The sequence below is a fragment of the Cynocephalus volans genome, chromosome 10 (assembly GCF_027409185.1).
Source record: "Cynocephalus volans isolate mCynVol1 chromosome 10, mCynVol1.pri, whole genome shotgun sequence".
Taxonomy (NCBI): Eukaryota; Metazoa; Chordata; class Mammalia; order Dermoptera; family Cynocephalidae; genus Cynocephalus; species Cynocephalus volans.
The window spans coordinates 26,155,296-26,295,744 of record NC_084469.1 but is presented as its reverse complement, the minus strand read 5'-3'; the positions used below and the strand labels follow the sequence as shown (position 1 = coordinate 26,295,744).

The 140,449-nt window shown below is 50.1% G+C and overlaps 4 protein-coding genes and 1 pseudogene across 6 annotated transcripts; all 5 read left to right on the top strand.

Moving 5' to 3' along the window:
• The first annotated feature begins 50,967 nt into the window (after positions 1 to 50,967).
• SEZ6 (seizure related 6 homolog) lies at positions 50,968 to 73,712 on the top strand. 2 transcript variants are annotated; one of them, XM_063112285.1, is made up of 16 exons: positions 50,968 to 51,628; positions 52,143 to 52,276; positions 62,067 to 62,262; positions 66,221 to 66,406; positions 69,026 to 69,194; positions 69,321 to 69,487; positions 70,072 to 70,266; positions 70,506 to 70,644; positions 70,755 to 70,951; positions 71,528 to 71,722; positions 72,128 to 72,319; positions 72,426 to 72,623; positions 72,911 to 72,949; positions 73,198 to 73,315; positions 73,400 to 73,502; positions 73,683 to 73,712. In XM_063112285.1, exons 1-16 carry the CDS (start codon positions 51,007 to 51,009, stop codon positions 73,710 to 73,712), a joined length of 2,880 nt encoding a protein of 959 aa, XP_062968355.1. In that variant the 5' UTR covers positions 50,968 to 51,006. The 2 variants fall into 2 exon arrangements, with proteins under 2 accessions (XP_062968355.1, XP_062968353.1); XM_063112283.1 differs by having other exon boundaries at positions 73,667 to 73,699.
• Positions 73,713 to 77,953: 4,241 nt separating this feature from the next.
• Positions 77,954 to 116,691, top strand: PHF12 (PHD finger protein 12). Its single transcript, XM_063110172.1, has 15 exons — positions 77,954 to 78,545; positions 79,184 to 79,365; positions 97,882 to 97,954; positions 100,552 to 100,945; positions 102,241 to 102,361; positions 103,965 to 104,097; positions 105,854 to 106,018; positions 108,667 to 108,825; positions 109,415 to 110,210; positions 111,453 to 111,578; positions 112,306 to 112,449; positions 113,348 to 113,446; positions 114,106 to 114,188; positions 114,930 to 115,068; positions 115,414 to 116,691. The coding sequence occupies exons 1-15, from the start codon at positions 78,480 to 78,482 to the stop codon at positions 115,746 to 115,748; spliced, it is 3,015 nt and encodes a 1,004-aa protein (XP_062966242.1). The 5' UTR covers positions 77,954 to 78,479; the 3' UTR covers positions 115,749 to 116,691.
• A 2,034-nt stretch (positions 116,692 to 118,725) lies between these two features.
• DHRS13 (dehydrogenase/reductase 13) lies at positions 118,726 to 123,390 on the top strand. The gene is made up of 5 exons (XM_063112374.1): positions 118,726 to 118,900; positions 118,994 to 119,112; positions 120,203 to 120,326; positions 120,501 to 120,812; positions 122,325 to 123,390. Exons 1-5 carry the CDS (start codon positions 118,774 to 118,776, stop codon positions 122,774 to 122,776), a joined length of 1,134 nt encoding a protein of 377 aa, XP_062968444.1. The 5' UTR covers positions 118,726 to 118,773; the 3' UTR covers positions 122,777 to 123,390.
• A 74-nt stretch (positions 123,391 to 123,464) lies between these two features.
• On the top strand, positions 123,465 to 140,000 carry FLOT2 (flotillin 2). Of its 2 annotated transcripts, XM_063110189.1 has the most exons (11): positions 123,465 to 123,651; positions 130,177 to 130,258; positions 135,078 to 135,168; positions 136,188 to 136,311; positions 136,714 to 136,832; positions 136,941 to 137,054; positions 137,156 to 137,275; positions 137,365 to 137,579; positions 137,989 to 138,172; positions 138,499 to 138,648; positions 138,762 to 140,000. In XM_063110189.1, exons 1-11 carry the CDS (start codon positions 123,603 to 123,605, stop codon positions 138,798 to 138,800), a joined length of 1,287 nt encoding a protein of 428 aa, XP_062966259.1. In that variant the 5' UTR covers positions 123,465 to 123,602; the 3' UTR covers positions 138,801 to 140,000. The 2 variants fall into 2 exon arrangements, with proteins under 2 accessions (XP_062966259.1, XP_062966260.1); XM_063110190.1 differs by lacking the exon at positions 130,177 to 130,258.
• On the top strand, positions 126,331 to 127,438 carry LOC134389158 (hsc70-interacting protein-like; annotated as a pseudogene).
• Positions 140,001 to 140,449: the final 449 nt, after the last annotated feature.

The following is a 140,449-nucleotide window of genomic DNA, read 5'->3' as shown; positions in this document are numbered from 1 at the left end:
TGATATAAACATATAAGGTCAGTCCCCGGATTTCTCCTGATAAGATGTCAGAGGAGATGAACAGTTTACACACAAGGAAGAGCAGATGATAAATCCTCCCGTGGAAGTGTGCCTGGTCTCACTAGCAATGGAAGACATGGGAATTAAATAACTTTAAGGTACTAGTATGTGCCTATTTAGTGAGCAAAAAGACATAAAAATGACAAAATATTATGTTGTCAGTGCCAGGGGGACGGAGATAGAATAGGGTGGCCATTCGGATTATCTGGGTCATCTGGAGGTGTCTGAAGCCTTGTGCAACGATCAGGGTAAAACGCTCCAAACCTTCTGACCTAGAAATTCTAGACAGGGAATCTCTCCAAGGGGAGAAAAAGGCATTTGTACAAAGACATTCATATCTGAGCTTTTCTAATATAAAAAAATTGGAAACATCCTGACAACAGGGACTAGCCGAACAAACCCTGGCGTGCTGTGACACAATAGAGCGCCGTGACACAATAGAGCGCCGTGTAAAGCCTGGCGGCTCTGGAAGTGCACATAGGAGATGATACTGAGAAAGAGAAGCAGAAGTCACACACACGCACGGCCGATCACAACTCTTGTGTGTGCGTGTTATCAAAGATCTGAAGAGAATTTGTGAGGTAATTAGCCTAATGCTCATTAGCTTCCATATTCTATACAAATTGCGCTTCCATCCACGATTTGTAAAAGGAGGAGAAATCCCCCGGGGGAGCAGGGGCTTCACATCCCCCTGGTCGCTGGTTCCAGGGCCTGGGGAAGTTCATTCTTTGTACTAATCTCAGTTCTTCCTGCCGCCCTCAACATTTCTTACTGTTCAGTCCTCCAGGGAAGCTGCAAAGGGCCTCTGTCCTCCCTTCCCCCTTTTGTTTAATATAATATCCCTTCAGAGATAAAACGACAATTCCATTTCCCCATTCCTACTTCACAAGCCTGCCCTGGATTCCTGGACTCAAGCATTCTGCTTCTTGTTAAGAATTTCAAGCAGCTCCTCTGAAAGCAGACACTGGCCATGGCCCAACCTTGAAACGAAAGCAAATCGGCTCCCAAAGGCTTCCCCTCCTCTCCGGGTTGCCTGTCCTTGTGCATGTCCTGACAGGGGCAGGCAGAGAGAAGGGATCCACTCCGGTTCCATTTTAACACCCATTCTGGATCGGAAGACTATTAAAGGAGACCCAGCAGCCCTACACCTTGCTGCTTATGTGTGTCAGCAATCGTGCCTCATGTCCTGGGGCAGAGACACTGAAGATGTGAGGCTGCGCTGCTGATCTGATGGCTTGATTGACATTTTGCAGACGGGGGTGGGAGAGCTGAGCCAGGGAAGCAGCAAGCTGTACAGATCAGAAATAATGAGAGGACCCAAATCGAGAGAGAGGTGGAATAAATAGGAGAGACCTAGGAGTTGAATGGCGAGGGAGAGGCTTCTGTTCTCTTTTCCCTGCCCTGCTTTGCCAAGGAGCTGGAGCCTGGGGCAAGGAGGCAGGCAGGCAGGCAGAGCAGGAAGGGCCCCTGTGGACCCATCCTGCCAGCTGCTGGGGGTGTCTGGGGCCCTGAATATGCAGAGGACGCCAGCGTGAGAAAACGGAGAGCGCGGCAGAGCAGGCTTTGTGCATGGTCTCCATACATGTCACCACCACGCTTCATGTCTCAAGGTTTAACCCCTGCTCCTCTGTCCCTGCTCCCTTTGCCCCAGTCATCCTTCCGCTTCTGACCTAGATTATTGCATTAACCTCCTAATGCATCTCCCACCCCATCCTTGCCCTCCACATTCCCACCACAGTCATCTCTCTAAACTGCAAATCTGAACAGGTCACTCCCTGCTGAAAATTCTTTAACAGCTGTCCCTTTCCTATTAGGATAAAATCCAAATTCCTCATCTTGGCACACAAGGCAGTTCATGTACTGGCCTCTGCCTGCTCCTGCAGCTCCATCGCACGTCCCTTCTCACTGTGCTCTTTATACTCTGGCAACGCTGAGCTAAGTAAGAGAAGTTCCAGCGTTCACTACAATTCTTCCAAATTCTCTGACACCCCCAAGCTGATTTAGGCTACCTCTTTCCTATACTCCCTTCCCACCCTGCTGAGTCTCAATGATAACAATGAGCATATTGCAGTGTAATTGTTTGCATGTCTGCCTTCCCCTGAGCTCCTTAAGGGGAGGGAGTCTTCTTTTCATCATGATTTTTCCTAGGTAAGACATACATATGGAACAACAATAAAGTGTACAAAAGAGAACACCTGGGAAAGAAAGTCTCTTTTCCATTCTATCCTCAGCACCTAGTTCTCCTGATCAGATGCAACCCTCTTGCTATTTCCTTTTGTGTCCCTCTGACGATGTTCTCTGGGTATACAAACACACTTATGCAGTATATTCTTTTTTTTAATCTCAAAAGTAGCCTACTTTTTTACACCTTGATGCTTTCATTTTCTTTATTTTGGCAATCCACATCAGTCACATGGAGCCAGTTCATTCTTCCTGATGGCTGCATAGTATTCCACGGTATAGAGGTGGCATTGGGGATAGAGAAGGTGCCCATAAATATTTGCTGATGGATGGTGGGTTTCTCTGGCTACACATGGGCACCCTAGACTCACAGGGCTCTCTAGCAGTCTGGGATTGGGTGTCCCAGGGGGCAAAATGCCTCTTCTGGGATGGCCCAGCAGGGTTCATCAAAGGCTGACGGTGCCCTCTGTGAGCTGCCCAGGACGGTACCCACCTTGAGACCGGGAGGTAGGGGTAGGAGTGGAACACCCAGAGACCCTGGCTTCTGCTTCCTGCCCCACCTTTGCTTTTGTATTTGTTAAATGGTGAATATTAGAACCAACAAAGCTCCTTCAGGATACAAGAATGTAATTGCTAAGCAGACTCCGGGGGAGGGAAGAAAATAAGAGAAGTCCTGGGAATTGGGACTGAAAACTCTGAAAAAATACGAACATACTTCTAAAAGTTCATGGAAGGATTAGTATTATCTTTTAATTCCATTTTTCCACAAGCTCTTTGAAGTGCCCTTGAATTAAATTTAGCTGCAGGGAAGGGGACAGGATACACCTAGGAAAGGAGGCTCTCAGACCTCGCTGGGACAAGAGGAAATGCACTAAAAACAAGAGAGGAGGGGTTTTTGTTTGTCTTAAGGAAAAATTTCCCTGAAGATGAATACTGGGATCTTCTTAACCTTATCTCTAGGTCTTTCTGTCCCAGCCCTACACCAAAATGTGATGACATTTGCCCACTCATCCAACCGTGGTGCTCTAAAATATACCCAGGTGTTCATTCAGTAGGTGTCTTTACACATACGTACAAAGTGGGTATATCTATCGGATGAGTGGCACATTTCCACCACTTGGCTTTTGGAGAAGGTCCCATTAGAGCTCAGGGGCACTGGGGAAATGAGAAATCAAAGAGTGCTGGGAGCTGGCATCCCAGTTCTCCTCTGTGGAGGTGGGGAGTGTCTGGGATGGAGACTAGACTTGTGTCCTCTGCCAGCAGCCTCCCCTCCCTTCTCTGGAGAGATGCTCTTCCGTGTCATTCCCGTGCTTCATAGCCTATCACCTTACTCTGCGGTGGGGAGTCGAGGGAAAGAGTAGAACTGGGAGGAGGAAACATGAAATAGCTTTTGCGTGGATTGGGCTGGCTTGACAGGTAACAAATGGCAACCGAAATTCAGGAGCATGCAGGAAGATTAACTCCAGGGATTCTCCACTTTGAAAGTAGTTATGCTCTTCCCCTCCTACCTCTGCAGCCTGACCTGCTGATATTGCTGTTGATTAGGGAATGTAGGCAGATATGGGCATTCGGGTCCTCCCCACAGTTCCCTGTCAACCATACAGTCATGGAGGCAGAGGATCAGAGGGAAGCCAGAGGGAAAGGAGGGAAGGGAGGGAAGCAGAATTCTGGAGAGCAGCTTCTAAGTCAGCTTCAACCCCACCTTCTGCTTGTTGCCTCCAGAGTAACCTGCAAAGCCAGTCTGGCCCATCTCCTGAGCCGTGATGCCTGCAGGACCCATCTCTCTTGATCTTCTTTCTCACTGATTCTTATTCTTCTATTCTTTCTGTTTCTGTCTTGGGCTCCCTTCCTTCCCTTGAGGTCAAGAGAGAAAGAGAGGTTTAAGGGAAAGCTTTTGGGGATGGGTGGTAGGACACCAGGGCCTGGCTAGAGGAGAGGTCCCAGCAGTGGAAAAGGGAAAAAGGCCAAGGGAGGAAGGGAATCTTTGGTGCCAAAGCCTCAAGGCTTTGCTTCTTGTTGGGGAGCCTAGTGCTCTTTCTTCCAGCTGAGGTTTTTATTTAAGGGAAGTGTTTAGGCCTGCTGGAGCTGGGGAGGCAATTCTCACTGTACCCCTCCGTCATCTCTCATGTGGCTGCTGTAGACAGGACTTTCATGCTTGGAATTTACTGGCCTCTTGAACCTGTGGTCTGGTATCTTTCATCAGTTCTGGAAAACTTTCAGTCATTATCTCTTCCAGTACTTGCCTCTGCCCTATTTGTTCTTTTCTTTCATTCTGGGATGTTAATTAAATATTTATTAGACCTCTATACACTGTATCTCTTATCTTCTCTATGCCTCCCCCCCTTTTCTCTCTATGCTGCACTCTGGGTAATTTCTCTTATTATCTTCTACTTTGCTAACTCTCTGTTCCACTGCATCTAAGCTGCTTTTAAATTAATGAGTTGAGTTTTAGTTGCAGTTACTGTTTTTTGTTTGTTTGTTTGTTTTTTAGAATTTCCACTTGGGTTTTTTAGAAGTTTATCTTGTCACCTTGCATAATTTCTTATTCCCTGCAAATATTTTCAAGCTTGTCTTTTATTTATCTGACCACAGTAAGCATGGTTGTTTTACAGTCTAAGTTCGATCATTCTAATATGTGAAGTCTTCTTTCTACTTTCATTTGTCTGCTGTTTCTATGATTCTCACTCATGAAGCCTTATTTTCTTGTAGGCTTGGCTAATTTTTAACCATGTTTTGGTAATTGTACTTGAACAAAGAATATATTGGCCACAGGCCAGTTGACTCAGTTGGTTAGAGCGTGGTACTGATTAACACCAAGGTCCAGGGTTCAATCCCTCTACCAGCCAGCTGCCAAAAAAAAAAAAAAAAAGAATGCTTTGGAATATTTAAGTATGAAGAGCCTTCCTCTAGAGAGGATTATGTTTACTTTCCCCAGGCACCAGGGGCACCACCAGGCCAGAGTTATCTAGACCGAGTTCCCAGCCTAAGTTTCCCTGGACCACCCAGACAATGTGAACGAGGCTGGCTTGCTTCACCCTTACCCTGATGATGTAGCCCTTTGGGGTCTCAGCATATTGAGGGAAGAATCTTCTATTAGACTCTCCACCACATACAAGCACTGGGCTTAGATTTCTATTTCCCTTCATTCTACCAGGAATCAAAATGAAAGTATAGATTTGCTAGGATTGACAGATGTTCTTTAAGGGAAAAGTGGTTCCTATCCTTTGGTTTCCTCTTCACGTTGGCCTGTCAATTCCTTACTATTTTATTAACTCTTCAGGACTTTTAAGATGATTTTGATATTTTATCTAGCACTTTTAGTTGTTTTCACTGGGACAGTTGGTCCAAATAACTCAGCCTGCCATTGCTAGGCTTCCAGACTTGTCTGCAATTAGATTACCTATACCCAGAATACATAAAGTCCCCAGTAGATCTTCTATTTATGCCAGTCCCCCATTCCCCCGGCCCCTTCCTCCCCAGATACCAAGAGTGAAAAAAGACAACAGCAATTGTCAAGAAGGATGACCACCTCTCTCAGAAGGCAGTAAGAGGGGGAATCTTGTAATAATCGCCACCATGAAAGCCAGATTTAGGTGTGGACCACCAGGCTTTGGCTGAGGGGCCAGTGAACACAAGACCCTAAACATCACAATGAATTGGAAGAAGTTGGAAAAGAATTTTGCTGACTAGAATGCCTTTTAGGGAATCACTGTATTTGTTTAAAGGGAGGAATGTTTTGATGAGGTGCAAGTGTAGGCCGTGATCCCCCCAAGATTAGTGGCCTTCAGCTGAGAGTGGGTCCTGCTTACCGCACAGCTTTTGTTTTGAAGAACGGGGCACACAATTGCCCACCAGAGCTGAATTGCTCAGAACAACAGAGAAGCGTGGTCCTCTGTTCATCCTTCCTTTTTGTAGTACCTAACCTCTTCAAAGAAAGTGTTAAACAAATATTTAAAGACAATCAATTTTCTCCCTATAAGGATAGCAAGAAACTGGCAACACTAGTTGTCTCTGGGGAGTGAAGCTGGGTAGAATCTTCTGGCATATAGGAAAAGACTTAGAAGAAAATGCTGTACAGATCACTGCAGTCCCGATGGACTCAGGGATGGGCTCTGGCACCCAGGCTCCAACCACAGCCAGGCTTTGACCTGGGTAGGATCGAAATCCACAGAAAGGCCAGAGAGCAGGTGATGGGTCATGTGCAGTGTCTGGAAATTCAGAGAATATAAAGAAGGAGGGATTTCTGGGCCCATGCTGGGTCTCATCTCACTAAGCAGGGCTCTGGTACAGAACCTTAAAGGAGCCCGTGCTGAGTTCACAGTGGGGAGGTTGTATTAACCAACCGCTGCCGGCTTCCTGCCCCGTCCCCAGCAGCCCCTCTCCCAGGCGGAATCTGGGCTCTATTCTCTCTCTCTTGGTCACTCGCAGTCTATCACCTCTCATACTTGTCCACCTTTATCTTCTTACTGTTTAGAGGGGCAGAGGGAAGAAAGGTTTAGAAAAGACATTGGGCAGATTCCAGTTGTGTTTGGAACCAACGCTCAGGGCTCCTTGCCCAGAATCCTTAAAGGAAAGGAGAAGGCAGAGGCTCCTGGAATGCGCTGCAGAAGGTCTGCTTTGAGCCCATTCATAAAGCTCTCCAGACACCCTGGGGTGCTGATTAGCCCTGGCCCTCATCACAGCGCCTTCATAACCCCTTGCATAAGCTTGTCACGGGTTTCAGGGCGCTCACTTCACTAGCATCTCATTTGGTCTGCACAACAGCCTCATGGAGTGGACAGGCAGGCATTTTCACCCCCATTTTGCAGATGAGAAAACCGAGAGCTAAAAAGCAACAGAGCCAGCATTCCTTCCCAGGACTTCACTCCTGAGCTTTTCTCCACATCCAGACATAGGCCAGATGTTCTCACCCCACAGCAGCCTGGGGACTGGGCTCAGGTCTTTTTTGAAGATGGGGTGAGAAGGTGGCTCATTCCGTGTTGCACAGAACAGCGCTCCCTCTCACCCCTGCCCCCACTCCTGGAAAGAAAGAGAAGAAGCATAACCCCCCATGGAAAGAAATTCTAAAGCAGCCCCTAAGGACCTCTGGGGAAGCTGTTTGATTTATTCCAGTCCCTACTGGTATTCTGTGCCACATTTATAAACGTCAGCGCCGGAAATGAAGTTCCCACTGCCCTGGCAGCTGCCGGTTTCTGCCACTGCTCACCAAGGGTTCAGATAAAGTGTTTCCCCCTCCCCTTGATGGATAGGGAGCTGAAAATAAAAGAAAAATAAAAGCCCCCTGGAGCATTGATGGAAGGGAGGGGGCAGTTTCTCAAGAAGAGAAAGGGAGTGATCTAGAAAAGGCTGGTATTGGAGAGAGGGTGTGTGTATCCGTCTGTCTCTGTCTGTCAGTGTAAAAAGAAAAGACCCAATTTTTAAGGACATGTGGGAAATAAATACCTTCTGCTTCTGCAGGGAGAGGAAAAGTGATGAAATCCATATTTCATTTTAGGGGCTCTGTCACAAGATGAGAGAAAGAAAGGGGCTTGGTGAGGTTGTCTTCGTGACCTCTAGGCTTCTACTGTCCCTGAGCAGAATCCACAGTCTTCTGGAGTCTGGGACAGGGAACAAGGCTGGCAGAGGCTCAGAACAAAGGAGTCCTGGAGGACAGTGGAAAGAAGTGTAAGGGGAAAGGATCTCAAAGGACCACACAGGCATTATCATTATTAGCAGAACCAGTGGCCGAGATTGGGGAGACCCTGCTGGGAGCAGCTGGGGTCCTATAGGTACTGACACACACACTTCTACAATAATGCTTTCCCTTGTAGCTCCCCCACATCTGTGATGTTCTCTGGTCTTTGAGAAATGCTGGTTGGGACCAACTCGTGTAGCCCCAGCCAAGCACTTGAGGGGTGCTACAGTTAATGAGGGGTGGCCTAAATGGTTCCCAAAGCAACAGACATTTAAAAGTTGTTTCTCATTTTATTAAAACATACCAAACCAAATATTTCCAAATGACCACTTTTCTCTTCAAAATCTCCCCCCTTGAGAGGCTGTAGAGTTAATCCAGTGGTATTCAATGTGTGGCCCAAATTATGTTGGAGGCTGACGTGTGAAATACCTTCAGGGCCAGTTTATAACCCCTGCAGTATCATGTCTTGTTACTTTATAGAAGTTTCTTTCTTTTCCTTGATTTATCAGACCTGGTTCCCCATAACGTTTGGCCCTTCCCAAATAGCAAATGCTCTGCCCAGCTGCTTTCTCAGAGCAGTTTGGAGCAGCCCTTGGAGGACAGAATTGTTGATAATGGGATGAACGTGTAATTATTAACAAAAGACAGACAAAAGCACACAAAAGGGAGAAACATTGTTATATATTAATGTGATAGGAATCTGGGAACGTTTTCTCTTCTCTTTCTTCATGTGGAAATGTTTCTGGTTTTTAAAAAGGGTGGAATAAACAAAATGTGGTATATTTCTACGATGGAATATTATTCAGCCTTTAAAAGGAATGACATTCTGACACTTGCTACAGCATGAGTGAAACTTGAGGACATTATGCTGAGACAAGCCAGGCACAAAAGGAGAAATAATATATGATTGCACTTATATGAGATACCTGGAATAGGCAGATTCGCAGAGACAAAAAGGAGAACGGTGGTTACCAGGGGCTGGGGAGGGAACAATGGGGAGTCATTGTTTAACAGCTGCAGAGTCTCAGTTTAAGATAATGAAAAATTTCTGGAGATGGACAGGGGTGATGGCTGCACACCAACATGAATGTAGTTAATGCCACCGAATCCTTAAAATGGTATATTTTCTCTTACATCTATTTTACCACACACACACACACAAAAATCTGGATAGACCCAAAATATCCTTTTTGCAGGAGCAAAGAACTTCTATAAAGTAACAAGACATGGGCTCAGCTGGATTAATTATAGGTGTCTGTCACTCCTGCTCTGAAACAGCTCCGGGAGGGGCCCCTCCTCCAGCTCTTCTATTCTCACGAGAGTCCATGCCTCTCCCAGCCCTAGAACATTCCACAGCACAGCCTCGGTCTCTCTGACCTGGACGCTAGGGCTGGCCCGCTCCCCTGGCAGCATGAATGGGGCTACTGCAAGTCATGGCTCTGCTGGCCAGGAGGCTGCTGAGGTGGCTTTTTAATCCTCCAGCCGTGCCATCCTACTGATTGCTTCTATTAGGAAATGTAATGAAAAAGACTATATGAAGCCCCTGCCAGAAAAAAAGAAAGAAAGAAAAAAAAAAAAAAAACCTAATAAGATTTTGCACCAAGTGTGGTGAGAAAAGAAAGGCGGAAAGGCACATTAGGAGTCAGATAATGAGATAAATGAAAGACCGCAGGGAAGATCGTTTTTTGCAGACTTGCTGGATGGTTGTAAAATTTTTAATTTGCTGAATTCTCTTTTTTCGTTGTCTCTGCCTCTTCCCCATCTCTTTCACGGTCTTTCTGATGCTCTGAATCTTGTCTGTCTTTCTCTCTTTGCCTCTCCCCTCTGCTCCTCGGTTTTTTCTCCCTCTGTTTCAGCTCTTGCTTTTCAAGTGTGTGAGTGTGTGTGTGTGCGCGTGTGTGCGCGTGAGCCTGTGTGTGTGTGTGTGCCTCTGTGTGTGCGTGTGCGTGTGCACGTGTGTGTGTGTGTCCTTTCACCGTGGCCAAATCCTGCCTCATGACTTGGGTAAGAGGCTGGGACCTGGGCAGCGAGGACCCATCCAGTTAGAGAAGCAAGAGGGACAAAGAACTGCCCCCCCACCCCCCACCTTCCAGACAGCGGCTGTGATTCAGCTACAGGAAGAAAAAAGGGAGAAATCAAGGGAAGAAGGAGGGGGGAAATGGACTATGGAGGGAGGACAGGAGATCAAAGACCAGGGAAGTAAGGAGGAAGAGAAAGCCCCCGCTGCTCCCGCAAATCGATTCGCGGCAATGCCCGCCTCCCCGTCTGTGCTCTGAGCTCCTGAGCAGAATGCCACCTCCAGGGGCTGCCAGGCCTGAACAGAAGAGTTCTGGGGCACCGGGCAGCACACAGGCCAGGCTGCTGGGGACCCCTGGGCCTGCCTCGCCCTGCAGGGAGATGTCCCCCTTCCGCAGGACCACCCTCTCACCACCCACACTTTAAGGAGGTCCTGTCCCAACTCAACTTTCCCTACTGGCTTTGGCAGACTCTTTGCTCCTGTGCCATACTGGGGAATTCGGAGGCGTTTCTTTGTTGTGGTGCATAAGTCCCAGTTCACAGCTGCGGTTGGAGGGACTGAGGGCGGACACAATGAATAGCTTCCCACGGGGAGCTGGGGTGAGGCAGGAGCCTGTGAAGTGCAGGAACGAATGGCTCAGGATGGAGACATATTGTTAGTTATTAGCAAAATCACTCTCGATCCTCCATCCCTTGTCCCTTCCCCAGTGGGGACTATCTGCTCTGTGTCCCTCCAGGGAAGTCATCTCTGTCTGCGCTCTCCAGCCTGCAAAAGTGTGTGCTGGTTACCTAGGGAATGGGCGTTTCCTGTACTGGCTGTTGCAGGAGATAAAAGAGCCATGAAAATCGGCAAGGTCCCTGGGAATGAGAGGACCCATTAGAAATCAGGCAAAAGACCCAGTGAAATCTGTTAGGTGTCAATGGCACTCTGGGGAATCACAGGCAAGTCTCCAAGAATGGAGATGTTGAAGGGTCTGACAGTGTGGCCCCAAGCAAGGCTGAGCAGAGGAGGAAGGGGGCTAGGAAATAAGGCAGATTGGGATGGAGACAGACAGTCCCAAGAGGGAAGATGGAATAGGGGCAAGGTCAGTCGGGAGGGGGGCAGGTGCTACTTGACTGTGGAGTAAAACAGGCTGAAAATAAGACAGTGTGTGTCCTGTGCTCCAGGCAGTGCCGTGAGTACCTGAGGATATTTATTTACTTAATCCTCACCACAATCCTATGAGGTCGGTACTACTGATAACATCTCCATTTTACACATGAGGAAACTGAGGCACAGTGAGAGGTTAAGTGGAGGAGCCGGGATTCAGAACACAGGTGGCTACCTTCTAGTCTGTGCTCTTAACCCCTCCTCTCTGCTCCCCTCCGGAACAGGAGACCAGTTTGACAGAGTGTGGAAGGCTAGTCGAGAGGGAGACCAGCCCTGTAGTTAAGAATGTGAATTTCTGAGCAAGACAGCCCTCGGTGTGACCTTGGATAGGATCCTTAGCACTGAGGTCACCCCCCACCCCCCACCCCACCCCCCACCCCACCCCCCACCCCCTACCCCACCCCCCCAGAGAGCCTGAGGAGTGACTGGAAGAATGTAGGTTGAAAGAACGGCCACAGTGCTGGCCCCTGAGCTCAGTCAGTGGCAGTTTTCGACCTGGTTACCCTCCGCTTCGCATGAGATGAAGGAAACATCTCCAAGGCTTGGCAGCGTGCAAGCCACAACTTCCGACCTCTGACCTGCCGCTAGAAACACCGGATGTGGGCCCTCCCAGGGACCAACTTCTTTGGGGCACACAGTCCTGCAAACAGACTCCCAAAGAGCCCGGCACACATCTCCTTTAAGCCTCCTTCCCCTTGCTCTGTCCTAGCAGTCCCAGGGGTTTCCAGGCCCTGGGAGCACCCCCAGTCCTGTGGCTCATTGCATTGTTCCAGGGAGGTGTGTTACTGTCCTCCTTTCTCTGCCTCCCTGCCTCCTCCAGCCCCTGCTCTTCTCTTTGTGGAAAAGGCACAAATTAGGCAGAAAGGAAAATGTTGACAGTTCCCAGCCCTCCCTTGCTGGGGATAAAGAGAAATACATTAACGGTTGAAGCTTTAGGCGGATCAAACACAGTTTGTGTGATGCTTCAAATGTATTATTCATCTCACCAATGAGATCCAATCTTGGGCTTTCTCTTTCCACCCCACGAAGAGGAAACGTCAGCTAGGGGGGAGATGCCAGGCCCCAGAGGGGAGGGGGTGCTTTCAGAAAGCCATCTTTTCAATATTAGATCAACAAGTCTGTCTTATGTCCATCTTTTGTCTCCTGAAGTTTTCAAAATGAGACGGGTCAACTTGCCAGAGAATCTACGAGTACGAAGGCTATGGGTGAGACCCACAAGAACTGGGCAGTGACTAACACTAAGAATAAAGGAGAAAACAGACTGAGTCACTTAGAGGAGGCAGGAGCTGGAGACGTTGATCCTGGAAAGTCCTCCAGGTGCCACATGAACTTGAGGGGTGGGACTCTCATGGGCTGGAAGAGCTCTAAGAGGAGACTTCCCAGCCATGCCTTTAGCTCTGAAGAGCCAGGGCAGAAGGTGGCAGTACTCACCCAACATGTAGATGCTTGGGGAAGGACCTGGATCCAGTCTCAAGTGCTTTCTGTACAACCTTTAATTTGGACTGGTAGTGGCCCCTCCCCACCTGCCTGGGGGTTCTGCACCTACCATTGCTCCTCCTTTTCCCTTTGGCCACGGAAGTCCCCTCTGTTTCCTGCCAGCATCCTAGGGTACTTCACCCAGAGAAGAAACTGCCCAAGCCTGCCATGATTTTGCCCCACTATCTCACAAACCTTACATGTGTACTGAGCCGAACAAATCTGATGTGGGGGTGGGGAGTGGGAACTGCTGGGGGAACGGGAGATTGGAACAGCCCAGAAGGAAGGAAATTTGACATGATGGATCAAAAAGCCTTAAAGTATACATACCCTTTGACCCAGCAATTCCATTTCTTAAAAACTGCCCCAAGGAAACACTAGACAAGTGTCCAAACATGTAAAAAAAAAGTCCATCCTAGCTTTGTTTATGGTAGCAGAACTTGCAAACAACTTAAAACCACAATAATAAAGGTTAATTAAATAGTAGCCTTCTGATGCAGTCATTTAAAACCAGATTCTAGCAGAATATCAGAGGGATGTAATAAATATATTTTCATACTAAAAAAAATTTCAAATAATAAAGATAAAGCAAAGTTCCCCCTTAATGCTAACCCGATCCCAGTATTCCCCCAAGGTACCCACTGTAATCAGTTTAGCATTTATCATCTTCTCTGATCCTTATTTTCAAAGAATCATATTTAATGTAAACAAGTAATAAAGCTTGGTTATGCAAGTTTGTCACTATAGATGCATATGTCTATGCAAAGAGAAAAGGCTGGCTTATTAGACACCAAAAAGTGAAGAGCATTCAGCTCTAAATAGTGGAATGCATACGATTTTTATTTTCTTCTGCAGGAATTGTATTTTCTACATGAACAGAAAAGAGAAGCAACGCTATTTTTAAATACAGTGAAACAGAAGAAATTGATGTCACTGGCCGCCTCTGAGGAGTTGGAGCAATTGTTCACCCTACACATTTATGCCTTTTGAATTTTGCTCCTTGGGCACGTATTACTTATTCAAAAATGAATAAAATTTAAAAAAAATTAATATGGCAATAAAATAAAATGAGGGGGCTGGTGGAGAAGACCTCTGAAGGGCGGCAAACCCTGATATTCTGAGGATCTGTAAAATTCCTCAAGCTGTAGTTAGTTTCTGATTCTGCTCAAGATACTCTCCAATTGTACTAGTCTCTTTCTGTCTCACCAGGCAAGGAATTAGGGACTATAACATGGAAGAATTGAGGTAGGGTCTAAAATAAACCAGGCTGCCTGCCAGGAATAACTTCATCATAATATACAGTATAGCAACAGTAATGGCTCAGTTGAGCTCTTTTTCATACTTTTTCAAAGTACTTTTCATCTCTTTGGTTCCCCAGATTTTCCTTGAGGCTACCTGCTGCTGTCAGCTTCCTGGAGAGGAAAGAATGGCACTGAAGACCTTGTCTAAAGGGCCATTGTTTGAAATCTGCCCACAAGATCCTCATTTCCCATGGCTGGACATTGGTCTCAGACAACAATCCTCTCTCCTTCCCAGGGCCCATCTCATCTGTCAGCATCCAGCTCCCATCCTCTGTCTCTGAGCCTCACGTTCCTTACTTGTAAAATGAGGGTAATCAGCCTTGCCCTACAGACTAGTCGTGAGATGAGGGTGACAGTCCATAGATTGTACAGCAATGGTACAATCTATCAGAGGGTCCCCAGGGCTGGAGTGGCTTGCAGGCATCCACCCTGGGAGAAGGATCTAGACAGCAGGTGGGGGACTCTCTGAAGCCTGCTATGGCACTATTTATCAGTTGATGACAGATATTTTCAATCAGCCATGTTGCAAGAACTAAATAAGATGTGTGTCTGTGTGTGAGGAGGCAGGCAGTCCTAGAAAATGCTCCATAAAGTATTAATTTCCTCCCCTGGAAAGCCTCCTTTCCTGACCCCCTCCAGCCCTCCCTGTCCTATCGTCCTATGCCCCTACCCCTCAGACATCTCCCTGCATTGTCTTCATGTGTTTGTTTCGTACAGTCTTATCAGACTGAATTCCTTAAGAGTAGAATTTGTGTCCAAATTGTTTTTCTATATCATATAGTAGGTCCTCAGAAACTATTTCCTGAATGAATAAATGAATGCCATTTATACAGCCATGATCCTGTAAATTCTCACTAGGCTGCCTCTTATTCCTGGCCCTGAGGCTGCCAGAACTCACTCCAAACTGGACCCAGAGGAGGTGGCGACAGAAAGATTTGGGGGCAGCATGGTGGGGTGAAAAGTGGACTGGGATGTGGTCCTGGCCGTCAAAGACAACCTCTGTGGGCTCAGTTTTTTCATCTATACATCATCATTAGAGCAGGTCGGGGTTGAAAACTTAGATGCCCACAGAGGCCAGAAAAATAACGTGCAGAGGGAAGGGAAGGGTGGGGGTGTACCATAGTTAAGACAGCAGGCGTGTCCCTTGAATGGCACCGCCCTTCAGTGCCAGCTGATCATTGCCAGTTGATGCAAGACTATGGGTCAAGCGTGGCATGCCTTTCTGATTTTTCAAGAGAAAACAGAAAACTGGATTTTTGTGTGAAGTCTCCTGAACAGATCAAACACAAATCCATAAGCCATTGATAGCCTGGAGGCCACCAGTTTGTGACCTGAGCACCCACTGACCACTGAGCTTCCTTCCAGCTCTTGGGTTCTGAGCTCAGGAAAGTGGCCTGAAGACTTCTATTCTTGGGAGTAACTTTTACGAAAAGGACCCAAAGTCCAGCCTTCATTCCGACCACTGGACCTCTGGCAACTGCCTCCCTGACCCCCCAAACTGCATGCAAGTGCATGTTCCCTGTCTGCCACCCCTCAACCCCCCACCCCCCCATCAGCGAACAGAAATGAGGAGTGAGAACACAACGATGTGTCACTTGCCCTGGGCCGAGCCAGGGTGCAGCGCCTCACTTCCTGCCCCTCAAAGTGCCTGCCCTGCCCAGAAACCCAGGCCTAGGGGCACCCCCCCCCCCCACGTTTATCCTGCTTGGCACAGGGGCACCCACCGGTGATACAGTCTCACCTAATAAATTCCTGTCAGAGAAGCTGTCAGGGCCTGGGAAATAAATAATGATATTTAACATTTTGTAATAACAACAATTAACCAGTAAATAATGTCCTTTAAACTGCAAACGCTGGAGTAAATTAATTCTTCTAATGAGCTGTCAGGCACGGAAGAAAAAAAGTACCCGTGTTCCTTGGTGCCACGCGGCTGCCGTGTGAGCAGCCGGGGAAGCTCACCTCGGGCCCTGGGAGCTCATTACAGGGAAGCACGCGGCGCGCCTTTCCCGGGGAAGCGCCCGGCCTCGCCGGCTCCCACGTGGGCGCTCGGCCCCGCGGCCCCTCCGCCCCCGCGCCCACCGCCCCGCCCCGGTGCACCCAGCCGGGTGCCCGACCGCAAACGCGGAGAGCATCTCAATGAGACACGCCCCCACCCCCTTCCTTGTCGTGGTCTGGGCAGCGCTCAGCCTCCAGGTGGCTGAGGGCAGGAGCTGGGGACAGAGGAAGGGAGGAAGCCCGGCATGGGTCCCTAGTCCTTGCTGCGTAACCTTGGAGAGGTTTCCTGCCTTCTCTGGGCGGGGATGTCGTAAATGCAAATGTGAAGCTAATCAAACCAGATGTGATTACTCTGAGCTCCTGAGAAGCCTGTGACCATAAAAAGACACCTAGGAGTAAGGCAGCTCTTTATGTACTGATTCGGAGTAATCGCCAAGATATATTGTCAGGTGACAAAAGCAAGGCACAGAACAGCGTGCAGGCTATGCTATATCTTGTGTATTAAAAATAGGAGTAAAGAAAGGGAATGTGAGTCCACATTGCTTGTGTGTGTCTAGACAGGAAACGGATAATATCGCTTGCCTCTCGGGAGGAGAACTGGGAGACTGAGGTGGCGGGAGACTTCACTGAATGAGCTTTTGTACCCTTATTTTTTGAACCATGTGCAGGTATTACCTATTCAAAAAATCAAAGTTACAAAAGACAAAGCCACACAAATCAGAGTCGTGGTCTCTCGGCAGCTTTCAGGAAGTGGAAGCCACAGGGGCCCAGCTGAACTGAGACCCCACCTGAAACCCCTCCAGAGAGGGAGCACACTGCCTCTCTAATAACCTAGCCTAGACACAAGCTAATGAGTCAGGAAGTCCTTCCCAGCAGCTAATCCCATTCCCTCCTGCTATAATTTGAGTTTCTCTCTTCACGTTCTGCATTTGGTGGTGATAGATCATTCTCTGCAGAACCAGGGGTAGGGGGCAGCCACTGTACAGAGAGGAGAGAGCTGGGCGCAGTCCTGGCTCTCTCAAGCCATATAAGCCTGGGTTTGAATCTGCTTCTGTCACTTACTAGCTGTGCGGTATCATATGTCACTCTCCATTGCTGGGCTTCAGTTTCCTGAGGTCTCTGCCTCCCCCTGAGAGGACATAAGGTGCTGAGCCTGATGACAGCCATCTACCTCCATGAGAGCCAGCCCAGGCCCATTGCTCCCCAGGACAGACAGAAGACCCCCTTCCCAATTCTGGGTCGTCTCGCCACCAGATCTACGCCTCCCCAGGTGCAATACCCAACCCTATCTCCCGCCCCAGAGCAGACAGATATGCGGCCTCCTTGTGGCCGGAGGCAGCTTTGCCCATTTAGCACCTAGGTTGTCATGCTCTGAATGCAAAACAGGCTCAAGGTGGGTGGTGGCTGAGGGATAGTGCTGGAGCCAGAAAATCACCCAGACCCAGGTCTCAGTGGAAGTACCTAAGGGGCTGTTATGGGGCTGGGCATGAGAAAAGGGTTTGGTTCAAGCAGGAGGGCTCCTGGCCCCCATCACCATCTGACCAACTCCGTTTTCATCTGTTTTGTATACTTGCCTTCTTCATTAGGCATCACCTGATTAGAGACTTTCTTAGCTAAAACATATTTGAAAAACCCTGACCTTGGCCATTCAGAACTAGGCACTCAAGGCATGAAGTTCCAGAAAGAACAGGGGCAAGAGAGGAGGAAAGGAGCCCAAAACATATTGAGCACCTACTCCATGCCAAGTACTTCACACAAAATGTTTCATTTTGATCCTCACAACCTGTGGTCTGGGGAACATTATCTGCACTGTATAGACAGGATAGGGGAAGTTCCAAGAGGTTAAGATGTGCCCAGGGTATTCAACTAATAAGGGGTTGGGCTAGAATTTGGACCCAGATCTGCTGACTCCAAAGCCACATCTCCCAACATGCTGCTGCCTGTCCCAGCCCCCACTCCTAATCACTTAGATATACTAATGGGCGGCTGGGGCAGAGCTGGGAGTGGGTGGGAAGACGGCCAGCTCAGCCTCTTGACCCTCTCATCTCCTTAACACCCTCAACTCAGTACCTGAAGCATCAAGGTGAAAGTTCAGGGAACAGAGGAAAAGCACTGACTTCATTTAACCAGGCAGTGTCAGGCAGGGAGACAATGAGGGCACCTCTGATGTCATCTTTAGGAGAATGTGGTGGCTAAAGCTTAGGCACAAGAGTCTACTACTAGCCATGGGTTCAAATCCAGGCTCTACCACTTACAAGCTGTGTGACTCAGGACAAGTTATTTAACCTCTCTTAGCTTTGGTTTCCTCCCTTATGAAATGTGGATAATTGCTACCTATCTCTTTAGGCTGCAATGAGAGTTAAGACGATGGGTATAAAGTATTTAGCATAATGCCTGGACATAAAGCACCAAATAAATGGCTATATCTGTCCTGATGACTTTTTTGCTGACCTGCTAGATAAACTCAATCTCTAAGACCAAGAAGGGCAGTTGTCCTGGTGCCTGAGGTAGGCAGCCTACCTCTGCAGCTCCCTGATTTGGGAGGCAGCCCAGAGACGCCTCCAGGCTTGGTTTCTGCAGAGGGCAGCGGAAAATCGGAGCTGAGGCCAGCAAAATAAGGATCCCAGCAGCGGTTCTGAGTCAGCTCCTTCTGGGTCTGGGGGTTCAAGAGTCTTCCTCAAAGTCACACAGCCTGCCAGTAACCCTGTCCTCCATGAGCTGCCCCCCTTGCCCTGAGCCCTCTGAGGGACCTGGGCACCTGTGTGCACAGAGCACCAGCTGGGAAAGAGGGGTGCTCCAGTGAGCAGAGGAAGCTGGGTCTCAGTCACACGGAAATTAAAACCAGCTTGCCCAGCGCTGAGTTACCATGTCGCCTGAAATCAGATTGATTTCTTGGGCTTGTTGTGACGGCAGTGTTGCAATTGATTTGTCTGGATGGCGGGGAGTTTATCTATTCAGAGCTGTCTGTCATTGATCTGAATAAGCTTCTAAAATACCCCAAATACCTGGTGAGGGCAAGGTCGCCACCAACCCTGACTCAATATTAATTATAATAATGAACAGGCATAAGGAAGGTTGGTTCATTGTTTGCCCTGCAGGGCTGGCCTCTGAGGTTTGGTGTTTAATATTCATTTTGAGTCAACAGTGTGCAAAGGGCTGGTGGGCACTCCTACACTGAGAGAAGTTTGCTCGGGCAGTGATGCTGTTCTCCACTTCCCTGGGACTGAGAAGGAACTGGTGCTGATGAAAAAGTAAAGGTTTAGGTTAGACCTCAAGAAGGACTTCCAAATGACCAACAGTGGACGGACATAGAACATCTGATTGACTTATAAGCTTGGGCAAGTTACTTTTCTCAGAGTCTGTTTCCTTCTCTGTAACGTGGGGATTATAATACCTACTTATCAGGGCTGTTGCTCCTACTGTGCTAATCCTGGCCCCCAAACACAAGACAAGACCAAACAAAACAAAACTGGAAGGCTCTTCTGGGCTGTCTTCTAGTTCAGGGAGCAGCAGAGAGGTCCTACTTCAGGGAACAAAGCACCTGCCCTTCTCAGCCTTGGCATGAATGAATATTCAATCAATGGAGCCATTATAATAATTATTGATTCAATAAATATTTTCTGAGCACCTGCTATATGCCAGGCCCTGAGGAAAAACAATTGAGCAGGCCATGATCCCTTACCTTTGAGGAGATGAAATCTGGGGTTACTATGGGAGCCAGAGCACCACCCCCCAAAGAGGCTCTCAGGAATAAGGGCGAGCCCTGTCTGTGGGAGGTAGCTTGGAAGTTGCTCCTTGAGGCAGGCTGATGGACATGAGGACCTCCTGGGATGGCTGCCGGTCTGAAACAGTGTTACCCAGCAGAAGACTCTACTAGAAATCAGTCAGCAAGAGTCCCTCCAGAATATCGCCCTTCCAGGAAGAAGAGGATCCTGCCTTCAATGGATCTAGCTGAAATGTGGTCAGTCTTTGGGTTCAAGTCTGCAAGAAGCAAAGGGTAACCATGTGGCTCCCACTGCCCCTGAAGACACCAGCTGAAACTGCAGCAAGAAACATGGAAGTTCAATCCACATAGGGACTTCCTGGCTGAGGTTTGGAAGGCAGTAAAGGAGACCATGGGTGGGGGAGAATCCCGTGTCTGGCTGGGAACCTGGCCTGGTGCCTTCCTTGTGACATTCCTTCCTCTGTTCCTACAAAGCTCTCCTCTCCTCCAACCTGGCCGCTGATGGAGACCCCCATGACCAGCCTTAAGAGAAACATCAGAAGAAAGTTAATAGCAAAACGCTCTGGTGGATCTAATTGATTTTTTTCCTATTGGTTCCCTAATATAGGCAACACTGTTCCTGCCGCTTTTCTGGGCTGGAGATTATGTCATAAATAAAGAGATTTGCTCCCTATTTCCATGTGCTTATCTTTAATAAGTTAAGAACTCAACAAGCTTTAGGAGGACTTGAAATAAGCAAGGGATGCAGCAGTGGCTTCGGCGGTGGGAGCAGTGGCTTTATTTCAGCGGAGGGGGAGGCAGGTGGCTGGGGCAGGAAGGGGGAGAATTTGCATTCTTTGGGCTGCACTGGGCCCAGGCTCAGCTGAAAGGAGAGGGGCAGATGGGAGGGCTGGGGGAGAAGATTCAGGGCGGCTGATGTGGCAAAATGTATACACAGGACCCATTAGGCTGGGGGTGATGTGGGACTTAAGAGTGTGAGTTCTAGAGCCAGGTAGCCTGGTTCAAACCTCTGCTCCATCATTGCTTACTACCTGTGTGAACTTGGGCAAATTACTCAGCCTCTCTGTTTCCTCATTTTTAAAAATGGATAATAACAGTATCTACCTCATAGGTTGTTGTGAGGATCAATAAACAGGTAAAGTGCTTAGAACAGAACCTGGCACAGGATATGTGCAGAACGTATGTTAGCCAGTATGTTATTAAGACATAAAAAAAAAAAAAAAAAAAAAAATGCCTGGCCAGTTAGCTCAGTTGGTTAGAGTGCTGCCTGTTAACCTCAAGATCAAGGGTTTGGATCTCCAAAGAGGACAGCCATTAAAAAAAAAAAAAAAGTCATCATGAAACTCAGTTCTCCTTGAGTATTGCTCAGCCTCTGCCATGTGGCCCTTGTGAATTCCTGGCCTGGGCTTCACAGATGAGTGAGACATGGCTCACTCTGACTTCAAGGAGTACCAGCCCCTGTGCCTGGGATGAGCTTGGCAGCACGACTGGGTATTCATACTGGGGGCATCCAGAAAGGTAATGGTCACGCTTGTTAGGGAGGCTGCCATCCTATGGCCCTGTGTGGTGGCTCGCCCACTCTCCAGTTCTAGACATCCCACAGATTCACTCATATTTCCTGCAAGCTGACAGTGAACAGAAACCGTGGCACATGCAGAAACAGCCTCACTCAAGACAGTACGATCACCAACATCCCCTGTGCACCTCATGTATTCCAAGCTGTGCTATTTATTTGCAGTGTCTCATTTAGTCCTAAGCAACTTATAGAGACAATACTATCAATATCTCCCACTTTATAGTTAAGGAAACCAAGGCACAGAGAGGCATGGTGATGTGCTTAAGGACTTATAGCTGGTGAGTAGCAGAGCCGGGATTTGAACCCAGGTCCACTGACTTACCCTAAACACTGCTCTCTATTCCTCACACTGGACTTACAGTCATAAGCATTAGTGAAGTACATATAATATACAGGACCCTAGGCTAACAGCTGAGGGGATAGAAAAGTGAATATAACCAGCATTTACTGAGCACTTACTATGTGCCAACCCCTCCTATTGGTTATCTGATTGAAAATTTCTGAAAGCCAAATGACAGCATTTTCCTTTTACAGTAAAGAACTGGGGGCTTGAAGAGGCTCAGAAACTTGCCTAAGGCAAGCATAAGACAGGGAGGATTTGAACTCGGGCCTGACCTCAAAGCCTGGGCACTGTTCAGAACGTGCGTCAGCCTCTTGATGGGCAGTCTCCCTTTCTAGTAGGCCTTGCTCTTGCAAACCACTAACGTGGCCTAACTGCAGATGGGCTGAGAATTGGAGTCCACCTTCCTCTATAGATCTTGGATGGCCTTCTCTTTCCCAGCTGGAGATAGTTTCTATCTCAGGCCTCCATTTTACATTCTCCCTCTCTCCTCCAGGTCATTGTCTGGACCTACAGATTCTGTTGCTTTAAGGACTAGTGACCTCACAATTAGTTGCCATAGAGACGATTATGATGTCACAAGCAGAGGACAAGTAGTTCAAGGAGGAATGGGGGGTGGGAATACATGGCTAGAATTGAGGGACACTGGAAATTTCTGTCCTAGTTTCACACCCAGAAGAAGAAATAGCTGGAGGTATGTATGAAGCTGGATTCTGATGTCTGAGGACAGCCTGACCACATTCTCCTGTCAGTTCTCCTGGGCGCTGCAATGCCTCTGAGACCCAAAGGAAGAGTCAATGAAGAAGAGCATCAGAAACGCTCCCCACTATGTTGGGGTTGCAAGAAGTGGGCTACTTTGGTAGCAGGAAGGAATAGGATTAGATGCCAGGAGGATAAGTGAGGCTGGAAGATCTCCCTGGAGGGGATGACATACCCTTGCCTTGGGAAGATTGAATCGTGGCAGACACTTCGCCTCTAGGGCTTCCAGAGCCTTGTTTAAGTACCTTGTAGAGACAGACATGCTGTATTACAGTGTGTTAAGACTCTGTCTCCTCTCCCTGGTCTGGGAGCTCCTTCAGGACTCTGCCTCTCCAGTAGCCAGCTCAGGTCCTGGCAAACACAGGTGCTCAATAAATGCTCCCTCATTCAGTGAACAAATGAGAGGGTGATAGTGAACTGGGTAGGTGGCTGAGTGAAGGAAGAATGAATAGATTGACAGATGGAGGGCAGGCAAGGAGCCTAGAGATCATGTACAACCCCCTATGCTTTGCAGCGCTACACCTGCCACCCCTCTAGCTACATCCCACCCTGCGCTTTTCCTTTCCCATCCAGCCACACTCACTGTCTCTTAGTCCTGCTTGCCCATGTGCATGCTCTTCCCTCTGCACTTCCCTTCCCTCTTCAGTCAGATAACTCCTACTCATCCCTCGGCTTTCTACTCCTCAGGAAAGTCTTCAGATCCCCATTGCAGGCCTCTTTGTGAGCACCTGCTCTGTTGCAGTTTTGCATCCAGTAAAGTAGTTCTGTGTAATGTCTCCCACACTAGACCATGAGCTCTGCACAAGCAGGAGCAGTGTGTGTTTTCACCCACCTTTGTATCCCCAGCACTTAGCTTAATAAACATTAATAAATAATAACTTAATAAATATTTGTCAAATGAATAAATTAATAAGTAACCGACACTGTCTAGCCTGTTCCAAGCAGCCCACCCTCCATGCACTGCAGCAGGGGAAAGCATCCAGGCACAGCCCTCCTGCAGGGAAAGCCAGGGCAGAGGACATAGGTCCCGGGAACACGTGAACCCTCCTGCATTGGCCCCTGCACAGGCCTGCTGGCAGCTCTGCCTCTCTGCCATGCCTTGGTAGTATATCACTGACTAGCTACAAATCACTGAGCCTCTAGGAGTCTCAGTTTCCTCATCTGCATAATGGGGACAATAACAGTACATACTTCATAGGATTGTTGTGAGGATGTAGTTAAATTCCCCAGCTCAGTGCCCAGTAATAGCAAACAATAAATGATACTGTTACTCTTATTTTTAGGGGTCAGGAAAAGTCCACTGGACTTAGGCGCTGACTTCCTAAAAAATGGGGAAAATACAGAACTTTAGTGATTCTGCTTTAAATGTATGTGGCGATCTTTTTAAAGAGGAAATACGTAAAGCCCTTCTGTAAAATGTGGATCAGCTATGGGTCCATCCCTTATGTAATTGTAAAGCTTCATGCCTGGGTTTGCTCAAAGGGGAAAACACAACTATCCTCTCACATTATTAACCCCCCAATCTTATCTCAGGCATAAAAAAAGGGGGAGCATTCTTTTGCCCCTTGCCATGGCTTGACCCAAGGTGGGTACAGTCTGGGACAGAAACATGAGGTCACACTGGCTAGGATATTTATTCATGCCTTCCTCATCCTGCCCTAGTCCCCAGAGGTGGATGAAACTGGCCCTAGGATTCTGTAAGGTGAAGGGCTCTTCCTGACAAAAGGAGACCAGTTTTTGGTCAGTGGAGGTCCTCCTTGTTTGTCCTACACATAAATACTCTCCAGCCTATTCACCATGGTTCCAGATCAGACCACCTAGGCAAGAAGCCAGTAGGGCATCCTCACTGGCTCCACATAGAAAAAGAACCAAGATGCCTTTGAGGGGCATCCCAGCCAGCCTGGTAAGCCTTGATCACCCCACCCCTTCCCCAGCTCACTGTAGCCCCCCGATGCCTGCCTGCCAGGAGCAGCCCCCAGGGGCACTTCCTCCTTCTTTCTCAAGAACTCACCTCACCTGGTGACCTACTCTCTCATCACATGGCCATCAACCTGGTACAAGATCCCCAGACCAAGAGTGGCACCATAAACCCAATGCCTCTGGACAGATGTATTTTATGTAAGTTCAAGCACTAGAAATATTGAGTTCAGAGGATTTTATTTCTAGAGCCCTCTATATTTCTCGGGGATTATCACCTGTCTTTGTTCCCTCACTCTCCTGGTTATCTTTGGACTTTTTCCAAGCCAAGCCACCTTGATTGCTTGGGGATACAAAGGCTCCCAGCATCCTCCCATGGTGTCTCTGGGTCTAACAAGGGTGACCTTGGGGGACCCTTTCTTCCTTCAGCATAATTCTGCTGTGGCCACATTACCCAGGCAGCCTTGGCTTCCAAGTGTCAGGCAACACTGAGAGGTTAGTGGAAGTGGAGACCGCATGACCCCCAAACCGGGGAGGGCTATGCTCAGAGTAGTCCCTGAGGTACAGAGGGGAGGGATAAGGCCAGCTGTTCTCTTTCCTACACTGTGCCAGCCTAGCCTGACACCAAATTAATAGCATTCAAATGAGATGCAAAGCATTATGCAAATCTAAAGGAGAAGGCCACTCTTACCAGGGCTAGTGCCTTGAGCCCTTTGCAGAGGATGCCACAGGCTCCTTTCAATTTCCACCTTTGCACTTTCAGCACCAGCTGGTATGAAGAATCCAATGAGACTAGCACGGCCTTCTCATGGTCCTCCGATCCAGGTGCTCACTCTGGCCTCACCTCTCAGGGTCTCTTGCATTCTGAAATGTTGCACAGGCGGCCACAGAAGGTAGTACAACCTCCCTCTGGACTCCAGGATTCCAGTTCCCCAGTCATCAGCAGTGTATGCAAAGCAGATGCAGGGTTTTCTGCATCTATTTAACTGTCCATTAAAATTGTCTCATGCCCATCACCTCTGTACAAGCCTAGGCTTCCAAATTGCCAACCCCTGCTGCCTGCAAGTACCATGTGGTTCCTGCGCCTGGTAATTGGTGTGGTGTTGTTGAGCTGTATTTGCATTTGATTGTCATTTAACTTTCCATCTTTCTCCTTCAATCAAACCAGGGATTGGGCTTTTGCAATTGATTATTCATTTTATTTTCAGCCCCTTGGTGGTTTTCAAAGGGTTTTCTTTATTAGTATGACAAACTTGAACCCTGGGACTTCTCCTGCCACATGGTGGGGAAAGGCATCCTCCCTCCCATCCTAGGGCTCTTACATGAAAATAATCAAGCCAACATTGTGGATCTTAATTTCTATCCCTAGTCTCCCTGTTCCAGCACCTGCCTCATTTCTGCCCAGCTGGTGGCATTAAACATTTATGGAGCTGTGGAGGATCAAAGACCTCGGCTTGGGGTGGTGGGCAGGCTGGAGGCCTCGGCTTGGAGATGGAAAGTAGTTCACATCAAACCATTTTCTGCTACTGTCTCCATCCACCCTGGACTCTTGCTACAGCTGAGCTGGTTCTGCTCCTGGAGTGGGAGCAAATGCCCAGGAGGCAGGACTCTATTTCCCAGGGCAGGGCCCTCCTCCTGCCCCTAAATGCAAAGGGTCGACTTTGGGTAATCCAGGAAACCTGGCTGGACCCCTGGCATCTCTGACTGCTCCAGATCCTGCAAGGTCTAAAGCCCACTCCAAGAAATGGGCTAGGTGAGCAGGCAGCTCTGTGCCCCTGGAATCTCTGGAGTGATGTGGCAGCCCCTACCCCTGCTTCCCTGAAACCCCAAAAACCCTGTGGCTCCACAGAGGATATAGCTGTGGTTTGAAAGCTGTGTTGGAGGAGAGTAATTTTTTCCTCCTCTCGCTCAGAAAGCAAGTGTCATCCCAGCAGAGACTTCAAAATAAGCCATCAATGTGCCTGTGATCCCGCAAATGGATGGGCTGTTTGGAAGTGGAAAAGTGAGGCTGACTTCCCCAGGGATGAGCTGAATGTCTGGCACTGTCTGGGCCAGGGCTGCGAGGATCACTGGGACAGGAGAGCCCCTTCATCCCCCTCTCTGGCTTTCAATACCAATCCAACTATATATAATGTAGCTCAGATGCCCCCACTTCTGAGACAGCAGTGAACTATGCCATTCCTACCACTTGCCGTGGTGCTTGAAAAACCACCTTAATGATTCCAGACTCCCCAGTTTCAATGCAAACACCTTCTTGATGGGGTAACTCCTTGAATGTAGCCACCAAGAATATCCTGCGGCTCAGATGACCACAAAGCGTCTCATAACATGGCCTACTCCAGCCATTTCTCCTCCTTCCTTGCAGGGACTCTTTGCTCCACCAGAAGCAGTCTTCTCACTGACCCTAGACCATCTTGCATTTTCCACCACTTTGCTTCTGCATGACCATGCCCCCCACTCTTCCTCTCCGTTGACTGAAACTTAAAACATGTTTGTTTCACCCATCTGCTGTGTGAAGCCTTCACTGACCTCACCTCACACCCCAGAAAAGCACCTGCCCCCTTCTCCATTGTCTCACAGCACTCATTTAGCATTAGTGACCTACCTTGGGCTTTAGACATTCCCTGCCCCCATCATGTATTCACAGATATTTATTGAACATCTACTATGTGCCAGCCACTGGGCTCAGTTGGGGGTAGATAAGACAGACATCATCCTTGACTTCACTGAATCAACAACAAGTAAAGAAGACAGACAATTGAGCAAGTAATTTCATAGATGAGAAGCCCAGGCTCCTCTGGGGGCAAAGAGCCATGTGGCGTATACAGAGGATGGGGGAATGAGACCAGTGAGAGGAGCCCCGTAAGTCCCCCGGGATGCCACTTTCAAATGTGTATATGAATTGAGTACACTATAAGCCTGCAAGCCCTGTAGACAGCTGAATACCCCTTTGGCATTTTATTATCCTTGGTTTGTGAGTGATGCTGAAGTCTCGGTAGAACGGACTTCTTAGGGGGCATAAGAGAGGGTGTTTGACAGAAACTACTGCTTCCCACTTTGATGCAGGCCCTCCCTCAATCTAACTGGGAACCCTTCGCATAGAGGCTGTGTTGACCATCTTTAGAGGGAGGGACAGCTCAGGTGCATTATTTTTCCCATCATGCAGTACAAACCCATCCTCTGAGCTCAGGGCAGAGTGCTGCATTCTGGGACGTGTAGTCTCCATTGGATCCCCTCCTGAATGCCTAGGTTAGTTCAAGCAGTAGAGAAAGTAATGTGGCAAGTTCCTGTGTGGCTTCCCTTACTCTCCTTCTTGTGGGTAGTGTCCGGCCAATCAAAGAGCCCAGCTGCCAGGAGAGTCAGACAAATCTGCCACAGGCCTCTAAGTCCCCATGAATCATCCTGGCATACAAGGTTCAGCCCAGGGTCGTGACTCACTCCCCCTCTATCCAAGCTGCCTAGTCCTAAGGGGCCCAGGGATCTGAAAGGAACTCAGGAATACTTTCAAGGTGAAAAGGAGGAATCTCATGAAATTTGCCAGAATTTCCCCAAACTGCCCTCAACCACAGAACCTTCTTCCTCTGTGCCTCTTCCTTCTCTGCTGGCAACTTTCTTTCTCCCTCTCCTCTGCACTTTCTTTCCTGGCTTCTCTCCTTACCTCTGATCCTTTCAACTTCTCCCCTTTCCTGCCATCCTTCTATCACTGCCCTCTTTTTCCTCAGCTTCTTGAAAGGACTGTCTAGAAATCATCTCCTAATGTCTCCCTTGGCTAATTTCACACGCCACTTGCCTGCTGCCTGGGATTCTTTACAGCAGTCAAGGCAGCTCTCCAGAGCCCACAAGAGAATCTGGAGAGAACTGAAGAGCAGAGATGGAAGACAGTGGGGTTTATAAGAACCAAAAGACTCTCTGAGGAATGAGACTAAAGAGCAGAAGTTTTGCCACCAGCTTCCAGGATGAAGTCAGGAAAGGAACTAGGGCTAGGCTCTGGAAGCTTTGGGGAGGAGACAAGTTCATGTGAAAAGAATGAAATGCAAAGCTGCCCTTCTCCCAGAGGGTCACGAGGAATTCAGCCTTCCTTTTCCTCTGTGGGGAATAATAGCAACCACAGGATCATGTCCCCTTGTGTACACTGAAGCTCTTCAAGTGAGTCCCTCTTCGGGCCCCTGGGTCTAAACAGCAGCCCGAGGGATGGCACAGCTGTGACTGCCCCCCTTGCTGCCCTGTGACACATTGGGCCTCTTCAGCCCAAGTAAAATCCTGGAAGCTTATTTTCCCATGCCTTGAAAGGTACAATCTCCCAGACTATTCCCCTGGGCTTCCATCAAGTCTCTATCTAAAACACACTTAGGGAACCCCTCATCATGCCTGTCCCATTTTCTTCAGAAACCTGGGCAGGGACTGGCATGAAGGGTCTGTGCTGACTGGTTGTCATTGTGGCTTCTCTGGTCCTGCAGAGAAGCCAAGATAGGGTTCTGGAGATCTAGGGCTGCATGGAAACCCAGGATACTACCTTCAGCTACCCACAGCTTGGCCCAGGTTGCCTCCTGCCAAGTGAAGAATGTTTCCCCAGGACACGAGTACCACTGGCTTTTAACTATAATATCAGGATAATTAAGCTTTTCTGTGAGCACAGTTTGCTGCTGATGCAGCTGCCTGGAGCCCTGGCATTTATTGAGCGCAAAGTAATAATTTATTGTCCTTTGTACGCTCAAAAGCCATCTTCATTATCGGCCCAGGATGGAGCTGCCACAAGGGCACGCGGGCCTCACCAGCTGCCTCACTTGCAGATGTCTTCCCAGGTTACCCTTGACGCCCTCAGGTACCAAGATGGGGTGGAGAAATGTGGGGAGGGGGTTGCTCTCTCTCATGGAGAATCGGGTTAGAATCTACCTCCTTGGCAGGTTGCTAATGGGGAGAGGGTGGCAGGCTTGGCTGGGCGTGGGCAGAACGGAAGGGCGGGTGGCCGTGTGCCCACATTAGTAAGGCAGTCCTTCCCCTGAGCTGGCGGTGGCGCGGGAGCCTGTGCTCCCGCCGCTAGGTCTTCTGCGCCTTTGCTTGAGACTTTACGGTAAGCGGCTCCTCCCGCGCCCCCGCCCCCAGCCCCGCGCGGCGATCCCCGGCGCCGACGCCAGGCGCTGGCCGTGGTGCTGATTCTGTCAGGCGCTGGCGGCGGCGGCGACCCCGCTCCCTCTCCCCCGCCGGACCCAGCTCTGCCCCGTGCGCCCACGTCCCGCCGAGTCCCCCTCCCTTTCGTCGCGGCCCCGGCCCAGGGTCTGGCCGCCACCAGCATCATGCGCCCGGTAGCCCTGCTGCTCCTGCCCTCGCTGCTGGCGCTCCCGGCTCACGGTAAGGGACCCCCGCGTCCGGCGGCAGGACGGGGGCGAGGGCGGGGCTCAAGGGGGTGGAAAGCGAGGACCGTCCCGGCGCTCAGTTCCTCGCGCCTGGCTGCCCAACCTAAGCACCGCGCCCCGCCGGCTGCGCTGCCCCCGGCGCCGGCTGAGCCAGGCGGGGCGCGGGCTCCGCGGGCGGGAAGCTGCCGCGGCTCCCGCCATTCGCGCCCGGCCGAGACCTCGCCTTTAATCATCTCCCCGGATCTAATGGGATTTCTCTGCTGCAATTCATCATGCCACCCCCTCCCCGCACACACGCGCTCATCCGGGCGCTACCTCGCCACTCTCCAGGCGTCTAGGGGCTCCGGAGCGCGTGCGGGGAGGCGCGGGGCGCTGAGTCGGGACCGTCCGGCTGGCGGCCCACGGTCCCGCCTCCCCTGCCGCCCGCCAAACTTCGCTCGACTTTGCCGCCGGTTCCGGGGCCTCTCGCGTCCTCACTGCAGAGGGACGGGGCCGGATGGCAGCTGGATCCGGGGTTGGGACGTCGCTCACCTCCCTCTGCCTTGGCGCTGCCACGCCAGAGTCGGAACCCAGGGTACAATTCTGGGGAGAAACTCGGGGGGGCCCAGGGCCCCCATCCGGCTCCTCGTTCTGCTCTAGGCTGCAGCAGTTCAGGTCCCGGGACAGAGACTCTGTCCTCCCCGAAGTCCTTTCTTTGAGCGCACACCGCACACGCCCGGAGCTCTGCCTCGCCCCCGGCCTGCTGTCCCTGACAGGCCCGCGTCCGCCCCAGGGCGGCAGAATCGTCGCGGAGGACCAGTCCCCCATCCTGCGGCCCCCAGCCTCCTGCTCGGAGTCCAGTCCCCAACTTCATCGGTCTCGGGTGGAGGGAAGCTTGACCATGGAGTGAGCAGCAAGGGAATGATGGGGAGAGGATGGAGGTTCTGTGTCCCGGAAAAGAAAGGTTTCTGAGTCCCATCTGGACCTGCCCTCCCGGCTCAAACAAGCTCTCATCAGACATGTACGCGCAGGTCCTTCTGCTGCAGCTGGTTGGCTGGTGGGGTCGCCGGAGCCGCGCTTGGAGTTGGGACCCGCCCTCCCTCACCATATGATTCGTAGCGCCTTGATGTAGAGGGGGAGAAGGTGGGAGTTTCTAACCCCTGCGATCGATCTTTCTGGGTCACGCCGGAGGTCAGGGCACAGCGGCTGGGGCCGGGCTGTGACCCTGGACGGCGGTTTTCTTCGTTCCGCTGCCCTAAGGATGTGCAAGCCCCTCTCTGAGCTTCTACCTCCAGTTGCATGCAGCCTTACCCCGCCACCTGGCTGCCCACGCCGGGTCCTTCGGCGACGTGGGGACCTTGGAACTGTGTTTTCACAGTGGGAGGAGGGCAGAGAGTCCTGCAAGCCCCACCCTGGGGGCAGAGAGTGGGGAGGAGAAGCCCACATCCCGGCCCAGCTGTCCTAGAGGTCCCTCGGAGTTCGGGACCTGTCTCGGGGTCTGGCCACGTTGTCGCGCTGGACAGCTCTCCTGGGGCAAAGAGCCCGTGTATGTCCCTTGGCATGTAGTCTGAGGCCTTGTGTGTGGGTGTGTGGGACGGAGTGTGTGTGCAATCGGGGCCCTGTGTATCTGGAGTAGCGGGTCCCAGTGTCTGTGCTTCAGGAGGTCTGAACATTGGGTGAGGGCACAGCAGTGAGCCGGTATGTGGATTGTGTGAGGCCACTAGTGTGCAGGTGCAGCCTCTGCCAGAGAGCTCCCTGCAGGGCTGGAGAGACTGCGGGTCTCCTGGAGGAAGGCTGATGTGGCTGAGCGTCCGAAGAGCTTCGCTGGGGGCATGGGTGTGTGTTCGGAGGAATCTGCCCAGTCTGTGGCTTCGAGTCTGTGTGTCCCGGGCCAGTGTCTCTTCCTGACCCACCAGGATTTCCACTTCCCGTGAGGCCATTTGCCCAAGGGGTATGTGGGGGAGGGGTTCTACTGTTGGGGAAAACCTTTATTTTCACTCCCCAAAGACAGGAGGAAGCAGCCCCGCAGTGCCAAGCCTGATGGGTCAGAGGGCCTGCACCTTGGACCTGGGCAGGTGGGAGGCCTGTCCGTCCTCTGTGGGGCTGCAAAGACCCTGTCGTTGGGGTATTGAGTTGTCTCACTGGGAGGCAGTGCATCTCGGGTTTCCTGGGGGCTTCAGCCGCATGAAGGCAAACCTCAAGTTGCAAAGGCCTCAAGCTGTGAGCCTTTGCGGCCAGGGTGCTTCGTCCCTCCACCTCATGGCCTCGCTACGGGGCCCTCGGAGGTTCGCTCACACGCAGGCCGCCGGATGCAGGCTGTAAGATGCAGCTGGGCGCGGCCCAGAAGCTGCGGGAAGCCTGGGAGGTGGAGGCCACGGAGGTAAGGCTAGATCGGTTTGCGTCTGACCCAACATGGCAGGCTTAGTCCCCTATTTCCTCCCGCAGCATCCAAGGCGCTATTGGCTTCACACATGAGAAGCTCAGTGGGCCACCGGGCGTCCTCCCAACCCGCGGGCGGTGCCCGGGCGGTCCTACCACAGGGGAGGGAGAAAGCATGTGGGAGGGGCAGCGTGTGCCTGGGCCTGCTGTGTCGGTTTAATGATTTTTAATGAGCAATTACCTTTAGTCATTCCCCTAATTTCTGAATATCAATAAAGTTAATTAAACTCTGCGTGTGTGAATGTGGCCTGGGGAGATTGTAAAGGTGGAAGCAGCTGAGACTGGGGTGGGATTGGGTCTCCAGGGGTGGAGACTGCCTCTTTGGCTGTGTGACCTTGGACCCATTGCTGCACCTCTCTGAGCTCTGCTTGAGTGTGGAGGGAAGAGGGCAGGGGACAGCAAGTCTGGGTTGCTCACCCTGCCAGTAACTGGGGGATGGAAGAGGAAGGAGAGGAGGGAAAGAAGGACTTGGCTTCCTGGCACCCCGGTGCCACAAGGGTTAAGAAACCAGGGCTGCCTTAACTTAAAATGGTAATTGCTGCTTCCTACAGACTTGATGGTAGGTGATGGATTCTGACAGCACATTCCTGGGTCTGGGGGCTGTTGCCAAAACTGACACCAGGCCCTGCTCTCTGTCCCCCAGGCAATCACTTCAGGCTCAGGAAGTGGTGCTGGGGACAAGAACCACTCAGATGGATTCCACTCAGAGTTCCAGAGGCTGACACGGTGATGGCGGGCAGGAGGAGGCTCCCCTGGGCTTCTGAGGAGACTGGAGGACCCAGAGACTGCCTCAGACAGGAGGGGAAGTCTGAGCTGGCTTTTTGCCCTTCACGGGCCTAAGCTTATCAAGCTTGGCAGGCCCTGGCGGCTATCCCGGCCTCAGCAGGATGGCAGCTTAAAATGCCTTGGGTTCACCATGGGGCGCTAATGGGGAGCCAGGAGACACAGGGGCCAGGCTTAATTAGAAACTGGGCTTAATTAGAGACTGAGCTTCTGTGCCTACTCTTCCACCCGTGGCTGCCTGAATGTGGGGGGCATATCTGGAAAACCTACTTCCTCAGCCTCTCGCTCCACCCAGTCCTAAGCCCTCTAGCCTCCTCCCACCCTTCTTGTCCCTACCTCTTCTAGTCCCATCAGGCCCATCTGCCAAGCTAGGCTCATTTCTGAGATTCTGCACCCCCACCTGGGCAGGGATGTCAGGGCTCGGTATTCCACCCCACCCCACGGCTACCCCCCCACCTCCAACACACACACACACACACACACACACACCTCAAACAAAAAAGAGGGTGCAGAAAAGGGCCTATAGGCAGGGGTTAGTGAAGTAACCTCAACCTACTTGGTTGAGAATGCGGGCTCCCATGTGGCCTCAGGCATGCCCCTGCCCTCTCTGGACCTCCACTTTCTGGAGCTTTCTATATAAGATTGTGCTGGGCTCATAGTACTGAGCCTGGAAGCACATGTAAGCTTCAGAGGGCTGGTTAAGTCATGCAGATTTCTGGGCCCCCAGATCTCTGGCCTGCTCTCAGGGAAGGGGAGCCAGTTTCTATAAGTAAGAAGCTCCCAGGAGAGACAATACTGCCAGCCCTGGTCTGCAGCTGAGGTGGGAAGCAGGCACTAGGCGGTCTCCAAGGCCAATGCCAACAGGAAGGAGCAATTTCAGGAAGCAGACTCAACCAACCAGGCCGAAGGAGTTTCACCTTCAGTTCCCCAAACTAGCCGTATTCTTAACAGCTTCTGAGCTCTTGCTGTTCCTTCTGCCTGAACTTCTCCCCTCTTGGGCCAACTTGTCTCCTCTAACTCATGCTACAAGTATTGGCTTAGCAGGCACTTCATGCAATTCTTTAGCACATATTTACGGAGCATCTATGATGTGGTTTCTCAGGGGAAGCCTCACCTGTCCTCCAGCCTGGGTCAGGGGACTCTTTGTGCTCCTGCCATCACTTGGTTTCTCTCAAGGTACCCACCTTGTTGGGCCACAAGTGCCTGTTTGCTTGATGCTTCTCCACAGTAGCAAGACAACTCAGAAAAGAGGACACTACATCTGTTTTGCTCACCCCCTAAATCGTGGAGCAGCTCCAGTATTCCTATCTGGGAGAAGTCTAGGGTCAGCTGCCTGGTTAGAATGGAGATGTGGGCCCACGGCAGCTGGGACCACATCTTGAAGTTGAGCTTGTGTAGCAAGCACACTATTTTTACATAGATTGCATGTTAGGATTTTTTCCCTTTCCTAACAGTTGGCCAATTATCCCAACTGTAAATTATAGCCTTTACTTAGTTTTTTTCCCTCTACAAATTAAGCTGTCATGCCATCAGCCTGAGGTGGCTTGGGGGTGGGGTGCTAATGGCCACTCTGAGCAGGCTAAAGCCTCTTGCCAGTCACCCCTTAGGGCCAACACTGCTTATGACCCCAGCAGCACAGAGCCTACCACATTTTGGACATTAAATACATGTTGAATAAATTAATGAGAGTTGCACAGGTAGATATTAGCAGAGGTAAGCACAGAGCCCAGCCTTCCTGACCCCCTCCCACAGCACCCACCCTAAACACCTACCCACCACCCCTGCTGGTTGAGAGGGATGCCTTGTAGAAACTTAAAGACTGAAGTAAGGGTGGGACAACCCGTGTCAAATGGCTCTATAGCCCCCTCATCCATCTCAGCTTCAGTCACCCTTACATAGCTTTGAGGGACAAACATGAAACTTTGGGAGCAGCTCTGAGCCTTCATAATCTTGAATAGAGAACTGGGGGCCTCCTAAGAGTCATCCAGGACCACAACAATTCAGGTCCATGAACCTTTCACAGCTCCTAAAGAGCAGGCCCTGGGGTACATCCATCCACCATTCATTCAGTCATTCATTCATCCACAAACACGTATTGAGGTGTGAGTCCTGGCCCAGAGGACCCCAGGGGCTCAGCCTTCACTGGTAAAGCCTTTCACATGCCTTTTCTATTCAATACTCACAATAAGAGATTATTAGTTACACCCAATTTACAGATGGGAAAACTGAGTTTTGGAGAGATTAAGTCACTTACCATGGGCTGCACAGCCAATAAGTAATAAGGCTACTCCAAAGTGCCTGCCCATTTTGCAAAACTTGGCTTCAGCCAGCCCTGTCCACTCCCCCAGCCTACGACAGAGCTTCAGTGCAAACATGGGAATACAGGAGAGTGTCACTATCCAAATAGTAATAATAGCAGCAACAATAATAGCAAATATTTATTAGGTACTATGTACCAAGAACTCTACCAAGTGCTTTATATACATTTGCTTATTTAGTTCTCATTATCATCTCTATGAGATAGAAGCTATTTTCTGCCTTTTATAGACCAAGTTCAGGTCCCTGTTGCCAGCCGTACCCAAGACAAAAAGCGCCTAACTTTCTTCTAGCACGTTTCTAGTCATGACAGTTGCTATTCTTCTGATGTCTACTCTCAGTTCTTACTGCTACCGTTCAGGGACATCAGTCCTTAGTGGCAAAGGAATAAAACATCTTTTCCAACACTTGGAGTCCAGAAAAGAACACATGACTGGGAGTCAAGTGAACTATGCTCCCCAAAGTCTTGGCCCAGAGGTCAGTGACCTTGGGTGACTCTTACTCTCCTGCTCTTTGAGGGCCTTGGTGAATGAGAAAACCAGTCACAGTCCTGTCTTGGCACCCGGGGCTGCCCCACCCCACCCCCCTCAGCCTCCACTGAGGCCCAGCCCCCACTGAGTCCCAGCCCCCAGGTGGGAAGGCCCAAGCATTCCTTCCACCTGCCTACCTGCTGCCCAGCCGCCAGCCTTGGGAGGGGAGGATCGATGTTGCAGCCACAGGCAGAGTGTTGTTGGCCATTGATTGTTGAGATTTCTCGGCGGGCTCTGGAGCAAACAAACCTGCCACTTCTCCAACAACAATCCAGGTCTCTGGCTGCAGAGTCTGCAGCCTTGCTGGCAGACTGTCTGGCAGGAAGAGAGGAGTTGGGGTGGGATGTCCTGGCTGGGCCCAGCAGGAACAAGGGACAATAACTCAACAACTTTTAACTCTGCCAGATGAGCAGGGACTGAATGGGCATGGGAAGGAAGGCAATGAGGAGTTGCAGTGAAGATGCTAGAATAAATCCTAGACCTGTGCATGCCTTGTTTGGTCCACCCTCTGCAGTTTCGTTCAGCCAGTTTTCCATACCCAGAATGCCATCCTGAGTCCTTCTGTTTGTTTCATGTCTCGCATACCCACTTTATCTGATCACTCAGCCCAAATGGCTCTGTCTTCCAAACACCAAATACCACCCATCAAGAACAGCCTGTCCATCCTTTATCTACCCATCCATTCTCCATTTGACAATCCTCTATTCAGCACCGGAGGTGCTTTGATAGGCAGGAACACAACATAATCCCTGCCCTTAAGGAACTCAGTTTAAAGGGGAGCTGCCTTCTTCCTCTTTTTTTTTTTTTTTTTTTTGGTGGCTGGCTGGTATAGGGATCTAAACCCTTGATCCTGGTGTTATCAGCACCATGGTCTCCCAAGTGAGCTAACCAGCTGGACAGGGATCTGCCTTCTTAATTAGCTCAGCTGTGACTACCTCTTCAGCTAGACCAGTGACCCTCTGATTTTAATTGAATGAGATAATAGGTGAGATACCAAACAGCACCTACATGATCCAACTACCCTGGTCTTCAGAAAGACAGAAGACTCCTGGCCAGAGACTGTTCTGGGCCTCAGTTTCTCCTTTGTAGCAAGAGGATTCATCTTTTGGGTCTGTGAGGGCCCAGCAAGCCTCTGGAGTCACTAGGCCCCAGGCCATGATGGGTGCCCTCCATCACAATTCTTTCTGTCTCTGTTGGGTCTGGGTATTGCCCTAACACAACAAGGAAGAGCAGGTGCAAGGCCCCTCCTGCCACCAAACTGCATGTGCTATGGAATCCATGCAGTGGGTTCCCATCCACTCCATGCCCCCAGTGCAGTCTCCAGAGGCCCAGACAGAATCTTGACTCCCTGGCATAAACCTCAGCACCTCCCTCAGTCCCCTACTCCTCTCCTCCCCACAGGCTCCTCTCTCCACCCTTAAGCCCCTCCCTCCAACTGGACATCAGGCTGGAAGGGCAGAAATTGGGCGGAGGGACCCATGAAAAGTGCCTGAACCACTGAGTGCCCCCCCACAGATGCTCATTTGCATGCTGTCTTAACCCCTCTTTGCTCTCTGGCTCCTTGTTAAAGGCACAGAAGCAGACCCTTCCCCTCCCCACTCCCAGCCCCCACATCTTCCCCCTCCCTCTCTCCCAGCTCAGCAGCTGAGCACCAGCTCCTTTGTCCCCCAAGCAGCCACCTGCTGAGCGTCTGGCCTGGATCCCACCAGCCAGCAGGTGCCTAGGGAGTCCCAGAGCCTGGGAGGGGGATATGGAGCAGTGAGGGGATCCACATTGGGCCTCAGGGAGGAGGGGGCGGTCCCAAAAGAAGAATGTGATCCAAAAAGCACTAGTCAGGGGACCAGGACTCCAGCGTTTAAAAGCTGTACTGGCTCTTGCTGGCCGGGTGGCTCTGGGAAAGTGTGTCACCTCCCTGTGTCTCAGTTTCCTTGGGAATTCATGGCACCTGTCCCTTTCCCACCTCTTTCATGAAATAGCATCAGGATCAAAGGAGATGAAAGGGGGTGGTGACTAGGACCTTCAGGGGAAGGTCCTCCAATAGCCAGAGCTGTCCAGCCCCAGGAGGGGCTAGATCAAAGGCCCAAGGAGCCCAAGCTGGACTGTTGAGGCAAGGGTGGGGGGGTGAGCACCAGCTGGTCCAGGTCCGACCAGGAAGGTGAGACTAGCAATGCAGAGGGACAAAGGCTGGGTTCAAGGTGCTTCTAAGAGCCTTCACCCTAGCTCACTGCTCCAATGGACATCGTGTTAGATATCATTTACATCCAGCAAGGAGATGGAATGGTGATTTGAAACATCTGGTCCAGCAACTGGTAGGCCCCCTCCTGTCATGGAGCCCCATTTTCTGGCTGGTTAGAGGAAAAGGGGGATATGGAGTCACCTTTTGAGGATGGAAGAGTGCCTGGCATCTCCAGGCAAAGGCATGAGGGTAGGACCAAACAAAGCATGCGCAAGAGAGACCGTTCATGCATTTACTTTCCCCATGCCCTTGTCCTCCCTTCCCCACTCACTGCTCACTTGGTTCTTGCCTGCCTCCTGGCAGAGCCTTAGTCCTGCCCTACAGTGTCCAGACACTGCTCTCTCATCCCCCTCTCTGCCTACAAGCTCGGGCTAGGAAGAGGCCTGTTGCTCAGGTCAGGGTGGTTCTCCTTAGGCCTCAGCCACTGGTTGGTGCCCTAAGTCTGGTCCCTGATGCACCTGTATCCCTAATGCTGCCTCTGGTGCCCCTGGTCCTTCCTTATCCTCAAGCAGAGGAGACTGGAGGAAGCCGGAGAGGAGGGCTTAGCCCTTTCAACTCAAGATTTTCATACACCCAGCTCAGTGAGGTCCTTGGAGGTCAAAGCAAGATTGGGGCAAGGGAGAGGCCTGAGGGGTTAGGGGCTGCACAGCTGGGTCCATCTGATGATCCAGGGGTTCTGGGGGAGAAGAAGCCCCAGATGTGCAGGTAGCCATGTCTATGTGCATCTCTGCCTGGCTTGGCCACCTATCCCTGAGTGTTTTTGTCCATATGTCCCTGCACATCTGGGCCCTCTGTCATTGCATCCTGGGGCTGTGGCCTGGGTGTAGACACAGCAGGCACTAGCTCAGGCTGGTCTCTCTCCTTCTCTGCAGCCCACTTCACTCTCTTCCTCGCCAATCTTGGGCTCCACTGACCCCTCAAGGAGACTCATAGCTGAAGCTGCTGCTGCTATTTTTAGCAGAACTGCACCCCTCCTCTCCCCCATTCAGGCTCACTGGGGAAGTGGAGGGACAGGCCAATCCTGGGGAGCCTCACAGTCTGGGGTGCTGGGCAGGTGAGACCCCTTCCCTTCAGTCCCACAAGGCCATAGAGGCTAGGGGAGCCTAAGCTAGTCCACAAAAGCAGGATCCACACCTGGGGCAGGTTAAGCTCCATTCCTACCTCTGTGGGGCTGGGAGGACATCCCAGGTTGCCCTCTTCTGCCCACCCTACCAAGTCCCTAAGGGCAGAACTCAGGCCTCCAGTGGCTCCTCCCCCAACCATTTGGAAGTAAGGCAGAAGCCCATGGGTCTGCCCCATAGAAGCTGGGGGAGGCAGAGAAGGGCTCAAAGTTTCAGAAGTGGAGAGGACGAGGCACACCTGGATAAGGTTACCCACCCAGGGACCTCTGGTACTGCCCTTGCACTTCCCAGAGGGTTTTCAGGCCCCTGCTGCAGCCCAACTCTGCTAAAAGGCCACCCTTAGAAACTGGCACCAGCTGGGAAGGAGTAGGATAGAGCAGTTCAAGGGGCCCAAACTGAGGGACCAAGGAGGGAGACAGCCCTGGTCTCCCTCAGAAGTATGCCTCCCTTCTGGGCTCAGGCTGTCTTTGCTTTCAGAGGTCTTTTGTTCCTGTATCTGTCCTTCTGTCTCTTGAGCTCAGCAGGGCAGGGATGCCCTGGGCTCTGCCTTCCAGATCCAGCTAGACTACCTCCCACAGTCACCATCAGCTCTCTGACCATTTCTTTATACGTGGGATGGGGAGGATTAATCAGATAGTGTAGGTGAATGAGTGGCACAAAGCCTGGCACACAGCAGGAGCTCAGAGAGGTTAGAACTCTCCTCACACATCTATCCCCCACCTGTGCCCCCCACACACATGCACACAAACATGCTCATGTGCCCACATCATACACATATGCATACTCACACATGCGTGTGCACACTCACATGCACACACACACACAGGCACGTGAGCACACACACAGCCTGGCCTTCCAGATGCTCTGCAGATCCTGGTCAGCAGATGGAAGTGAGCGGTGGGCTCCAGTGCATGTGGAAGGAAAGCAGCAAGCCAGCAGAGCACACTCCTCCCACCCTGCCCAGCTCCCTCCACCTCTACCCCTGCTCACCAGGAGGCTCCATCAGCCCCTGGGGTTGGGCACCCATGATAGAGGGGCCACCCATGACTCTGTCCCACCTACCCAAAGACTCTCTAAAAGGTCAGGAACCAAGGTCTGCGTGAAAAAGCAGACAGACCCAGAGAGGGCAGGACAAGCCCAAGGACACACAGCCTGTCATTGGCAGCACTACGTCCATGCTGGAGCCAAAGCTCTGACGAGGCCTTGCCAGGCTTCTCAGCTTCCACAGCTAAGAACAGACACCTTAGCGACCTCCAGGGGAAGAAGTGGGCAGAGCCCACCTCAGCATTAAGGACCAGGGCAGCCTGGAGGTCTGGATTCAGGGACCCTATATACCCAACCAAGCTCCCCTAGTCCATCTGCTCCTAGATACAGCAAACAAAAGCAGCCACAGGGCAAAGGTCATAAGGCCAGAGAGATGACTTTGGCCCTGCTGCACAGAACAAGCCTCATATCTGACCCAAAGGCCATGGAACCTTGGGGCTAGCAGGCTGCTGACTCAGCTTAGAGGTGGACACAGGTGCTGGGAACGTCCTCAATGGTGTTGCTTTTGAGCCTCAAGGTGGGGCCTGGGAGGGGGCAGCAGCCCAGAGATGCTGGTCTAGGGTCCAGAAAGGTACCTGCTCTCAGGCCTTAGCACATTATGGCCCTGTCTTGCTGGGCTCTGTGGCTAGAAGGGACTGTCCTTGGCAGGTGGCTGGACCTGGGCAGGGGGGCAGAGGATGAAGTGGATGGCTATTCCTCCCTAGATCAACCCCTGTCCTCCACCTTCACCATGGGGCTGGGCTGGGCTGGCCTTGGTGCTGGCTCCAGGGAGAATGCAGTTCCTGCCACCGCAGCCTTCCTTGTCCCAGCTGACATTTCCAAGGTTTTCCCTTCAGAGAAATATGGTCTCTGCTGCTGACATGGTGCTGGTGGAAGCGACTGGCTCTGAAGGAGGACTGTGATATGAGCACCCAGCTCAGGGCCATGTCCCTCTGCACACTTGCTCCACACCTCCACCTTGGGACCAGCAGGTAGCTCCTCATTCCTCTGCCTCCTACCTAACACAGCAGGCAGGAGAAGGGCCCTGCGGGTAGCAGATGGATGGAAGGAGCTGATGGACAGAAATCCCTCCAGGGAGGGAAGGAAGCCCAGCACCCACCTCCATTCCTACCTAGACCCCTGCCCTGGCCACACTACTAGGAGTTGGCATAATCACAGGGAGGTACAGCAGATTGATTAGATATCTGACAGGTGAGCGGGGTGGAACCAAGGGGGCCCCTGCTGCTCCACCCACTCCCAGCCTGCTCCAGGGACTGGGTCAACTCTATTTCCCCTACCTACAAGGCCAGCCCCTTTCTCTCCTGTAACTCCTACTCCAGGCCCCCAGCTCCCGTGCCATCTGCCCAGCCCCAGGAACTGTGGGCAGGCAGGGCTAGGATCCTCAGGTCCCCAGGTCCAGCAAGCAGACAGGAAGGGGTAACCCACAGCCGCAGGGGAAGGTATACAGCGCAGCAGGTGACGCTGTAGCAGAGGCCTCATTAATCACCTCTCCAGCCCCCAGCTCTGCAGTAGCGAGACCATATTAGATTTTAAATTGGAAAGCGGTGAACGTGGCAGTTAGCTGGGAGCTCCCTCTACCCTGGGTCCCTGGTCACAACCTCATGGGAGGGAAGAGACAGTGAGGGGAAGAGGGCTGGCCTAGCCTCATGCTAGGCCAGTGTCCCCACTTCCCACACCTACCCAGAGCCTGAGGGGCTATTCAAGACAGATCGTCCTGGGAAGGGTCAGGTTAGGACCCAGGAAGCAGGCAGAGTGAAAACGAGGGGCACAGCAAACACCTTGGGGAGAAGTGCGTTCCCTCTGGGCACTAGGGCCTTTCAGGGCTTGAGGACTGTGTGAAGCCAGGTTTCAAGCTGTGACATCCATGGGCAAGGACAAATGGTAATGACTTGTGGCCCACACATGTGTTTGGACCTGCACGCACACAGCACCTCCACACATACCCGGGCTCATGTATACACACATATGCCCACATACACATGCACACACACGCTCCCACAAAGCAGCAACCAATGCAGGGGAACTTCTGGTCCCAGGCTGTGGAACAGACAGACCCACTTCAAGCCCTTTGTTTGGCTGGCCAGTTGGCTCAGTTGGTTAGAGCACCGCCTTATAGCAGCAAGGTCCTGGTCAAGGATACTGGCCAGCCACACACACACACAAAAAAACTCTCTATATGAACTAGGTAGATTCACTTTGCCTCTCAGCCTCAGTTTCTTCATACATACAGTGTATAATACTGATTCCAAGCACAAATGGCTGCCACTCTGGGTGGAAGACAGCTCCTTAGGAAGGAAGTACATGCTTGGCCCATAGGGGATACTCAGTAAATGTGAGTGCCCTTCCCTGGTCCCAAAGCCAGGCAACTGCTCTGGGACTGCCTGAAGCAATGGCGAAGCCAGGTCTCATGCCCTCTGTGCTGCCGATTGGGCAGGGAGGCAGGGGCAAGTCAATAGAGGACAGCAAGTATCCCCATGGACATTCACACATCCTGGCCTCATCCTAGGCCAAATCATAGAAGGACAAATACATGAGGCCAAGTGTTCCTGGCTTCCCTTCACCCATAAAGTCCTCCTGAACCAGCTCTGCCTGAGCTTCCAAAATTGCCTATCAAACACCCAATTCTCGTAACACCAGTGCCAAGCTAAGGTTGGGAAGCAAGCAACGTCATTGGTGAGTGACACTAATCCTGAGGACTGAGTACCTGATAGTCCCCACTCGCCTGAGGTCTTTATGAAAAACCTGAAGAAGTCCCAGGGCTCCTTGTCATCTCCCCCTGGCCAACCCCAGTCCCCAGTTTCTCTAGACCCAAAAGGAGAGGAGCAGACACCCCATCTTAACTCTTTTCCAGGACCCCCACCCTAGGTCTTCCCTCCTGAGAGGTGGTGAGTACTGTAGGGGTTGAGAAATCAGGTTATGGAGCTGCACTTTCCATAGGTAACTGCTAACCACATGTGGCAATTTAAATGTAAACTCACTGACATGAAATAAAATTTTAAATTCAGTTCCTAATTCTCACTAGCCACATTTTGAGTGCTCAGTAACCACAGTGGGTACTGGCTACCAAACTGGACACAAAGATATAAAACATTCCATCAGCACAAGAAGTTCTATTGGACATGCTGCTCTATGGCTAGGCAGCCCAGGTTGGAATAGGACGCATCCAAACTGGTAAACTTGGGAACTGCACTTCCCTGGGTTCCAGTTTCCTCATCTGTAAAATGGGACAATAAAAATTCATATCTCATAGAGTTATTGTGGGGATTAAATGAGTTAATTCTGGTAAAGCACTTAGAATGTTGCTAGGCATGTGGTAAATGCTCAGAAAACAGTAGCATTTAATATTTTCATTCACAGAGCCCTTAATGGTTCACTGGATCCTGCAATGTGAGGACTAACTGGCAGAGTCCTTACATACTTTCTCCATTTCACTGATGGGGATATGGAGGCTTGGGTTGGAGAAGTGACTTATGCAAAGGGACCTGGCCTGTTAGACGCAGGACCAGGATGGGGTGGCCCAACTCTTGGCTGCTGTCTACTACATCCACCCATGCTCCATCTGGCAAGAAGACCCCAACCTGGAGATGCTCAAGCCCAGGGATATCCACCACTCCCACTCAGGATGGTGAGGGAGGTAGCTAGCCCTGGCAGCCCAGGAGGCAGTGAGCTGTGTGCCTAAAGGTATGCCCACTGATGGCAGACAGCCCCGGAAGCATTGGAGCATTCACCCTTCAGAGCAGTTGGGCCAGATGCCTTCCAAGCTCCAGTATCCTGAGTCCCAGCCCTGCCCCAAGTTTGCTGTGTGACTTGGGAAAACCCTATGGACTCAGTTTCTTCCTGGGTAGATGAGAGAGGGATGAGATGCTCACAAAGGCTACATGAGCTCAGACTCTAGGAACCAGACACTTCTTCGCCTGGAGCCTGGCCAAGAGGAGGTGCCCCCGTTCATATTTGCAGTCCACATTTGACTGGACTGCCGGGGGTTGAGCAGGAAAGAGAGGGTGGTGAGATGGCGTGATGGGGATGGTCAGTGGTGGGGAAGACAGGGTAGTCTGGGGCTGGGGGGACCCACAAGCTTGTACCAGTAGTCACTCCCCAACACTTGCCAGTTGGGGCTGTGCTGGGCACTGCCAAGGGTTGGCTGCCCACATTCTCCCTGCAGGACCTGCCCCTGCCTTCCCCTTCCCATCCCTACTGGCCAAAGGCCAGGCACTTTAGGGAGCAGGGTGCCTCCTGAGTGTGCAGACAGGAAGAATCCAGGCTTAGAAACTGTGTGCCCTGAGCCCACCCATCAAGGTGCCTAACAGCAGGGGTCAATATTCATGCTAGAGAAATAGGAAGAGAGATGCCTAATACTGGATCCTTGCCCACAGACACAAGCCATACATGGGCTGAAGGCCCACCAGGAAGTGCCCCCAGGAGGCTAAGAGGAGGGCCAGTCAGGGATGGTTCCCCAGAGGGGGTAGGAGCTGAATCTTGAAGGATGGAGAGGCATTGAAAAGACAGTAGTAGAGAAGGCATGGCAGTAGTAGAGAATGGAATCATGTGAGCAAATGGGGCAAAAAAGGGGAAGGCACCTGTTCTGGCAATAAGGTCCCTTTCAGTGTACTCAATGTCCACCCCAGCAATGGCCCCTCCAGGACACCACCGGGACTTCCTCCTCCACCACAGCAAGCTGCAGGGCTCCCAGCACAAGTGCCCTAGGATAGCAATGTCCAGGCTGGTGGGGAGATATGAGGTCCCCACAGACAGAGCTGAGCTGTGGAGCTGCTCAGATTTGGGTACTAGTCCCAGGCACTACCACTTATTAGCTATGTGACCTTGGACAATTTACTTAACCATTCTGGGCCCCAGTGTCTTCATCTCTTGGAATAAAGATCCAAACCTCCCTGGAATAAGAGGAGGATGAGAAATTACACGTGACGGTGCTGAGTACATGGTCAGCACACAGTGAGCACTGAATGTAAGTGAATGGCATCTGTTACCAGCCCCAGCTGCCAGCATCTAGACCACAGGAACCAAAATGTGTCTGTCAAAATCCTGGCTCTGCCATAACTTCTAGGAGACCTTGGAGAAGCCACACCCCAGCTCTGGGCCTCAGTTTCCTCATCAGTCATATGGGGGTTATATCGCCTTCCGTATTCAATACAAACCTACCTCAGGTGCCGGACACTAGGGGTAATTATTTCAGTAGCACATGGAATCAGAAGCCTCTAGAATTGGGCTTCAGAACTAGGGAGCCCTCTAGCTGGGGCCTTTCAGTAAAGGGGGCAGGGCTGGGCCCAGTGGAACCGTCATTGTGGAGATCAGACTCTGGCTCTGGGGGGCCCAGGCACTCTCACTCCCAGGGCCCCCCTTTCTCTCCCTTGGGTTCTGGGATAACAGGGGTCTGCAGGAGCCAGGCCCTCACTAATCCTGTATTAAAACTTGAAAGGGGCCAGGAAACCTCCAGAATAAACTCATTAACTTTTATGGGATAATAAATGGATCCCATTAAATTCTCATTCTCCCTGTGCTGGGCCAGCTTAACCTCCGGAACCGAGAGGAGTGGGCTCCCTGCACACTGTATCCCCCAGGCTCCCCATGTACCCACATGCTGTCACTCCCCTCCCCCAAAACTGAAAGTTGTTGCTGCCCCATGGTGAGGATCAGGCCCCAACTCATCCCAGAACTTTGGGGCCCCTCCCTCTATTGGTCCCTGTGCCTGCCTCTCTAAAGGGCCAGAAGATTGAGTGCTGGAGGCTGAATGCCTGGCACCTCTTCAGGGGTTGCCAGAGTGACAGGCAGCCCCACCCACCCTTGCAGGGGATTGGGTGGGGCTGGCAGATGGGAGGATGTCTGTCAGTAGCTGAGCCCTCTTCAAACCCAGTGTGTCTTCACACTACAAATGAGGAAGGAGAGGCTCGAGGAAGCAGCCTCCTGCCTAGGTCACACTAGTGAGGCATAGATTTGGGATTGGAACCTGAGGCTTCTGGCTGTCCAGTACAGAAAGATCTGCAGAAACAATAGCACTGAGGGGGCAAGCCAGCTAGCCCTAAGGTGGCACTATTGTCTGGTACAGCAGTTTCCGCAGGCAGGGGCACTACATAATGACTCCAGTTATACTACCCACCAGGGTTGTGACCCTGGGCTGGCTTCTGGGCCTCGCTGAGCCTCACAGATTCCCCATCTATAAGACAGGGGCCATGACACCTACCTAGGTAGATGCTAGAAGAGGCCCTAGTCTTTATGGCTTCCCCTAAACAGAGGCTGGACCCCACCCTCACCTCCCCATTTCCAACCCCTTCATCCCCCTCAAGCCAGATCTGGTAGGGGTGGGGCACAGGGGTCCTCATCTCTACACTCACTTAGCTGGACCCTGGGGAGGAGGGGGCTGGGTAGGTGGCCCTCCCTAGGAGGCCCAATCTGGGGCTGGGAGGAGGGAGACCTCCAATCCCAAGAGGGCCCACAGGGGGGCCGTGCGGGCTGGGAGGCGGGAGCGGGAGAGAATCCACCGGGGAGGCATCCTGAATGGCTCATTAGTGCCGATGAAAGCCTTTTTTCATTTCGTCTAAATACTTTAAACAGGGCTCCCTCCGATGTCTATTTGCATAGCTTAAGCGCTAATGCGGGGGGAGGGCCCAGGCAGCAGCGGGCCACGCTGGGGCTGGGGGCTGTTGGGGAGCTCCCGGGCCTCCTCCCCTGAGGAAATTGTGGTGGGGGAGGGGAGGGGTGTTTCCCAGACCCAGTGCAATTGGAGGATGCAGCCCCCAGCCCTGCAGGAGGGGAGAAAGGAGCAGCCGGGCAGTGCATCCCTGTGTTCTGGCACCAGGTGGACCAGGCAGGTGGGGATTATGAAGGATTATCTTGCTGTGGGCCACTGCTATGTCCCCCACAGCCATGCCAGGCCTTGAAGGTGGCTGCTCTTTGCATGGATGTGCAGTATTATCCTTGTTTTATGGATGAGGACTCTGACATGCTCAGGGTCACACACACTACTATGTAACAGGGAACATGGTCCCCCAGAGAGTAGAGGCCTCACCCAGGGGGGTCAGCCCCTCTCTATGCTAGAGGCCCTCCTCAGTGTTGCCCTGACATGGGGCTGCCCAACCTCTGAGTGTGGCCTCTCCCTCTGCCACGACACTATTATTTAGAGCATTCAGATTCTCACAAAACCCCTGCAAAGTGTCTATTTTAACAGCTTAGGAGGAAACAGCTCTGACAGGTGGCTTGTCCAGGCTCACATGACTTTGAAGTGGCTGAGCTGACACTTGAACTCAGGTTTGTGTGACTCTGTGCCCTGGCCCTGCAGAGCAGTGTTGTTGGTCTCTGGTTTGGGTCCCAGGTTCAGATATGCTTCAGGCATGGGGTAGGGTCTCCTTGGGTCCCAGCCAAAAGGCTTCTGAGGACCTGGCTCAGGTCAGGCTCAACCCAAGTCCCAGATGCCAGAAGCTCTGGCCCCAGCCACTTCTAACTTGCATGAGACCTTGGACGAGTCCATTTGGGAGGAATTTGGGCCTTAGTTTCTCAACTGGCTAGAGTGTTCTCTGCTGGGTAGCTACAGTCTCTTCCTCTCAAGAGGCAGGCTGGTGTCTGAGAAGACTTAGGGCTTTGAAGCCAGATTAACATAGGTTTTTATTTTATTTTATTTTTATTTTTTTTTAAAGATGACCGGTAAGGGGATCTCAACCCTTGGCTTGGTGTTGTCAGCACCACGCTCAGCCAGTGAGCAAACCGGCCATCCCTATATAGGATCTGAACCCGTGGCCTTGGTGTTATCAGCACCGCACTCTACCGAGTGAGCCACGGGCCGGCCTAGATTAACATAGGTTTAAATCCCAGCTCCACCACTGTGAGACTTTGGGCAAGTCCTCACCTCACTTCATTGGGCTTCAGGTTCTTTGTAAATAGGAGTAAGATTCGCATCTCACAGAATTGCAGTGTTAATTAAATAACACAAGGTCCAGGAAGGGCCTGACACAGTAGGTGCCTGATGAGACTGGGCATCTAGGCCCCTGACACCTCCTTCTGCTGTCTCCTATATCACACTCTCCCCCTTTGTCAGTCCCTGCACCCCTGTACTGTCAGTCCAGGCAGAGAGAAGCTTCTGATCTCCTGGCCACAACCCTGGGAACCTAAGGGGCAAATTACAGGGCCTCAGCCCTCCAAAAGTTAACCAGGGTAACTGGAGATGCCTTCTTCCCAGCAATGGCTTGTCTCCCAAGGATTATTTCACCCTCTCTGACAGTGGGTAGCACCCACCAGGACCAAGTGGCAGCTGATTTCGGAATCAATTTGCTCATTTGATATGTTATCTCGATCCCATTTAACCAAATGCTCAGTCCCTCCCGATAACACAATCACTGCAATCGACAGTGACAGGAGGTACCCATTAGCTCCACCCCATTGCCCAGCACCCATCTGGCAGCCGGCAGGAAGAGCTGTGCTCACTCTGGTCACTTCCTGAGTCAGAGGATCTCTGGACACTCCCTCTCTCAATGAAGAGTCCCAAAGGCACCTACCTTGGAAGCCATAGGCCACATCTCTTGTTGGGCAGTCCTGGAAGGAGACATAGGAACAGTGAACAGCTCCAGGGAGCTCCAGTCTTATGTGATGAGAAAGGATCATCTTCCTTGTGCCATACTGAGATCAGCCTCAACTCACCTGGCAAAGACTGCGTGACATCTGGGGAGTGGGCAAAGAGAGTAGCCCTGTCTTGGCATGTCATAGGCACTGCCTAGACCCTCCGTCACTGATTCAGATGAAAGACACAGGGCACTGGTGGACCATCTGCTCTGGGGAGTATGGGCTAGCCAAGCATCTAGTTTGGACACTGCGTTGTCAGTGCCTCGCATGGAATGCCAGGGCACAGACGGGCTGCTTTAGTAGGCATCTCAGGAGACAGTGGTTGGTCCTTGTTTCTCAGGGCTTTAGGGTGCCCAGGCCCCTCTGACCCAGAAGAATGGGAAGCCCTCCAACTTGTACCCTCCTCCCCCACCCCAATTTCCTCCCTCCTCCCATTTGTCTGACACATCAGAGCTGCTATGGTCTCCTGAACAGAATGTAGGCCATCTGCCACTTCCTCACGCCTGCCAATCGATGAGGTGGGTGTGAGCCTGTGGAATGACAGCCCCACCACCAGACGTGCAGAGGAACCGACCTTCTCCTTGCAAACTCTGTTATCTCGCCCTGACTGTGTTTCCCTTCAAATCCTCATGTAGCCATTTTGAGAGCTGTAAGGATCAGGAATATCCTCCCAGCCTTCTCAGAGCTAGAAAAATTCTATATGAGCTAAATCTGGTGCCAGCATCCATTGACCTTTTCTTGGCAGTTAAGGATCTGGGGATCCTAGCAGGCCACAAGCAGAATATGCATCATTTCTTCAGCAATGTGGTTGAATAAGTCAATATAACCAATAGCAAGGCCGGCCCATGGCTCACTCGGGAGAGTGCGGTGCTGATAACACCAAGGCCACGGGTTCGGATCCTATATAGGGATGGCTGGTTTGCTCACTGGCTGAGCGTGGTGCTGACAACACCAAGCCAGGGGTTGGATCCCCTTACCGGTCATCTTTAAAAAAAAAAAAAAAAAAAGACAACCAATAGCAGAGCAATCTGTACCTCAGACTAGAGACAACAAATCAGTTTCATCTTCCATAGTTTATCTGATTGGTAGTAGCTGCATGAACAACTGTGTTGGGCAAGATTCTTAAGTCCCATGTGGCATCAGCAAGAAATAACCAAAATTGATTAGCAATGTCTGCCGTGGGTTGTGGGGGAGAGGGGTTGCAGGCCAGATGTCCATTCTATCCCTGTTTTAGACCCTGGCCTAGATGGACTCTGACTAGTGTCACAGAAAGATAAAAACAATTCAGGGATACATATCAAATGGAGAAGGGAAATATCATCTCAGTCTATCTTAAAAAAGGAAACCCCATGTTACAAGTGAGAAAACTAAGGTCCAGAGAGTTTAGGTTATTTGCCGGAGGTCACACAGCCCTAGAGTGATGGATCTGGGATTTGAAATCACACCTGTCTAGCTCTGGAGCTTGGCTCTTCCCATTCTACTCACATTACTGCTCTAGAAGGACCATAAAAATAGGAAAGGGAATGAAAAAAATGATCTTCTGAGAAGTGAGAGAAATGGGACCTCATGGGACCATAATAAAGAAGTCATGCTACTCCTTCCCTATTGGGTCAAAGGGGAAAAAAAAGTCATGCACCTATGAGGAAATCTAAAATAAAATCCCAGGGGTCAGCCTGTGGCTCACTCGGGAGAGTGCGGTGCTGATAACACCAAGGCCACGGGTTCGGATCCTATATAGGGATGGCCGGTTGGCTCACTGGCTGAGCGTGGTGCTGACAACACCAAGCCAAGGGTTGAGATCCCCTTACCGGTCATCTTTATATAGGAAAATAAAATAAAATAAAATAAAATCCCAAATATGTGAAGCATTTCCTGAGACTAATGACCAGCAGGTTCACTGAGAACAAGAAATGAATCTTCATGCCCTGTAACCTCAGACAGAAAAGTCTATGTGGTGGGGGACAGTATACTTGCTAAGGTTCTCATCTCAGCCCTTCAACTGGTCCTGTGGCTTTTAGCAAGTCATTTCCTTTCTCTGGCTTATTTCCTCATTAGTAAAATAAGGCCTTTGAGCTACATTAGGAATGACAAATATTTGTTATATCAGTCTGAGATATCAGGCATGCTGCCTGGAGTGCTGTGTCGAGAAGGATTCTGAAGCTGAATCTGAAAACAGCAGGAAATAGTGCAATGATCAATTAGTAATGTCTGGTGCTGGATGAGAAAGGATCCTCATATGCCATCCTTGTGATGTCATCTCACTTCCAGCTCCAAAATTCTATAGCTCTGTGCTTCTCAACAGTGAGCAGACTCCCCAAGGCACTCTGTCACAAGAGAGATGGACTTCCTATGCCTGGGCTGGGCGTGATGCTGCTCACTGTGACACAAGGGGAAGAGACTCTGATCCTCCATTATTATTTCAGGACTCTCCTCAGAGGCCCCAACTGTGGGGGAAGGGCAAGCCCCAGGCATGGAAGAGACGGATGGGGAGCTGACAGCGGCCCCCACACCTGAGCAGCCAGAACGAGGTGTCCACTTCGTCACAACAGCCCCCACCCTGAAACTGCTAAACCACCACCCACTGCTCGAGGACTTCCTACAAGAGGGACTGGAGAGGGGTGAGAAGGAACTGAGGCCAGCACTGCCCTTCCAGCCTGACCCACCTACACCCTTCACCCCAAGTCCCCTTCCCCGCCTGGTCAACCAGGACAACCGCCCTGTCTTTACCAGCCCCACTCCGGCCATGGCTGCAGCACCCACTCAGCCCCAGTCCAGGGAGGGACCCTGGAGCCTAGAGTCAGAACCCCCTGTGCTTCGTATCACAGCTCCCCTACCTCCAGGACCCAGCATGGCAGTGCCCACCCTAGGCCCAGGGGACAGGCCCAGTACTACACCCCCCAGCAGAGCACGGACTCCAACCCAAGAAGGTCCTGGAGACATGGGCAGGCCATGGGCTCCAGAGGTCATGTCCCAGACCACAGGGCTCGGGATCGAGGGGACCATCGCCACCTCCACAGCTTCAGGGGATGACGAGGAGACTACCACCACCACCACCATCATCACCACTACTATAACCACAGTCCAGCCACCAGGTCAGCTACTTGCTGGCTTGCAGAGCCACAGACGGGGATGGGGGAAGCTGTGGGGCCCCTAAATGCCTCTGTCTCTGACACTGTGCCAGCCTGCCCTGCCTTTTGGCACCAAGTGCCAGCCTGCAGAGGGCATATGAATTGGAATGATAGACTCAAGTTCAAATCCTGATTCTTCCAACTATACATGACCCTAGGAGTTTTATTTAACCTCTCTGAGCCTCATCTATAAAATAAGTTTAGGAAAACCTTTGTCATCGAGCCATTGTGAGAACTCAGATAAAACTGCACATAGCAGGTACTCAATAAAAGGTAGTTGCCTTCTTTCAACAGGGGAATAGATGTCCCAAGAGATGGGCTTCACTGCACACACACACACACACACACACACACACACACACACACACACACACACACACACACACACACACACACACACACACACACACGAGTCCAGCCTTGGTTGGACCCACTTCACCAAAACTGGCTTAGCCATGTGTTTCCTCCTGCCTCCCAGGCTCTTGTAGCTGGAATTTCTCAGGCCCAGAGGGCTCTCTGGACTCCCCCACAGCCTCCAGCTTACCCCCTGATGTCGGCCTGGATTGTTTCTACTACATCTCCGTCTACCCTGGCTATGGTGTGGAAATCAAGGTGAGTGACCTGGATCCAGCAAGCGCAAAGCTGGGGCTAGCGCATTATCTTTCCCCAGAAAGGCACCTGCTATGAGGCGAGGGGAGGATTCTTAGGGGCATCAGCTGGAGGATTGGGAGATGGGCTGAAACATGGTTGGATTATGTCCTACGCACCAGGGAGTGGAGAAGACTACTGCTCTCATTCAGCAATGCCCTTGGCCGAGAGGGGCTATGGGAGGGGCAGGTGCACCCACCCTCTTCCCCCAGGGGTTTGATCAGGGGCTCAGGAGAGCCTGAGGAGGGGGTTCTAGCCTTGGATGGACAGGAGACTGGGTGAGTGTGAACTCTGCATCTGAATCTATGTGGCTGATCAGAGAGAACACAGGGCTGCCTGGTTGGGCCTAAGAGAGCCATGAAAGCTCATTCACTCATTTATTCACTAATTCATTCCTTCGACCAATACTCCTTGAGCAGTCCTCTGGGCCAGGCCCTGTGCTGGCTCCTGGGATGCAGAGGTGGGGAAAACAGATATGACTGCATCATCAGAGAGGTGACCAGATGGTGGGTACAGCCCCAGCCTTCTGCCCCCAGCCTCCCTGGGCCATTTCATCCCTCCCTTGGGATTAAGACTCTCTCTTAATCCCAAAGTCTGAGCCTGAAGATCCTCACAGATGTCCCTGAACCTCCACAAACCCAAATCTTGCTTTTGTTCCCCCAAATCTACTTGCCACCCTACACCTGTCCAGGTTGGAAACCTGGAGCAGGGACACCACAGTACAATGTGGATGGCATCCCTGGAGCTGTGCAATGTGGAGTCACGTTGGCCCTTACCTCTCCCTCTTCTCCCCGTCCCATCAACTCATCCCCAAGTTCTGTAACCATGACACTCCCCTAAACTCTCAAATCTGCCTGCTTCTCTCCCTCCAGCCCCACAACCACCATGTGGCCCCTCCCCCATCAGCCCTCCCCTGGATGATACAATGGCCACCTCACTGGTCGTCCCACCACGTTTGCTCCCTACTATCCGCCCCCACATACACTGCAGCCATTTTCCTCCAGTGAGATACTTCCTGGCCCTCATGCTTTCCCAGGCTCTCTGAACCAAGGCCAGTCCCTTCAAATCTCTAGCCACTTCTTCCCTTTGCACTGCGCAGCTTGCAGCTAACTGATGGGCCGAGCCTTCTTTCCTCACAAGTCCCAACTGCACATACTGGTCCCTCCTCCTGGAAAAGATGTCCCGCTACTTGCTCCCTTTTGACTCAAACCATGGTATCACTTTCTTTGGGAATTCTCTCCTGATCCCCAAAGCCTGGGGCATCTCCCATCTTAGCTCTTATCACTTTGCCTTCTATCAGTCTGTTTATAGCTGTCCATCTCCCCAGCTAGACTGTGTGCTTTTTTTTAAAAAAAGATGAGCAGTAAGGGGATCTTAACCCTTGAATTGGTGTTATCAGCACCACGCTCTCCCGAGTAAGCCACGGGCCAGCCCAGACTGTGAGCTTCTTGAAGGGTGCCTTATAATATAAGGCCCAGAATGGGTACTCCGTGGACTGATTGAATGAAAGGAGTAGAGGGAGGAAGGATTGAAGTGACATTTGACCTGGATCTTGGAGACTCACTGGGGGTGGGGAGGAGGGGCATTCAGCCCAGCTGAGGGAATCAGGCAGGGGACCGAGGAGCCATAGGGAAGGGGGCAGAGGAGGAGTGTGGGGAACACGGTAGTGCTGCCCTCCCGGCCTGCTGCCCACCCATCCCAACTTCCACACACCCCTGAATATGGGCCTGGAGCCAGCTACACCTGAGCTGGGGCAGTGCCTCTAGCCCACCCCTCTGGGGTGTCAAGTTCAGGTCTCTGAGCCAGGCGCTGGGGGGGAGAGGCCCTCTTTTATCCATGCTGGGCGCCCCCACTTCTTTCTGCAACTGGTTGCTTTACTCAGCCAAGCCCTCTGCCCCCTCACTCTGGGCTGACTGGGAGGGTAATTAGGAACAGCCACTGCCCACCCCCACAAGCCATTAGCACTCAGTGCTGCTTAATTAAGGTAATTAATGTAAAATCATCACCTAATGAGAGGTGGCACCGGCTGTGGCTCACCGGGTGGAAGGCACCAGCTGCAGGTGTGGGGAAGAGGGTGGGAGGGGGCAGATGCCAGGCTGGGTGCCCCCCTGCAGGCCTGGGCTGGCCCCATCTGCCCACCAAGACTACCACCCCCATTGAAGCCCATGGGGCCAAGTTGGGCCCAGTTCCGCTACCCCCCACAATGGGGCAAGATGATGGCACTGCCTGCTCCTGCCCTGGCCTAGGCACAAGCCCCATCCTGGATGCCCACTCCCTCACAAAAGCCCTGTGTCTGCTCTCTGGTGCTGCCACATTTTTTTCATCGTAATGCAAAAGCTGTTACCAGGCAACCTTGAGACGAAGACCTGCCACAGCCCTGAATTGCTGTCAGGAAACGTGGCAGATGCTGGCCCCACCCTCTACCTTGGCACCATGGGGGCAGAGTCCTTGGGGACCCTGTCAGCCCTAATGGCCTGAGATATAGTCTGAGGCCATAAGGTGGTGGGGGAACAGGGTGGCAAGAGCTGGACCAGCTCCCGATTTGGGGGAGGAGCAAAAGACAGAATCAACCAGGACTGAAGAAGGATTTAAGGTTCTTCTCCTTCCAGGGGCATTTTCTGCAACTTCCACAACTACCCAAGACCACTGGCCAACCATGCAGGCCACTTGGGACCTGAAGAACTACTGACACTGCAGACCAGTACCCACTGGATAGTTAGAAAAACTTAGTCCAAGGCAAGGAGAAGGAATTGCCTAAGGTTACTCAGTTAATCATTAACTAATGGTTTTTTTTTTTTTTTTTTTTTGTCATTTTTTCGTGACCGGCACTCAGCCAGTGAGTGCACTGGTCAGTCCTATATAGGATCTGAACCCGCGGCGGGAGCGTTGCCGCGCTCCCAGCGCAGCACTCTACCAAGTGCGCCACGGGCTCGGCCCAACTAATGGTTTTTGATGAAGGGATTTGTTGGCAAACTTAAGTACTATGAGCCAGGCTCTGGGCTGGGCACTGGGCACTCAGACCTTCACGGTTATTGAGGGGGACAGAAATCATAAACGATGACCACAGAATGCTCAGTGCAGGCGGGGATGGGGAAGGGAAGCACATGGGCTGTGGGGATTCCAGAATGAGCACCCCCAACCAAGTGTGTGGGGTCAGGGAAGGCTTCCTGGAGTTGATGACACCTGCTCTGAGAGGTAGGATGAGCAGCCAGGCCTGGGAAGCAGCAGGTGTGGCAGGCCTGGCTCTTGAAGTCCAGTGCCCAGCCCTGGCTGTTTTAGAAAGGTGTTTTTGTTGCATAGAAGTAGGGGATGAAGGTAAGGGCTTCTGATTTATAATCCTGCCCAGGCTGGCAGTTGAGCTGGGCCATGCTGGGTACTGGGGGTGGGGTGGAAGGCCTAGAATGCTGCCCACAGCTCCTCAGTCTTGCAGAGAGGGGACTGCCTGTGGCTTCTCCCCATCACGGATAAACCCCTGCCTGCCCCTCCCTGAATTCACCTGGCTGGATCACTCAGGGTAGGTAGGTGGGATGGAGTCTGGGCAAAGGGGATGGGAGGAGCCATGGAGGAGAAGGTTGTTTTAAGGACCCACAAATCACACCCCTGAGTGGTCAGTCAGACACCATGCTGAGCCCGTCATGTGAGTACAGCCCTTGCCTAACATCTGGGGCCCTGGGCAAGACCCTCTCAATTCCCTCTTTTCAAGGAGCAGCCTCAGAGGTACCAGAATCACTAAAAGCCCAGTTCTCCATGTTGTGGACCACAGCCCCTCATAACCTGTTTCATCTCCTGCCTCCACCTCCCTGCATGGTGCTACAGCTTTGGTGCCCTCTGAGGCTGAGGGTCTGAGCCACTCTCAGGGAAGAGGCCAGGTAAAGCCCTCCATAATCAGAGAAGCCTTGCCTGCTTCAGCCAGCGGTCAGGCACTGGGATAGCTTTCTTGAGAGGCCCCTTCAGGATGGGTGGGCATAAGCCCCATAACCCATGTGGGTCCCATGCCCATCCCAGGCAGCCAGTCTCCCCCTGAGGGTTCCAGGCCTTTCTGGCCCCAGTGCCTGCCTCTTACTGCACTTGGCATTCCAAGGGCCTTCCTGCTGCCAGCCTCCCTCTTGGCTCAGCTGCTCTCTGTACCATCTGGAGCCTGGGCACAGCTGCCCATAGTCTCTGCCCTTATGCCTGAGGTGGCCCCATTGGCACACATCTCTCCTATGCCAGGCCAGCTGTCAGTTTGATAGCCAGAACACCCTGCCCTTCTAAGCCACATCAGGCCCACGCCTGAAGTGGGCACCAGGGGGCCTGGGGGGTGGTAGGGTGGGATTTCTGAGCAACTTCCTATTTCCTGGCCCCGGGAAGGCCCATCTGGTGGGAGTGACAGGGGTGTAGGCAAGTCTGCCCCATGAATTTAGGCCCTTCTCCCCATCCCTAAAATAGACCTTACCCCATAAGGTTTTATGGACGAGTGCCAGTTCAGAGGGCACAGGAGCTGTCATGTAGGACTGGGGCTTGCAGCCCACATCTCAGTGACTGGGCTAAGCCCTGGCCTTCTCTGGGTCTCAGTTTCCCTCTCTGTAAAAGGAGATTGAACCAGATGATGCACAAGGCCCATCCCCTCTCCTCTGAGTGTGACTTCTTTTCTGGGTTCAGGAAGCTTTGTCATAGGCCGAACTGAGCAGTGGAACCTCAGGCCCTTGGCCCTGCTTCCTGCTTCCCGGTAGCTGCAGAGCCTGGGCCAGGGAAAGGGTGGCTCCCAGGCAGAACCCTGGCAGACCTGAGGGTGAGGTGGGCCCACAGCCAGCTATCACCATGGCAAATGCTCAGAAAGGGGAAGAGGACTGTTAATGGTGTGCTCCTCTGTGCTGAGCCCCTACAGGCAGGACCTCACTTAATCCTTACAATCCCATGAGCTAGGTATATTATCCTCATCTCATAGGCACTGGGGCTCAGAGAGGCCATGTGGCCTACCCAAGGATGCTCAACTAGTCAGTGAGGGAGCTGGGACTTGATCTCAGGACTCAAGAGCCCCTGTCCTTCCCCTGGTCCAGGAGATTGGCCTGGGTATGGCACAGGGCAAATCCAAAGAGGGAATTCCAGGCAGGGACAGATGCCTCTCTGGACTCTGCCCCAGACCTCCTTTCTTAGCCAGCCCTGCCTGATCCTGTAGGACACCTACCTGGAATTCACCCATTTCTGGGGAGGCAACTGAGATGCTGTGCATGAAGACAGAGCAATGGACCATGAATCAGGAGTTCTGTCTTTGCCTCGGACTCACTGTGTGACCAAAGAGGATCTCTCAACTTCTCTGATTACAAAGGTTCCCTTATCTATAAAGTAGAGGTAAACCCAGCTTGCTCTGCCTCCCTTATTGAGGTTTTCTGAGATCTGAGAGGATAATGGGTGTAAAAGAGCTTGGAAAACTGTAAATAGCCTTATAGAAAAAATTGCGATTATCCTACTGTTGGCATGAGAGAGCACATGTGAGGGTAAGCACACGAAGGACATGTGTTTGAGGGGGCTGTGTGCATGCAAGTGGGTCTATGTCAAGGTATACTCATGGAGGGTGGTGACCAGAAGAGTCTGGTGCAGCTGTGGCAAGCATCTGCAGTGGGCACTCAGGTGCTGGGGGTGGGGATCACATACAAGAGTCATCCTTGAGCTCATTTGCGCATACAGAGTTATACTAGTGCAAATGTGTGCAAAAGCTGTGGCACTATTTCGCCTACAGGTCATACCATTAGGGCATGTGCTGAAGTCCTGACTGACTGCTTCCTTGGGGACAGACAGGCCAGATGAGGCTGATGATCTGGGGGTTAGCAGAAAGCAACCTGAATCCTTCCCACCTCCCATTCAGGAAGAGGCCAGCTCCATCAAAGTGGCTATATTTCTTCCTTGAACTGACCCCATGGTCTGCTGGAAGCAGGGCAGTGTTAGACAGCCCAAGATCCTGTGGGAATTTTCCTCGGCTCTCTCTGCTTCTGTCTTCCCCCTGCCTGGCCCCCAGGTCCCCTCCTGTCACTGGCTAGGGGTATGGGAAGACAGCCCTCATGAGCACAGCTGACATTTCAATCTGTCTCCCAGATGCCTGCAAATTGCATCAAGACTTCATCACCCTCCCTGTCCAACACCCAGCCCTGTCTGGCCCATCAGCCTGATCCTCAAACAAGTGACAAATTACATCCCAGCCACTGCAGCATGCCCACAAATGTGCGCTTAAAACGCAGGGGACCAGAGCTGCATAGACAGCCTCTGGCTGAGAATAGGGAGCCTTCTGGATGGGAACCACTACATTCCACACCCTCATCCCAACACTCACCACTGGGCTGGGCTGGGAGCCAGGCCAGCTTGAGGGGGTCATGCCTCCCTGAGACCAGAGGGGGCCAGAGGTCTCAGCTCCCAGTTTTCCCAGCTCTACAGGCTGCTAGGAGGAAGGAAGGCTGGTGGGAACTCAAATCCCAAAAAATCTTGAGAAAACCAGGCCAGGCCAAGATCCACCTCCTTGCTAAACCTGGAGGGCCTGGCACCTGGAAATAAAGATGTCTAGAAGTCTATTTCTTCAAGTGACACCCCCATGAGGTTGGGAGAAAAGAAAGCTGTCTTTGCCTCCAGCAAGGCAAGACTCTGCTTCTTAACACCTGTGTGACCTTTTACAAGTTCCTTAGCTTCTGTTTGCTTATGGGGATTTCACCACCTACCTTACAGAACTGTGGTGAGAATGAAATAAGATATGTAAAGCACCTAGTACAAGGCTTGATACATTGGAGGTGCTCGATGAATGGCAACTGCTGTTATTGCTGCTGTTGTGCTGCTGCTGTTGCGCCCTCTGATCCCAGCAAAGCAGCAAGACCAGGAGCAGGAAGCTAGAAGAGGTCAAGCTAGAGGTATACGGGGAACTAGGAAGGAAATACTAAATTGATTTCTACTTCTCTGCCTTTGCTTTCATAGTAATTTCCAAGCAATGAATGTCCCTCCCTTCTTCCTCCTCCTCCTCCTCCTTCCAGCATTCCCCTCTTCAAGGCAGTTTGAGACCCACCTGCTCCATGCACTTCCCCTGAGCCTCCAAGCCTTCTGCTCTCCCCTCGAGTATTCCTGCTGCACGCATTCAATGCCACTTAAGGGGGAATTATATGCTGCCTGGCATCTCTCGATAATTACAGACTCCACGTGTGTGAGTCTTGTTTTCCCAACTCTAGAATCATAGAATCTCCAAGTTTGAAGGGACCTCACCCAGCCTCCTCCTGCTGCGGGAATTCCCTGAGGACTGTCCCCAGCAGATGGTCAGGCAGCCTCCACCCAAACGTGCCTGGGTGTGGAGCTCCTCACAGAGAGGAGGCACTTCTGCCCCTAGCACCCTGCCTTGAGCCTTCTCTTCAGCCCCAAAGACCCACCAGGTCTTTCCTCCAAGGCAGGGGTGGGGACCCCTCTCTGCCCACCTGTCCTCTCTGGAGTCCTCAGGGCACATCTATTTTCAGTGCCCACAGTCTGAGGGATAGCAACTATCTCCTTGGACCTGGCTGTGCTCAGTATCTTCCGTGCTTCTCAGCTCATAGGAATCTGGTGAGGAATGTGCCTCCATTGGCCCACACATCCATTCTCCCCACACATCTTTACTGAGACTGGACAGTGAAGAGGGTGTCGCAGTGCAAAATGCTACCCCGGGCTTTAATAGAGAGATGAGTAGAGGACTAGTGGGGGAAGCCTGAAGCAGAGGGACTGACTGGCCCAGCCTGGGAGGTGGAGGATGGTGGTCTCAAAGGATGACCAGCTTGACCAGGAGAGGAAGAATGGAAAGCATCCTCTGTGCAGAGTCCCATATGCAAATGCCCAAAGGGAAAGAGTGAGGGGTAGCCTGTAGCTTCAGTGCAGGTAAATGAGTCTGGCAAAGCCAACTGTGAGCTGGGAATTTGGGGCCTTGTTCTCTGGGCAATCTGAAGTCACCAGCAGGTTTTGGGTAGAAGAGAGACATGATCTGATCTGAGGCAATTCAGGACCTGGAGATGAATTGGGAATGGGAGGATTGAGACAAATGTTTAGAAGGTCATTCTCAGGTGAGAAACAATGGGTAGGAGGTTATCAGAGCCAAGACAGCAACAAAGGGATAGAGAGGAGGAACAATCTGGAATATTTGGGAGATGAGATTGGAAAGGATTTGGTGACACACTGGATACTACTTAACGAGCCCAGGTAGTTAACCCCCGAGGGTTAACCCTCAAGGGTTAACTGAGGCTCTGCCTCAGAGCAACATGGTAGAGATCTTGGAGACAGTGTAGATCAGTGATTTTGAATTGCCCAGGGATCTTCTTAAAATGCAGAGTACAATTTAGAAGATCTGAGGTGGAGTCTGAGATTCTGTATTTCTTACAAGCTCCCAGGTGATCCTGAATGCTGCTAGTCCAGGGACCACATTTTGAGTAGCAAAGATCTACACTAGGCCATTTTATAAAATGAGAAAACTAAAGCTCAAATAGCATAGTTGTCCGAGATCACAGGTTTAGGATGAGGTCCCAGATCTCTGGGCTCCCAATCCAGTGCTTCTCCTACCAAGCCACACTGCCACTTCTCCTCTGGACAGAGTCTGTCCTTGTCCAATTCTTATATGACCACATAGAGGCTTGGAGCCCAGAAGGATGTGCCTGCGATTTAGGGCCAGAAGATCAGGGAGGTGGCAGAAGGGCCTGTGAGAGCTGGAGGAAAGGATCAGAGAAAGGAACCCAGAGAAAAGAGAGAATAGAATGATGGCTGATGTGTGGAGGGGAATGGTATAAGGCCAAACTAAGCAGTTAGCAGGGGCCAAGTTGGGCAGGGCCTTGAGGGCCAAGCAAGGAGTTTGGATAAATACTGCGGGCTTCATGGACTCAGTGAGGGGCCACTGGAGGATTTAAACAAGGAAGCACCATGATCAGCAACAGGTCTGGGACTATTAATTGGCTGCTGTCCAGAAAATATTCATGTGGAAGGAGTGGGTTAAGCCCTACAGGCAGGGAGGCCATCAAGGTGCTGCAGTGATCTAGGTGAGCAATAACAGTGATAAGCTGGGAAGTGGCAAGGGGAATGAAAAGTGGTGAGCAGATTCGAGGTCCAATTGACAGGACTGAATGACTGATTGGATATGGGGCATGAGGGAGGAGACAAGATGCCAGTTTCTGACTTGGGTACCCAGCTAGATAGCAAGATCATTCCCTGAGATGGGAGCCAGGGGAGCTGTTGCTTGAGGAAAGAGAGTGGCTCAGTATGAGGCAGGCTGGGTGGGAGGACCCTGTGAAGCATCCAACAAGGGATGTCCAGGGGAAGCTGGGCACATGGGTCTGATGCTTAAAACCTCACGTTGCTGGCAAGGCCCTCAGACACGATCTAGTTCAACACACCTACCCCACCCCTACTTTACAGATGAGAAAACTGAGCCCAGGGAGGGGAAATGACAGGAAAGGAAGCAGCTGGTGTACTTGAAAAGCTTTGGAGACAGAAAGATGTGCTTACAAATCCCAGTTCTGTTAATAATCTCTGTGTGACCTTGGATAATTCACTTAATATCTCTGAACTTCAGGTCCCATCTCACAGAATTACTGAGAAGGTAAGATGAACTCCTCCTGCACTGAAGTGCTTAGCTCCGGGCCTGGGGGCTCCAATGCCCAGGGGGCACTGAGAATTGGCCATTTCTATGTCCAGGGGCAGGATCCTGAAGGCAGCAGGGCTCAGGCAGCAGGGCTCAGGCAGCAGGAAGAAGTCTGACTGCTACGCTTTGCTCTCCCTACTCCACTGGCAGGTCTGGAATATCAGCCTCCGGGAGGGGGAGACCATGACTGTGGAGGGCCTGGGGGCACCTGACCCACTACCTCTGGCCAACCAGTCTTTCCTGCTGCGGGGCCAAGTCATCCGCAGCCCCACCCACCAAGCAGCCCTGAAGTTCCAGAGCCTCCCACCACCTGCTGGACCTGGCACCTTCCATTTCCACTACCAAGGTAAGGCTTGGGCAGCTGAGGGAGGAACCTGCCCAGACTGGTTGCCCTCCTGAGGGGTCTCTGATGCTATTACAGCCTGGGGGGAACAGAGAGGGGCTAGTAACATACAGTACAGGTGCCCAGTGAAGCTCTGTACAACTGGAAGTAAGTATCATTCATCTGACAACTCCAGGAACTTCCCTCTTCCACCCACCACCCTGCAAAGAGCTGGTTTTGACTCAAGATCAGGTAACCCCCAGGTGTGCCCACTGTCACTCATTCATTCAGTAAACTTTCCTAGGCTCCTACTCTTTGCCAGGTTTTGCCAGGACACTGGCAATATCAAGATGACCCAGCCAAGGTACTTACCCCCAAGGACTTGAAAATCTCAGAAGGAAGCAGACACAAATAGGCAATAGCAGTAGAAGCCCTCTCACCAAATGCAAAGGGGTCAAGGTCAAAGGGGCTTGACAATGACCATCTGGAGGTCTTTAGGTGATAGCTTTGCCTTCCTGAACTGCCTTGCCCACCCTGGACCTGGCCCCTACCCCCATCAGCTCAGAATACCTCAGGTATAGGGTGGAAAATGTAATGGAACAATCACAGACTTAGAGATGGGCAGATATGTGTTTGAATCTTCTTTTCACTGGCTATTGACCTTGGGCAGGTCATTTGACCTCTCTGGCCCTCCTTTTCCTCTGCTGTAAGATGAGACAAAACCACCTACCCCACAAAGTCATGGTTAGGATCAAGTGCTTAGCACATGCTCCATTGAGGAAACATATTACCCGGCTGGCAGGATGGAGAAGGGAGGAAAAGGGGGTTGGGGCTCTGCTGCTCTCTCATCAGCATCCCTCCTGCCCACCCCCCTCCCTGGGCACAAAGTCACCTTGATCCTTTGCACAGGTTAACCAGTTCAGACTGGGGGATGCTAATAGGGGAATAATTGGCGTGAACAATCACTGGATTGTCTTGCATTGTCATGGACCACTTATGCAGCCCTGCAGGGAGCCACAACTGGGCTGGAGGGCAGGCACTCTGGAGATTGGGATACTTGGAAACCTCACTTAAGGAGCACTCACCCCATCCCAGCCTCTCCACCCAAACTGGGGGAGTAGTCTTGTGTGGCAGCCGGGAGCCTGGCACTGGGCAGGGACCATACTGCGGCTTGGCAGAGGCAAAGGGCCAGCTGAGGTGAGAGCATGTATGTAGCCCGGCTTCCCTCCCTAATGTCTCATCAATCCTCCCTAGCAGTGGGCATTATTTCACACCATGGTAACCGCTCTTGCTGCAAATTCTTTTGCACAAAACTCTGGACCTCCTCTCTGTCAGGCCAAAGGTGGCTAAATGGTAGCAAGTTGGAGGCCCAGCAAGAGGGAGCAGACTCCAAGGAAGGGTTGGGAGGGCTGGCCCAGTGCTGCCTCCTTGTAGGCTCCTAAAAGCCCTCCCTCCTCACCCAGTTTTTGTCAATGATCAGCTTTTTCCTTAATGAGTGTAATTCCCCTAATTATAGGCTGTAATTAGCCCTGATCCCAGAGATGGGAACAGGAGGAGAGTGTGCTCACATGTGCAGCTTTGTGGGCTGGAGAAAAAGGGTACCAGAAGAGGTGGGGAGGGGCCTAGTACCCACACCCATACTGGACCTGTCCAAGCTGAGGTCACAAGGATGGGCCCCCATGAGGGCTTCACTGCAGGACCAAGTTCCAACTTCCCTCCCACAGCCTCAGCAAGGTGGAGAAGCAGAGGGCACTGATAGGCATCCCACTCCTCCATCTTGAGCATTCCTGACACTGGACTTGGCCCCAGAAACAGACACCAGTTAGAAAATAACTCAGCAGATTGCAGTGATTGCAGGCTCCCCATGAATGGTTGCCATGGCAACAGGAAGAAGCTCATCCTGGGAAGTGGCATTTTACCCACTATGGAGTCTGAGGGTTTCATCATCTGACCCCAGTCCCCTACCCTCACCTCATCTGGCCCAGTTTCCATATCTGTAAAATGCAGGGTCTTCCCTTCCCAGAGTTGTGATAAGAACTCCAGGGTGAGATGTAAATACAAGGGTTGATCCTGAAGTCTGGCTCATGGTCTAGACCTCTCTGAGCATCAGTGAGCCCCTCAACCCTCTCCACTCTGGGTACAGTGCCCCACGTCCTTTTCCCCATCCCATCCTGGGATCTCTCCCCACGTCACTGTGAGTAGCCACTCTGAACAACCACCCAGGGCAGCCGTGTCTGCTTCTCTCACATTTCTCTGACCCTTGGAACCCAGGTCTCTACTTCAACTGGGATGGAAATCAGGTGGGTTCTAGAGCCAGGAGCTTCAAGTTCCAGCTCTACCACTTACTCACTGTGTGACTGAGGGCACACAGTCTCTCTGAACCTCAGTTTTCCTCATCTGAAAATGGGTTAATAAATCCCACCTTGGCTTCCATCCTCCCAAGCTTATTGTAGACATCAAGTAGAAGCCATAAGATGAGTATAGATGTGAGGTGCTATCATTGATCAGGATTACAAATGGTAACAGCAGGCCAATGTGTTAGGTACTTGTTCTCAGACAGGCACTGGACCTATGTCTGCTCACTTAGCCTCTACAACATTGGATGCAATACTCTAAGTGGGTAGAAAACAAGGAAACTGAGGCACAGAGAAATTAGATAACTTGCCCAAGGTGGCAAAGCAAGTAGGGGACCTATATTCAAACCCAGGCAGACTGACCCCAGAGCCTACTTGCCAAGCACAGCCCTGTACTTCCTGCCAACCATAATTGGCCACTCACTGGCCATTCTCTCAAGAACATTGTGAGAGATGGAAGAGTAGGAATCATCCTCCCTCTTTCACAGACACAGTAACTAAGGCCAGAACAGGTGAAAGTCACAAAACTAAAAGTCACAAAACTCATTTCTGGACCCTGATTTGCCCTTTTTCTGTTCACACAAAGGCACATAGAGGCTAGTAGATTCTCTGCCTGGACTTTCTTCCCATCTACCTGCTGCCATCAATGAGGGTGGACCCCCAAACTCCAAGACCCAAGTTCCTCAGTCTAGACGGTCCCCATCCCTCCTACCTCCCGAAGGGTTGACAGGGCCTGTATCCCAAGCCTTCTCAGCCTTTCTCCTTGACCCCTCTAGGCTTTCTTCGCCATCTCTCAGACCCAAGCCAGAATCCCCATTTTTAGCTATCACCCCAGCTTGGCTCCAGGGCTGGATTTGTCAGGTTGTTTTGTGGGATTTGCTGCCACCATTTGGTCATACTTGGTATGACAATTCCAAAAGCTACCAGGTTTCCCAGGGCAACTTGTCCCTCCCCCAACTCCCATAAAGGCATGCCCTCCCTCCCTGCCCTCCCTCCCACCCTCGCCCCCATCCTGTTTTTAAAAGAAGTCCATAGCCATTGCCATGAAGCTTTTTAGAATTTCTCAGTGACTACTAGGAGAACCTTTCCTGCTGCAATTCATACTTGTCGCCTATTACAGGAAAAATAATATCCACACTTTATATCTTATATATAAGCTTTTCACTATTCAAGTGCTTTCATGTCTGCAAACCATTCAATGAATATCAAAGATATATTATCAGCTGAGCGGCAGGAACACCAAGCTGAAGAAAATACTATTCCATTTATTCTCACAATAACCCTGTAGATGGGCTGGCATTTTAAACCTCATTGAACAAACAAGGTAACAGATACAAAAAGGTTAAGTAACCTGCCTAAGTGTCACAAAGCTTGGACCAGAACCCAAGCTTCCTAACTCCCAGATCTGTGCTTGCTCCACTAAACAGTCCAGGCTGCTGGAAATATTGGCACCTTCTAGGGAGGGGATTGAAGTCTTTTTTTGTAACTCCTAATGCTTCCTCTGGCCCCAAGTGACACCTCCAGGTAGTCTGGGGCAGACTGGGCAGGACTTTTTTCCTCTGGCAATGGCTCAGCTCCCCCTCACATGCACATACACACATACGATATTACCCGTTCTCTCTTTGCAGCCTATCTCCTGAGCTGCTACTTTCCCCAACGTCCAGCTTATGGAGATGTGACTGTCACCAGCCTCCATCCAGGAGGCAGCGCCCGCTTCCACTGTGCCACTGGCTACCAGCTGAAGGGTGCCAGTCTCCTTACTTGTCTCAATGCTACTCAACCCTTCTGGGATTCCCAGGAGCCTGTATGTATTGGTGAGTGGCCCCAAGGGAGGAGGTTCAGTGCTGAGCAGAAAAGTGACATGGAGGACTCATCCCTGTTCTCTATTGCTGTCTGGCACTTTCATTTGCTCTCCATAAGGAAGCCAGAAAATGGTCACATACCTCAATAGCATTCATCCGACCTGCACTTATTGAGCACATACTATATGGAGGCACCACAGGTATAAAGAACTGAATTTAAAAGGGATTCTGCCCTCAAAGAGCCCACAGTTCCAGGAAGGGGGAGAAGGCTACACATAGGTCATCAATTTCCAGAGTAGGAAGTAAGAAGTACCAATGAAGAGACATTAAGTGACCTGGGAGGGGAGGGAACAGTCATTCTTAGTTGGGTATTTAGAAGGCTTCTGACACAGAGGAAGGAAGTTGAGGTTATCCAGGGACACAGAGGACAGCCAGGTTTGGCTGAAGCCTGAGACACGTGGAGAGCAGTGCGAAGGCCTTGAATGTCATTTTTTGAGAGAAAAAGGGAGGAGCTCAGAACTGTTCCTCAGGAGAGCCAGCCAGGTGGTGGGAGGGTTTGAACTTAGACAGTGACTTTTGGCAACGGAGAGGAAGGAAGTTCCAGAGACACTGATGAGGGAAAGGGGAAAAGGGAAAGGGGACTCCCAGGTTCTGGTCCTGGGTGATCAGGAGGTTTGGGATCACTGCAAATGGAAGAGGGCTTGTTGGAGGAAGGAAGATAATAAAGTGTTTGGTTTGCCATATGAGAGGCAACTTGGGATTTTTTCTTTTTGGGGTGGTAGGAGTTGGGCTTTTGAAACTTATTTCATTTTATAAGTTCTTCCTGGCTGCCAGGCACAACCAGAGATGAATAGAACAAACGTGTTCCCTGCCCTCAAGGAGCTCTGTCTAGTGGGAAGATTGACAGACAGCTCAGTACACAAAATGCTATAATAGGGGTAAACTCAGGGTGTCGTGGGAACCCAAGGGAGGGAGAGAAGCTCCCAAATGAAGAAGGGGGCAAGGAAGTCTTCCTGAGGACATAGCATGGAAGGATTACAGAAATGTTAGTTTGGGGAAGTGGGGTAGGTTCCTGGAACAGCATATACAAAGGTGTGGAGGCGTGAAACAGCATGACATAGCAAGGACACAGTGAGGTATGCCTGAAGGAGAGGGTATATGAGGAGAGGGGACTGGAGCTGAGTCTGGAGAGAATCAGATTCATAAAGGGCTTGGATGCCATTTTGAGCTTGAACTCTATCCTGAGGGTAACAGAGAGCCACTTTAAGCAAAGGATGGGGCATGATCAGATTGAAGGATAATTCCATTCTGAGACCAAGCAGAAAGGTAGGACTGCGCTCTCTGCAGAGTGGCAGATCAGATACTCACCCCAGCCCCCCAGGAGCTTTATTAGGTTAAAATACTTGCTGCCTTGAGCATTTGGAGACAACGATACTGTGTATTGGTCATGGTAGCCTGGTCTCTGAGCGCTGGGAAGGTTCAGAGCTGTTTGTCCAGGGGAGAAAAGCACTGCCTGGAACCAGCCACACTCCTCTTGCCTGAGGCCTCTTCTCTGGCCCCACTTAACTGCCAGGAGCTTGTGGCCAAGTAACCCAGCAATTCTGACCACAGGCACAGGCAAACTGCTCAGCCTTTCCTTGGAAAAAGAGGACAGTTCCAAGCCAGAGGGGTCAGCATTGGAAAAGCCCTAAGGGGTCGGCCCAGGAATGACAGTGGTAGTGATGCCTGGAGAGCTATTTCAGAAAGTGTTATGGCTAGCAGTGTTAGCTAAGCCACAAGATTTTGGGGTGGATGGCATGCTCATCAGGTGTTTGTCATCCCTGATCTGTTAACCCCCCTTTATGCATTCATTAACTCATTTTACTCAATCAACACTGAACACCAACTCTATGCCTAGCCTAAAAAGATCTGGCCCTTGCCTCAGGGAGTCCCAGTTATGGAACATACCCAAACAAAGAACTGGTTCTAGGAAAGTGGGATGAGGTAGGGATAGCAGGTGTAACCAAGAAGATTGGAGCCCAGAGTAAGGGCTTCAAATAAAGTCCATCCAGGGGGAGTCAGGGAGGGCCTTTATGCATTCATTAACTCATTTTACTCAATCAACACTGAACACTAACTCTATGCCTGGCCTAAAAAGATCTGGCCCTTGCCTCAGGGAGTCCCAGTTATGGAACATACCCAAACAAAGAACTGGTTCTAGGAAAGTGGGATGAGGTAGGGATAGCAGGTGTAACCAAGAAGATTGGAGCCCAGAGTAAGGGCTTCAAATAAAGTCCATCCAGGGGGAGTCAGGGAGGGCCTCCTAGAGGAATCAGCAGAGAAGGAAAGTGATTTACCCTGGGTCGCGCAGGCAAGCCGTGAAAGATCTACCTACATTTAAGAGAGTTGCACATAAATAGTCCCAGAGATATGAAGGGTTCGCAGGTAGGCTTCTGGTATCCAGGCTGTCTGGAGTTGTAGGGTCACAGGGCTAAAAGATTGACCTTTGGGACCATGACAGCAAAGATGGCCAGTGAGGCAAAGGTCCCTATTGCCCCATACAGAAGGTACAGAGATGGGATGGAGAGCAAGGCTTGTTAGGCTGCCTGGGATCGTTAGCGGCCCAGCCTACATCCTGTCCCTGTCTCACAGCTGCCTGTGGTGGTGTGATCCGTAACGCCACCACTGGCCGTATTGTCTCTCCGGGCTTCCCGGGCAACTATAGCAACAACCTCACCTGCCACTGGCTGCTTGAGGCTCCTGAGGGCCAGCGGCTACACCTGCACTTTGAGAAGGTTTCCCTGGCAGAGGATGATGACAGGTGAGGAGCTGTCCTAGTGGGATGGGAGTGCCTACCCTGGTAATACTCTGCTGGAGGGATGCTCCCCAATCCTGGACCACACCTATGTCAGTGATCAGCCACTTAGCTGCCACTCTCCTGGCCCAGGCTCATTATTCGCAATGGGGACAACGTGGATGCCCCACCTGTGTACGATTCCTATGAGGTGGAATACCTGCCCATTGAGGGCCTGCTCAGCTCTGGCAGACACTTCTTTGTGGAACTCAGTACTGATAGCAGCGGGGCAGCTGCAGGCATGGCCCTGCGCTATGAGGGTGAGCTTGCTGGGACCTAACCTGGGGGGGGGGGGGCTTGGGCCCAGGGTTTTTCTCCCATACCCTTCCACTCTCTGCCTCCATTCTATCACTCTCCAAAGTTGGCCCCTGCTCACCTAGCACTTAGGCACACTCTCCCTGCTCCTCCCCTCAGGTCCAGGATTTCTACCCCGTCTTTGCAGGAGACTTACCTGGACCTGAGCCCTCTGATCCAAGAGAAGGAATTCTCCAGATTTATTTTTAAAAACAAAAAAGGCCCCAACCCTTAGAGAAGGAGAACTGATGCAAGAGACATTCTAGAACCATCATGCACGCATGTGTCCATCAATTCATTCACACACACAAAAAATTTATTGAGCACTTTCTCTGTATCATATACAAAACTAGGCACTGAAAATACAATGGTGACCAAGACAGCCTCCTGAACAGATAGGGATGGATGCTCTAGGCTGTCCATTTCCATCCTCCCATGCCAAGCCCAGAACATACATTTGTACCCAGGAAGAAAAAGCGCCTGGGGAAGGAAGTAGGAGGATGCCTGCCCTCTGTATTTACTGAGCTGGGCTGGGCCCTGTGGTTTACAGCCTTCCAGCAGGGCCATTGCTATGAGCCCTTTGTCAAATACGGCAACTTCAGCAGCAGTGCACCCTCCTACCCCGTTGGTACCACTGTGGAGTTCAGCTGCGACCCTGGCTACACCCTGGAGCAGGGTTCCATCATCATCGAATGTGTTGACCTCCATGACCCTCAGTGGAATGAGACAGAGCCAGCCTGCCGAGGTCAGTAGGCACCAGTGGATGGGCCTGCCAGGGGCAGAGAGCAGAGTGGGTATGAGGGAACCAGCACTGAGCCTGGGGCCACAGGGACCCTGTGAAATGTGTGATTCAGGCTTCTCCCAGAGGAAGAGGTGGGATCTCCCAGCAATGGGTGGGCACTCCTGTGGGCAGGTGGCAGCCCCGACATGGCACTGGGGGGAATGCGGAGGGGACACACCTCCCGGGCCTCCCCTGCCTTCCAGCCGTGTGCAGCGGGGAGATCACAGACTCGGCCGGAGTTGTGCTCTCCCCCAACTGGCCAGAGCCCTACGGCCGTGGGCAGGACTGCATCTGGGGTGTGCATGTGGAAGAGGACAAGCGCATCATGCTGGACATCCGAGTGTGAGTGCTACTGGGTTAGGCCAAGCCAGCTTCTGAGGTCTGGGGACATCTCTTGTCCAGCCAATCCTGGGGCCCCTGGCCTGCTCCGCCCTGACAGTCCTCCTCCGCAGGCTGCGCATAGGCCCTGGTGATGTTCTTACCTTCTATGATGGGGATGACCTGACAGCTCGGGTCTTGGGCCAGTACTCAGGGCCCCGTGGCCACCTCCAGCTCTTTACCTCCATGGCTGATGTCACCATCCAGTTCCAGTCGGACCCTGGGACCTCAGTGCTGGGATACCAGCAGGGCTTCGTCATCCACTTCTTTGGTGAGCTTGTCCCTGCCCCATTCAGAGTGCAGACCCCAAACCACGGCAAGTCAGAGGCCAGGACAAGGAGTAGCCCGAATGCTTTTTCTGACAAGAAATAACTGGAAAAGTTCCAGATATTACCCAAAGGAAACTAATCCTGTTCTCCATTTTCCCTGAGAGCCCCCTAAGAGAAAGGGAGCCTTCTGTTGCAGCAAAGGGATTTGGGTAGGCAGCAGGAAGAACCTCCTAACAAAAATAGGGAAAAGGTGTTGGTTTCTACCTGGCAATCTTTAATAGAAGTGACAATTTCTCTCACCCTACATGGCCCCATCTCTCAGGTGTGAGGAACTGGCCAAGGTGCTTTTGGAAGTAAGGCCAAAGCCTAGATGATAATGCTGCAATCCAGGAGACAGAGTGATGTTAGGGACAGGCAAGGAGAGGCTTGAGCACAGGAATGAATCATTGAGCCTGCCTAGGCCAGTCTAGGCCCAGGACAAACTGGCAGGGGCCAGAGAGCCCTCAGAGTGAGGGGGGCCAGCACAGTCCCTTTGGTGCTGGCTGAGGGCCTGCATCTTGCTGCTTCTGTGTCCCCAGAGGTGCCCCGCAATGACACATGTCCGGAGCTGCCTGAGATCCCCAATGGTTGGAAGAACCCGTCACAGCCTGAGCTGGTACATGGCACTGTGGTTACTTACCAGTGCTACCCCGGCTACCAGGTGGTGGGATCCAGTGTCCTCATGTGCCAGTGGGACCTAACCTGGAGTGAGGACCTGCCCTCATGCCAGAGGGGTGAGTGTACCTCTTTCCCATGCTCCCTTACCCAATACAACCTCCAGGCCTCTCCTGGATTCTGAACCAGACTTCACTGTTATTAGCTGGTATCCTTTAAGTTCCTTCACCTCTCATAGCTTCCGTGTCCTCATCTGTGAAATGGATATAATACCTATTTATAGGGATATCAGCCACTTTTTCCAAGTACTTTGTTCCTGGTAAATGGCCAATCAGTGTTTGTTGACCCTAATGGATGGGCAGGGGACAAACGAGGAGCCACACCAGCAAAACAGTAGGGACAGATAAATAGGGGGTGGAGCCATATGACATGAACATATTAACTGGCCTGGAACAAAGCCAGGGTAGACTGAGCTTTGCTGAGTTCTCCTTGGGCAACTTCCCTTCATCACTCCCCACCCATAGTGACTTCCTGCCATGACCCTGGGGATGTGGAACACAGCCGACGCCTCATATCCAGCCCCAAGTTTCCTGTGGGGACCACAGTGCAGTATATCTGCGACCAGGGTTTTGTGCTGACGGGTAGCACCATCCTCACCTGCCATGATCGCCAGGCCGGCAGCCCCAAGTGGAGTGACCGGACCCCCAAATGTCTTTGTAAGTGTCAGATGAGTAGGAGGGGAAGCCTCTGGTAAGACATAAAGGATGCTATCCCTGGAGGCTAGTACCCTGGCACCCTCACTGGGCTCTGCCTGCTTTGCAGTGGAACAACTCAAGCCATGCCATGGCCTCAGTGCCCCCGAGAATGGAGCCCGCAGTCCTGAGAAGCGGCTACATCCAGCAGGGGCCACCATTCACTTCTCTTGTGCCCCAGGCTATGTGCTGAAGGGCCAGGCCAGGATCAAGTGTGTGCCTGGGCACCCCTCGCATTGGAGTGACCCCCCACCCATCTGTAGGGCTGGTGAGTGCCCTGCCACCCCCCAAAACCCTGGCTGGCCCATAGGGCTGTTCTGGCAAACATATCCAATGTTGAGAACCAGAACCACCTGCCCTTGCCCCCTTCGTGTTACCCTTGGTCTCCCCAGTCTTTGCCAGATCCTTCTGAGGTGGTATCACCAAGACAAATGCTGGAGTGGTCTCTCCTTGGACAAATCTTTCCCACAATCAGCCCGTTACCTCCACTCCCTGCTTTAGTGGTTTGGCCCATTGGGCTTATTCACTGTCCTTGGCCCTTCCCTCTTGTTCCAGCCTCTCTGGATGGGTTCTACAGCAGCCGCAGCCTAGATGGTGAGTCTCTATCCTTGAGGACCAGGAAAATCATCTCCCTGCCCATGGTTCTCCACTCCCAGGCCATGGGTTCCCCAAGGAAGGAGGCCAGAGAAAGAGAGGTCTGAGCCTAGCAGGGCAAAAAGCTCCTTCCGTGCTCCCAGCCAGCTAGAGAGAGCTGGTAGCCAGATGCCTTTGGACAGAGATGATGGGCTGTTGGCCCCAGGTGACAGAGACCTCTGCTCTAATCCCACCCTCTGTGTTTTCAGTTGCCAAGGCACCTGCTGCCTCCAGCACCCTGGATGCTGTCCACATTGCAGCTGCCATCTTCTTGCCGCTGGTGGCAATGGTGCTGTTGGTGGGAGGTGTGTACCTCTACTTCTCCAGGTGAGTCTGGCTTCTCTTACTCCTCTGAATATCTGACTCACTCCTGCCCAGCATTCCTGATTCAAAGGCTTCTCTGCCCAACAGGCTCCAGGGGAAAAGCCCCCTCCAGCTGCCCCGAACACGCCCCCACCCCTACAACCGCATCATGGTGGAGTCAGCATTTGACAATCCAACCTATGATACTGGAGTAAGTACCCATGCCAGCCTTGACACCCTTTCCAGGACCCAGTTTTCTGCTCCCTTGGGCAAGTCCTCCTGAGGGTCCTGCCAAGCCCTCTCGCTTTTCCCATTTTCCTTGGGAAGGTGGATTATGGCCTGGCAAAACTTATACAAGTTTCCAACTCCCAGCAGTCTCTTTCCTTTGCAGGAGACGAGAGAATATGAAGTCTCCATCTAGGTGGGGGCAGCCTGGGGATGCCACCTCAGCCCTGCATCACAGCCCAGCAGCAGGGCTTCCAGCTTCCTGCTGTCTCTCCACCTCCTGTACATACCACTTGGGAAGAGACACCACCTAGCCCTCAAGAAGTTGTGCCCTTCCCTGCCTGCAATGCCTACCATGGCCTATTTTCTTGGTACCACTGCCCACTTAGGGCCCTTCCTTGGATGCAAGTCAGGAGGCAAATACCTACGGGAAGAACACAGCTGGAGCACATGCATCAACAGCCAGCATTCTTCTGACCCTCCTTCATGCCCTGGACCTCCAGCCTGGATTTCCCAGGCAAAGCAGGAGTACCATCCTCCATATAACCACAAGCCAACCCTGGCACTTAGAACCCTGCAGCAGAGTTCACTCAATGGTGGTGGAAACAGCACCAGGGTTCCCCTCACAGGGCCATCACCAATAGCCAAAACTGCTTTCAACGGTGACCTGTGGGTAGTCCTGGCATGCCAACATGAAGAGGTTTCTAATCCTTCTCTAAAGCCCAGGGAATGGACAGTTCTGCCTCTTGCCCCATCCCAGTAGAGGTAATAATTTTAAGAAATCCTGTGGGCTTCAGGGACCTGACCCCAAGCTCAGGTTCGGTTTCCCTGGGCACTCATACTCCACACCAAAGCAGGACACCTCACTGTACCCCTGGCCACCCTATACCCTGAAGAGAGGGAGACCTTCCCCTGATGTTGATCTGGCTGTTACAAACATCTTCTTTCCCACTAGTCCTTCCTCCAACCCCAGACACTTGCCAGGTTCCCCTCCTGGCCACTAAGTTATGGTATAATGGAAGTGGGCAGGCATATTCTGGAGAGCAACAGAGGTCCAAGGACCCAGGAATTTGGCATGGAACAGGGGGTCAGAGAATCCCAGGGAGCAGCCTAGGAGCTGGCTGAAGGTCACTTTGTATATGTAATGTATTATATGGGGTCTGGGCTCCAGCCAGATAACAATCTTTTATTTCTTTTGTTTCCTTATTAAAATGGTGTTTTTGAAAAAAACCAAGAAATGACCAAGGTGGATAGTGCTTTCTTGGAGGGAAGGAAGGTGGGAGATAAATGGGATGTGGACTTCAGGACCACAGGCATGCTGACCCACCAATCAATCATCCCCAGATTTTACAAAGAAAGTTAAATGCAGTAGAGCAGGGGCTACTGTCCCCAAAAGGTCAGTAACGGCCAGTGAAATGAGAGGCCCCAATGGCTGGTGCCACAGGGATGTGGAAGCCCAGGAACACAACTGCTCATCCACCCAACTGCCTCATTTCCTATTTGCCAGGTCCAAAACTACAGGCTTGTACACTTTTTAATCCCTTCTTAATGCCACTGGATTGCTGACAAGACCCAGGAAGTCTGAAACATCTCTCCTTCTTCCCAAGCAAGCAAAGCTTGGGACACTGAAATAGGAACTAGAGATTGAACCTCTGAATATGAGGCCCTAGTCTGGCTTGGCTTTAGAGAACATCCAGATTGTCAGGAGCAGGAACAATGCAGTTTAGGAGCTTGATTCCTATGCTAGGCAAAAACCTACCCATGGGCTTTGGAAAGAGGTGGCTGGACAGGATCTGCTTCAGTCTGCCCCTTCACTATGGCCCCCGGTGTTTCCTGAGATGAAAGCATTTGCCAAGCATTTTCCCCAGCATGCATTCCATGCTTAGAGGTATGCCCTGCATGGCTGCTCTCCAGAGTAAGAGCAAGAGGCAGGAAACAGGCAGAAGCAACAAGACAAAAAAATTCCTGAGGCTGGCTGGTTGGCTCAGTTGGTTAGAGCACAGTGTTATATAATACCAAGGTCACAGGGGCCCATAACCAGCCAGCCACCAAAAAAAAAAAAAAAAAATCCCCCAAAGAAAAAAGGAAGCCACCAGCATCTTCTGCTTCTACAGTCTTAAAACAGAGAGGTCTTGACCACTCATGCTGCCCACCCCTGGCTCTAACACAAGCCACCTAGAGGGATGGAGAAGCTCCAGTTCACGCAGAGTGCAGTGCCTAGATTAGCCACAAGAGGTCATTTCCAAAGGCATCTGTATCCCACCTGCGCCCTCTCCTCAACGTCCCTGAACAGCCAGGGCTGGAGCTCTCCAAGGTGGCACCAACTCCTGACCCCACCAAGTTGACCTCATCTTCTAAGTTCCAAGAGGAAGGAGGAAGGTGTGTGGAGTGATTAGTTTCCCTGGCACTTATCAACAGAACCAAGTCTTATTTCCCTCATTAGCCCACTGCTTGTTTCTGCTCTCAGCTGCAACTGATGGTATTGATCAAAGCAAAGTCTTGCTCCCTGGGCGTGTGCCAACAGCTTACTTATCTGCCCCATAGTGGCTTCAGGCTGACACAGCAGAACAGCTGAGCCCTGAGCAGTAGAAAGAAAGCCAATGAGAATGAGAGCGAGCACAGGAAGGTCCAACTTTTGAGGGCCTGTGGCTTGAAGTACAGCCCTAGGAGACAGGTCTGGCCAATTCCATACAAGCAATCTACCTTAACCCACCCCTCTCTAAGGGCCACATCTCTGGCCCACAGCTACTGAAACCTACTGTTGGCTGAAGCTGGCAGAAGGCAGAAAGCAGTCAATTTACCTGACATTCTCCACACCACTCTCATGATTTTGTCATTCTTTCCTGGCACCAAGAGAGTCATCAGAAAAGTGAAAAGTCAGAAAAACTGAAACCTAAGACTCCACCACTTGCTTCCCCAACCTATCTAACACATACTCCTTACTGTCCCAAAAGAAGGAGCAGCAAAAATTCCTCACAGGCAGTTGGCATGATGTGGTGTAGTGTCCGGCCAGGGAATCGAGAAATATGTTTCATTCCTAGATCTGCTGTAAATTCACTATGTGACCTAGGCAAATCACTGCTCCTCTCTGTGCATCTGGAAATGAGGGGATTAAGTCAGATGGTCCCTAAGCCCTTTCCAGTTTTAAGACTCTGAGAATGCTAAATGTGCCTTAACATTAAAAACGGGCAGAACAGAGCTACCTGCCAACAATGCCAATTACACACCTAGTGTCAGGCACAACGAAGCGCCCCTTCTCCATTGCTTCGTCCAGTCAGGCAGCGATAACTAGCTATCTCTGTCTGCGCTACTAAAGAAAGGGGTGGGCGTCCCAAAGGGGAGCATGAATCCCCGCCCAGAATTCGAGATGAGTCCCTTAGACTACAAAACCCAGCAGACAGCACTTCAACTCTCAAAAGTATCCCTTCCCGGCAGGAAAATACCGGTGAGTCCATCCTACCGTACAGTGCACCGCACGCACACGAAACTACTGCTCCCACAACCCATCAGACACATCGCGATTCTTGCTCCCAGGGTGCAATACGGTCCCGTTCGCCCTTTGAACCCCCTACGCATTGCAAACTGGGAGTTGAAGTCTGCAGTAGTCAGGTAATAGGGCGTTGTCAGGATTACAACTCTCCGCTTTTGGCTTCCTCTCGAAGAGCAATTCTCAGGGACAATGGTCAAGAGAGGGTAGTAACGGGCATGCGGAACTCTCCATGGTGTCATCACCACACAAGGCAGGGATGCTTGGGCTAAAATTAACTGTCGGGAGCGGGAGGGAAGTAGGAACTGCAGCCACCCGCCACCAAAAGCGTCGTTTTCTAGTCACAATGTCTTTTCTCTTTACCAATATGGCGGCCTAGCCCAGCCACACCTGACGCTGGAACCAAATAGTCCAATACGATATCCCTAGGAATGTGCTGTCCCCGACAGCCTACCAGCCTCATTCAACACCAGTTTGCTCCTTCCTGTTCATGCCTGTGGACTCCAAGGGCATGGTAGCCCATATCCCATTACCAAAATGGCGAACGGAGAAGCTTTCTTCTGAGGGCCTGCAGGTGACAATACGCCTGCGCGGAAGGCGGCTGTGTTATTATGGGACGGGAGGGAAGCACCCCCAACACGCCTGCGCGGGAACAGAGTCCTCTTGGTCTACACAGACACCAATGGATGAAGAGTCCCCAGGTTCTTGCGGCTGCGCTATGACCTCTACGAGCTTTCCCAGGCACCCGCGCGAGCCCTCAGGTCCCGCCCTTTTATCTCAGTACGCTGGCGCGGGGCAGAAAGGCGGGGCTTCGGAGTTCCAGACGAATGCCAGCGCGGCTGCGCGCTGGGGGGTACCCTCTCACCGCGGCTGCGCGGGAGCCCGGCCGCCGGCTGTCACTGCGGTTGCGCGCGGCGAGCGGCGATCCCGGGGCGCCTGCGCGGGTGGCTTTGCGGGCGCTCGCGGTAAGTTTGCGCCAAGTGCGCGGCAGCCGGGACGCAGACGGCGGCGGCGGCGAGAGGCGGAGCCCGGGGACCACCCCCCATCACCACCCTTCCCCCAGTCACCTCACGTACCACAACCTCACCTAACCTCTCACCCCCCCTCCGATCCCCCAACCCCAGGATGGCAGCGCCCCCCAACCTTCCCGGCCCGACCAGCGGTCGCCAGCGCCGGCTTTAGCCTGTGGGACTAGGCCCCACCGAGGCCTGACCCCCGGAGCCGGGACCCACTGTGCAACCAGCCGCCGGGCCGGGGCTGAGGGGCCGCTCCCCCCTCACGGCCCGTGGGGAGGACGCTGCCGTCCCGGGAACTGGGGGCCGGGGGGTGGGGGGGAGCCAGGGCGAGGAAGTCGGGACCCGTGCTGGGAAAAAAGAAAGGGAGCCGGGGTCAGCAGCGCCCCCTCCCCCCGCTTCCCCCCTCCCCCCGGGGTTGGGGGGGCCGGAGCAGAGAGCACCCAGCCCGGGAGGTGGATGAATGTGGGAGAAAATGGAGACCAAGACGATCGTGTACGACTTGGACACGTCGGGGGGGCTGATGGAGGTAAGAGTGGCCCTCCTCATCCCCTTCCCTCATCGCCTGGAGGGAACCTCCGCCCCACAAAGCCGGCCCTAAGCTCGAAGCGCCAGAGGGTCGAGGGAGGGGGGCTCTTTCTCACCCAGCCTCTCCCTCCCATCTTTGCAATTTAGGGGGCTGAGCTCAGCCTCCGAGGACGTTTGCAGCAGTTTCACCTACCCGCCGCCCTCGATTCGCTTTCCCGAAGCGCCAGCCCACTCCATCTCGTTGCACCGACGGGCCTCCCCACCCCCTTCTGTCGGCCCCTTTGTGCTTCCCCCAGCACGTCCGGGTACCGGGCTTCAGGCCTCTCCCAAGCCGGTCTGTGGAGTCCCCCACTGTCCATACAAGGAAGTGGCGAGAAGGGAACCATGCACCCTCTCCCCATCCCCCTACCCTGATCCTCCCCATTTGGAAGAGGCTGTTCTCGTTGTTGTGCTGCAGGAACGCGGTTAGGGTGGGCTCCCCCTGGTTCCGGGGGCTGAGAGGTTCTGAGAGCAGCCTGGATGGGAGGAAGAAGGACAAAAGGGGGGAGAGGGGTGGGTGACGGAGAAGCCGCGGCGGGGGGGCGACGGACCGCCCGGGAGCTCCGAGTGTGCACACACGCCGTTTGTTTGTGTGTGCAGCAAATCCAAGCTCTGCTGGCTCCCCCCAAGACGGACGAGGCAGAAAAGCGGAGTCGGAAGCCTGAGAAGGAGCCACGGAGAAGCGGCAGGGCCACCAACCACGACAGCTGTGATAGCTGCAAGGAAGGTGGAGATCTCTTGTGCTGCGACCACTGCCCGGCCGCCTTTCACCTCCAGTGCTGGTAAGGTTGGGGACCCCTTTGGAGCCCCTTGGTGGAACCTTCTCGGCACATTCCTTCACCCGGCCTGCCCCTGCCTGCCAAAATAACGGGCGCTTGCAGCCGCTAGCTGACTTTCTGCAGCCGCTGGGGCGAGCGCCTCCCTGCCCCCAGGTGTCTGCCGGGATCTGGCCGTTTTCGGGGGAGGAGCAGCGGTGGGTCCGGATCCCGAGGTGGGGGTTGGGAGGAGTGAGGAGAGCCCCATCTGGGATTGGAAGTCGCTGGGGAGCCGGGACAGAGCCGGCCGGGCACGGCTGGCGGTGGCGGGGGAGGAAGGGGAGGAGCTCTGAGCCCAGTGTCGCTCGCCTGCCCGCGCGCCCGCCGCCCTCGGGGCTCCTACCCGGCCGGGCTCTCCTCGGGGTTGGGTGCGTAGAGCCCTCGGCCGCCCGAGCTGTCCTGGTCCAGACCCCGGTGGCCGGGCAATTGCGGCTGTGGAAGAAATCATGGAGGGTGTCTCTCGAGTCCGCCTCTTCTTTGCCTCTCTGTTTACAATATGGCGACCTGCCTTTAAATTATATTTTTATTCTCAGCGCCATTTTGGCTGCATATATGATTTGCAAACGTCTCCCAGGGAACAGTGGAGGCAGCTCCGGAGTCCTTTCTGCAGAAGCTCCTCGGGGGTCGGAGCTGGGATCCTGCTGCTTTGGTCCCCTTTCTCTGCCTCCGCTTGCCCCCTGTTGCCTCTCAGAGCTGCCTCCCTCCTCCCTCCTCCCCGCGCTCCTGCCTCTTAGGAAATCGGGGCCGGGTTAGACAATTAAAATCGCCCTTGGGCGCCGATTTCACTTCTCCGCTCCAATCGGCGAGCCCTTCACCGCAAAATTCTTTGCTGCCGGGGCAGGATTGTGTTCGGTGACTCCGGAAAAGCATTTTAAAGGACCTAAGAGCTGGAAAGCTGTGCGCTTTTTTTCCCCCGTTACTGAAGGCGAGGGGAGGGGAGAGACCGAAGAGAGAGGGAGGGATCTGGCTTGATCGCCCGCTGCTTGATCCTCCTCAGCAGCTCAGCCCAGAACAATCCGGCAGAGAAGAGTTTAAACTTCAGCTTCTGCCGGGAGAAATCACCTCTGCCCTCCACAAAGATCCCTTATCTGCGCAGCGAACCCAGATTGCGTCTTGTTCTGCTGGGTCTTGTTCTGTTATTCAGCAGCAGTTGACTGAGGCAAGCGTTTGAGAGAGGAGAGGGACCGGAGAGAGCGGGAAGAAGAGGGGATTGTTCTGTGTTCCCACCCATTTTTGATGTTGCTTTTTTTTTTAGCTCTCTGTTAAAAAAAAAAAAACAACGAAATTTCCCTTAAGGTCTCTCCACGGTTTCATTTGCATTCAGTCTCTCAGTTTGTGGATTAGTGCTTTCTGTATATTTGTACTAATTGCGGGTTTTGGAACACTTATTAGACAGATGACTGATACTGGGCAAATTAAAGCTGTGGTCAAAAGTTATGTAGGAAGCTCCCATTACCATCCCCAAGATATTTTTGCCTAGGAGGGCATCCCATCTTGGCTTGTGATGTTACAGGGACAAAAATGATTATCCTGGAGGAAGCTTTGCTGCTGCCTTTAAATTTTTTATTATGAAGTGGCTAATACCAGCAGGAAGGGTCTCTGGTTTTTTAGCCTGTACTTACTCGAAGAAAGTATCACCTGCAGAAAATATCTCTAGTCATTTCCTTTGCTGTTCTTAAGTACAGGAGAGATTTGTACCTGAATATGTTGTGTTGCTTACCAGTTATTCCCAGTTGCTTACATTTTTCATTGTGCTTTTTTGATACATACACTAGGACTGAGTTGTAAACATCTTGATTTAAAGTGTGATGTTTTACCCCTAGCATGCAGCGTTAACCAAGATTGCTGACTCCCATGTTGAGTGAGAATTTTTTTTTTTTTTTTAAAGATGACCATAAGGGGATCTTAACCCTTGACTTGGTGTTGTCAGCACCACGCTCAACCAGTGAGCTAACCGGCCATCCCCATATGGGATCCAAACCCGTGGCCTTAGTGTTATCAGCACCGCACTCTCCCGAGTGAGCCACGGGCCAGCCCTGAGTGAGAATTTGAAAAGCTCTATATTATCTTTAGACTCATTTGTTTAATAACGCTGAAACTCTTTATTAGAAAACTCAGGCATGGAAAAAGCATGCTGTCTGTTTTGCCTGATATTGGGCTTTTAAACTCTAAAAACTAACATATGAATCTTTTAATTAGATGAGTCTAAGTCTTGCTAAGTTGTAACAATCAACAGTCTCTACTTTAGCTGGAAGGAGAGAGAGAGGGAGGTACTTTTAGCTGTTGGTGAGATTTAGGTTTGCCCAGACTGCATTTCATTGAATACTTTTTTTCCTTTTCTTGAAACCGTGAACGGGAACTGGTAATCAGAGATTTGAGAATTGTAGTAAATGGGGTAGGGCTTGTTTTACACATCTCCAGTTATCCCTTTGAAGATGCCAGTACTGAATGTACCATTGATCTATCTGAGTTATTATCTAAATCACAAAATATTCTAGATATTGGTACAAAGACAGGAAGTCTTCTTTTAAATAGGAATTCCCTAGATGAGTTTCATATCCCACTTTCCTGTCTTCTAAACCACAGACCTTCCAGCAAGAGTGAGGTACTTCATTAACCAATTCAACCAGAGTAGTTAGGTTAAGCAGTTAACTCATCAGAAAATTTTGATTCCTCAATAAGTTTTCATTCGTTTGTCCTGTTAACTTGTACCATATAGGAGTGAGGTTAGGCGGTATGGCTATATTTTCTCTTCCTTCCCTTTTTAACTGTCTAAGATTGAATTATTTAGATAAGCATAGTAATGATAATTTCCTTTATGTACAGAATATACAAGAGTGAAGTTGGAGTTTCACAAATACTTTAGGTCATAATTGCAGTGCTGCTGTGGTTCTCCATTCAAAGCTCTGTGAATGTCTCTGGTGTGCCTTGCCAGTCTGCCTCATAGTGAACAGGATCTAGTAAAATGTTCCAGAAGTGATTCTAGGCAAATTTTACCTCCTTGGCTTAGTGACATAGCCATAAACCACAGGGGATTTTTCTAAGATAAACTACTGGAGGAAATGACTGGTCAAATAAGCTGTTTTAATTGCCCTGCCTTTTCTCAGCGGCCAATGCTCTTTATGAGGAACATCATCTATTCCCAGTTAGACTGAGAGCCCTATTTCTGGATTTTCTGTAATGATCCTCTGGGTGAGGGAATGAATTGTCCTGTGCTCAGTACCATGACCTCACTGAAGAATTAAACTTGAGCTGATGACTTTTTTTTTTTTTTTTTGGCAGCTGACGTGTATGGGAATGTCTTCATATTTTTTAAGTGATAGTGTAATGATTTTATCTGAGTTTAACTGGTTTGTCAGTTATTCAGAGTGATAGTAGGGGTTACTAAACCTGTAACCCCTTGGGAGAATTGGAAAGAGGTATGTTTTTAAGTGTTCCCTGGTAAACCTAACCTTTATCATTACTGTCATGCCATAAGTTGAGCTTTCTGAAAATTCTGGTCTCCATGGACTGATCCCTAAAAAATCTGTTAAAAATTAGAATAACTGGTGGAGCTTTACTTGCCGATGACCCATCTTTCTGTTTGAGATAGGTAGGATTGTTGTCACTGATAGCGCGAATATCATAGGGCATCAGTAATGAGACTGACTGGAAACTGGCTGGTTTCCCCTGATTACTTTCTCATAGCATTTTGATCCAAATAGACTGGAGGACCAAAACGGTCTGATTAAGAAGTATATCTACCTCAGCAGACCTCAGCATGGTCCCTTCCTGTCAGACAGATTTCTGTAGCATTTGCCTCCACATGTTATATTTGGAATTGTTGGCCGGCTTTCCTCTCTGGTGTTGGCAGCAAGATCCAAAATGAGGTTTTCGAAGAATGAGAGTAAAAAGGTCTCTGTGCACAGGCAAAATTAAGCTCAGCTTGGAGTTTTGCATATTCAATTTTCAGCGGGTCATAACAAAGCTTTCACAAATAGAATAGAAAACTGCCTTGCAGGAAATCTTGCTGTTTGAACTTTTAAGGAGGTGATTTTTGTGATTTTGTTGTCTTTAGCTCCTCATTAAAATATTCGGCAAGTGATGATTTAAAATACATTTATTTTAACGTTATCTCATCAATCTGTTATTTTTGACATTGTAAGTGCTTAGAAGACTGGCAGTGAAGAACTGGAGGTGACAACATCTAGATTCCCTGCCCCATCAATAGTAAAACAATTCCACAATACACAAACCTAATTTGGTTTTCTGTTTATTTTATTTACTTATTTGTTTTGCATTTTCTGTGTTGCATTGAAATCTAGGTGTATAGCTTTTAAATGGTCCACCTAAACATGGAGGGTCCAGTAACATTCAACTTTAACTTAGGTTCAGATGCATGTTTTTTAATGTGGGGCTCAGGGGCTAATTCTTATGAGATGAGTGCTTTAGTTCGAAGATAAAAGGATAATCACTGTTTAAAAATATAAGAATAATATATGGTGTGAGTTGTTTACTTTAAATATTTGTGGCCCAAATGGGTTGGGTTGAGAAAGGAAGTATCAGAAATATTAAAAGTAGAAAAGGAGGTAATACTCCTGAAATGTGACAGTTTTTGTGTAACTTAAGGCAAGTATTTCGTGATACTATTGTGGGAAATTTTTCATTTTGGGCCTGTCCCAAAATTAATTACCGTACTCAATGGAGGGTAGGATGCAGTTGTAATCTCATCCATCTCTTGCTGTTCCTTAAGGCTCTCAAAATACTTTACAAATGGGCTTACTGATATATTAGGACAGTTTTTGGCCTTTGTAAATGACTTGTATATTTTTTATAGACATAAATGTACAAAAAATGTATTTAGGTATTGCCTTCATTCAAATCTGGAAATGGGATTCATGTTGGTCTGTTGTAAATTCTTGGTCAAGTATGCCTCCAAGAATATTTTTTTAAAGCCAAATGAGAAGAATGTCCAATAAATTGTCTAATTTGAACTGAAAAGAGATTCAAGTAGTCACTACTATGTGTTTTGTTTTTATTTTGTTTTTGTTTTTTTTTTTTTTGTCTTTTTCGCGACGGGCACTCAGCCAGTGAGTGCACCGGCCAGTCCTAATATAGGATCTGAACCCGTGGCGGGAGCGTCGCTGCTCTTCCAGCGTCGCACTCTCCGGAGTGCGCCACGGGCTCGGCCCGACACTACTATGTGTTGAATGAGACACACTGGTTTTTGTTAAGCAGTGAAAGTACAAGTGGTATGTAAAATTACTCAAAGGGGCTCAGTAAACCCTTTCAAGTCCTTTTTGTAGCATTTATCAGTACTTCATTCCTTTTTATGGCTGAGCAATATTCCACTGTATGGATGTACCACATTTTGTTATCCATTCATCAGTTGATGGACATTTGGGTTGTTTGTACTTTTTGCTATTGTGAGTAATGATGCTATGAACATTTGGGTGCCAGTTTTTATGTGGACATGTGTTGTCATTTCTCTTGCATATATACCTAGAGATAGAATTACTGGGTCATATAGTAACTCCTTTGTTTAACCTTTTGAGTAACTGCCCAGCTGTTTTCCAAAGTGGCTGCACCATTTTACCTTCCCACCAGCACTGTATGAGAGTTCCAGTTTCTCCACATCCTCAACACTTGTTATTCTGTCTTCTTGATTAAAGCCATCCTATTGGGCATGAAGTGGTATCTCATTATGGTTTTGAATTCTATTTCCCTGATGGCTAATGATGTAATGATGTTAAATATTTTTTCATGTGCTTATTGGCCATATATATATTCTTTTGGAGAAGTGTCTATTCAGATTCTTTGTCTATTTTTAATTGGGTTATTTGTTTTTTCATTATTGAGTTGTAAGAGTTCTTTATATGTTCTAGATGTAAATCTCTTGACAGATGTGTGATTTGCAAATATTCTCTCATTCTGTGGATTGTCTTTTCACTTTCCCTAATCTTTTTTTTTTTTTGAGTCTTACCTAAAAAAGATGGTTGGTTTAAGCACACTTTAATATTTTTGCCTATATTATCTATGTAATGACAGTGAGTAAAGAGTTTCTTCTGTGAGCCCCAGTCAGGATGGTACAACTCAGTGAAGAGAACTTCACAATGTGATTTGGTTTGTTGTTTCAGCTTTTCTGGATGGCCCTTCCTAGAAAAGAAATCTAAGGCTGGACGTTACCCTAGAAGAAGTTTTAAAAAATCCACCACCTGCCTTTAGGCAGGATGCCCACCTGGCACCCACCAGCAAACAATAGAAAATTTCTGTGTATGGGCACTTCTAATACTTAGAGACCCCTCCAAATTTAAGAAGAAAGATTTTAATTGCCTTGGTTTGATTGCTAACTGCTTAGGGTAGAAATAACTCCAGAGCAGTTGATGTGCTTTCTTTTGAACCCGGTTAACAGGAACAAAAGGTTGTTTGTACACTACAGCAAACTTACCTGTTTATATGTGTCTTTATGTAAGCCTAGATAGCAGTAAATGGGGAGACAGCAGCAGAGAATGTTTGCCTGAAGGTTTTATGTAGCTCATAAAAAGAAACAGTCTGCTTTGATGCTCCCAAGAAGATTTTTGCTAACTACTAATGCAGATGTACTGCTTCTTAACAGAAATGTGTGCATCTTTTTTCCTACAAGTGACAGGGTAATAGAAAATAGGTGGACTTGAATGTTGTGTGCTTTTGATTATGGGTGAGTGTTGGAATCCATCTCTGAACTTTCTTTTCCCACCCCTAGCACATACATAACAATTTACTGGATGTGTGGTTGGTTAAGTAGGCCACCCTGGTTGGGGTTATGATGGCCCTTACTATATTAATGCTGCTCAGGCTCCTGGAAATGCATTCTTATTTTAAGGTGCCAGAGTCTAAGTCACCAGAACAGAAAAAAATTGTCTTTTTTCCCCACTCCACTGGACTCCTCCTTAGAGGCCCTAAGAAGTACAACATGGCCAGCTGCATTGGCATTTAATAAGTGACACTTATAAGAGCACCTCTGCATACATAATACTAGCTTCCCGAGAGACTCAGGACAGGAGTACGGCTGTACCCCTGCCAGTTTCCTGAAAGAGGAGGACATTGTATTCAGTGCAAGTCCTAGACCAAATTTCAGAAAGGCACTTTGGTATTGCGGATTTGTCACCATGCCCAGGACCGCATGCACAAGTCATTAGCTGACTGCTTTTCTCATGACTTGAGAGCAGTTAAGAAGAATGAGAAGGTGAGTCCTTTTCCTGCCCATTTCCAAATATCAAAATCCTCATCCGTTAAGCCTAAAGATGTTTCTAAACTAGGTTTCAGCAAATGAGAACAAAGGTGAGGTTTTAGCACATTTGTGTGGGAGGCAAAAGCAAAGGGGTACAATAGACACTAATGAAAAGAGAAATCATTGATTTGACCCATCAGCAAGAAGGAACTTGACTACTATGTAGAGCTGTTGTTTAATTCACAATAAGCAAATTCCAAGTGCACCTTGCAGATTGGTAAAATTTTCTAAATAATGAAAATCTTGACTCCCTCAAAGAAATTCCCTCAAACTCCCTTTTGCTATGGTTGTGGTACATAAATGCTCACTAAACTATTTGAAAGCCAGAAACTGACCCATTTCCTCTTCTCACTGCTGCGTAATACCTAGTGATACTACAAATGAGAGACATGCAAAGATAAACACTGGTTGGGGAACAGAAGTGATATCATACAAGGTGACAATTCCTTTCCCCCTAATTACATTTGCTTTTCTATATGTTAATCGCTTTGGTGTTTGATTTTTGCCTTTCCCCTGTTTTCTGACAGATTGTACAGGATATCTCCCAGGAAATGTTTTCCAGTCTTGACAGGACAAAAGACATAGAGTAACAGCATGGCAGGGAGAAACTCCATGCTTGAACCTAGCATCAGTCTTTCCTACTGATCTGGACTCTGTGTGAGACTCTTTTGAAAATAGGCTTGAGTGAATAAGAGAGGACTCTGCCGGGTTTGAATTTAACAATAGCCCAAAGACATGACTTTATCTCCAGGCCAGGCAGAGGTAGGGGAACCTCTCAGAATTACTAGCAAGCTTGAGTTCCAGGTGCAACTCTGTTTGTGACAGCACAAGCACATTTTCAGATTTTTACTCAGCTGTAATCTTCAGGGGGATGTTGAATATTTTCTCTCCTGCCTGCATTTGTGCAGAGAACCAAGCAGAGAAGCTAATGAAATACACAGAACTTAGAGTGAGTTTACATAAATCTTCATTATGAAATCGGGCAGTGCACACCTATTCTTTTCTTTCCACCACCCCTAGGCTCCTGTGATCAGCTGGGAGCTTTTTAATTCCCACATTCATTGAACCATCATATAGAGTTCTGCTGATTCTCAGTTTTACTGAAGCTTTGGAAATATTAGAGAGAAACTGTACAGTGAACTTTTTCAATTGACAGTCATCAGCTGTTGGTCAGAATATTTTATGAAAATTACACTCCATTAATCTCACTAAATGTGTCTAAACCTATAACTTTTCATAGTTGTATACATAGATCGGCTATATTTAACTTTCCTTGGTCCTGCCATTTTTTGAAAGAGTATCATCTTAAATGTAGGGAGAATTCTGTCACTAATTTTGGCTTTTTCATAAACATTGTTTTGTTCATCATTTTAATTTTGCTTTATCCCTCCTTTGTGGTTCTCGTGGTTTTGCCTGGCATGGATGACACTTAACCATTCTAATTTAGCAAGCTATCCAAGGAAATACCTAATTTTATGATATCTGACATCTTAGACTACAGGCTGCGGTTTGTTGGTGTTGGTGTAAGCTATATATGTTAAGAAAAGTGTCTACAGTTTATTTAAATTATGGCAAATAGCTCATGTCCAAGGCTTGTACACTCGCTCTGTTTTTTAGAGGGCTTTCCACAGGTCTTGCCATTTGTGTGCATACATGCACACCCTTAAGGTGATCATTCTTTAGTTAGGGACCATTGAGAGAAAAGTGGGTCAAAGGGGAAAATCATGGCTCTCTATATCTGAGAAATATGTTCAACTCCTAAATAGGTCACTGGGGGTATAGCTGGAAGGCTTCGGAAGCCCAAGTCAGCACTTAGCTGTGGCATCAAAACACGACAGCATGCGGGGGAGATTACTTCAGACCTGTAGGGGAGCTTTGAGGTTGAGTAGAACTGGGGGATGGGAGAGGGTAAGGGTAAAAGAAGGAGAGAATGAGCCCTATGGTGTTATGGCCTAATTAATAATATTCTCTCTCCTTCCTTTTTTTTTTTTTTTTTTTTTAACAGACCTATTAGGGGAGGGTAAATAAAGCAGAAATCCCTCCTTAGGGAAAAGTAGCTGGGTCTTAAGTAGAAACCTGCTCTCTAGAAGTTGGGTTTTAAATAAAGATATTGTTAGTGTTTTTACTTTTCCTGAACCTTTATAGAATTTTAGGTCTAATATCTATAAACTGTAAACTGGCTCAGATTCCTGCACTGTGCCCACAAGAAGAGTATGGCCCGGCTATTTCCTTTTTCTTGATAGTTCACTAAAATTTGGTGACCGAACAGTGCCCAGTTTTCCATTCCTCTGAGACTCTTCTGGAATACACAGTTGCAATTGTTGGTTCTTCCTTCCAATAGAACGTTCCCTAGGAGTGTTAGAAAATGACTGTTGAGGGCCAGCCCCGTGGCACACTCGGGAGAGTGCAGCGCTTGGAGCGCAGCGGCGCTCCTGCCGCGGGTTCAGATCCTATATAGGACTGGCCGGTGTGCTCACTGGCTGAGCGCAGTGCGGGCAACACCAAGCCAAGGGTTGCGGTCCCCTTACCAGTCACAAAAAGACAAAAAAAAAAAAAAAAAAAATGACTGTTGAGGCCAGAATGTTGATCCTTTTTTAAAGCAGGTGGGCCCTAGCATCTGTCATGAGGTAAATGAATGAAGCCCCTTTTAAAAATGTTTTCAGCAATTGTGGAGAAGTCAGGATTATAAGAACAATCAAACCAGGCCAGTAATCAGGCCCTGTGGCACAGGAGCTCAGCTTGTAGAAAAGTTAGCATAGGCAAACACCTGGTATAACTGTTGGTGCTCTACCCTCCTTCCCTTCTTTCCCTGCGCTAACTTGTAATGCTCTTCTCCAGGTGTCCTTTGCTGGGAGGATGCCACAGCCAGCTCTCCATAGAAAGGCGATAAAACTTAGGGGCACAGTCAGCTAGTTTGAAAGGATTGTATGCCTGTGGAAGTGATGCAACTAGCTAAGTTTCTCAATGGGGCATTTGTAATGGTCTGGCAAGTCATTGGTTTCCTGTTAACACTGCCACTGAGTCTTCACATGAGAAAACCAGCAGTCCCTGTACTTTTTATGTACTTTGTGGCATTAGCTGTATTTGAATCAGTAGCTGGGATGAAGGAGGGTAAGGGATTAAGGTTAGAGACCCCATGAACTTTCTGCTTTCATCTCTCGAATATCCTTTAATATGGCCACCTTCCCTGCCTTCGAAAGGTAGGCTATTCTTGAAGATAAAAGCTCACGTTCACACAAGTGTCCAAAGGAAGCTTGCTGTTTCAGCTGACATTTAAATTTCATTAAAATTTTGTTCCCTGAAGCATACACTATTAAATTTGGGTGTATTAATGCAGCTTTTAATTTAAATTTTAAAAATTTTTTAATTAAATTTTACCTAGCATCTCTTAGCCTTTCCAGGACATGAGCTGTTTTCAGTTTGTAAAAGGCTTGCTTTCTGTGCTCATAGGTCGCTTTACAAATCAAGAGGGCTGCAGGGAAGCCGAGGCATGATTGTGGTCCTATCAGCGATGTCCTTCACTCCCCATTTTGACTAATACCAACACATTATCTGAGCTGGCTGCAAGCAGCAGGGCCAGTCTAAGGGAAAGTAGGCCTGTTCTGAGCATGTATTATGTTTTGCAGTTGGTCTTACACAATGCTGCTAAGTATAATTGCAGGATTTTTATCTTGGAGTGCACCTCAGGTGGATAGATGAGACCTATGAACTGTGAAATTAAAAATCAAAACTGCTTAGTGCTGTTGTTTGCTTGCTGAACACCTCCCCCCCAAAAAAAGGTGGGGAGACAAACATGACAGTGGGGTGATGGTGGCAGTAAAATCTTTCTATTCCAACTGATATTTTATTTGAACTGAAACTGCCATAGATGGCTAGAGAGCTTCTGATTCCTGGAAAATGATGGGTTCTGACAGGAGGGACCCTACCAGCTCATGTGACTGACCTGTTTTAGAAGAGAATCCAAGTGGAAAGCTGTTGGTATATTGTATATAGATATGTTGTTTGCATGGTGTTCCTATTAAGTAGAATATTTTGTCAGTCCAGGAAGAGAAAATGGAGTGTGTTCTTTCTCAAATATTTTCCATCCACTTGCTTCCTTTTGTCCTGAGACATGCACCAAAGCTTTTAATTTAGTTAAGTGAGATTTTCATATCTCTCAGGCTGCAATTGGTTCAAGTTTTAAAATGTCAGTGTCACTTAGGTCAATGGACAGTCGCAAGCCACACATCAGTAACCTCGCATATTTAAAAAAAAAAACAGGTCCAGAGCCTAACTCCATTTCTATCCGCATGCTGTAACATGAAAAAAAAAAAGGTCTCTGAAATGAAAGGCAGTCTTTCTGCTTCCCAGTCTCCCTCTCTCCCTCCGCTTCTCCCCTCCTCCCTTTGTTCTCTTGTTCCCCTCCCCCTTCCAGTTCCATATTGAAAAACTGCTTGCGCTGGATGGATAATTAACACAGAGCTATGGAGCAACAGGTCCCACTGGTGGCGACTAAATCCGAAGTAAATGTTAACGTTGTGCAGGTTCACATGTATTAATAGGCTAGGGAGATGAGTGAGGTTAGACTCAGATCAACTACAATGGAATATGACTTGAAATAGATCCTCTTAATTAGAGAGCCAAGAACCATGACAACTACCAACATCCTCCTCTTGCTGTGGTGAGCTGCAGCCTCATAGGTGAATGAAAGAGGCATTCTAAATTAAAACTGGATTCCATCCTTTGACTGTGAGTTAAGATCATCTGGCTCTGGGCTTTGAATCTTTGACATGGAGAGATCAGTCAGTGACATTACAGTTAGCTGAAGGGTGTGTGTTTGTGGTTTTCTCCTCGATAACTCCAGAAATAGACTGATCTAGATACCCTCATCAGCAATAGAGACGGGCCCTTTGGATTTGTTTATGGGAGTGTAGATATGTTGCAGTCATGCTGCAGATGTTAGCCTTAGGAAGTTTTAGTTTTGAAAAATTAATGTTCTTGACCAGCTTTCTAATTGGTTTGCGTATAGATATTACTATTACCAGTTTGTGGGCCCTCTCAGGCCTCACAGAGAGCCACACCAAACTCTGAGAAGCTTATCCTTCAATTGTATGTACAATCTCTGAAGATTCAGAGCTTTATTGTCATGAACTATTTTATAGCTAAGAGAATGTCTTTAAGGTCAAGTAGTAGTTAAAATAAATAGTGAGTTGGAAAGCAGTGAACAATCGCTTTCTTGCCAGGAATTGTAAGCCAGGGGTTTTTTAACAAATGGTCTGGAAGGAAATTTATCCATAGCAGTAAAGATGGGAAGATATTCTGCAAGAGCTCCATCTTCACGGGGCACTTTATTCTCCACCTGTGGAGAAGAATGCCTTTCTCACAACATTGCAGGCCATATTCTTTTGAAGCCAGAAAGTAAAGTAGAGGTTCTTGGCCTGTTGGCTAAAGAACTACAAGTTTTCTAAGACAATTCATCTCAGCACAGACTCACCTTCCCAGCACTTGGACAATTCTCAGAAGGAATCTAAAGATTCAAATACTATTATGCTCTATATGGACTTAAACATCCATTCCCAGGAAAAATGTCCCCACTTCCAGAACCTTCCTTTTACCAGGTAGTTTTTCAAAATGCAGAAATATACCTGCTTCTGAAACTATGGCTTCTTCCTGAACCCCTCGAGACCCTTAACTTCACTGTCTTTATTTTTATTTAATTATTTTTTTAAAGATGACCAGTAAGGGGATCTTAACCCTTGACTTGGTGTTGTCAGCACCACGCTCTCTCAAGTGAGTGAACCGGCCATCCCTATGTAGGGATCCGAACCTGCGGCCTTGGTCTTATCAGCCCTGCACTCTCCCAAGTGAGCCACAGGCCATCCCCAACTTCACTGTCCTTAAAGGATCACTGGCTGACTTACCATTTGCTGAATAGCTCTGAATTATGAAAAGAGAGTAGGGAAAAGGCCATTGTCACCTTCAGGTACCAAATGACCTGACTTCTGAGGCTCTTGGTTGATTCTGGTATGCATGAGCAATTGAGTCCTATGTGGGTCTATATGGCAAAAATCAGTTGGTAGTTGATTACATGTGGTCTCATTACTATGTTCCTTTCATCTTGTCTCTAGCCTGTGATCCCTGAAAATAAGGACCATGTCTGAAATCCCAGCTTTAGCACATTGCCTAGCATAAAATAAGTGTCCAATAAATGTTTGAGTGGATGAATAACTTTGGTCCTCTCTCTCCCCAAGACTATATATATTTTTTTTTTCTTTTTTCCTCATGACTTGCCAAGACTATATTTTTTGATGGGCTAGAATGATAACTTGTTTGCTGTGTATTCATCCTCCAGTGTTGTACCTAGTGCATTAGTTAGTAAGCAATGGGATCTCAATAAATACTGACTGACGTAGAAGGAAATGTTCAGCCTTAGGGTTAAGGAAGGTACCCTGATGAATATGGCACTGCCTTCCACAAAAATAAGAGAACTACTAAAGGTTGTTGTTGTTGTTGTTGTTGTTGTTGTTTTTAAAAAGATGACCGGTAAGAGGATCTTAACCCTTGACTTGGTGTTGTCAGCACCAGGCTCTCCCAAGTGAGCCAACCGGCCATCCCTATATAGGGATCCGAACCTGTGGCCTTGGTGTTATCAGCACCACACTTTCCCGAGTGAGCCCCAGGCCGGCCCCCTAAAGGTTTTTGAAAAACAGCTTGGGCTCAAGATTTGAAAAAGCCAGGAAACTTTTATTTGGGTTCCAATTTTACCGGCTCCATGGCTTTAGATAAGTCTGTTTCCTTACCTGTACAATGGGAAATAAGAATTAATTATCTCACAGTGTGATAATGAAGATCAAATAAGAGCACCTATTAAAATACTTTGAACTGTAATACACTAGATGTAAGATGAAGTTGTCACTCTGCTATTCTGGGCTTTAGCGATTAGGAAGCATAGTGATGTCTTTACAAACAGCATTGGTTCATTATAGTTAGTATCTTCATGGTTTTCACTGCTGAGCAGCAAAAACTCTGATAGAGTAATCTCAGCATTACCTGACTTTTAATTTTTAATGATTTCCTTTTATAGAGGATGGCCTCCAGTACCCTATCTTCATTGATATATGGGGTTAAGAAAGAGCTGGGGCAGAACCTTATTTTCCTAGACAGGCATATCATGATTTAAAGACTCTGGCATGCATATAATTGTTTCAAAATTGCACACTAAGCTTATGGGAACACCATGCTTATGGGAACACCATTCTTATGGGGAAGGAGCTTTGAGATGGGCAGTGGAGGTGGGAAAGCCCTCAGAATGAGTACACGAGTACCCTGAGGCTTCAGAATCTCCTTTCTCCCTGGAATCCTTTCCCTATTATAGGCAGTATTTCTGTGATATGCAGCAGAACAGCCTCTCTTAGAACTGGTTCCTGAGCTTACCCCAGTGACAGTCTGTCTTTCCTGGAGCCATTTCTTGAATCCTTTTCCTGTAGAAATTCGAATTGAAAAGCTACCTTCTAAATACCTTGAAAGGAATTGGTTGTAGCAGAGAGGAAACATGATCATGAGAAAGCTTTATGATGGGTGGCAATTCCTATGTTCTAGTTATGTCCATAATGATTGTTTTCTAGAAACTTAGACCTTGCTTCTCATCTTAGCTATTACTGCCTTCTCTCAAGACACCACCTTTTCAATTTTGTTATTTCAAGGTGCATGCTCATCTCTAAGAAAGCCCCAAATTTTGACAACTAAAGAAGTGATGGCCTCACTCTTTTAAATGTTCTGTGTTCCTCCCAGGGACAAAAACTCAGAGTTTGCTGGACTACTCCCTAAACTCAGCCCCCATCCCACACTTTAAGGCAGACCTAACAAAAGGAGCTTGTGGCCGTAATCTAAAATTCTGAGAAATGTGTGTTCTTAAACTTGATATCTCTAAAAGTGATCTTTTAGAAACCAGCAAGGAGCTACTTTTGAGAGCCTCTTAATACAAGGTTTAAACATTTCACCCCTATGTTAAGAAAGAGGAAAAATCAAGTTGTTTAAAGAAGATAAAAATGAGTAAGGGTGGGATGGTTCAGTATGAAGTTGATGTTTGCAAGTATGGACTTTGACTCCCATGTCTTTTTATTGTTTTGTAACTTAGAAAAAACTTAAGTAATTTCATGTGTTGTTTTTTGTGGAGTTTTTTTTGTTTGTTTTTTGGGGGTTTTTTTTGGCAGCTGGCTGGTTCAGGGATCTGAACCCTTGACCTTGGTGTTACCAACACCATGCTGAAACCAACTGAGATAACCAGCCACCTCATGTGTAATTTAACCACCAAAATAAGGGCCTGCCCAATGGTATTACCTTGCCTTATGACTTTGGAGGAATTATACTTACTTCCTAGAAGCTCATTCTTTTAGTGTTCCCTAGTGCTTTAAAGCTTTATTGAGTATCTACTACATGTCAGGTATTGTCCTGGGTGTGGCAGTACAAAGGTAAATGAGGCATAGAGAAGGGGATTCAGGTACATAATGGTTTGAGTATAGTGTGGCAAGGAAGTGCTGTGGGGAACCAGGGGCTGTTTCCCCACAGAGAAACAGAGGAAGATTCCTGGAAGGAAAACCCAATTTGAGTTTTGAAGGATAAGGAGTTCACCAGGTAAAGGAGTAGGGGCAGGGTTGTATGGTTGTGAGTAGCAGCTCTGGAATGAGCAGAAAAACAGAGGTGAGAAACAGTATCAGCTGTGTAAGGAGCCAGCAGACTGATAGAGCTGGAGAAAGAGTTAGGGTTCTGGCCATAGGGATCTTATCTGCAACACTAAGGAGTTTGAACTTTATCTTGTAATGGAAGGGGCAGTGGTACCATTGAAGGACTTTTTAATCAGGAGAGTGATCTGATCAGAATTGTGTTTTAGATAAATTATTCTGCCAGCAAGATGGGGAATAGATTGAGGGAAGCATGAAGGCTGGCTAAGACACCACTCACATATCGGTGAAAGATCTAAGCTTCTACCACCATGCCTTGCCCTTCTCTGCTTTACATGTTTTATGTAGGATATCTTGGTACAGAGCCGGTGGGCAGATGAAAAAAGATGAAAAACAGAATCAGAAGTGACAGCCTTCAGGGTTAATTTTAATGTGACAGCTGCTGAAGCATAGCAGTCTGTAGGCCTTTTAAATTACGTGCATGCATTTCATTAGTTTGGATGTGGCCTGTTGCAGAAATACATTGGAAAGAACTAGGGAAGATTTTACAGGTGACATTTACCTATGGTCCTCCTAGGACTTGGAGACCTGTCCCAACAGGCCACTATGTCTCCAGCTTCCTGCTTCCTGTTAAGCATCCTCCTGAGATTCCACTAAGGAAACAGGGAGGAAGGGAAGCAATGAGCTGTGTAGGCTTAGTGGGCGTCTGACATGTATGCTCAGGGATCCAGGGAAGCATGGTGATGTGGGAGGTAGGAAAATTTGCCAAGCCAAGTGCTGTTTTGAGCTAGAAACAATAAAACGACATAGGATTAAGCCCTGAGACTTAAAGGATAGTCCTTGCATGTTGTAAAAGTACTCACATATTCCTTTTTTTTTTTTTTTTTTTTTATACTATTTCTCACATTCTTTGAAGAAAACTTTTCTCCTTACCATTCTCAGTAGGTGACTTCTAAGAACCAAAGTTAGGAATTTCTTAAGTATTCTATAGAGTGGTGGTTTCCAAGCTTTGGTGTTCAGCAGAATCATCATGAGGACTTGTTAAACACAAATTGCTGAGCCCCACTCCTAGAATTTCTGATTCAGTCAATGTGTACTGAGGTCTCAGAATTTACATTTCTAATAAATTCCCAGATGATGCTGATGATGCTGATCTGGGAGCACACTTTGAGAACCACTATTATGTAGGCTTTATAAATGTGACCCTCTTAAGGATTTAATAAAGTGCTGTATGGCTCTTGGTGTAACCTTAATGGAAAACAATGACCTAGAGGATCTAGGTGTGCCAGCCCTACACACCTCTAGTTTTGATTCAGTAGTATTGGCTTACTGAGTGACTACTGTGTACACAACCTCTATGTTATAAAGAGGGAAGAGATCCGGTCATTGTTTTGGTCCCTCTAATAGAAGAAATTAGAGAAGTGTCACACAAGGCAAAGCATGAGAAGTGTCAACAGAGAACTAAACCATGCAGCACAAGGTCCATGATATATGAGTAATCTGGAAAGACCTCATAGAGAGCTGTGTTTTGTTATCTATTGCTGCATAGCAAACTACCCCAAAACTCAGTGGCTTGAAACAGAAGCTAGTTGTTATCTCTTACCATTCTGAGGATTGCCTGGGCTCAGCTGGGTGGTTTTTCGTTCCATGTGTTGTTGGCTGGGACTGTAATCAATTCAGAGATTCAACTGAGCTGAGCTGCCACGTTCAATATGACTCACTCAGATAGCAGTAGTTGGTGTTGCCTTTTGGTTTGGAGTTCAGCTGAAGCCGCTGATTGGAGCACCTCAAGTCTTCCACGTGGCCTCTCACAGCATGACAGCAGGGCTCTGAAATGGAACATTCCAAGCCTATAAAAGTGGAATCTGCAGATCTCTTAAGGCACATCCTTCGAAGTTACAACAATGTCACCTCTGCTGCATTCTATCGGTCAAAAAAGTCACAAGACAAGCCCAATTCAAGAGGAGTGAAATGGACTACTTGTGGATGGGAAGTGGAGTAAAGAATTTGCAGCCATCTTTAATTCACCACGAGTTGATTGAGGCAGGTCTTAAAGGATGAATAGGCTTTTGACAGGCATAGCTTTCTAAAAGAAGGGTATTCTAGAGGAAGAAATAGCAAGTCTTCAATTTGACTGGCGGGAGGGTACTTGAAGGGGGCCTGGGAAAATGTAACGGGACTGTGTGACATGGCTTTGAACAGCAGATGCAAGAGCTTGGACTTAACAGATTTTTCAAACAGTGTGGAGGACCTCAGTGATTTTATTAGCATGGTGCAGAGTTTGGGAATGACTCTCCAAGCTCTAAACTAGTTCTTTATACTTTTTCCTGTAAACTCAGTGTAACTCTGGATTTGTCTTCTTTTTCTAAGACATGGGAAGGGGTGCTCACTCCTTAGGTTATTATAAATGATGCTGAGTAAGCATTTTGAAGGATGAGAGAACCCTAGCAGTGCTGTAGGACTGGCCAAAATCGGAGTTTAGGGACATGCAGCTTTGTGCCAGGCCCAGCTAAGCTTTTTCCTGCTGCATCAAAGGGTTAGTTACTTAGCCTTGCCCTTGTCTTTTCCCTGCAGTAACCCTCCACTGAGTGAAGAGATGTTGCCTCCTGGGGAATGGATGTGTCACCGATGTACTGTTCGCCGAAAGGTAATAATGCTGCTTCCTGAAGGCTTTGCTCAGAATGCCAGATCTAGAGCACTGATATTGTAGAGCTAAGATGGCCTGACCCTGAAGGTGTTTTCATCCCTTCTTATTGTCTCTTCCAGCCTCTAGAATCACCCTACTCTCCCCATGGTGACTCTGGAATCCAGTAAGGTCTAAAAATCCAAACATTTGCTGCTGAAATAGGCAGAAGAGGTGTGTTAATTTACTGAGCCATGTTCAGTCACTAGTGACAGGAGTAGTCTCATCTCCTTGTTGACCTAATAAGTGGCCTGAATGTGGTGCCTTATCCATGGTTGAAGAAAAAGAAGACTGCTTCTGCAGCTTGATGGAAAAAGGATTTTTCTCTGACCCAAAGGGTTGGCCAGGCGTACTGTGGGGAGAGGATTTTGAAACCACTTGTTCCCAAGTTGCCTAATCTCTCTTTAGCTGCCTTCCCTTGGTTTTGATAATTCAGTATTGGCTTCGAGAACATGGTTCGTTATTTTCCACTTCGAGAATTTTTGTGGGGTGCAAGAACTAATTTCTCCCTTATCAAAAAAGGAAGTAGGTGTGTTTACACCCAGATTATGATTGGCCCAACCCTCAAATTATAGGCCATGCATTAGAATTTATCTGTGAATTGTAAACCATTCCCTGCCCTCCCCCCACACTAATTATACACAGAGCAACTTTCCTTTGTTGTGACATCACCTCTGTTTTCCCAGCCCCTGAACATGATGTCACAATGAATGATGACTTCCTTGATTGCAGAAACAGGATGAGGAGATGATTAAGAGATTGTGGTTTATGTGTGTAACAGTTTTTAGCCTTTAAAAAGAAGGTAAACAGGCAGACATTATTTTTCAAATGTGAGCACAAGGGTTCCTGTTAAAAAGCAAGCCAAAGTCAAATCAGCTACCTAACCACAGCTGTAGTTCAGTTTCTCCTGAAGTCCACAAACCAGGCTATCCTCCAGCCTGTCCACCTTCTGAGATCCTTTCCTGTGCATCCCCAAATAGATTAGAGCAGGACCAGTTAGAGGCATCTGCCAGTCAGAAGGCCTTTTAGAAACTCTCCACTCGAAGCTAGACTTGGAAGGATCAGAAGGAGCTGAGGGAGAAGAGATGAAACCAGGAAAAAGAAGGTAGAAAAAAGGGACTAACATTATGTTAGTGCCCATCATATGCCAGGTGTTTTACTTATGTTGTCTCATTTAACCCATACATCCATCTAAGGGTGCCAGTAGTAGATTTCCATTTTAGAAAGGAAGAAACTGAGATTCAGAAATGAATAACTTTCCCAAGGACGAATTGACAGAGTCAAGATTCGAACCAAATTCTGTCTCATTCCAAAGCTCTGTTACCTCTTTATCAGTTTTCTAGAAGCAGAGCTACTTGCTGGGGATTTTAGTATGCCTTTTTCTGACATAGAGTGCTTCTCCTGAGATACTGCTCTACCTGCTTTCATATGGACCTCTGCCTACTGGTGCCAAATCTGCCCTTTCGTCCTCCACCACCACCACCACCACCGCTATTCTCCTTTGGCCTTCTGTATTTACACTGAAGTGAATTGAAATGATACATCCTGTGGGTCTCATCAACCTCTGATATTCAGGTCCTATCATGATTTCTAGTGGAAGCTAGATGTTCCCCCCAACTCAGAGTCACCCTTTTGCATATATGGCCTTCTTTATCACCACCATATCCTTGAGAGGACGAGATGGTGTTACTAGTCTCACTTTACAGATGGGAAAATTCCTGCACCAGCCTGAGTCACCCAAGGTCAGAGGGAATCAGTGGCAGAACTGGGACAAGATCCCAGATCTCCTGACTGGACCAGTGTTAAACCTTCATTTGACCAGTCTATTTGGAGTCCTAGAGGAAAATATATTATTAGTTACCCACTCCTACAGTGAACACTTAGTCTTTTTTCCATTTTCCCACATTCTAAGAAGTGTCACTTTTCAGAGTTTTAGTTAAAATTGAAACATTGAAAGCCATCTTTCTTGGACACCGTGATTGATGGTCGCTCCCCTCCACTCTCCACCCCTCCACCTTGTAGTGCACCTCCATACCAGCAGTCAACCTCCCTGAACTGGAAGTTCTACTTGCCTGTTTTACCTTTTACCTTTGCTTTTGTGGACTGACTTTATTTTGAGCAAAGTTTTCTAAACCATTCAGACGGTCAAGATGCTCCAGGGCAAACTACAATGATCTCGTTGATTTTTCACTATGTTATTCTCACTATTCTCAGTTAGTCTCACTAAATTTATTCTCATTGTGTTAACTTTTTAGCCCCTTGACTTATACTTTATAGATGTTGTGTGTCATGTGATGAGTTACAGTTAATGGTGTATGATTTGCACAATTGTTCCTAACTTTTTGTGCTTTCTGGTGATTCCCTGATTCAGTAGTTTTGTCACTTTAGTTCAGTTATAATTGTGTGAACTTGAACAGACCAGTATTCCAAGTCCCCAAGTGGATGATTCTACATAAAGGATTTTAATAATTTTGGTTAGTGGTCTGGCAGGATTTTGTATCACCCATCTCTTTCTATTTTGTGATACTTTTCATGATGGGCCCACGTATTCATTTGCACAGAAACGAGAACAGAAAAAGGAGCTGGGCCATGTCAATGGACTGGTGGACAAATCTGGAAAACGGACTACATCCCCCAGCAGTGACACTGACTTGTTGGACAGATCAGCGAGCAAAACTGAACTCAAGGCCATCGCCCATGCCCGGATCCTGGAAAGGAGAGCCAGCCGGCCTGGCACGCCTACGTCCAATGCTAGCACAGAGACCCCCACCTCTGAGCAGAATGACGTGGACGAGGACATCATCGATGTTGACGAGGAGCCAGTAGCAGCAGAGCCAGACTATGTGCAGCCCCAGCTAAGGCGGCCCTTTGAGCTGCTGATTGCTGCAGCCATGGAGCGGAACCCCACCCAATTTCAGTTGCCCAATGAACTGACTTGTACCACTGCACTACCAGGTTAGCCAAACCGTCGTCATGTCCCCTCTCCATCCCAGCTCCCCCAAAGGATTATTGTCCATCAAAAGAGCAGTGCTACCTGAGGGTCACTGTCATGGGTTCCTGTTCCTGGTTCTGCCTGGAGTGATCCTTGAAGGTTTTAGCTATTACAGTACTTACTCAATTTTCCATTTTAAACTACTTTCCTGCTCCTTCCCAATATTTTCTCTCTTTTTTTTTTTTTTTTCTTTTGAAGAAGTACTACATTTACATGGTTCAGAAATCAAAAAATATAAAAAAGAGGTTTACAATGAAAATGTTCCTCCCATCCCTATCTGCCATAAATAACTACAGGTTGGTTCTTGTTTATCCTTCTAGAATTTCTTTGTGCATATATAAGCAAATACAGGTGTATGCTCATTATTTTCCCTTTAAATAGCATACTAGATAATACTGTTATACATCTTGCTCTTTTATACCTCACAGTATGCTCTAGAGGTCTTTCCATATTAATATAGAATTTCCTCAGTTTTTTAATGGTTGTGTAATAGTGCATTATACAGATGTGCCATAATTTATTAACTAGTTTTCTATTAATGGACATTTAGGTTGTTCCTAATCTTTTGTTGCAAGTGGTAGTGCTTCAACTAATAACTTTGTAAATACATCATTGTGCACATATATGGATGAGTGTGTGTATCTATAAGATAAATTCTTAATATTAAAGTTGCTGGATCAAGATTATGCATTTATAGTTTTGATAGTTGTTACCAAATTGCCCCCCCACCCTTTTTTTTTAAATGAAATCATGGCTTCTACTTGATACCACAAGGCTTCTAGATCTTTTTTTTTTTCTTCCCAGAAAAAGTGAAATTGGCAGGCTCAAGAAGGAATCATATGGAATCAAAACTTTTCTGATTTATATAAAAATGTGGTAAAAATGTAGTCTTCTTCAGCTGCTTCCATAGAATAGTCTTTGTTAACCATTTGATTTGGGCATTTCTATTTCTTAGGTTGCCAGTGTCTAACCTAGGTTTCTGACCATTTCATGTTTGCAAAACAGATTTGTTTCTGCTACAGAAAAGGTGACTTCTGATCATGGTTCTGATTTATGTCTCAATCACCTTTTCTTTCCCTTTCTCATTCTTTTTTCTCACTTGAAACCAGCCCAGGGGGGCCTCAGAAAGAGATTCATGTCTACGTCATGGCACATTCTTTTGCTAAGATCTATTCCTTTAGATCTTAATGTTGTTTCCATATTCAGGCCAGGAACTCTGAAGCCAGGGATAGTTCATCACCACCAATTTCTTTTCTAGGTTCTAGCAAGAGGAGAAGAAAAGAGGAAACCACAGGGAAAAATGTTAAGAAGACACAGCACGAGTTAGATCACAATGGTCTTGTTCCCTTACCAGTCAAAGTCTGCTTCACGTGTAACAGGTATTTTCGTCCTCACCCAGGGTCTCTTCCTCATATTCAGCAAATGATGCTTTGTCTCTCTTCCATCACCTCTTTCAAACCATGTATGTTAAGTGTGGACAGCCCATATTCTGATGGTATGAGTACACAGAGACTGACTGATTAATTGACTGACCAGAGCCTTGAACATGTTAACAACAAATGCCCTGAAGAATATAGTACAGGACTACTGTTTACTGTGTTGATAGAAACTGGAACAAGAGGAGTTGGACTTAAACTGAAGCATGAGATGTTTAGACTAGCTAGCAGGAAAAATTCTGGCCAGAAGGGACAAAAGGTCCCTTAAAAAGAAACACATCGGGCCGGCCCGTGGCTCACTCGGGAGAGTGCGGTGCTGATGGCACCGGGGCCCCGGGTTCGGATCCCATATACGGATGGCCGGTTCGCTCACTGGCTGAGCGTGGTGCTGACGACACCAGGTCAAGGGTTGAGATCCCCTTACCGGTCATCTTTTAAAAAAAAAAAAAAAAGAAAGAAACACATCTTTGGGGCTGGCCCATGGCTCACTCGGGAGAGTGCAGTGCTGATAATACCAAGGCCATAAGTTCAGATCCCTATATAGGGATGGCCGGTTAGCTCACTGGTTGAGCGTGGTGCTGACAACACCAAGCCAAGGGTTAAGATCCCCTTATCGGTCGTCTTTAAAAAAGAAAAGAAACGCACCTTTAAATCACTAAAGGTGAACTTAAAAGTCGTACAAGTATCCATGGTAATCAGTGTGCATCAGACTGGATGACTTCCAGAAACCCCAAGATACCCTAGCGTATCTTCCCTGAAACACTGGTTTCCTTCAAATAGGATCTCCTTCGTGACAGGAACCAGCTACTTCAGTTATTGAAGTTGGTCTTGGCTTAGGTGTGTTAGAAGAACTATTTTATGGTCAAAGCAGGATAGCAGGAGAAAATACCTATCAAAAAGAAATGTTCCATACCGACCTGCAACCAAAAACCAGAAATGTTTCACAGTGAAAGCTGTAGGGAACTAGATGGTAGAGCAACAGAACTCTGAGCCAGGATACATCATTGCTTCAGTACAAATCATAATGGGCATTTTGCTAAGCCTCCTCGCCTTGAACCGTGCTTACATGAATACATTACAAAATCATTTTCCCAGCACACCTCTCTCTGGTTGTCAGTTCTGCCAAGTGCTTCATGCAGAAGAAAAATCTTTTCTTGTTGTAGTTAATACTCTAAAAAGGTTGGTAGTGGTTTTTTAAGTGAGGTAGTTGCTCTCTTTTAAGGAGTAGAAAGATCAGAGCAAAGTTGGCTGTCTTCCCCCAGTAGATATTGAGCATTGATCATTCCTGCTCTGACAGCCACTTTAGCCACTCCAAATAAACATTCACTTCCCCAGAAGACACATTCTTCTTAGAAAAGAGAATAATGGAGAGCCTGGTGATAGCTCCCAAATTCATCCATCTTCCCAATCATTAATGTAACAGAATCACTGGGGGGGGGGATATGGGAAAATGTTTGGATTAAGCAGGAGAGGCTGTTCCGCAATGCATAGTTAGTTTGAATTTTCCCATCTCACCAAAATAATGGCCTACGTCCCTTTTTTGCAGGAGTTGCCGCGTGGCCCCTCTCATCCAGTGTGACTATTGCCCCCTCCTGTTTCACATGGACTGCCTCGAGCCACCGCTCACTGCCATGCCCCTGGGCAGATGGATGTGTCCGAATCACATCGAACATGTGGTGGTAAGCACAGCAGTGTCTATTCAGTCCTCTACAGGCACAGCTGGGGCATGGACCGAGTCAGTGGAAAGCATATTAAGGTCAGCATTGTGCCAGAGTTCACTGTAATCTCATAGATGCTGGTTTCTGCCAACCATCCTACTCAAATTCTGATTATTTTGACATACCTCAGCTGAGCATTTTGCCTTTTCCCACAATACATTGTTTTTGCTGCACAGGCCGACTTAACCCTCTAGTGCTTGGTTGGTTGTGAGTAATTTCTCCCACAGTGAATAAAGCAGTTGATGTTACAGCCATAAAAAGGGAATTTATTATTTATTAGATCCAACCCGAAGGAAATAAATGATTGACTTTCTGCAATACATGTGTTCCAGCCACCAAATGAGGTTCTTTCCCTTCTCTTGCTTTGTTTAATTCTTTACAGCCACCTTGTGATGGCTCATAATAGGTGTTCAATAAGTTAGTTGTTGAATGAATGAATAATGTAAGGGTCCTATTACCTTATCTCCCAGGAGACTTGGGAAGGTTTTCCAGACTGCTTCCTAGGGCTCGAACAGAGCTGTCGTTTGCTATGTCCAAAGAGGTTGAGGACATATCCTAATAGGCAAATAGAACAGTCACTCACAGGTTGAATGGGGGAGGACTTCAGGAAGAGGAGCTCCCTCATAAGAGCGGCCTTTCTACTACACATTGTCTATCAAATGATGATAACCATGGAATTACTGTTGACCTTTAGCATGGCAATGTGCTTCCAACCTTACACTGAGGGGAATCTCAGTTAAAGACCTGGACTTGCACACATGGAAGAGAAAAGTTACTTTGCACTCTTCTTTTGACTTATGCCACTCAGAAAGATTTAACTAGGAAGAAGCTTCTCTCTGAGGCTCAGTTTGAGTGTCTTGTTTTGCTTCTTGCTGAACCAGAAAAAAATAACCATAAGCACTTTACCCAAATATCAGTCTCAGAGCAACTTTCCAGCAGATGAGAGTTGGTTAAATTTTAATTACCATTTAAAGGTTTTTGCCTGATTTACTAATTAGGAAGGTACCGCAACACATCCTTCCTTTTGCATGAAGTGTAGGGGACCAGATGTAGAAGATGAAAAGTAGCATATTTTCTCTACGCCTTATACATGCTATTGCAGAAAATCTTTTCTTCTGTCCCTTTGGCCTCTCAGAGCAGTCCAAGGTTTTTCCCCTGCCATGGAGGAAGAACTGATATTGAGATGGATTCGCTAAAACTCCCTGGTTCATGGAGTAAAGGAATAGGGTGGGGCACACAGGATTCTGGTTCTGACCCAGCTGTCAGCCAAGCTCCTATGTAGGGCACAGTCTTGCTTCCTGTGAAACAGTCCCTTGCTGGGAAGGGAATCTGGGTTTTTTAAAGGCCAAGGCCTGTGTCTCCTCTGAAACCTGTGCTGCTGTTAGGGTACCCTAACAAAGGGTGCTCTGAACTAGAGCAGAAGACTGTCAGAGCTGTATTTGGAAGGGTACTTCTTGGCTAATTCCCTATTTACTGTCCTCCTCAAGCCTCTGTAGGGAATAGGAACATAACAGCTCTCCTCCACTGATTAGGCAGAACTGAGGGGGAAAGTATCATCCATGTTCCCTTGCCTTCTGATGGGAGTGCTGACATCCTGGTCCCTGACTAAAGGAACCCATTTGGCTGAGAGCTAGTTTTCAAACCCAGAGAATCGGGTTAACTGGGAGGTAGGTGCCTTTTGAGGCTCACCACAGGGTTGTATCTGCTTTGTCCCTAGCTGAACCAGAAGAATATGACGCTGAGCAATCGGTGCCAGGTGTTTGATCGTTTCCAGGACACCATTTCGCAGCACGTTGTCAAAGTGGACTTCCTGAACCGAATCCACAAGAAGCACCCTCCTAACCGCCGTGTGCTCCAGTCGGTCAAAAGAAGAAGCTTGAAGGTGAGTGCAGGCAGGATGGTGGTCTCTGATTGCCTTCATGGGATAAACCAGAGGATTATTGTCCCAGTTTTACAGAAAGGGAGACTGGAGCACCAGAGATTTGTCTGTGGTGTCTCAGCAAGTAATGAACGTGACCTTACATTTTAATACTTGATTATTAAAACCCCAAGTAGACCTTCAAAGCTGTAAGTCTCTAGTTCTTCAAAGGATAAGCACTGTTTAACCCATCCCACCAAACCTACATGTGCCCTGTTGTTACTGTCACCTCACCTGACACTCATCCTGTCTGTTCCTGTTAGATGGCCCCTGTTCCAGAGCTATCTGGTGAGTTGAAGATGGGAGTGATTAAGCAGAGAGTCTTGTGGAAAGTGAGGAGCTATTCCCAGCTGAGGAACTTAAGAAGAAAATATCTAAAGGAGAGTTAAATCTATTTTTCCAAGCTGCTGTTAATATATCACCAATACTCCAATACACCAATTGTAGCATGGCTGTAATAATACCTACCATTTGTTTGCACTTGACAGTTGCTAAAATGTGTCACAGAAATTGAAAGATTTCCCTCATTGAAAGCATCTGGTGGTGTTGAAGATATTTCTCGCAAACCATTCAATCCCCTCATTCAGTTATCCTAGAGGACCCAACACTATATACCCATATATAAACTTGATTTTTCTATTTTGAAATAATCCCATGGACAGGCCTGTGTGCCAACGGAAACCAGCAATTCTCAAATATGGCCACTTGGCGGCAGCCGTACTTTAAAATCAATCACACCACTTCCACCACCTCCAGTGGGTGTCAGCACTAGCAAGATGCAAACTGTTGGAAATTGTACAGCGAGCTCTTAACTGGGTAAATGTTTATACTTAAATGGAAAAGTTTTCTAAAATTAAATTGAAAAATGTTTTTGATTGGGGGTAGGGGATATTAGAGATGCCATGCCTCATTCCTCAGTTAACTGAATCCAAAGGTAATCCAGACTATGTAATTCACTGTGTTGATTTGGAAGAGAGCCTGGCCGCTGAAGTGAACAGGCCAGGAGGCCTTGATAAAATCCAGTTGTTGTATGGTACCTCCTCCCCTTTTTAAATGTTTCCCTGTTCTTGAAAATTTAAGGGCATGAGTTGCCTATTTTGTACTTGTACAGTTTAAGAGGGAAATGAGGACTGTAGCACCTTAGGACAATGGCAGAGAACCCCAGCTCTCTGCTAGAACATTGGCCTTTACCCTTGATTACAACAGTGCAGGCAAAATCTGCTGAGAACTTTATATCTTTGCTGGGAGTTCCTCTTCCACCTACCTCTCCACTCTTCCTCAGGGGACAGCCTTAGACCAGTCCACTGCTCCATTCCTCCCCACTGCCATTCCTGGGTGATCTCAGAAAGCCCATGGCACCAGCTAACACTGATATGGTGATGACTCTCAACTCCATGTTCCTTGACTTTCTCCTTGTATCCAGATTCATTTCTGCCTTCCTACCCCACAAATACCTCAGTCTCAACCTGCCTAGGACCAAAAGTCCTCTACCTCCAAATCTGCTCTTCCTTCTGTTTCCTATTTCAATGAATTACAGTGATCTCTACCCAGTCCTTCAAGCCACATTTCTGGGAACCATTTTCAGCTCCTCTTTCCTTATCCTCTATAAGGACTTGTCCACCAAATCTGTTAGTTCTGTGGATGTTTTCCAAATCCACCAAGTGCTTTCACATCCCTGTGCCTTACATGCTGCTCCCCTTTATCTGCCTAGATGTTCCTTCTCAATGTCCAAGTCTCAGCTAAAATACTGACTTCCTATAAAATCTTCCCTAATCCCAAGCTCCTGTCCCCCAAACTAAAATAAGCACTTTCCTTTATGTTTTTTTAATAGCACCTTAGACATGCCTCTATTCTAGGACCCATTACATTGTATTGTAATATTTCTGTGTTTATGTCCCCTCTAGAGTGTGAGCTCTTTGAGGGCGAGGCTTAAGTTTTACTCATCTCTGCATCTCTAGGACTTGGAATAGTACCCAGTCTCAGGAGGTGCTCAGTAAATGTTGGTTGAATGTATGAATGACTCTTTGCTTGTGTGGCTCTTTCATCGGAGTGTATCTTCTGTCTTTGTGCAACAAAGAAGTCTTCAATTGTTTCATGAGTCATGAATGAATGGATAAAGAAAATTAACACTGATTGAGTGCTTATCGTGAGCCAGCCCTCATGCTGAGCACTTCCACCAAGAATGTGACCTCATTTAACTTCTTATCTCTCAGTTACTGCTTACCCACCTTCCAAACTTAACACTGAGCAATAAGAACCTAGAGTACTAATCTGAAGCCCTGTCCAGTGTCAGTCTTACACTTCTTAGGCCAAAGCAGAAGATAACACACGATGGTTTCTAGGTTCTGCAGGCCTTAGACCTTGATGAAGAAAAGTGAAGGCCCTTCTTGCTGTTTCCATTTCTGTGCCTTTTCAGGCCATGTGCATGTGTCAGAGTCAAAGAGATATGGGGGACACAGAGCAGTTGAAGCACAGTGAGCCTCCTTGTCTTCTGTGGACCCCAGAGTGGATGGTCACTAGCACGACAGACAGAACAGCATGCCAGGGCAGAATCAACCAGACGTGTTGTTTGCTATCTCCCTCTCCTTCCTCCTTCTGTCTATCCTGAACAGGTTCCCGATGCTATAAAATCTCAGTACCAGTTTCCACCCCCTCTCATTGCACCCGCGGCCATTCGGGATGGGGAGCTGATCTGCAATGGGATCCCTGAGGAATCACAGATGCACCTTTTGAACTCTGAGCACTTAGCCACCCAGGCAGAGCAGCAAGAGGTGAGTGAAGGCAGAGCTGGGGTTCAAAATCCAATCTTCTTCCATCTCACCACAGCTGCTGTTGGAAGTAGCCTCATTGTTATTCCCATCTCCATCCTCTCTCATCTCCCCAATCCCCCAAGAGTTGAGTATTCCCAAGAGAACCTCTGGCTCAGATCCCAAAGGCAGAGAGAACTACAGAATCACCTGGTCTGCTTCTCTCCATCGGTCCCTCAGTGCACTGTGAGATGGGCAAATGTATATTGTAGAAAGAGATGAGTAGACCCATAGAGAGGTTAGGTGATAGTTCTGGACATACAGCAGGTGCTTAGAGTACTTGCTGAGCATTGGTCTCAAGATGATCCTTAGGCACAGAGCCAAAACATAAATCCCAAGCTCTGCTGACCGGGGTGTTGCCTGCCGACTATAACAAGTCTTGCTTGGGAATGGAAATGGAATCCTATCAGGAGTCAAATACACCTTTTCTGAGCATTCACGATGGGACCTTGGAAACAGTGCTTGTCAGCTCTGCTGTGGTGCTGACCGCTGTGGCAGGAAAGACCGGCGTCTCCCAGGGCTCTCACTCTCCTCTCCTCTCCTTCCATTGCAGTGGCTCTGTAGTGTTGTTGCGCTCCAGTGCAGCATATTGAAACATTTATCTGCTAAGCAGATGCCTTCGCATTGGGACTCTGAACAGACAGAGAAGGCTGATATTAAGCCTGTTATTGTGACTGACAGCTCAATCACCACCTCCCTGCAAACAGCTGATAAGGCACCTACACCTTCCCACTACCCCTTGTCCTGCCCGTCAGGGATTAGCACCCAGAATTCCCTGAGCTGCTCTCCACCTCACCAGCCCCCAGCTCTAGAGGACATCAGCTGCAGTTCTTGTGCGGAAAAATCCAAGAAAGCCCCTTGTGGGACTGCCAATGGGCCAGTGAACACAGAGGTGAAAGCCAACGGCCCACACCCCTACAGCAGCCCCACTGATTCCTCGGACCCCCGGCGACATCCAGGCGCTAACAACCCCCTACCAGGCCTCTCACACCGGCAAGGCTGGCCCCGACCCCTCACGCCACCAGCAGCTGGGGGGCTTCAGAACCACACCGTTGGCATCATTGTGAAGACAGAAAATGCTACTGGCCCCAGCCCTTGCCCCCAGAGGAGTTTGGTTCCTGTCCCAAGCCTGCCCCCTTCCATTCCCAGCTCTTGTGCCAGCATCGAGAACACCAGCACTTTGCAAAGAAAGACTGTCCAATCACAGATAGGACCTCCGTTGACAGATTCAAGGCCACTGGGCTCACCCCCAAATGCCACCCGGGTGCTCACTCCCCCTCAAGCAGCAGGAGATGGTATCTTGGCTACAGGAGCCAACCAACGATTCTGCTCACCAGCACCATCATCAGGTGAGTTCTGCTCAGCCTCAGGGTGATTTGAAATAATTTTATGCTCTCCTGACAGACGAGACTTAAGATTCCAAACACACTTATATCCCTGTGAACACTTCAGAGGACTCTGATCTTTGTATTGTTTGTCCTCCTCCCATTTCTATAATAGAAGAGTACCTTAACGTGTCCCCATTTTATAGATGGGACTGCTTAAGCTTTGAAAGCTTAAGTGATTTCCTTGAATGTGACGGGATTGGAAATACAGCCTGGGTCTCCTGACTGCTTCCCACACCTTCTAGGCCTAGTCTGCCTCTTTTGTTCTGTCACCTTAGAAGAAGGCAATATGTTCTCTAGAACCACTGTGGTCAGCCTGAGATTCTGGCTAATAGCCTTACTGTTTCATGATCCACACAGGAGACTAAATCCACACCCGATTCAAATTCTCAGAGACAGCTCATCTGAGGAACTTCCATGTCAGGGAAGCAGGGCCACTCCACAATAGGCAGGAAGCACTGCCTTTCATAATAGCTGCAGAGTGGGATACCCACAGAGATTGGTCTGGCCCTGAAGCTTCTCCTGAGGCCCCATGCCAAAGGGCAGTTCCTTAGTCTATACTTGGCCTAGCGTGGACCTGCTCTCTCAGCTGTCCCAAGTCAGCATTCAAGACCTTGAGGTTGCTGACCCCAGCATCTGAACCAGGTTTCAGATGCTGCTGGAACCCCCTGTGGTCTCTCCCGTCTGAACTGAAGCCGGCCTCCTAGTCAGCTGGGAGTCTCGGTAACCAGGTGACTGTGATTTCTCTGCATGGGGGCCCCTGGTCCCAAGATGGCCCTACTCTCTGGCTATTTTCTTGTCTCTGTTTATCTTTTAATACCAGCATGGATAGATTTTGCTATCTGCGTGAGTCATATTTCAGTAAGCAGGAACTGCAGGGGCAAGCACCACTTATTTAAGAGTAGAGGTAGCAGGGAGGTGGTCATGGCCCAGAGAATGAAGCTACCCCACCACTTTCCCCAGAGCAGAGGATCACAATGGTTCTCAGTGCTCTGGAAACTCCTGCGTGCCCGGGTGCGTTGTCGTTCCATCTGCCCTTCCTCACCACACGTTTTTAGCTCTAGGAGTTCCAGAGCCTATGGGTTGAGAATCAAGAAGGGAACATCACCTTGGGTCCGAAATCCAGACCTGTCTCAGCAGTAGGGGATTGGACCGGTGGGTTTCCCTCAGGCGACGTAAGTAACAGTCTTCCTGCTCCGTCCCCAGATGGCAAGGTCAGCCCCGGCACGTTATCCATAGGAAGCGCTTTAACCGTACCCTCTTTCCCAGCCAACTCTACTGCCATGGTGGACCTCACCAACTCACTTCGAGCATTTATGGATGTCAATGGAGGTGAGTGAGTGAGCTGCTGCTGTTCCACCATAGTGCTGTTCTAGTGCAGCATTCAGCTCATTTCAGAAAGGGAAAGAGGGGATGCCTGATCTCAGAGGGCTAGGGACATGGGGATGAAGAGTTCACTTTGGGTAGAGGAGTAGGATAAGAAAGCAAGCTCCTTCTCCTACCTCTGCCTTCTACGTGTGCATATACACTTAAAGATGAAGGGACAACAAGAGCCCAGCTGAACCAGTGAGAAAAGAACAAAATCACTTTAGGCAGATCATCCAGACTTGCAGAATAAAAGCAGGAGCCTTGCTCCCAAAAGGCAGGGCCTCATGTGTGGGAAACCCCCAAAGCCAACGAGAACAAGGATAGATCTTGATTTCAGTGAACAGAGGGTGGGTAGAAAGTTTAAGTCTCAATATGAGACATCCAGGCCCTCCCCCATAGATGGGCAAGTGGCTTATTTTATTCTGTCTTTCTAGGACCACTTTACCTAAAATTAGTGTACCAAACTACACAAAGCATCTGCACAGACTGCATTGGGGCCCATCTCTCACTGCAAATACCAAGTGATATGCCTGGCTTTGGATCCTAGCACTACTCTGTACTCAGTGCTGTTTGAGCAAAAATCACTTGGCTGGATTTTAGAAATGCTGAACTATTTGCTATGTGACCATTATCTACCCCCACATTCCATTTCCACCTCAGTTGCTTTTTAATCTTTCTCTTTGCTTAATAGAAATCGAGATAAATATGCTGGACGAGAAGCTGATCAAGTTTCTGGCCTTGCAGAGAATACATCAGCTTTTCCCCTCCCGGGTCCAAGCTTCACCAGGCAGTGTCGGGACACATCCGCTGGCTTCTGGAGGGCACCACACAGAAGGTGTGCATACACACGCCTGCCACCACACACACGTGAACAGCCACCTCACCTCCTTGCAGAATCTCAGCTTTCAGTATCTCAAACCTCCTTGTGTGCATTTAATGAGCTTAATAAAGCACCATGGGTTTTTTTTTTCTAAGAGAGTGGGAAAGAGATGGCAACCACAGCTTTCTGATCAGACTCGAGGAAGTCTGCTATAATTTTCATACAAGTCCACTTTGAGACACAGCAAAGCAGCTACCAAGTACCTGTGGGTATATGGTGTGCTTTCTGCTCAATTGCTTTCAACTGTTTGAATTAGAGAGATTTCCCAAGAGGGAATTTTTGAAGTTCAAGGTGAGAAATCTCTGTAAGAGTTGGCTAGCCTCTTGGAAATTCTTCCCAAGTGGTTAACTCTGCTTTGGATATCTCTGAGCATTAGCCATTAAGAGCATTGCTGCTTCAAAGTGTGGTCTCCAGACCAGCAGCATCAGCATCGACTGAGAGCTTGTTAGAAATGCAGAACTCAGACCTACTGAATCAGAATCTGCGTTTTAACAAGATCCATAGGTGATTCAGTGTATTAAAGTTTGAGAACCACTGGTCCGTGCTTTCTTCTGTTTTTCCATATTCTCCCTGTAGTATCAGCTGGAATATTCCTGATAAGCCAACCAGCAGCCCAGAATCTTAAAATATGACTATCTTCAAAGATAATCCTTCTTGCCCCGTATTGGAAATGCTGTGGGTAGGGAGAGAAGTTTCTTGCTGAAGCAGATCAGTGTCAGATGTGAGTTTGGAAAGATGTCATCCAGTGGGATTTTCTCTAGGCCATGATCCAAAGGTCCAGGTTTTGTTGGTTTATGTTTGGGTCACAGGTTCAGTGTTTCTGAATGATCCTATCTCTATGTTTGTCTTATAGTGCAAAGAAAGGAGGTACAGGCCCGAGCTGTGTTCTACCCTCTCTTAGGGTTGGGAGGAGCTGTGAACATGTGCTATCGAACCCTCTACATCGGGACAGGTGAGCCAGCCAGGAAGCTGGGAGAGGCACTGAATCTGTTCAGCCCTAAAGGTCAACATCCTTACCCACGGAAGCTAGAAAGGGGTGAGGGAAGCCCTTTCCAGAGTTGACTGGTTTAACCCAGTGGATGTCCAGACAAGAGAGACTAAGAAAGGAGATGATCAGGTGCTTGTCTTCCCTTGCTCAGGCTCTTTTGCTTTGTCTGTGCCCAATGTGACATCAGCAGAGATGAAAGTCAGCTCTGACTGCTGCTCAGGGAGGCATTTTAAACACTGCATGGAAGGCCGGGAGGAGAGGCCAAATGCTTTGTCCCTGGAGGTCTTTGAAAAAGTCATGGACTCACACATACCCAACTTTCAGTTAGCCATATATCTGGTACAGAAGGACAGATTTAGTCTGAAATTTTCCCTTTCTCTTTAGTACCCTCTGGATAGCAGCCACATGTTCTAAAGCAAATAACTGGCAGGGACAGCTGTTCTTTAGCAGGGGGTTGGAAAAGCCATCAGTGTTTGTTCAAAAATATAAGGAGAGGGCCCTGAGCTATCCACCCCTTAAGGTCTCTCCAAGCACCCACCCAGAAGCTAACTGCTTCCCTTACCTCCTCCACATATATACTTACAGTCTGTTTCCTGCCTTTTTCTCTGCCTCCTACCTTGCAGGAGCTGACATGGATGTGTGCCTTACAAACTACGGTCACTGTAACTATGTGTCTGGGAAACATGCCTGTATATTCTATGATGAGGTGAGGCATGGGAAGGAACTTTCCCAACCTGAGGCCTCTCCCGGGCACTAGGGTTTTGTTTAGTGCCGAGGGGGGAGGGGAGAGGAGAGGGTGGCCCTTTCCTTTTCTTGCCTCCCTGTCATTCCTGGAGAAGAGTCTTGATGTAAAAGGGCATCCTACCATGGCTACCCCTAGGAGCGGGTCTACCATTTCTCCTGAGGTTGGTCACAGGCATAGCAGGGAGAGCCCACTCTAAAGCAGAGGAGGGGAGGGGCTGGCCCATGGATCACTCGGGAGAGCATGGTGCTGATAACACTAAGGCCACGGGTTCGGATCCCATATAGGGATGGCCGGTTAGCTCACTGGTGGGCATGGTGCTGACAACACCAAGTCAAGGGCTAAGATCCCCTTACCAGTCATCTTTAAAAAAAATAAATAAATAAAGCAGGGGAGGGGACCAGCATAGAAGAAATCCAAGCCCTGTGGGTGTGTCCCTGTGAGTTTCATCATCATGTGCCAGTGAATGTCATTATCAACAGGAGCCAGTGCTGAGGGGACAAAGTAAAGGGGGGGGGCACTAGGAAGGTGGGCTTTCCCGAAGAGCCCCATTCTGAAAGGATGATGGGTGGGGGGCATTATGGGCTCCCCTAAATGAGAGCTCCCTAGGTAGAGCAGCACAGCCTTCTCTGTATATCCTCTCTCCCCTTAACCCTAGGCCCCTCCCAGCAGACCACACATCTTATCTCCCCTCCTCCTCCTTAGAATACCAAACATTATGAGCTGTTAAACTACAGTGAGCATGGGACAACGGTGGACAATGTGCTGTATTCGTGTGACTTCTCTGAGAAGACCCCGCCAACCCCCCCAAGCAGTATTGTTGCCAAAGTGCAGAGTGTCATCAGTAAGTTGGAGCAGAGGCCTGTGGCCACAAAGCTAAGGCCCCAGTCAGGGTGATTCTGACTTGGATGCCAATGACCTGCTGTCTCTTGCCTTGCCAGTCCTGTTGGCCAAGTTCTCCTTGCTCATGGGCCCTGGGAAGGCCACGGAGAAGGATGTGCTGAGCAACCACATATGTGTACACACCTATTTGGGGGCTTCAGACTCCACCAGCTCTTTTTGAGTGTTCCTCACCCATAGTCATGTAGCAATTGGAGTGGGAAGAGATGCAGGGGCCCAACCCTGGCACACACCCAGATGGGTTGGCTGCTCATTGTTCCTCCCCTGTGACCATCCCTTTTATTCCCAGGGCGCCACCGGCACCAGAAACAAGATGAAGAGCCAAGTGAGGAGGCAGCCATGATGAGTTCCCAGGCCCAGGGGCCACAGCGGAGACCCTGCAATTGCAAAGCCAGCAGCTCAAGCTTGATTGGGGGTAGTGGGGCCGGCTGGGAGGGCACGGCCTTACTGCACCATGGCAGCTACATCAAGCTGGGCTGCCTGCAGTTTGTCTTCAGCATCACTGAGTTTGCGACCAAACAGCCCAAAGGCGATGCCAGCCTGCTGCAGGATGGGGTCTTGGCCGAGAAACTCTCTCTCAAGCCCCACCAGGGCCCTGTGCTGCGCTCCAACTCCGTTCCCTAGGGCTGGCGGCCTCCCTGCCACGAGCCTGTACACCTACCCAAGACTCCTGCAATGCAAAAATGTACACAAACCAAGCCCGGGTGTTTTCTATACTCTACCAGAACCCCTTCAACTACAATCTTTGCATGAAATGAAGAAAACCTTTTGACTGTTTTTTAAAAATCCTTTTTTTTTTTCTCAAGTTCTAGGGGGCATTTGCACATATATTTGTACTCAACATTTCATGGGAAAGCGGCAGACCCGAGCTGAGGAACAGCGTGGGCAGGGAGGGGAAGACCCATGGTCTGGACACTTCCTCCAACACAAACCCTTCCCTACCCACCTCCTGCTCCTTCCCCCTCGCCCGCCTGGCCCGCCGTTGTAAAATAATCAGAAACTTGTTCTATTTTGTGGCAGTGACAATAGTTTTATATTAAAAGAAAAAATACAGTTTTCATACAGCAAAATCTATACAATATCATTGTTTTATTTAATATAAAGATTGCTACCCACCCTCCTTCCATGGTTCCCACCCTCCAAGTTATTTTCCCTTTCTGCAGCGGTTGCACTACAGGTAGCTACTGTGTATTATGGACAAATGAGAAATGAATTCTTTTTCTGGCTGTCCATCTATTTTATTTCAAATAAGGAAAAGTGTATTTGGATTTTGTGTAAATACATCTAGTGATGACATTTTTTCAATGTTTTTAAAAACTGTGTACAGTACTACATGTGGTAGAGCGTTTTCTCAAATTGTCTATTGTAGCAAAGACGTTTTTGTCGTAAACCTGTTTTGTCTCCTTTTTTTTGTTCTCTTACCACTTCTCTCCTCTTCCTCCCACCCCTAGCTCCCTCCTCTCCCCCCACCCCCACAACTAGTACCAATGTACATAGTAATTGTAATGTTTTAGACTTTACAGAAACTTTCCTGTATTCTGTATATAAAAACCAAAAATACTTCAAATTATGTTTTCTGCCTGTCTGTCCTACCTGTCATCACACTTTAGAGGGGACCCTCCCTGAGATCTGAGTCCAACAAGTGGGGGACCCTTTGAACAGGTCTAATTCCCAGGTACACAGTCCCCAAGGGAAGTTGGGGAAAGAGGAGAGGTGTTGGGAAAAGGTGAGCCTGAGGTGGGTAGAGGACAATGGAAGGGGAGTGGTGCATCTGCTAAGGAGGGATGTTTTTCTGGAGATCCCTGTCTAGTATAGAGGAATCCAGTCTCTAGACCCAGCTGTGCCACTTCTAGTTATGTAACTTGTAATCGCAACTGCTCTACAACTGTTGTTCCTCATCAGAAGGCAAGTCTACTGCAGTACCTTAATTCTAAAGCCCTGTGGACCCTCATTAAAACAAACTATCCTTTCCTCCTCCCAGACCTTAGTGAGAAACTCCAGGAAGTTTTCCTGAGGACATTCTCCTACTCCTTAGAGAGCATCTCTGTGTCTCCCAGCATTATTCAAATAGTTGGTACTTGTTTGTGTATCAGGATTTTGCCTCAGGGATAGAGAATAAATGTTCCATGCCCAACCTCATCCCGCAGCATCTACAACTGAACCCTGAAGCCACGGTGTAGCTAAATAGGAAACTTCCCCTGAAATCTGAGGTCTGCCCCTGGCTTCCATCTACCCATCTAGCTTTGTCTCCACCACTCTGCCCACCCTGCCTTGATGGCTTCTTGAACTCCCTGAGGGCAGAAACTAGTATATATTGTTCCTCACAGTATTTCCAAGGCCACTCACACTGTTGGGCACACCATAAATGTCAAACATTGGGTGCTAAATTGCACTGGAATTTTCAGGCAAGGCCCTTCCCCTGGCAAATCACTGGCCAGGAATGCCCTTACCAATACCTCCCTAGCTGTCTCCACCCACCTTCCATCATAGTCACTTCTTCATTGAGTGATGGAGTTTCTTTATCTACTTCCACCACCTGTGAGAACCATTCCAGAGACACATTTCCTTCTGAAGAACAATAATAGATTTTAACTGTCTTCCTGCTTCCCTTCAGAAACTGGCAGAAGTGGGGAGATACAGATGGAGGATGAATGAGTGAATCATAACAGCCCTTAACTGCCGGTGCCACCTTGAATACAGTGTCGCGTCTCTGGACTGTATGGGGAGAACAGGAAAGAATCCTAGAAGCTGAGAGCTGGTGTGATTATAAAATATTGAAGGGTTTGTTCATTGAGAAAAAGGCATCTAGGACTGGACTCACCCTCAGAGACACAAAAGCTTTCACGTATACACAGCTCCCCAGAAGAAACTCTGCTACATACTCTGTATCCAGAGTACACACACAGGGATGTTCATTCAATGATTTTTTTTTTTTTTTTTTTTGTCTTTTTTTCATGACCAGCACTCAGCCAGTGAGTGCACCGGCCAGTCCTATATAAGATCCGAACCGCGGCGGGAGCGTCGCCGTGCTCCCAGTGCTGCACTCTCCCGAGTGCGCCACAGGCTCGGCCCGGGATGCTTATTCAAGAACACCCATTGGTAGAGGCTACAGGTGCATGCACACACCAGGAGGGGCTCTGTGCCAGAATGCGCATAGACACCTACCAAGCGCTAACATGGCACACACACAGAGGATCCAGAGGCACGCACACAACCTGAAGGGTGATCCTAGGGCCCATGGGCACATACACATCTAGAAATCGTTCACGCGCACACAGACGCTGCAGATACATACAGGTACATACTTAGCGAGCACGTCCAGGGTACCCGTATGCACACACACCTAGAAGTAGTTCATACTGGCACACACCTAGGGGGCGCTCCCAGGGCCAAAAAGCGCACACGCACTTCGAAGGTGTCCACACGGGCACACACCCAGAGGACGCAGACGCACGCCTAGGAGGCGCTCGCAGGGCCCACACGTACACGCACGCACACAAACCCCTGCCCAGCCTCCTGCCTGCCTCCGCCTTCGGGAGGCCGAGGCGCGCCCGGCGCCGTTCCAGGCCCGTGCGGGGCGGATCGCAGCCGCCGCGCGGCGATCCAGGGCGGCGCAGGGCCCAGGCGGGAGCCCGGAGGCGCGGCCGGCATGGAGGCGCTGCTGCTGGGCGCGGGGTTGCTGCTGGGCGCCTACGTGCTTGTCTACTACAACCTGGTGAAGGCCCCGCGGTGCGGCGGCATCGGCAACCTGCGTGGCCGCACGGCCGTGGTCACGGGTGAGCACCGGCGGCGGGCGGGCGGCGGGGAGGCCGGGGCAGCGGGGACGGCGGGCGACCAGGCTCAGCTGGGCTCCCACACGCGGTCCGCAGGCGCCAACAGCGGCATCGGGAAAATGACGGCGTTGGAGCTGGCGCGCCGGGGAGCGCGCGTGGTGCTGGCCTGCCGCAGCCGGGAGCGCGGGGAGGCGGCCGCCTTCGACCTCCGCCAGGTGAGGGAAGGCGGGGGCGGGCGGGAAGGTGAGCCGCGGACACATCGAGACACAGAGAGGTGGAGAGGTGAGCCTAGCGGCTTGGGGGCTCCAGTTCCCGAGAGGAGAATGCAGCTCGGTTCGTTCAGCGCAAAAGAGGGATTGCACGGAGTGCTCTGGTGACGAGGCAAGGGGCACCAGCACCAAGTTGGGGAGGGGGCTTCCTGAAGGAAGTCATTGCTATTCCTTTTTTTTTTTTTTTTTTTAAGATGACCGGTAAGGGGATTTTAACCCTTGACTTGGTGTCGTCAGCACCACGGTCTCCAAAGTGAGCCACGGGCCGGCCGTAGTAATTGCTATTCTAAGACTTTTAAGGATAAGTAGAAATTAGGTTAATGAAGAACAACGGTAGGGAAGGGAACAGAAGGAACACAAATGGAAAGGCCCTAAGGCAAGAGGGCAGGTCTGGCTTGAGAAACTGAAAGCAAGGTTTAATGAGGCTGGAGCACAAATTATGAGGAAAGGGGCAAAAGGAAGGGACTGGAGGCTCTGAGCCAGGGCTAGGATTTGGAGGCCTGTATAGATCGTTTAGGAACTTGGATTTTATAGGATGGGCAGCAGAGATCAGTGAATGATCCTCAGCAAGCACTGGACTGTCAGAATAGCCTTTTTCAATGAACCCCTGTGTGGTGCCTGGACAGGTAGGGGCGAGAGTGGGTGAGAGACCAATAAGAAGTCTGCTATAGATTTGGGGTAAGTGATAATGGGGAGAGGAATGGTAATAATAATAATAATAGCAAGGACCTACACGTCCTGTGTGTATTTTACATGTATTAACATTTAATTCTTACCACAACAATAATACTATAGGTACTATTTTATTCCCCTTTTACAGTGAAGAAACTGAGGCCCAGAGAGATTAAGTATCTTGCCCAAGGTCACACTCTAGTAAGGTAAAATCAGAATTTGAATCTACGTATTTATCCACTATACTCTAATGCATAAGGGCAGATTTTAGTAATAGTAGGAGGTAGGCTGAGAATTTGGTGCCTGGGGAGAGGGAAAAGGAGGGAGGTGCCTAGTGACAAGTTCAGCCCTTGCCACTCCACAGGAGAGTGGGAACAATGAAGTCATCTTCATGGCCTTGGACTTGGCCAATCTGGCCTCGGTGCGGGCCTTTGCCACCGCCTTCCTGAGCTCTGAGCCACGGCTGGACATCCTCATCCACAATGCCGGTGAGGGGCAGCAGGCCCTGCAGGGGGGCAGTGGGTGGTCAGGGGCAATTGCCCCTCCTGCGGGGGCCAGTGAACACACGGGAAGGATACCACCTACTCCCATCTCACAGATGGGGATGATGAGGCCTTGGGGGTCCTTCTAGAGCAGCTGCTTACACCTAGCCCCTGCCCCAGGGATCAGTTCCTGTGGCCGGACCCGTGAGGCCTTTAACCTGCTGCTGCGGGTGAACCACGTTGGTCCCTTCCTGCTGACACATCTGCTGCTGCCCCGCCTGAAGACATGCACCCCTAGCCGTGTGGTGGTGGTATCCTCAGCTGCCCACCGGCGTGGGCGCCTCGACTTCACATGCCTGGACCGCCCAGTGGTGGGCTGGCGGCAGGAGCTGCGGGCATATGCCGACAGTAAGCTGGCCAATGTATTGTTTGCCAGGGAGCTCGCTGCCCAGCTTGAGGGCACTGGCGTCACCTGCTATGCAGCCCACCCAGGTGAGGCCTAATACTGTGGCTGCTCCTGATCCCCTTCTCTCCTTGTCCTGTCCTGTGTTCCCCCAGCCTCTGGGTCACAGAGTCTCAGAGCAGGAAAGAACCAGGGTACAAGAAGAAACCTTGTCCTTGCTGATCTTGGAACCAGGTGGTCCTCATCTGGGTTCTTCCTTTCACACCGCAAGCTTGGATGCTGACCATTGGGTGGGTGGGTATGGCAATGAGTAAGACCCGGGTTCTCACCCCAAGAGCCATCTACACTGACTGAACTGTCTATAATATGATGATGATGATAATGATAGCTAATAATTATTCATTCATTCAAGAGGCATTTACTGAGTACCTACTATGTATCAGGCATTATTTGAGGTGCTGGGGATATAGCAGTGAATAAAACAAAGACCCTACCCTTATAAAGTTTGCATTCTAGTTTGAGGGAGGGGAAGATAGCCAATAAACAAATATATGCAATACAAGTGGTGATAAAGAGCTATGGGGAAAGATAAAACAGGGCAAGGGGAATATGGAATGCCAGGAGGTGCTATTTTATCAATGGCAATCAAAGAAGACATATCTGAAAAGATGACATTTGAACAGAGGCCTGAAGGAGATAAGGAGTGAACCATGTATCATTCTGGGAAGAGGCCCAGAAAGAGATCAGAGCACAGAGCAAGTGCAAAGTCCCTAAAGCAGAAGTTCCTGGCGTGCTTGAGGAACGCTAGTGTAGCTGGAACGCAGAGATGAGGTCATAGAGATGGGCTGGGTCAAGTAGGATCTAGAGGTCCACTGTAAGCATTTTGGCTTCTACTCTGAGTGAGATCATTGGTGAATAGACTCGCCCTTGCCTTTAAGGAATAGGTTACACCAGGATAACTAGATCTGCCCTACCCATATTACCATACTGCACTTTAGACAGTCATCACCTAAGGCTCATTAGTAATTATAATAGTGACAATAATCATAATCACAACTAATCTTTTTATTAATCCTTTATTACATTCCATATCCCTAATGTCCCAAACAGTGGCTGGTACACCATAGGTACTTAATAAATGCTGGTTAAACAGAGGAACAGGGCTCGAGCAAGAAGAAAAGACGCAGGGGCCGGCCCCGTGGAGCACTCGCGAGCGCAGTGGCGCTCCCGCCGCGGGTTCGGAATGGCCGGTGCGCTCACTGGCTGAGCGCGGTGCGGGCGACACCAAGCCAAGGGTTGCGATCCCCTTACCAGTCACAAAAAGACAAAAAAAGAAGAAAAGACGCAGAAAGAATTGTTTCAGGCCGGGAACCAACGTCTGGGAGATGGGGATTTACAAGCAGTTTGGATGCAGGGGAGGTTGCTCCCTGTAGGAAATGAGTGAAATCATCTTGTGGGGGTCCTGAATGCCTGGTAAATACCACCCTGGTTTCCCTGGAACTAGGTTCTGTGCTCCATTCCCCTTTAGCTGTTTCTGCTGCTTGTAACCTGTGCCCTCACCCACCTTACTCCCCAACTACTTTATTTCTTCCTGCCCACAGGGCCTGTGAACTCGGAGCTGTTCCTGCGCCATGTTCCTGGATGGCTGCACCCACTCTTGCGCCCAATGGCTTGGCTGGTGCTCCGGGCACCAAGAGGGGGTGCCCAGACACCCCTGTACTGTGCTCTGCAGGAGGGCATCGAGCCCCTCAGTGGGAGATACTTTTCCAACTGCCGTGTGGAAGAGGTGCCCCCAGCTGCCCGAGACGACCGGGCAGCCCACCGGCTGTGGGAGGCCAGCAAGAGGCTGGCGGGGCTTGGGCCCGGGAAGGATGCTCAGCCGGATGAAGACCCCCAGCCTGAGGACACAGAGGCCCCATCTTTTCTGAGCACCCCCTATCCCGAGGAGCACACAATTTCCGAACACCACCCTGGCCCTGAGAGCGTACCAGACTTGTCTACGGTGACACACCGAAGTCAGGTTAAAGCTAAGCCTGAGACCCAAGTCTTTTAACGCCAGGCTGGGGTGCTTTCCATGGGGTATGATGGCCCTTGAAAACCTAAGGTGTATGCCAGGCCATGCCCTGGGCACTGAGGGGTTTGCGATTTTTACCTCCATAGTTACTTTCTGGGGCCTCAAGGTGTGTGTCCTGGACAGCTGTTTTCCTGGTGGAAGGAAACGGGTGATTATTTCTAGCTGAGAGTGGCAGTCACCCCAGGTTGAGGAGTGGGAAATAATGTCAGGCACTGCTTCCCAGGAATTTGAATTTCCGTTTTCCGGGCCCCACTCTCGGTGATTCCGATCAGCTCTGGGGCTTGGAATTTGTAATCCTGATGCACTGCCAACATCGAGAATTACCGAACCGAGCCCTTTGCACCCATTTAGCTAGCTCGTTAAATCACCCCCATTTTACAGAGGTGGGATTGGGCTCCAGAGGCAAGGTACACTCGCCCAAGGTCTCACAGCTGGTAAAAGCAGGGACTGGGATTTGAACCCAGGGGTCTGACGCCAGGGCCGACTGCGGTCAGGTGGGTGCTGGGCGGTTAGGTGGGGCAGGGCAGTTATCGAGGACCCCCCTGAGAGTCAGGGACGGCTGTGCAGCCCCTTGCAATAAAGCGTGCCGCCTGCCAGGCTCGCGCCGCTCCTGCCTCTCGCGCCGCGCCGGCCCCGCCCTCCGCCGCCACACTTCCGGCGGGGCTTAGACCACAAAGGGGCGCGGGCTGCCGGCGAGCGGGCGGCGCTGGGGGTGGCGGGAGAGGCTGGGCGCGGCCGGCGCTGCGGACCCGCTGCTACCGTCCGGGTCTGTGCAGCCCCGAGGGCCCTCCGACCCGCCCGCGCCATGGGCAACTGCCATACGGTGGGGCCGAACGAGGCGCTGGTGGTTTCAGGTGAGGGGGCAGCGAGGGAGGTGGGTGCTGGGGCGCCCGGCGCTGGGGAGGGTGTCTCGGGGTGGGCGCAGGGCAGGGGCCCCGGGACGCTCCTGAGACCCCTCCCGGGGTCCCCCGCGCTCCCGCTTCCGGTGCTCGCGCCCTCGGCGTCCCCGCGGGCGCCCCTCCCACTGCGCGTTTGCCCGTGTTTACCCCTCTTCTCCCCGCCTCCTCCCTAGGCAGGGCCTCCGCTCCCCTCCACCGCGGGCTCGGGTCCTGAACGCAAGCCTTGGGGTTCCCGGAACGCAGCGGCTTGGCTGGATTCCAGTGCCCGCTGGGGAGGGACCCTGAGACATGGGTCCTTTCTCCAGGCACAGTCAACGCTCGTTAATTCCGAGCCTTCAGGGGCTTGCCGGGGTTTACGGTCATTACCCGCCCTAAAGACACGGGTGCGGCCTCTACAGGTTGGGAAACCCGGCTCTGGGTTGTGCCGCTCCGGGTTACAAAATGCTGCAAGTTCCAGAATTTCTGTCTTAAGTGGGGCTTGGGGACTGCAGTACTGGGGGAGGGGGGGTGGTTATCTCACCTTAAGGCCGCTATTTAGATTATATATTTAGGGTGCTTTGGGAGGTGGCTGAAGCCTTTTAAGCCCTCATGTGCGATCCCTGGCTCCCCGGTGCTGGGGAGGGGGCCGTGTTGCCTGACACCTTGGAGGCCTAGAGCTGTGTGAATCCCTCATGGCTTCCCACTGTCAGTGCTGATTTTCAGCCTGTGTGCAGACCTGGTTACTGCAGTGTGTAGAAGCCCTGAGCCAGGGTTTATAACTGCCCACCTTTAGGGAGGTGTGATAAATCCATCTGGAACTTTCACTCCAAAACATGGCCTCAGGCTCAGTTTGGATCTCAATATCAATCTCTCCACTGGGACATTCCCTCTATCCCTGAGCAGGACCCTACTCCTGTGGGGAAGATAAGGTACCCTCCCCTCACCCCTCCAAAGACCAGAGATAGCCTTGGGGTCAGGAGGGAGACCCCCAAAAGGCACTGAGGTCAAACTTGCTTTTCTATGAGAACTGGCCTGTTTCCCAGCCCCCACCCCTGGAGAAGGCTTTTAGAAACCCAAATCTGCACCACACTTTGTTTCTTGTGGAATTTCAGGAAGCCCAGACTGGGCTGAGGAGACAAAAGCTCAGTTCTGTCCCTGTGGAAAGTCTTGAGACTGAGGGCAGAGCCCCTGAGATGGGCTGCTCTGTACCTTCCAGTTCCAGTGATCTGGTGCCTGGGCCAGAGACCAAGGCAGTGCTAGCTTGGAACCTGTTTTAGGGGTGAGGAGAGGAGGCTATGCAGAGTAGTGAGGGTGCCGGAGTTAAGGAAGGGCAGGAGAGAATAATGGCTTGCATAATAGTACCTTGGGATTTTAGATGGCCCACCTGAGATGTGGCTCCCTCTTATACATGGACACCTGACTCCCGGGCCTGCCCCTATCTGTCTCCCTTGCTCCTTGGGCCCACGTCTAAATCCAGAGGCATCTCAGCCCAGTTTCAGGAAGAGGATGCTGATGCATCTCATGGTCATCTCATTCATCTCTTATTGTCCGTCCTCCCTTCTTCATTCTGTAACGTAAACCTTTTCTCTGTTTCTAATTTCAAAGTTTTAAAAGGGGAATTCTTTTATTTGGATGGGGAGTACATTTTTATTTTCACTAGACTTAACTGAAATTTAGTATTTCCTGTGATTATGAATGTTGGCAACAATCCATGTTAGTATTAGCAGATATTTCTCATCACTACTTTGAAATAAAGCTAGTAATTAGATCTACTGCTACATCTTATTATTTGATGAAGCTGGCCAGTTAGCTCAGTTGGTTAGAATGTGATGCTAATAACACCAAGGTCCAGGTTTGATACCTGTACCGGCCAGCTGCCAGAAAAAAAGGATTCATAAAGTAGCACATATTACTATATCACACATTTGGTTGTTATAACATTTTGATAACTTTCAATATAATTTGTTTTTTAAGTATTTTATTTCATGCATTTGTAAACATTCTGAGAAGAGGTCCTTAGGATTGCCAGGCTACTAAAGGGGTTTGTGGCTCAGAAAAGGCTAAAACCCCCTTGTAGGGTATGGTCTTGACTAGTAGGAAGAAGGTAGAGGAAGGGCAGGACGGGAGTGCTCCTGAGAGGGCAGAGTTGTGGGCTGTGTCTGGGGAGGGGCTGAGGGTGGAGCAGAGGTTATTGGGTATTTTGTGGTTAACTGAAGACAAGGCAAGGGAAAGCAAGTTGGGTTAGGAAAAGTGAGTTAAAACTAGGAGAAAATTCTAGGTTTCAAGACCAGTGAGAGCTAGGGAAGTCAATGAAGAGGCACCTAACTGTCCTCTTGAGAGTAGTGATCAGGCTGAGTGACCAGGAGAATCAGGGAAAGAGGCTGCTGGGGGTGGGGCCATCCCCGCTTCCTGTTGTTGCTACCCTGGGAACCTGGCCGTGCAGCTCTTGGCCAGGGCCCAGCTTGAGCTGTGACAGTCTGCTCCCAGTGTCAAAGAATATGTTAAAGGTAACGGGTGGGGAGCCGCCCCCTTTCTACGAGCTCACGCTGAGCCAGCGCCCAGGCCTGGAATCAGGCCGCAGCCTCCTTAGCCGTGCCCTCTACCTCCCGCTGCCTCCCGACCACGGATCCCCGAAGAGTGAGTGAGCTTCGAAAAGTGAGCGAGCTTCGGGACTTCGTGAACTTGTGTAAGCAGGATCCGAGCGTTCTGCACACTGACGAAATGCGCTTCCTGAGGGAGTGGGTGGAGAGCATGGGGGGTAAAGTACCACCTGCTACTGATAAAGCTAAATCAGAAGAAAACATCAAGGAAGAAAAAACAGATAGTAAGAAGTTGGAGGAAGACATAAAGACAGATGAACTATCAAGTGAGGAAAGTGATCTAGAAATTGACAGTGAAGGTGTGATTGAACTAGACACTGATGCCCCTCAAGAAATGGGAGATGAAAATGTAGAGATAACAGAGGAGATGATGGATCAGGCAAATGATAAGAAAGTGGCTGCCATTGAAGCCTTAAATGATGGTGAACTACAGAAAGCCATTGATTTATTCACAGATGCCATCATGCTGAATCCTCGCTTGGCCATTCTGTATGCCAAGAGAGCCAGTGTCTTCATCAAATTACAGAAGCCAAATGCTGCCATCAGAGACTGTGACAGCCATTGAAATAAATCCTGAGTCAGCTCAGTCTTACAAGTGACGAGAGAAAGCACACAGACTTCTGGGCCATTGGGAAGAAGCAGCCCATGATCTTGCCCTTGCCTGTAAACTGGATTATGATGAAGATGATAGTGCAGTGCTGAAAAAAGTTCAACCAAGGGCCCAGAAAATTGCAGAACATTGGAGAAAGTATGAGCAAAAATGTGAAGAGCAAGAGATCAAAGAAAGAATAGAAAGGGTTAAGAAGGCTTGAGAAGAGCGAGAGAGAGCCCAGAGGGAGGAAGAAGCCAGACAACAATCAGGAGCTCAGTACAGCTCTTTTCCAGGTGGCTTTCCTGGGAGAATGCCTGGAATGGCAAAAATGCCTGGGCTCAATGAAATTCTTAGTGATCCAGAGGTTCTTGCAGCCATGCAGGATCCAGAAGTTATGATGGCCTTCCAGTATGTGGCCCAGAACCCAGCAAATATTTAAAAATATCAGAGCAACCCAAAATGAGTCAAAACCCCCATGAATCTCATCAGTAAATGGTCAGCCAAATTTGGAGGTCAAGCATAATGCCCTTCTGACAAATAAAGCCTTTGCTGAAGGAAAAGCAACCTAGGTCACCTAATGGATGTTGCAGTAATACAAACGAGTGTACCCCTGACTTTCTCATCAAGAGAGCTGGGGTGCTTTGAAGATAATCCCTACCCCTCTGCTGCAAATGTGGTTGAAGCATTTTACAGTGGTTTGCCATTAGGGTATTCATTCAGATAATGTTTTTCTTCTAGGAATTACAAACTTTAAACACCTTTTTTTTTTAAGATGACCAATAAGGGGATCTTAACCCTTGACTTGGTGTTGTCAGCACCATGCTTATCCAGTGAGCAAACCAGCCATCCCTATATGGGATCCGAACCCGTGGCCTTGGTGTTATCAGCACCACACTCTCTCGAGTGAACCATGGGCCGGCCCTTTAAACACTTTTTAAACCTAAAAAATTTTTTAAAAAAAAGTAATGGGTGGGCACTCACTGTGTTTCCCCCATCCCAACCCACCACTGCCACCTCCTACAACACACTGAGAAGTCCTCTGGAGCTGGCAGGGGGAGGTAGCCATGCCCCAGCTCCCCACCCCGACCCCAGGCCAGAAGATTTGGAACAAGCTGTGATTTTTGGCCTTCTTCCAGTTTCACTTGATCCTAAGATGCTTCAGATTTCAGGCTGACTGCTTGTCCTCAGAGGTCCTCCCTACCCAACTTCCCAGGGCAGAGAAGCCTGTAATGGCTAACATTGAACAGCAGCCCTGTGGACAAGTATTTCCAGTCTAGAGAAACAGAGACCTAAGACCTCCTCTTACTGCTCCTGTCCACACTGTGGGGCTGCTGTTTGATCCCTGGCCCTCTGGCTTGGCCACTACTGCTGTATGCACCGTGGCAGGCCCAGGAAACTGGGTAGGCTGCCCAGTGAGCAGTCTCAGATGCCAACTCTCCAAGCTTACAAGCCCTCCCCACAGGGGATGGGGTTGGAGGTTCTTTGTTCCTTTGCCTCCATGCATCCAAAACTTGTCCACAGATTGCCGTTCTCTCATCTCTGTTTCAGTTGTTGGCCTCATCACCCACCCAAACCCAGACTCTAGAGCTGCACTGTACAGTGTGGTAGCCACTAGCCATATGTGGCTATTTAAATTTAAGTTAAATTAAAAATTCAGTTCTTCAGTCATACCAGCCTCATTTGAAGTGCTCAGTAGCCACATGTAACCACATAAAACATTTCCACCCTTGCAGAAAGTTCTCTTGGACAACACTGCTCTAGAAATTATCCCTCCATATTAGTCACCATGCCTTGCCTGGGTTAAAACAAGAGGCTTCCACCTAGTCTCCCTGACCCCAGTATCTTCTTCCTGGTGCAAAGTGGTGTTTGTTTCTGAAATGCAAGTATGACCTTGTCACTCTGCAACTTAAGTCCCTGCGTGGCTCTCCGTCACTCATACACACTCACACATCTCCCTGGCCTGCACAGAAGACACTCAGTGATCTGCCCTCTGCCCCTCCACTTATCCTGTTCTCTGCCTTGGGTCGGTCCTCAAAGGTATTGTAACCCAGCTACGTGAAACTACACAAGACCTTTGTTTTTTTTTGTTTGTTTGTTTTGGTTTTTTTTTTTGTCTTTTTCTGACCGGCACTCAGCCAGTGAGTGCAGCGGCCGTTCCTATATAGGATCCGAACCCGCGCGGGAGCATCGCCGTGCTCCCAGTGCCGCACTCTCCTGAGTGCGCCACGGGCTCGGCCCTACACAAGACCTTTGACCTTGGGAGGCAAACACTCTGAGGCTTTCATGAAAACCCAAGTTTGTGAACATGGAAATGATAACACCTCTGGCTTTTTCCCAAATCACATTTCTTTTGAATCAGTTTCCTATCCATTTCTTTGTACAGCAAGTTAACTGCCTCTCCAGTTTTCACTAGTTTCCTTGAACTTGAATGACTAATTTTGGCATTAACAGAAGAGTTCACAAGAATTTCAGGAATTGATTTTTCTCGTTTCTGTATACAGAACATGCCAAACATGTCCACAGCATAGATCTCGCTCATGGCCAAGTTGGATATTCTGTTTAGTTGATACATGGTTGCCAAGAACCACTTCCTTTTTAGGCCTTTTCCCTTTCTCTTCACTTCTCCCATTAGTACCATGAGTTGGCCTTTAGTTTTTTGAGGCCTTGCCTTCCCCACACGCTCCCACAAGAGGAACGAAGTCACTCTGAATGCTCCAGGAGTAGAGAACCAGCCTCATTCTGCCTGGCAGACACATCTCAGTGATATGTCTTGGCTTGAACACCCCACTCTCCTCCCCACCAGGTCCCCAGTGCTGTCCCCACTGTGCATTCATTCTCTACCTGCACCCATCGTGATAACAGTTGCACCACATGTTATTATGACATTCTCAGGAAAGAGTTTCTCCTCCTAGTCTCACCTCCTTCAACATAGGGATTGTATCTTCGTCTCTGTATCTCTAGCACAGAAAAATACTCTGCCAGTTTGTTGAATGAATGAATGGTTGAATGAAAAATGGAAGCTTTTCCAGACCACCCCTGTCCACTGATCTGTTCTGTTCTCTGGAAGCACTTATGTTCTGAACTCTTCATTGATATCCTGCTTTTTATGCAAATTGCCTGTCCTCCAGACTAGATTCTAAGTCCCTTAAGGGCAGGGAGAACGTGTCTCCCTTTTATATGTAACCTCAGCACCTGGCAGTAGGAGTTGTCAAGTCACAGTGCAGGTGAAGGGCCAAAGTTGAGTCAGAAGTATGGAGGTGGACAAACCCAATAACTGACTGACCAGCAGTGGTTTGCTTTGCTCCCCAGGGGGCTGTTGTGGTTCCGACTATAAACAGTACGTGTTTGGCGGCTGGGCATGGGCCTGGTGGTGTATCTCCGACACTAAGAGGTAAGGGCTCGGGGCTCCGGAACCAGTCATTCTGGTAAGCCAGGGAGAGAGGGGTTTCCAGTGTCCCCCTTTCACCCCCCAGTCAGCTAGAGCATCTACCCCTTGCCACATGCCACTCCTAAGAAGCAGGTGAAATGGGTTACACAGGGATGCAGGAGATATATATGTCAGTAAGGCCTGTCTGTGGGCACCTCCTCCTTAACTGGTGTTCTTTTTTCCACTGGAGGAGACATTGCTTCTGTCCCAGAGACTTCAGGGTCATAGCCAGGCAGAATTTCAATTTTCTGATTATAGCTCAAAGTAATTCAAGAAGCCTTAATAATATGCCCTGTTTGGAATGGGTATATGGAGGGAGGAAAGGCTGAAGAGACCCCATACACACACCCCTACTCGTGCAGGCCCTGAGAGCAAGGCAGGCAGGGGCTAAATGTACAATCAGAAGTGGCTCTGTAGGGCTGGCCCGTGGCTCACTTGGGAGAGTGTGGTGCTGATGACACCAAGGCCACAGGTTCAGATCCCTATATAGGGATGGCCAGTTAGCTCACTTGGGAGAGCGTGGTGCTAACACCACCAAGCCAAGGGTTAAGATCCCCTTACCGATCAGCTTAAAAAAAAAAAAAAAAAAGTGGCTCTGTGACAGCAGTAGGTGAGAGATGGGGATCTGACTAATTGGTGCTGGAGCCAGGCAGGACAGGTCTGGACCTCTTAAATTAGCCTGTAAAAACTTCCTACAGGAAGGAAGATATCAGCTCTTCAAAGAGCCCACCATCCAGCTCTACCTACTTGTGCCTCCAGAGCCCAGGGCAGAGACCCCCTCTCCTGCCACCCTCTCTGCTCACCCAGGAGATGAGGCATGCCAGTCACCTGTTCATCATCACCCCTTTCCTGATTATGGGAGATGGGAGGTGGGCAGACCCAGTCCGGGATCCAGGCAACAAGGGCAGCAGAGCTGTAAAGGTGTGGGCATTTGGAGGGCGGTTGGTCATCCCAAAGGGGAAGCCATGGAAATTCCAGTAGAAATTCCCCTCTGCCCCATCCCCCACAAGTCAGCAGAGAGAAGCCCATGTCTGCACTGAGCTGCTAGTGCTTGAGGGTCCTGGGAGTCTGGGGACATCTGCCAGGGTCAGGGGGATGGGAGCATGTCACAACTTTTTAACCTCACTGATTTCCCAGTAACCCCCTCCATTTTCCTATCCCTCCGCTCCCTCACTTTACCCTGCCTGAGTTGAGGGATCCTGTGGGACTCTTCTGGTCCAAAGCCAAAAGTGTCAGAGAGTAATCAACAGTGGTCATAACTTCTACTTGAAAGGATCCTGGCACTCCTGAGTGTGCCAGTTGGCCTGTCAGAAGTCAGGGAGCCCCTCCAGAGACACTGCCACCCCACACATCATGCAGTCCCGGCACAATACCTTGTCCAAACACCTCAACAAACAGAGAGTTTGTGACTTGTCCAGAGACCTGTCCTGCATGGGCACCCACTGCTAGGGCAATACCCCTGCAGTCCTTTCTCCATATTCTTGGTCTCCTGCTGCCCCTTCTTCCTCCAGGGAACAGATTCCCAGGACAGGAAGTCAAGTCTCTCTGACAGCAGGTTTGGAAGTAGAAGGTGGTGAGGCCTTGTACCTCATCCTAAGAAACTGACTTCACACCTAGGCTCAGCGTCCTTGCTCTGATCCCGCTTGCTGGGCAGTCTGAGCCTATAGCCCTTCCCGCTCTTGTTCCCTTCCCTGGCCCCTAGCCTGCTTGGGGGACATCTTCACAGGCTGGGGCCTTTATTTCCCTGGGCTGGTAGGAGGCTCTCGGGTCAGAGTAGAGTCTTCTAACTCAGCCTGGCTTCTCAGCCTGCCTTTCGAGGAGGTATTTTCCACAGCCATCCCATACGTCTCCCACCTTTGTACCGAGGCCCTGATGCGGGCAGCTGTCTCTCCCTTACCTGAGCCATTCCTCCACCTCTGGCATCTGAGCTGCAGCCTCCTGTCCTCCCTCCCTCCCCCTCCCCCTTCCTCCATCCCCCTCCCTCTTCCTCTCTCCCTCCTCCCTTCCTTCCCTCCTTCCCTCCCTCCCTCTCTATTTCCCTCTCTCTTTCCTCAGAAGAGAGCTTAGTGGGTTCCTATCTGAGCCAGGTCAAGAGTCCTCTCAGGCCCAAGGGTGCTAGTGTTAGGGGCTCAAATGAAGGCACTCTTTGCATGTCAGCATGGCCGGAGCCCCCAGGGCTGGCACTGTGAGAGCAGCCCCTCCCAGAGCTGAGGTGGGGGTGCCACACTGCCTACTGCCCTTCATCCCCCCAGCCCGCCTGCTTCTGCGTCTTCAGCCTCAGCCTCCATCCTCCCTCCCTTCCTCTGGTTTAAGGAAACCCTCCACACTATCCACAGCCTGGCCTCTGCCTAGACACGCATGCACGCGCTGCCCAAGTAGCTTTGAGGCCCCTTGTTTTCTTTGCCATACTGTCTTCTCTCTCCGTGCCCAACTTTGGAAATTCCAAAGCGAATTACTCCATCATCTCCAAGTTATCCCTGTGCATATTCTGGCAGGAGCACACTTTCTCCCCCAGCCTTCCTTGACCCCCACCCCCCAACCCCCAAATCAGAAAATCCAGAATGGTCTTTGGGCTTTTCTGGCCTTCTTAGTGATATGTAGCACAAACCCCGAGGCTCTGTGACGCGAGCGGGATTTGTTATTTGCTCTGGTTCATTAATCCCCAGAGTGCCTCCCCCTCCCAAATTCTGGAAACACTGATTTTGCCTGTGTTAGGATGGGGGAGCTAAGGTTAAATATCTCAGATCATGACAGGAATCTCCTGGGAAAGTGAGTGGTGGACAACTTGGGTGCCCTGTGCACAGGCCTCCTGACCTCTAACCCCAAGCCCAGGGCATTAGCAAGTATCTCCCCCAGCACAGCGGCTCCTCATTGGAAGGGTATGGGGGCTAGAGACCCAGAGGCCTTAGGCCAGCAAGGGGGTGCCTCTGCTCCCCTGCAGCCCTAGGCTGAACTGGCAGCTGGGGGTATAAGTATTGAGAGCACCCCCACCCTGCCCCCAGGCATCAGGCATCCGTGCTTGTCTGGTAACCACTGTGTGTGTTTGCTGTGTCCCCTCCTACCCCTTCCTGTCCCTACCTCTCCCTACCCCCTGGCTGCTCCTCAGACTGTCTCTGGAGGTTATGACCATCCTGTGTCGCTGTGAGAATATTGAGACGTCGGAGGGGGTCCCGCTATTCGTTACAGGGGTTGCACAGGTAATAACCCACCTGCTTCCTCCTCTGTGTCTAACCTTCTCTTTTCCTGCCCTGCGGGGCCTGGCAGGCAGGAGCCGGCTGGACTCCCCTCCTGAGAGTGCGCCTCCCTCCCCTCTGTTCCCACCTCTGCTTCTCTGGGTGCTAGGATGGATCCCTTTGGGTCCCCAAGTCCCTTGCCCTTGTCTGCTGGGGTTGTAAGTGGGGAAAGAGCAAGGGATTCTGGAAGCTCTACCCAAGTGTGCCAGTGGGTGTCCTTGGGTGCCAAGTCTTCATTACTTGGCAGCCATAGCTGGTAAAATCTATTCTTGGGGTGGGTTGTTGAGCAATTCCAAGTGCTTTCTCTATAATGTGCAGGTTCCCATCTGCATTGCTTCACTCGCTGGCTCTCTGTTGAACACCTTCTCAGTTTTAAGCACTGGGAACACAGCAGTGAGCATCCAAAAGCCCCTGCCCCTTAGAGCCTGTGTGCCAGTGGGTCCCCAGGCAGGAAGAGGCGGAAACAGCATCTTCCCCATCACCCTCCCTCTGCATTTAATTGCCCTTTAGCATTATCAGGCAAAAATCCCACACTCCCTTCCTCCCCATCCTGCTGTCTCGGGAAAAGTCATGTCCCCATCTCATCAGCCCTTATAGCCACGGGAGGGCAGGCTTCAGTGCAGAGGCCTCAGAAACAGCTCAGAGCACCTTAATTGGAATGGGTAGGATCCAGGCCTCCCTCAACACCCCATTTGAAGCAGCCCCATCCACCTCCAAACCCACTACTAAACTTGGAACATCTGCAAATGCGCAGGTCCCTTTTAAGCTGGGTAATTGTGAACCCTTGAGGAGTCAGATTGTCTAGGCAGAACAACTCTTTCTAGGGTTCACACTGCTTGGCCAGGAGGCTCTGATGTGACCCCAGCCCACACTCTCTGTGTGGCCCACCTGGGCCTTATACCAGAGAGTGGGCTTCAAGTCATAGCTTGCCAGGTGGAGGGACCAGGCAGGGCTTCCCTGGCAAGGGGCAGGTTCAGGATCCCTTCCGTCTTGGCCCAGCAGTGAGCATACTCCCAGCATGCCCGGCTACCAGGCAGAGCTTTCTAGGCAGCCTCCTGGGGCATCTGGAGTGCTGAGTAGACCCAGGGAATGGCCGACGGTCCCTGAGGGGTGTTCAGATGGCATCCATGTACAGACTACATGGTGCAGCCTGGAGTATCAGCACTTACTTGCCATCCTAGGACATACACACGCAGCTACACCTCTGTTCTTTCCACGCTGCCAGCTCGGACCACCCACAGCCACTCCTTTTCTAATTCCTTTTCCTCACAATTCACACCAGGCTGACTTGAGCAGAGGGCATGTGTGCACATGCGTAGCCCACTTACACTTCTTCCCCCAGAACGACCTGCACCCACCTGGCCCTACCCTCCCACCCAGCTCCTCCTCACACACTGCCAGGTACAGCCCCTTGGAGAGTCCTCCCCAGCCTCCTCCTCACCAGGACCTTTGGCCCGTCCCAGCTGGAGCAGTGAGGTATTGGACTCTTTCCCCACATCCCCAGGCCCTGGGCCCCCAGACCCATGCCCCTGTTTTGCGTTTCTTGGCAGGATTTCCCTAGAGATTATGACGTTGCAGCCCCGCTGCGAGGACGTAGAGACGGCCGAGGGGGTAGCTTTAACTGTGACGGGTGTCGCCCAGGTATAGTAACTCAGCAGCCCCACGCATGTCCGTTGAGCTGCCTCGTTCCCATGCTGGGATTTGGGGGGAGGAGGAGAGGACGGCAGCCAGGAACAATCTCTTTCCAGTGCCCCTGCTGCAGCCCTCCCCTCCCGAGAGAGGAGAGAGGGTCATCGCCACTGCAATATACTCACTCGCTCGGCCCCATTGGCCACCCAGCAAGACTAACAGACACGCCTTCTCTCCTCAGCGGGCCCTCGAGGCACAGAACAAATGCAAGGGCTCCTGTCTCACTAACCCCACCCCCATTCTTTGCAGGTGTTGGAAATGCCAAGCCCCAGAATCCAGGCCTTCCCTGTTCCCTGGGGAGGGGGTAGAGGGAGTGGGGCCCAGAGGGAGAGACCACGTGAAGCAGAGGAGCTCTGGGCTCTGGAAGTTGGAGGCTGCGTTTTATTCCCAGCTAGGGGCTTAGGTGAGGGACTTCCTGCCCTAATCCACCTGTCGACTTCACAGGGCAGCGAGGTTCAGCCATGTTATAGGCCTCTGGTGAGGGGCTTGGCTGTTTACCTCAAAGGAAAGGTACCTGCAGTTGCATCCCCCTGGACCTGTCTCCTATCCTGTCTAGGCTCTTTCCTAGTCTGTCTGTCTGTGTCCCTATTGCTCACTCGCCTTTTCGTACTCTCTGCTCCTCAGCCTGAGGGTCTCCCATGTGTGGGGAGCCTGCAAGGGAGGGATTGGCTAGTGAGGGAACAGTGGGCTACAGGGTGGGGAGACGATCCCCAAAGGCCCAGAAGAGAGGCCTTGTCAGGGCCCAGGGCTGCTAGTGAAGGCGAAGTTTCTCAGTGAAAGGAGAATTCCTTGTGCTGCTGTTTCCCCAGTAGAGGCCTCAGACTGACTCCAGTCCCCCTTCCTAGCCCCCAGGGCCTCCAGATCTGAAAAAGGAGGGGAGGGGCCCAGCTACCACCCTCCACACTTTGGGGTCTGGGGCCTCCATCTGCTTCCCTCCAGCCTGGCTCAGGCCCCTCTGTGACCACTGGCAGGTGAAGATCATGACGGAGAAGGAGCTCCTGGCTGTGGCCTGTGAGCAGTTCCTGGGCAAGAATGTGCAGGACATCAAGAACGTCGTCCTGCAGACCCTGGAGGGGCATCTGCGCTCCATTCTTGGTGAGGCCCTGTCCAGCCTTCAAAGAGCCTCACAGGGTCCCCAAGCCAGGACCAGGGAGGGGTATAGGGCTGGGGCTGGGCAAAGGCCTGTCTCACAGAGGTTTCAAGCTGAAACATTTTTCCTGGAGTATTACAAAACTTAAGGAGACTTGAGTGAAGGAAAGGACATTGGCAGTGGCGGGGAGGGCTGTCAGTCTACTTAGGTACCTTGCACTGCTTGGGACACTTTTCCTTGTCCAGCCTGGACGCTGCAGAAGGAGGCTAAGTGTTAAGTGGTGTTGAGAAGAAGCTCCAGGAAGACCCAGCTCAGACTGCATGCACCCAGACCTCTACTTGCATGTGTCCTCCCTCCCCAGCTGGCTGGGCCACTGGGGAGCCAGCCCATGATCCCTCTGCCTCCAGGGACCCTGACTGTGGAGCAGATTTATCAGGACCGGGACCAATTTGCCAAGCTGGTGCGGGAGGTGGCAGCCCCTGATGTTGGCCGCATGGGCATTGAGATCCTCAGCTTCACCATCAAGGTGCGGTGTGATGGGAAGGCTGTATCCCCTAGCATTCTTCTGGGAGATGGGGACTTGGCGGGAGGGGCTGTGGCTGCTCTCTGGGATAACTCTCTCTTCCCTCCCCAGGATGTGTATGACAAAGTGGACTATCTGAGCTCCCTGGGCAAGACGCAGACTGCCGTGGTGCAGAGAGATGCCGACATTGGCGTGGCCGAGGCCGAGCGGGACGCAGGCATCCGGGTACATGGGATTTCCTTTCCACCCCCAGGGGCAGGGAGCTCAGGGGTGATGGGACCATGGTCCCTCAGGGGACCCTCAGCACCTGCCCCTCCTGCTCCCAGGAAGCCGAGTGCAAGAAGGAGATGCTGGACGTGAAGTTCATGGCAGACACCAAGATCGCCGACTCAAAGCGAGCTTTCGAGCTGCAAAAATCAGCCTTCAGTGAGGAGGTGAACATCAAGGTGAGAAGCTGTAGGACATCCCAAGTTGGGGCTCAGGGCTCAAGACTTAGTGGCAAGCCTCTGACATGCTGACCACCCTCCTACCACAGACAGCCGAGGCTCAGTTGGCCTATGAGCTGCAAGGGGCCCGTGAGCAGCAAAAGATCCGGCAGGAAGAGATCGAGATTGAGGTTGTACAGCGCAAGAAGCAGATTGCAGTGGAGGCGCAGGAGATCCTGCGCACGGACAAGGAGCTCATCGCCACAGTGCGCCGCCCCGCCGAGGCTGAGGCCCACCGCATACAGCAGATCGCGGAGGGTGAAAAGTGAGAGCCACCCTGGGGCTGGGTTGGGGCTTAGTGGGGCTCCTCTGCCATTGGTACACTGCCCCCCATCTCCTGACCGTAGCTTGGAAGCCACTTCTCCCTGTGTCTGCCCACTCCCACCTCCCCCACAGGACTGTTGTTAGGAAGACTAAATCAGACAAAGGAGGCTCTAGTGCCTGGTATAGTGTTTGGCACAGAGGACATCTTGGTCAGTTCCCTCTCCCACCTGCAGCTGGGAGCCGGTGGCCTCTCCCTGGTCAGCACCAGAAGACCAGGGTACCCTCCTTCAAATTTCTCCCACCCCTGACAGCCACCAGAGCAGAGGGCTTGAGAGTTTGCTGGCCCCCAGGCAAGGCTTGAGGGGACCGTGGTACCTCTCACTGATCCTGCCCGGTCTGGGCTCCCCCAGGGTGAAGCAGGTCCTCTTGGCACAGGCAGAGGCTGAGAAGATCCGCAAACTCGGGGAGGCAGAGGCGGCAGTCATCGAGGCGATGGGCAAGGCAGAGGCTGAGCGGATGAAGCTCAAGGCTGAGGCCTACCAGAAATATGGAGACGCAGCCAAGATGGCCTTGGTGCTGGAGGCCCTGCCCCAGGTGAGGCTTCTACCCCAGGTTGGGACCCAGGATTCAAGTCTCCTTGCTTGACTAGCTGGGCAAGTGCCAGAACTTCTCTAGGCCTTGTCAGAAGCACAGGCCAGCTAGAAGGATTAAATGGTGCAAGTACTCCACAGGGGGCAGGAGCCCTGTAACAGGCCTAGGCCAGCCCTGGCCCTCTGGGCCTCTCCTACCATGGCTTGGGAATAAGGGCTGCCCAGGCTCTTTGGGGTTTGGGTGAGTTGGAGAAGGGAGGGAGAGATGCTGGACAGGACAGGTAGACAGAGTCAGAGCCAACCATGCTCTCCTCTCACCCCACCTCCTAGATTGCTGCCAAAGTCGCTGCCCCACTGACCAAAGTTGATGAGATTGTGGTCCTCAGCGGGGACAACAACAAGGTGACATCAGAAGTGAACCAACTGCTGGCCGAACTGCCTGCCTCTGTGCATGCCCTCACAGGTGTGGACCTGTCTAAGGTGTGTACCTAGTCAGCTCCAGTGGGGGTGCTTGGCCAGCCCATTGGACTGGCCCAGATGGAGCAGTCCTGGGTCCTGGAGCCAAGGCCTCATGGCATCTCCTGTCCTTGCAGATACCCCTGATCAAGAAGGCCACTGGTGCACAGGTGTGAGGCTCCCGCAGGCCCACACCCTTCAGCAGCCACCTGCCCCACCCTCCAGCACCCATTTTAATACAACAGGGACAACAGGAACGTTATTGACTCTGGTGCCTTATTTTGTAGGGACCAGAAGTGCTGCGTGTTCAGGCCATCTTTGGCTGTCTTCCTTTCTCTCCTGTCTCTGTCCCCTCCCCTTCCTCCCCTCACAACCTCACTTTCACTGCCACATTCATCTGGTTTGTGTCTTCAACCCTCATCTCTCTGCCTTTGTCTGTCTTTTTCTCTTGCCACCCCCACCCCTACATACATCATGTAGTTTAAGCTGAAGATGTTTATTATAACCACTGTCTGTGGGGGGTGGCCTTGCTGCTCCTCAGAATCCTGGTGCCTTGAAGTTCTCCGTGCATCTGTCAGTCCTCCCTATGGCCCTGGCCAGAGCTCAGCATGGGGCAGGGGTTCTGGGTAGGACGGTCACTCTCCCCTCCCTGGCCTGGTCTTTCCAGCCCCTCACCCACTCCCCACAGTAGGCCTGGGTTGCCATGGACTGCAGGGCCCTGGGCCATTGCCCTTCACTTCCTCCTCCCCAGGCCCAGGCCTGCTCTCATATTTTCCCCCTCCCTCCCTACCCCAGGGGCACAGAGGCAGGCCTTCTGTCTATAGAGGCTCCCTCAGTTTACTACTGCCTTAGGAGGCCCCTGCTTGTGCTCAGGGAAGTCCTCCTCACGCGCATGTCCCTGCTAGGTAGAGTGGGGCTTTGTCCCACCTCTGCTAAGCCTTTCTAGGATCAGCATCTAGCCCTGTTGGGTACAGGAAAGTGTGTAGATCCTCTTCCTGCTAGGGCTGCGCTTTCCTGGGTATTGGGCCCTTCCAGTGAGCAAGGCTGTGCCAACTCTGTATGGAGTCCAGTGCTGTGGACTGGCCAGACCCCATGCCCCTTGTGCTTTCTTCCTGGCCAGAGTGATAGGGTTCCAGCCATGGGGCAGCAGCCCAATCATATGTCTCCTTGCTTTAATGGAGGCAAAAGAGCCCAGGGCCCAAGCATCCTGACAGGGGTGCTATGGGTCTCCTATGGTCCTAGTCCCCCACCCCTGGCCCTACCCCAGCCTGTATAGCTGTTCCTGCATGTGGATGTTGCATGTCTAGTCTGGGGCTTGGATGTTGCTTTGCCCCACTGCCTGTCCCTTCTGGTAAAATAAAGATTTCTTATGCATAGCCCAAGCATTGTGTCTTCTGTGAGGGGAGAGCCTGGGAACCAAGAACCGCACACCCCTTCAGCCACAAGGCTGCTCTTAACCTGTCCTTCCCTGCGCTAGCCACTGGGGGCATCAGCACACTGGCCTAGCCCTAATAGCAGCCTGGGGTGTGGTAGGGATTGGCCAAGGTGCTGAGGCCTCACCTGAGCCCTGGGAGACCTGGCTCCATTGCAGGCAGAAGGCGGAGGGGGCTACGAGGTTCACTACACCTCTGTGCCAGTCCTGAGCCCTACTCAGTAGTGGCGCATTCACCTCTCTGGCTTGAACTCTGAAGTCAGGCTGTTTGGGTTTAATTTTCAGCTGTTGTTTATCACCTGTAAGATCATGAGCAAGTAATTTCATTTTTCTGGGCCTCAATACTAATTCATTTTGCAAATTTATCAGATGCTTGCTATGTGCCGGGCATTG

What these genes read in the sequence shown, in the direction of transcription:
- SEZ6 (XM_063112283.1), top strand. Translation starts at nt 51,007, where the DNA reads ATGGAAGAGACGGATGGGGAGCTGACAGCGGCCCCCACACCTGAGCAG. An exon ending in GACAGAGCCAGCCTGCCGAG is followed by an intron (nt 70,267 to 70,505) that starts GTCAGTAGGCAC and finishes CCTGCCTTCCAG; the next exon opens with CCGTGTGCAGCGGGGAGATC. An exon ending in GTGTACCTCTACTTCTCCAG is followed by an intron (nt 73,316 to 73,399) that starts GTGAGTCTGGCT and finishes TCTGCCCAACAG; the next exon opens with GCTCCAGGGGAAAAGCCCCC.
- PHF12 (XM_063110172.1), top strand. Translation starts at nt 78,480, where the DNA reads ATGTGGGAGAAAATGGAGACCAAGACGATCGTGTACGACTTGGACACG. An exon ending in TCAAAAGAAGAAGCTTGAAG is followed by an intron (nt 106,019 to 108,666) that starts GTGAGTGCAGGC and finishes TATCCTGAACAG; the next exon opens with GTTCCCGATGCTATAAAATC. An exon ending in TGGAGGGCACCACACAGAAG is followed by an intron (nt 112,450 to 113,347) that starts GTGTGCATACAC and finishes TTTGTCTTATAG; the next exon opens with TGCAAAGAAAGGAGGTACAG.
- DHRS13 (XM_063112374.1), top strand. Translation starts at nt 118,774, where the DNA reads ATGGAGGCGCTGCTGCTGGGCGCGGGGTTGCTGCTGGGCGCCTACGTG. An exon ending in CATCCTCATCCACAATGCCG is followed by an intron (nt 120,327 to 120,500) that starts GTGAGGGGCAGC and finishes CCCCTGCCCCAG; the next exon opens with GGATCAGTTCCTGTGGCCGG. An exon ending in CTGCTATGCAGCCCACCCAG is followed by an intron (nt 120,813 to 122,324) that starts GTGAGGCCTAAT and finishes TCCTGCCCACAG; the next exon opens with GGCCTGTGAACTCGGAGCTG.
- FLOT2 (XM_063110189.1), top strand. Translation starts at nt 123,603, where the DNA reads ATGGGCAACTGCCATACGGTGGGGCCGAACGAGGCGCTGGTGGTTTCA. An exon ending in CTGTGACGGGTGTCGCCCAG is followed by an intron (nt 135,169 to 136,187) that starts GTATAGTAACTC and finishes GACCACTGGCAG; the next exon opens with GTGAAGATCATGACGGAGAA. An exon ending in CAGGTGTGGACCTGTCTAAG is followed by an intron (nt 138,649 to 138,761) that starts GTGTGTACCTAG and finishes CTGTCCTTGCAG; the next exon opens with ATACCCCTGATCAAGAAGGC.